Here is a 144,179-nt window from a genome sequence, read left to right as displayed (position 1 = left end):
CCACAACAATCCCATCCCTACCGTACCTTAACCAAACCAGTCTTATCTAACAGATCGAGTCCCGGAGGTGAACAAAGGTTTTTGTATCATATAGACGTTTTATATTTTATATTTTGCAACTTTCAGAGGCATTTACTCAGTTTTAGGAGTCTTATGGATAGGCTCAATCAAACGTATCGAACCTCCCATGTTAGAAAAAATAGCTTAGAGAAATGCGTCTCGTACTAAAGGGGCGGAATGGACAGATCGAGTGGCTAAGATATTGAATTATGTATATGACTGGTTTTGTTGTTATTTCTATTATTATTATTATTATTATTATTATTATTATTTCAGGCAAATGTCCCAGGCTTCTAGACTGGCTGACTAGCGAATATTATTAAGTCTCCCGTGGCTCCGTGCTCCTTCCACTCAAGAGCCTGCACTTCACGCATTCCACGCACAAGATGGCGCCACCGCTGCATTCCTGCGAAGACGAGAGGTCAAGAGGACGACACTTGCTTTTTGTTTGTTTGTTTACTGTAATTGCTTAAAGTTGTGATCCCTCCAACTTGAATGCTCAGTTGTAACTATAGATAACTAGAATACGATGCTAGTCACGAAGAAGGGCTATGAAAAGATACAGAGCTCGTAGTATTGGCTGGATGAATCACTCTTGCGTGATAATCAAAGACGGTGAATAAAACCCACACTTGTAGACGAAGAATATAATTACCAATCAGTTTCGGTGGACACTGCCACCATCTTCAGTGGTCAAGATAGTGAGAGGGAGTGACATACTGGCTATACAAGGGTTCCTTTTTATGCGTGTGTGTGTGTGGAAGGGTGGGGTAAAGGAGAGGTGGGGTGGGGTAGATTGTAAGCGGGGATTAACCCAAGGGGGATTTTGCGGGGGACATTACCGGACAGGTCAGGTGTAATTCCTATCTGACCTTACCTGTGTCGTAGCAGGAAGGAATTACACCTGACCTGTCCGGTAATGTCCCCCCCAAAATCCCCCTTGGGTTAATCCCCGCTTACAATCTACCCCACCCCACCTCACCTTTACCCCACCCTTCCACACACACACGCATAAAAAGGAACCCTTGTAGTGTCAGTATCACTCCCTCTCACTATCTTGACCACTGAAGATGGTGGCAGTGTCCACCGAAACTGTTTGGTAATTATATTCTTCGTCTACAAGTGTTGGTTTTATTCACCGTCTCGTAGTATTTTTTTCTTTTAACTAAGATACATGAAATAAGCTGCAAAAATACGAAAATACGAGCTTACCTAATGTAAATGAATTATAGTACGTTCAAGATGGAGGGAAGGCATTTTGTATTTTGTTTGTGATGTTATAGTGTCTCTCAGGATCCTAGGATCCTCTCTCGGCTGAACCAAATTGTCTGGCGTCAGCTGGAACATGATGCTAGAGTTATGTCGGTCGTGAGGGGGGGGGTTAATGGTGACGGTATTGACACTGTCAGGCTCCTATGACTCACTGAGTCGAATAAAATCGTCTGAGTCAGCTGAAATGGGGTACTAGAGTTGTCCCAAGCACCAGAGGGTTAAGAATCTTAACCCTCTGGTGCTTGGGACAACTGTAGTACCCCATTTCAGCTGACTCAGACGATTTTATTCGACTGAGTGAGTCATAGGAGCCTGACAGTGTCAACACTGTCACCATTAACCCCCGCATGACCGGCATAACTCTGGTATATCATGTTCCAGCTGACGCCAGACAATTTGGTTCAGCCGAGTGGGTCTGGGGGCCTGGGGGGCACTAAATGAAAATATCCAAAAAATATTAAAGGGGGGGCTATATCAATTTTGCCACAGGAGGTATACCAAAATTGGACTTTTTAATAAAACCCCCTCCTCTCTCACTCCCTGTGTTTTGTATACCCCTCTCTGTCTGCCTGTGGTGTGTCTGTCCCACCCTCTCTGTGTGTGGTGTATCTACTGTGTGTGAAGGTGGCTGTGTACGTGTCGTGTGTGTGTGTGTGGTGTGTCTACTGTGTGAAGGTGGCTGTGTACGTGTCTTGTGTGTGTGTTCGTCTTGATGTGTGTATGTATGTAGTAGTGTGTGTAAGTGTCTTGTGTGCGTGAGCTGAATTCTAAGTATGGGGCCTTGTGGTTGGAAAGCCTGCTACGCAAACTTCCCTCAGCCACATTTTAAAGAAACCTCTATCACACCGGGATTTGAACCCGGGTCTTCCTGTTTAGCAAGCCAGCACCATACTGACCATGCTACCGCGGCCCCACAGGGATAGCGGCTAAAACTTCTACTGTATTTTATTTCTTTACATGTTACAAAAAATGGGAAATTGAACAACATGCACAGACTAAACTAAATTGTCATGTACCTATTAATGTCACTTTAGGAGGAGATATTTCGAAATTTCCTGAGCTACTTGGAATACCTAAGCCTGCAGTTTAATGCTAATCATGAACAAGTGCTATGGAAAGAATATAGAGCAGTTGCTACTTATATAAAGGGAGAAAGTAAAAACTGGAACTTAACTGCTAACCAACGGCAGGACTTAAACGATTAACCATATATTACATAAACTTAACACACTGAGTGACACAGAAACTAAACATATGATACAAATTCTTTAATGAAACTTATAATGAGAGTACAAATGACAAAATATACACTGCACAGGAAGACAGTACAGTACTCATTGGGTATACCTTCTGTGAGAACTCTGAGAATGAAAGCCTATCTGTTGTACCGATTTATAAACGGAAGAGATGAATCGCTAAATTTGATCCACATTAAAAAATAATATTAATAATAATAATGAATACATAAAACAATAAAGACAAACCATATAGATTACATGTCCACCCTAAACTGACAAAAACCTGGCATCTCTCCACCTTGAATGCTGAGCTGTTTCTAGAGATAAAGACTAGATTATCATGCAAATCACAATGAAGATCTATGGGGAGGATGCAAAACCATAATACTGTCTTATTCTGCCACTTAGATACAGGAACTAAGCAGCAGAAGGACTAAAATTTGTCAAGGTGAGCCAACTACAATGACACAGATGAAGTCTGAGATTATATAATGTGTAATCATGAACTGATTGCATCATTCAGTAAAGATTACAAAAGGAAAAGCTATCAAATCTGAAAGTGTAAGTACTATACAAGATATGATTAACCTTGTACATCCATATTCTGAGATATGCTTCCTATATCATAGCCTACACACAAATTCATCCCCCTCAACAGTAATGGTATATTCCTGCTGTCTCCTGACTTCCAATCAACTTATGAAACCTCTCTCCTAATTCTAGAAGGTATGTTAAGAGAAAATGTGAATATTGATGAGATACAGTTTGGGTTTATGTCAGGCAAAGGGACCACAGATGCCATATTCATTGTTCGACAGTTTCAGGAAAAAATATATAGGAAAGAAAGGGGAACTGTACTTTGTTTTTGTTGATTTGGAGAAGACCTTTGATAGAGTCCCTAGAGAGGTGGTGAAGTGGGCAATGAGAAAGTTTGGGATCAAGGAGTGGCTGGTTAGGGTGGTTATGGCCATTTATGTGGGTGCTCATACCCAGGTAAGTGTGAATGGAAATTTGAGTGACAAGTTTTCCAAGAATGCTGGTGTGCACCAGAGGTCAATTTTGAGCCCCTTGTTGTTTATCATGGTACTTGAAACCCTCTCATGTGACTTCAGAAATGGACTCCCGTGGGAGATGATGTATGCTAATGATCTGGTGTTGATTACAGAGAATGAAAGGAAGGCGGAGGAAAGATTTGGGAAGTGCAGAGATGGTATGAAACACAAGGGCTCAAAGTAAATGCAGATATTACTAAAGTGATGGTGTATAGGGCTGGTGGCAGTACTGTCAAAGAAGAGGGAGAGTGGCCATGTGAGATCTGCCACTAGGGCGTGGAAAGTAATTCCATCTTGTGCAGTCTGTGATAAGTGAGTGCATAAGATATGTAGTGGTACTAGAGGTAGACTGCAAGATAATGCTGATTTCATGTGTGCCGTGTGTCGGGGAGAGCAGGTGAAGAGTGTCAGGCATGGAGGGACTGACCTTGTTGGTGAGTCTCTCGAGTATGTGGAAGAGTTTTGTTATTTGGAAGACATGTTATGTGCTGGAGGTGGGGCTGAAGCTAGCTCTGTGGCTAGAGTGAGGAGTTGTTGGAAGAAATTCAGTGAGCTGTTGCCTCTCCTGACACTGAGAGATTTCCCTCTGTGCTAAGGACCTCTGTATGTGTCATGCGCCAGAAGTGCAATACTGTATGGTAGTGACACTTGGGCAGCAAAGGAAGAGGATATTTGTAGGCTTAATCATACAGAAATGACAATGAGTGGGTGGATGTGCAGTGCGTCCTTGAACGCGAGGCCTTTGGGGGCTAGGTTTATGACGGAAGAGTTGAGAGCAAGGATGGGACTGGAGTGTGTTGTTGTGATGAGGAGGTGCTGACTGAGATTGTCTGGACATGTGGAAAGGATAGGAGCTGACAACTGGGCGCAGAAAGGTATGTGTAAACGTTGGGGGTAGGGTTGCGAGAGGCAGACCAAAGAAGAGCTGGGATGAGGTCAAAGAGTGTGACCTCAGAGATAGGGGACTGCATAGGGAAGTTGCCAAAGATCTAGCAGCATGGATATCACTAGCACTCAGAAATTTTATGCTATCCTTAACCATGCTATACCTAGATCTAGGTTTGGCTGCAATTATTTGGAGAGGGAACAAAATGATGAAAATTCCAAACCTGAACACTGACAGAAGAGCCAAACCCTCCTGTTTTGTGCCCATTTTGGGCCTGTCTGAACCTGAATCCCTGGGTTACCCACAGCACACCCTACCAACTCAGTTGCCTGGCCAAAGCTACAATTCCCTACATCGTCATCTGGGAAGAAAGCATACAATGAATGGATGAGAAATAGGGGCGTGGAAGAAGTTGAGAGGCGGAAGAGGGAGTTATATGTAGAAAGGAAGAGAGAGGTGAACAGATTAGTAAGAGAGAGTAAGAAGAGAGTGGATGAGGAATTTGGAAGGAATTTGAGTGTAAAGTGGAGGGACCGTAAGAAAATGTTCTGGAGAGAGGTGAAAAGAGTAAGACAGGGTGGAAGTGAAGTTAGCAGGGGAGTGAAAGATAAAATGGAAGATTTCTAGTGGAGAAGGGAGAAAAAGTGAGCAGATGGAGAGAACACTTTGAGGAATTGTTGAACGTAGAGGATGGAAGTAATGCGAGTATAAGTGGCTGGGGAATGGCTGGGAGAAGGAGGGAGGTGAGAAGACAGGAAGAAATCAGTAGGATAGAAGTTGTGGAAGCAATGAAGAAAGTTAAATCGGGGAAAGCCCCAGGAATTGATGGAGTGTGTGGTGAAATGCTGAAGCATGGGGGAGAGATAGTAGTAGAATGGATGTGGAAGATGTGCAGATTGGCCTGGGAGGAAGGTAGAGTCCCGGAGGATTGGAAGTCAGGTATAATTATTCCCTTGTACAAAGGAAAAGGGGAAAAAGAAGTGTGTGGTAATCATAGGGGCATATGTCTTCTTAGTATAATAGGAAAAGTGTACGGTAGGAAACTTATTGACAGAGTTAGAGAAAGAACAGAGAAATTAGTTGGAGAAGAACAGGGAGGCTTAAGGAAGGGAAGAGGTTGTGTAGATCAGATATTCATTCTTAGATCTTTAGTGGAAAAGTTTCTAGAGAAGGGAAAGAAGTTGTATGCGGCTTTCATGGATTTGGAGAAAGCATATGACAGGGTGGATAGACAAGGATTGTGGAAAGTGTTAAGAACATATGGAGCAGATGGGAAGTTGTTGAATGCTGTGAAGAGCATGTACGATGGTGCAAAGGCTGCAGTGCGTGTGGATGGTGAACTAAGTGAATTTCTCTCTTTGAAAGTTGGTTTGAAACAGGGATGTGTCATGTCTCCATGGTTGTTCAATCTGTACATGGATGGGGTAATAAAAGAGGTACAAGGTAGGGTAGTGGATGTTGGAGTGGCCCTGGTGAGAGAGGATAGTGTTTGGAAACTCCCTGTACTGTTGTTTGCAGATGATACTGTGTTGTTGAGTGAAGACGAAGGGGAGCTGCAAGGCTTGGTGGATGAGTTTGAGAGAGTGTGTAAGAAACGGAATCTAAAGGTGAATGTAGGGAAGAGTAAAGTGATGGTCTTTGAGAGAGGTGAAGTCAGTGAATGTACAGCGAGGTTGGATGGTGAGGAATTGGAAAATGTGAGTACGTTTAAGTATTTGGGTAGTGTGATGAGTAAGGATGGAGGTTTGGAGGGTGAAGTGGTTGAAAGGGTACAGCAGGGAAGAAAGGTTGCTGGTTCTTTGAAAGCAGTGATAAGAAACAGGGAAGTGAGCATGGAGGTGAAAAAGTTACTACATGACAGTATTGTGATACCAACTCTAACGTATGGAAGTGAAGCTTGGACGTTGTTGGAAGGACACAAGTCAAGAGTGAGGGCAGTGGAAATGAGTTATTTAAGAGGAGCCTGTGGAGTCACATGGAGAGACAGGCTGACGAATGAGGATATAAAGGAGCGTTGTGGTGTGGATGTGGATGTGATAGGAAGCATTATGAGAACACACTGAGGTGGTTTGGCCATGTGGAGAGGATGGAGGGTGAAAGACTGACGAAGAGAGTGTATGTGAGTGAGATGGAGGGGGGAAGAGGGAGGGGGAGGCCGAGGATGAGATGGAGGGATGGGGTGGAGAGGTATATGAGAGAGGGGGGTGTGAGGTGGGAGCAGGCCAGTGAAATGGCGGGGGACAGGGCGACTTGGAGGCGATTTGTTTGTGGCCACCCCAAACGGGATTAAGGCGTCTGGCAATAGATGGAGATAGATAGAAGATTAAATAACTAAAGCTAACACTGATTTGAACTAATACACATCTGGTCCACAGGTCGTGCTGGAGTCTGCTGCCTTGACGCTGCTTCCTTGCCACACTGGTCATACTGACGCTGCTTCCTTGCCACACTGGTCATACGCTGCTGAAGTTTGGTCTGCCCTGCCGTGAGAAGCCTGACGGTGGTGTGGTGTCTTCCCCTACTCTGAGATGCCTGGTGGTGTGGTGGTGGTGGCGGCGGCGGCGGCAGGGTGTCGTGTCTTCCCCAGCCGTGAGATTACTTGCTGCTGCTGCTGGTGATCTGCCCTGACCTGCCGAGAGAAGCCTGGTGGTGATGGTGTGATCTGCCTTGCAAGTCCAGGATGTTCTGTGGACAAATGCTACTTTTGAATGCATATTTTATATTGCTGTCTCTGTTAATGTATTTTGTACTGAAGTATTAATAATGAAAACTTAAATTTTCTGTCTTGTTTCATTACCTTTTTAACTGTGGCTTTGACTTAATATAGGTGATCAGTATATTGCGCTCTGCAGTCTTGTGTGTTGTGGGGACGGCTTTTGTGATGAGCTAAGACATTCTGATCGCTTCACCAAATTACTGCTCAGCCGTGTGATCAGTGGACATAAAAGATTATACAATACAATGATATACAGCTAAGCATAAAAAAGGTTATGGGAATTCTCCACCATGCAATCAGTGGACCTAAATTAAAGCCTATATTATAAAGCTAAGCCTGAAGAGGGTTGTGGGAAATAGATAATGATGCAGGGTAGACACTGGTAATGTTCACTGAGCCGTGCCCGGAACACACAAGAACTGGGTGGCGTAATATATGGACCACCTTGTATAATGAGAGGCCGTAAGTGTGTGCTGACTCACAAACTTGCCACCAATGCCCCGTCATAACTATTACTGTGTCTTGTAGGAAGCACAAAGAAAACAGGCCACAGAATAACTCCTTGTCTCTTGTTCCTCCTACACAAACATACACGCCTTTCTCTTTAACTTGGCACAGAGTTTTATTTAAAGCATACCAGAATGTCAGGCAGATCAGTAGCAGAAGTAGACAATACTACAGCCCTACATTCTTTCCACAGCACTCATTCGTGACTACCATCATATTCTAGTGATAACTATCGCTACTACTCGGCAAACTGTATGGAAACTATAAGCTATCTGTCTATCCATCTATCTATAGCCAGACGACTTAATCCCGTAAGAGGTGGCCACAAACAAGTCGCCTCTATGCCACCCTGTCCCCTGTCATTCTGCATCACTCCCCCTAATTCACACCCTCTCTCATATACATCCCAACTCCATCCTCCACTTATAAGTAATACATTAAAACAACCGTGAATTACTGCCGCACAAGCTGAGCCGTAATCATATCCAACACAAACACGAAGGAGCTTTAAAGAATAGAAAACAGTACCTTGATAGCAGAAGACACAAAGACCACAAGTACTGACAGCCTACACCAAGAAACATAACTAATTTCAGTCAGAGACCAAGTGAATATGAGAGGCACACAGTTCATCACTTCAGCTCAAGATCCGTCCCACCTTTGTAACCTTATGTTGCATCATCCTCTCCACAAACAAAATCGAACAACCGCCCAACACTACACAGAGTATCTTTGCAACATATCCCCTCCTCCACCCGACTCTACACTTCCCAGACACATTCACAAACTCACAAACACCCCAGCCAGCCAAAACTTTCTGCTAAACACATACATAAACACACAGACACCCCAGCCAGCCAAAACATTCTATACCAAACACATACATAAACACACACACACACCCCAGCCAGCCAAAACCTTCTATACCAAACACATACATAAACACACACACACCCCAGCCAGCCAAAACTTTCTATACCAAACACATACATAAACACACAGACACCCCGGCCAGCCAAAACTTTCTATACCAAACACATACATAAACACAGACACCCCAGCCAGCCAAAACTTTCTACCAAACAGCATCCTTCATGTGCCACCACCAGCCATACACCCTTCAGACACTACCGAACCCAGAGACACGAGTACACCAACCTTCCCTGCTACAACACTAACACAAAATATAACACTCATACAATCCCCTGTGTTCATACTGCAAAGTGGCACCCCCACACCACAGCACACCCACTCACTTCCTGCACCACACCACCACAACACAGACAGTCCTTCAATATAACACAGGGTTCACATCCAGAGGAGCCTAAGATGTAACAAGAACAACAACAACTCAGGCCAAGTTAAAGTGAAACGAGTCTAGTTACGAAAGGAAAATTATTTCAAGTTATTTTGTAAGCGCTTCGGGTACATAGAGTTACAAGGCCGCAGGGAACGAACTGCATACCGAGGGTTGTAATACTACGGCGGCTTAGGGGGCTTTATACCACCTTTACTTCAGTGATTTATTGTTCAACCGAGCGAGCGTAGACAGCAAGCAAGCGAGAACACTATATGACATGGTATAATAGGGTGGCAGAGAACAGCGCCAAGACTGCGTTGTCTAGGAAACTATTAAAGCCACAACGGATCTATGGACATCATTAGAAACCTAGTAAAAAAAAATAATAGGAGTTACTTGAGGGACTTTTCTCAAAATTTGCCGGGCCAGTTCTGATAAAAGGAAAATAAACGTACCAAACTGAGCACCAGAACCGAGTTATTTTAGTTTTTAAAACTACTGCAGATCTGTTCAGACAGCTGGAAAGCTTATGAAGAAGCAATTGATACTAAAGTTAAATAGACGCATGGTCAGTGTAGCGGGGTTTCGCCACTCCGCCCCCCCCGTAGGCCGTATGGCGTGAGTGGAAATACGTACATAAATGAAGCCAAGGCATAAATATATATTGTGTGAAAGATACTGTGGATGGCTTGGTGAAATTATGGAGCCAGCAAGCGTTACGTACGGCATGAAACAGTGTTGTGGAGGGGCAAACCTGAAGTCGGGAGGGGAGAATTACCGGTGTTTTAGGGCTGGAATTATTGTGATTCTCATAGTGTAAATGCGTATGGAATTGTATGAAATATACGTGAAACAAGCTGCGAGTTTCCGTGAACGAGTGTGGTGTGTGCTAAAAATAGCGTTGCCTCATACTCTCAGGGAGAAGCTGACTCACACACACACTACATAACTCCTCATCTTCAAATCCCTGGTCTAACTGGACAACACCCCTGGAGGAAGTGAGTTCTGCAAATTTTGTTGATATATATATAATAATCTATTACCATTACCTCTCCAACTTTCAGACAAATAACCATTTTCTCCTACAGATTACACATATGAAAGAAAGTAATCTCCACAGCAGTAACTATAGAAGAGTTATGTTTATGTGTAGTAGGTTATAACAATAGGAAAACATCCATGGAAGATGTAACAGTCTGTACAGATAGGGGGAAAAAAAGTTGGTAGCATAGTCTTCAGGCAGGTGTGCGAGGAAGAAACAGTGTGTGTAAAAGTTGGTAGCGATCGGAAGAGTAACCTCACTTTGTCGGCCAATTACTCGAAAACTATTAGACTTATCGATTTCCTGTTACAACCATCATCAATACCACTAAATTCTACGTAAGATCAATACCAGAATGTAAGCCTTTGGTAGCGTTTTTGGGGGTAAAAGGCGAGAGAAATGTTTTTGTTCCTAGCGGTTGTTGTGTGACAAGCGCTCGGAGTAATAACATCATTTTGTCGGCCAGTTACTCGAAAACTATTAGACATCGATTTTCTGTTACAACCATCATCAATACCACTAAATTCTACGTATAATTAATACCAGAATGTAAGCCTTTGGTAGCGTTTTGGGGGGTAAAAGGCGAGGGAAATGTTTTTTTTCCTCACGTTTGTTATCAGTGACATTCGCTCGGAGTAATAACCTCACTTTGTCGGCCAATTACTCGAAAACTAATAGACTTATCGATTTTCTGTAACAACCATCATCAATACCACTAAATTCTACGTATAGTCAATACCAGAATGTAAGCCTTTGGTAGCGTTTTGGGGGGTAAAAGGCGTTTTTTTTTTTTTCTCGCGTTTGTTATCAGTGACAAGCGCTCGGAGTAATAACCTCACTTTGTCGGCCAATTACTCGAAAACTATTAGACTTATCGATTTTCTGTAACAACCATGATCTATACCATTAAATTCTACGTATGATCAATACCAAAATGTAAGCATTATGTTACGTTTTGTGCGAGAAAAGGCGGTGGAAATAAGTGTCTCTTCGCGGCTGTTACCATTGATTAACGCTCGTAGTAATACTCTCACTTTGTCGGCCAATTACTCGAAAATTATTGGACGTATCGATTTCACGTTTGAACCATGATAAAGAGCAGTAAATTCTACGTATGTACAATACATAACTATGTAATATTTATGATAAGAATTCGTTGTTACGTAGGCGGGAACATTGCGTACGCTGTGCGCGCATCACGAAAGTCAATCACGGACGGAGTGCCTAGTACTTTCTTTCGATTTACTCGAGAACTATGAGGCGTATGGGGTTCTTCTTTGAGATGGGGAAAGCTGGTGAATTTGGGCATATTACTATGTAATAAAAACATAAGGTGTCTGGGAAAATTTAGCTATCAGAGGTCAGTGAATTTTTTCCGAAAATGGCTTTCAGTTTTTGGCCATTTTCTCGAAAAGTATACATCATATCTCAACCGGATTTGTTTCGTTAGAAAGCTGATGAAATTCTCTATAAAAACTTATTAGATCATTTTCCTGTATGATGGAAAGCATTCAAACGGCGATGTTGGGAAGTGAAAACAGTTTACTCGACCATGCTTCCAGGGCTAATAACTTTTTTTGCTGGTGTTTTCCTGTGTTTTGGTCCTATTTATCAGATAGAACAAACATCGATGCCTACCTTGAGAAAGGTTTCATGGGAATACATGGATTTTTGGGTGGCGAAAATAAGGCAAGAATGTGTTTCATTCGCTCAAATTTGACGCGCGCGCGCTCCCCGGCCGGGCGGCTTCGTCGTATAAAATTGTAAGCCAGAAAACTTACTGAAACTTATCGTGTGCGAGAGGGTTAACATCAAGCGAGATGGATGGACGGATGGATGGATGTGGAATCGTGGATGCTTGGACCGATGGTAGAGTTCCTGCTGTTTCGTCCTTCCACCTGCCGACAAAAATCATCATCAATATCATCATCATCATAATCGTCATCATCGTAGTTGTCGTCCTCATTACCACCACCATCATCATCATCATCATTATTTACACCGTCATTCTCATTATCATTACCATTCTCCTCCTCCTCCTCATCATCATCATCATCATCATCATATTATCATCATCACCTACCTTTCTATCTATATCTGTTTATCTATAGCCAGACGCCTTAATCCCGTAAGGGGTGACCACAAGCAAATCGCCTTCATGATGTACTGTCCTCTACCATTTAGCTCAAGTATCCCACTCATATGTTTCTACTCTTTCCCTCCATCTCATCGTCGGTCTCCCCCTCCCCCTCTACCCTTCCAACTCTACCCTTCCAAGTGCACTCTTCTGGTCATTTTCTTATTCGCCATCCTCTCCACATGGCCAAACCATCTCGAAGTGTTTCTCTTAACGCTTTCAGTCTCATCCACATCGGCATCACAACGCTCCTTCATCTGCCCATTTGTCTGTCTCTCTCTCTATGAAACTCCACATGCTCCTCTCAAGTAGCTCATTTCCACCGCTCTCACTCTTGACTTGCGTCCTTTCAACAAGATCCAAGCTTCACTTCCATACTTTAAAGTGGGAATCACAGCATGCAGTGCCCTTTTTTTTAACACTTTCATCCTCAGTTCCCTCTTCCTAATCACTGCCTTTTAGAGAACAAGCAACCCTCCTTCCCTGACGTATCATTTCAGTCACTTCATCCTCTAATCTTCCATCCTTATTCATCACATTACATAAATACTTAAATGTACTCATATTCTTCCATTTTCTGACTATGCAGCCTCACTGTGCATTCTGTAACCTCATACGTTGAGATGTTAAAGCATCACCACCATCAGCATCAATATCATCACCATCAGCCTGTGACACACCACTGCATGATAAGGACCCTCTCACCTTTCTCCACTCTGATCCATTGATTGTTAGCCACTTCCGTCCTTGCTCGGTAGATCTGCACCATATGATCTCTCCATCTTGTTCTCTGTGCACCTCTTCTTCTCACTCCATCTCTGGCTTGCCATTCAGTTACGCTCGCTCTCCTTCTTATATCTCTTCTGTGAAAGACGTGACCTGAGGTGTGTGTGTGGAGTTACCTGGAAACAAGCTCAGAATTACTAGATGCGGGAGCTTAAGGACCCTTTGGTTAATCCCCTTGGTGTGGTGTGGTGTGGAAGGGTGGTTGGTGTGGTAAAGTTTGGGGTGGTGTTGTGTCGGGTGGTGTGGTGTGGGGTGGTGTGGTGTTGGGTGGTGTGGTTTGGGGTTGTGTGGTTTGGGGTTGTGTGGTGTGGTGTTTTGTGGTGTGGGGTTTTGTGGTGTGGGGTTTTGTGGTGTTGGGTGGTGTGGTGTGGGGTTTTGTGGTGTGGGGTTTTGTGGTATGGTGTGGTATGGTATGGTATGGTATGGTATGGCGTGTTGTGGTGCTGTGCGGCTTCACTGTCCCTAAAATCTAGAGGAATGTAGAACCTCGATCGAAAATCATTAGTGAGAAGCAGATGGACATGGCCGCTCTTTGATGTGCCCTGATAAAACGTAAACAAAACGTGTGTTGCATCCTCACAACTAAACCAATATAAATAAGGATAATTATTCCATTTAAATAATTCACGGTCCAGAGAAAGACCAAAACTGAGCTACTGTTTCGGACACACATCCATCCCTTTCCTTGCGATAAATAAAGAGACAGTGAACAATGATTTTTGAAACCCATTGAGTGACCTTAGGAATCCAGTATGTTTTTTCAGAATATAGTGTAAATGTTTAGTATTTGTATGGCCAAGAAGAGCAATATCCCTGACCTCATTTGCACTCTTATGATATAAATAGTTCGAGTGTGAGGGAAATGCTGTACACACGCACGCACGCACGCAAAGACACACAAGCATGCGCGGACACACACACACACACACACACACATTCTCTCTCTCTCTCTCTCTCTCTCTCTCTCCTACACACAGTCACCAACTACATTTGAAGAGAAACGAAAAACAAGAGGTGACTCAGCCATAGACATGAAGATCGTCGCCGTCACCATCATCATCGTCATCACCATCATCATCGTTGTCGTAGTCGTCATCATCATCATCATCATCATCGTCATCATCATCATCATCATCGCCAGGAGCAACAGCGTCAAGCACAGCAATCATCACAACCCTGTTAAAGAGTTACTACATAAGTTCCATCACCGTCATCATCATCATCATTATTATCCCAACTGCTTCATCATCATTACAATCACCATAATCTCGGTCCAATTAGTTGGTTCAGGAGTTTCAACATCACTATCATCAGCAGCATCACTATCATCATTATCAGTATCATCTCCGACAACCCTATTATCATCATCATCAGCCTGTGACACACCGCTGCAGGATAAGGACCCCTGTTCAATCTAACTTGGCGTAAAAGTGCAATCTCTTTCTTAAATTTTGTGATGTGACAAGGGGTTAACACTAGATTGATGCTAGTCACGAAGAAGGGACGTGGAAATGATGCAGAGCTGTATATTTGTCCAAATTTACCACTGCACTACGGGAAATCAGCTGCAAAAAAACGACGATCTCGGCCTAGGCAAATGAACAACACCATAATATACTGTGTGTGTGTGTGTGTGTGTGTGTGTGTGTGTGTGTGTGTGTGTGTGTGTGTGTGTGTGTGTGTGTGTGTGTGTGTGTGTGTGTGTGTGTGTGTGTGTGTGTGTGTGTGTGTGTGTGTGTGTGTGTGTGTGTGTGTGTGTGTGTGTGTGTGTGTGTGTGTGTGTGTGTGTGTGTGTGTGTGTGTGTGTGTGCATGCGCTTCAGGACAAAATAATTTACATACAATAATTATTTCCATCACATTGTCCCTCTCATATCTGAATCGCACTTATCAGTATACATTCAGGTCCCAAACTGTACTGTTGGGTGGACATGGACAAGGAGGCAGGCAAGCCTAGTCCACCAGTCTGATCGGAACGAGAATCTACAGGATGACACTCACACTGCTATTTCACTGGTCTGAGACACCAAGATTGAGGCGGTACAAGGCCTCCTCATCTCCCTCACACCAACAGCCCCCTTGTCTCATCAGAATTACGTCTAGTAGCCTCATAGGTAATATTTCTTTGGGCTATGATACTTCCTGGCTGTCAGTGCGATATCCTTGTGTCCTAATGTAGTCACCTTAATGGCTAAGAACAGCAAATATCCAACATTTACCTCAGGGGAATGATGCAACAGCAACACACACACACCCTCGTCCTTCCACTGTCATACGGCCACTAGCAAAAGTAGCCAAGTAGCGACGCCCACCAAGACGAGAAACTTGTCCAGCTACTTTTACAACCACTAGATGGTACCCGGGCCCTCTCATAGTAGGGGCAACTCTAGTATTTTATTCCAGGTACTGCTTGGCGATAGCATTCAGCTGAGAGTGAGTCATAAGAGTGTTAATACTGTCTCTATTAACTCTCATGATCATACAGGTCTCTTTACCAGCCCTACCCAAAAATAAATTCTGTGTGTGTGTGTGTGTGTGTGTGTGTGTGTGTGTGTGTGTGTGTGTGTGTGTGTGTGTGTGTGTGTGGATGTGTTGTGTGAGTGTGGTGCGAGGTGCCTGTGTGTTACCATGGCAACCTCCCGACACCATCACAGTTACATACACACATTTCCTCACCAGCAAGTTCCACTAGAGAGTACTATGTGTGTGTGTGTGGGGGGGGGTGGATGGATGTGTTGTGTGTGGAGTGTGGGGGGTGGGGGTGAATGGTTTGATATGGTTGCTGTGTGTGTGTGTGTGTGTGTGTATGTGGGTGGGTGGATGGATGTGTTGTGTGTGGAGTGTGGGGGGTGGGGGTGAATGGTTTGATATGGTTGCTGTGTGTGTGTGTGTGTGTGTGTGTGTGTGTGTGTGTGTGTTTGTGTTTGTACGTATGTGAATGTGTTTTGTGAGTGTGTGGTGGGGGATGGGGGTGTATGGTTTGATGTGGTTACAGTGTGTGTGTGTGTGTGTGTGTGTGTGTGTGTGTGTTAGGGGTGGAGGTGTACGGTTAGATGTAGTTGCAGTGTGTGTGTGTGTGTGTGTGTGTGTGTGTGTGTGTGTGTGTGTGTGTGTGTGTGTGTGTGTGTGTGTGTGTGTGTGTGTGTGTGTTTGTGTGCGTGTGTGTGTGTGTGTGTGAAGGTGGCTGTGTTGTCTGTGTGAGGGGAGTGGGGGGTATAGTTTGATGTGGTTGCAGTGTGTGTGTGTGTGTGTGTGTGTGTGTGTGTGTGTGTGTGTGTGTGTGTGTGTGTGTGTGTGTGTGTGTGTGTGTGTGAGCATGATTGGGACAGCCATTGTAACATCCAGGGTCGGCGTCAGACAGGGGTCCCCAACATCTTGTTTATTGTTTATCATTTTTGTAAACAGCATGATTATGTTGATAAAGTCCAATTGTGGGCCAGATGGTTTTTTACAGTGGCTTTATCTCCTTGTCCTTATGGACGATACTGTTCTTCTCTCGACAACGCGACGCGGGACGGAACATAAACTTACATTTCTGAATCAGTTTTATGTAAATAATGGCATGGTTGTGAATAATATTAAGACCAAGTTCTTTGCAATCCATGCGTCAGTGAGCGATCGTGGGCCATTCTGCGTTGGTGATATGGTCGTGCAGTGGTGTGACAGGTATGTGTATCTGGGCAGTCTGTTCACAAGCGACGGGACCCTGTCGTCCGCCATTACCGCCCACGCACAAGCAAAAATGTGCCACATTCTGAAATTTGTGTCATTTTTGGAAAAGAATATAAACATATCATTTTATGTTAAAAAGAAAATGTTTGAAGCAGCATTAAAGTCAACCATCCTGTATGGCTGTGAGTCCTGGTTCAATGGGAACTTGAGGCCAATGGAAAAATTGTATAACTGGGGTATTAAACAGCTGCTGGGAGCTCGTATGACGGCGTGCACGGACGTTTGTTACGTGGAACTCGGGTGCCCGCCACTGAAATCTTTAGTACTAGCAAGGCAGAGGAAGCTTTTCCAGCGACTGTGGGGGGAGAGGCGCGGTATGCCCGATGACCCGTGGGTGCACGCCGTCAGGCTGACCATGGCGGCTAACACACCAACAAGTAAATACATTAAGAGTTTAATTAATAATTCTGTTGATGATGTTAAAGTCGGCATTGAATCTTTAAAGCAATCAATTTCTAACTCTACATCTTCTAGAAGCCAATTTTATAATGTGTTGAACCCTACCTTAACAGTTCACGAGATCTATAAATGTCGTGGTAAAACTAGTGAGGTACACAGAATGGCATTTAGTCGGCTGCGGGTAATCAGTCACAATCTGGCTATTGAGACGGGCCGTTGGAATCGGCGTGGACGGGGACGTCTCCCGGTAGCAGAGCGGTTCTGTCCATGTGGTGCTGTGCAAACAGAGTTGCATGTACTGGAGGTGTGTCCACTGACTCAGCACATACGTACAAGATATAACTTTACATCCTGGAGTCAAATCATTGGTGACGATGCTCAGTTTCCTATTGAGGAGATAGTGTATAAGGTCCTTTCCTGTTTTGGCTAGTGTGTACTATAATGTTTACCATAACCTATGTTATTTAAAGTGTATTTAATTCATTTTGTATGCTCTTATTCTAACCATGATATATCACTGGGAAATTTTTTTTCGTAAAAAACGTGATTGGTGACATTGTAGTTACATTTCTAATCAGAAGTGTAATGATTTCCATCTTTCATTAAGGCTATATAGATGCACTGATCAACCCTTTAATACTTCGCTTGTTTTGTGGGCCATAATTGTTTGCTAATATCTGATGTACTGTTTATCATGTTAAGGTTTATTGTTGCTTGAAATGTTGTATGTGTAACTGGATATTGTGGTCAATAAATACTTACTTACTTACTTACTGTGTGTGTGTGTGTGTGTGTGTGTGTGTGTGTGTGTGTGTGTGTGTGTGCAAAAGGATATTAACCAGCCTTATGCAAAAATATATCGTTAAGAAAATCTTTCCCTGATTGGTTGGAGGGGCCTGTGTTACCATGGCAACCTCCCACACCAGCACAGTTACATAAACACATTTCCCAACCAATAATTTCCATTAGAGAGTAATATTTGTGTGTGTGTGTGTGTGTGTGTGTGTGTGTGTGTGTGTGTGTGTGTGTGTGTGTGTGTGTGTGTGTGTGTGTGTAGGTGAATGTGTTGTGAGTGGAGGGGGGTGGGGGTTGTATAGTTTGATGTTTTTGCAGTGTGTGTGTGTGTGTGTGTGTGTGCGTGTGTGTGTGTGTGTGTGTGTGTGTGTGTGTGTGCGTGTGTGTGTGTGCGTGTGTGTGTGTGTGTGCGTGTGTGTGTGTGCGTGTCTGTGTGTGTGTGTGTGTGTGTGTGTGTGTGTGTGTGTGTGTGTGTGTGTGTGTGTGTGTGTGTGTGTGTGTAAGCTCACTACTCGTCAGAGGACCTTGGTAATATATAAGAAGACATGCTATTAAAGTTGCGGCACAAATAAATTTTACTGTGCTATGATGTCAACTTCACTCAAAATAACGCCACGCTTCTTCTCCCCTTTCCTGTCTCCTTGCCATGCGTCTGTCTGTCTTCTGTCTGTGTGTCTTTCTGCCTGTCTCGCTATTGCAAACCACAAACAACTCTCAACTGTCGACAACTTCCTAGAATATCATAGTATCCTGCATTATACTACTTTTTTTCAGGGTAACTTGACCCAGATTTTCGTCCTCTTGCCGCTTACTTCACATGGGTCATTGGCAGAAAAGGGCAGCGCTACGGCTCCTCTTCAATGGCACTTTTTTGTGACTTACATATTCTAGTATTAATCTATTGCTACAACTCAGTATTCAAGTTCGAGAGATGGAAATTTTAGGCCAAGTTAGAGTAAAATGGCTACAGAATTAATAAAGTCAAACAGCATACCTTTGGTGGGTGCAGTGGGAACAAGGCGACAGATCACAGACAGGAGGACAATGGCGGGATAATCCAGCAAAATCTAACCACCAGCTTATGAAGTGACGCCAACAACACTCGCGTCACACAGTCGGTTGAAACACCCCTCCACTTTATCACTAAACACCTGTGGTTCTGAAGTATGATAACAGAAAATAAAATAATCGCGTAGACGTTATGTAGGCTACTGATGCACTCTCTCCCGTACGGAGTCTGCTTCTGACGTTCTGTTTATTGCTTGTTCATCACAATGCTTCGAAATTGATGAGCCTCTCACTCGGACATGACGACTGACTGAACCTTTATCCTTGTCTTGTACCCCTGACCTTTTACTGAATGCTATAAAAAAAAAAAAAAATTACTTCATCCTAACCTGCTCGCTTGACTTCCCCGCGCACCTTTTGTGACGCAACAGCTTAAGTCGGGGTGGGCTTCCTATTCAGAGAAAGCAGTAATATGGATGGGTAACTGCGAAAAATTAGTCACTGTCCGCTGACTCTTCCTGCTTGGATTCCAGCGACAACGTTCCCAAGTTCGTATGAGTTTGTACAGAATGGTAAATTCAAAATCTAAATAAAGAAATAAGATAATCTGCTGTCTTTTCCTTATAATCTTGCTAACAGACAGGCAGGCAGGCAGGGAGGCAGAAAAGGCAGACAGGCAGGCGGTCAGGTAGACAGACTGATAGATAGATATATAAACCTGGCCAAACACATAGCTTCATCGGGCTTTCTCGGTTGACTGTAATAACATCCACTAGTAGCAGAAACAACGATTTTTTTTTTTCTGGTCGCTTTTCTGATTACATATTTTGTTTTCAGCCATACTCGTACCAGATCACGTCAGTTAACAATGATGTGCGTATCTGAGGATTAATAAAGCTTTAGTTTCACTCTGTATATGAGAAAAAAAGGCAGTGAAAATATCAACAGTACCCCCATTAGTCTAATACCACAGCCTTCTCCCATTCGCCTCTGTCTACGTTTTTTCCTTTAACCATTCTATTCCCCAAATGGAGAGTTGTGGCAGACTCCTGTATTCCATAAACTAGCAAGTTATTCGCTCTATGTACAGAGTATTGTGAGAAAATCTTGCATGACACTGGCCCACGAGATTTTAGGTAAAGAGATTTTGAAGTGATGTAGGAGCTGGGAACTCTCTATCTTGACTGCTTTTGGGCTGGGAGTTTCCTGTTAGTTAATATTAAAGAGGGTAATTACACAAAATACCAGTTATTTATTTGATGTCATGCTCAGATGAGGAGAGAAACTCAGGCATGATTGTATTTCACGTTTATTTGTATCAACATCTACACTTCGTGGCTCTGGAAAGACAATGTTAGGTAGTTTCGAAGACTGGTGAGTAGAGAGGGACTGGCGAGGATGTGTGGTGGTGTGGGCCGGGATATGGTGACACACTGCAGTAAAGAAATGCCACATAGCTCTCTGTTGGCTGCTCCTGTTACTGGCCGTTCGTCACCCCTGCTAAAGGAATAATATCTTAGTTAACCTTCACTGCCACAGATCTTTAGTATTAAATAAAATCGTCTTGAGACAGTAAGAATAAAATAAAAAAAGTATGATGTAGGATTCATTGGGGTAATCATATCACAACCGGGGTCTTCTATGCCATGTTGTACTGCATGTGACTTTGGAGATATTGTAAGGTGTGGCTGTGTGGAAGTGCAGCTATGTGCAGGTCTGTGTGTGTGTGGGGGGGGGGTGCGTCATAGAGAGAGAGAGAGAGAGAGAGAGAGAAAGAGAGAGAAATTACATGTCCACATACGTTGCTTGCGTGCATTAATCTTTCCGAGCATCACTGAGTCCATTCACCTGTGTGTGTGTGTGTGTGTGTGTGTGTGTGTGTGTGTGTGTGTGTGTGTGTGTGTGTGTGCATCATTCTGCGTGTGTATATATGTGCTCGTATCTGAGTGTGTGTGTATCAATGCCTGTGTGTGTCAGTGCCTGTGTGTATCAGTACCTGTGTGTATCAGTGCCTGTGTGTATCAGTGCCTGCGTGTATCAGTGCCTGTTAGTGCCTGCGAGTATGAGTGTGCGTGCATGCGCTGATCACTGCTTGTATCAGTGTTTGCGTGAATGAATATGTGCGTGCAGTAGTGTGTGCCTGCTCCGTGTGCGCGTGTATAATACGTACATGCCGCAGCGTGTGCGTTCATCGGTGTGTGCGTGTATTGGTGTGTGCGTGCATCAGTGTTTATGTGCTGAGTTTCTACACGTTCAGTGTGTTCGTTTAGTGTGTGTGGTCACCTAATGTGTGCCTGTTAAGTGAGTACGTGCTCACTGTGTGCGTGCTCAGTGTATTAGTTAACTGTGTGTGCGTATTCAGTGTGTGTGTATCAGATAGGTATATACTGTATCAGATAGGTATATGAGAAGCTACAGAACGTGGTGAAAGTTTTTTTGGATTATCTGATGGAGCCAGGATTCCGGGGGCTTGACTAATGAGTGAATGGAAGCGTGGTCCATTGAACTGGGCAAACTTAGGTTGTCTGAACGTTGCTACTTCTCACCCTGCCGTAGGGTGGTAAAGGAGGTCTGGATGATGATGATGATGATGATGATAATGATGATGATGATAATGATCATTATGATTATTATTATTATTATGTAGAGATTGTGAGGCGTGAAAGGACTGAACTTTCTGGTGAGTCTTTTGAGTGTGTGGAAGAGTTTTGTTATCTGGGACACATGTTATGTGCTGGAGGTGGGGCTGGAGCAGCTCTGTGGCTAGAGTGAGTAGTGGTTGGAAGAAGTTCAGGAAGCTGTTGCCTCTCCTGACACTGAGAGGTCTCTTCCTACGTGCTAAGGGGTCTTTGTATGTGGCATGTGTTAGGAGTGTAATGCTATATGGTAGTGAGACCTGGGCAGTAAAGAGAGAGGATATTCACAGACTCAAACGTACAGAAATGACAATGATTAGGTGAATGTGCAGTGCGTCCCTGAGTGTGAGGCCTGGGGGTGGTGGGGGGGGCTAAGTTTGTGACGGAAGAGTTGAGAGGTAGGATTGGACTGGAGTGTACTGGTGGTGTGATGAGGAGGGGTAGATTGAGATGGTTTGGTAGGAAGGATGGGAGTGGAGTGTATTGGTGTGGTGATGAGGAAGGATAGATTGAGATGGTTTGGGAGAATGGATGGGACTGGAGTGTATTGATGTGATGAAGAAGGGTAGATTGAGATGGTTTGGGCATGTGGAGAGGATGGGGGATGACAGTTGGTTGCAGAAAGTGAGAAATGTGAACATTAGAGTTAGGGATGCGAGAAGCAGACCGAAAAAAAAAAAAAAAAAAAAACCGGGGCGAAGTCATTGGGTGCCACCTCATGGATAAGGGACTGAATAGGGAGGCTGCCAGAGATCGAGCATCATGGAGAGCCGCCAGTAGGTGACTAAGGCAATGCATGCAAACAGGTTGGAGCGTTTATAAACGAAACGAGACGAAAAACGAAGTGATGATAGTACCATACAACTGGCCTGGACATGGCACTTGTACTGTAGATGCCACACAACAGTAAAAGTGATTTAGTTCTCACCAAACACTACCAGTCTGATGTAGCCATTCAGTCAGGAGATCCTTGCAACACTCGAGGTGTTTACTGTGCACGGCCATGTAAGGCAATCCACACATGGGGCTGGAGGTGACTGGGTTGATCACAGAGGACTGGGGTGACCTAGAGGTTCACCTACCACCACAACAGGGGGTCAGAGCTCATGGTACGACACTCCAGCCATTGTGGAAGTGTTGCCACTGAGAGGATATGATAATAAACATAGTGTCAGTGACGGGCAGCGTCTGTGGCAGCCACATCCAACGCGGGTGACGCTAAGCACCCGTGCACACGTCAGTCCTGGCAACACCTCTTCACTGGTGCACTTACGGTACCAGTGCAAGGGGCCAAAAGAACACCGAGGCAAGGTCTGACTGATGATATGATGAGTGACATTATCTGGCTACCCCACACCACCAAGACATGTCACTCAGCAAAACCATACAGGTGATGGAGCACGAGGAACCTACCGCACTCAATGTAAACATGAGAAAGCCAAAGACACAACACATACCGTAATGACGAGACCAACACAGCGGCAACTGAGCAAAATATCGGAGGTGGCCGACTACTTCAAGGATTAATGGATATGATTCCAAGGTGGCGACCATCATCCACTCACTTGATGTAGTGCTGCCTACTTCTTCCTTTACCTCTATCATTCTTTTTCGTGTCTGCTCTCCTCTCTTTCTATTTCTCACCAGCATCCACTCACTTGATGTAGTGCTGCCTATTTCTTCCTTCACCTTTATCATTCTTTTCTGTGTCTGTCCTCCTCTCTTCCCATTTCGCCCATCTTTCTTGTCGCTTTTTATTACTCCTCTTTCCTTTTCAGGTGGCTTTACATTGAGTGACAAGCCTAATGGTTTCCTGTAAGCCAGGAAACCATTTACAACGCTGGGTGGTAACCATATAACCAACCCATACGTGTTCCTTAAGTGTCAACAAGTGGGTTGGCGGAGGATTAGTGCCCCTCCCCGTAAAACAACTAACTCAAGAGACAAACGGCCACCCCTTGCCGGATTATGGCGTCTGGCGATAGATACGGTAGATAGATAGGTACGGGATTAAGGCGTCTGGCGATAGATAGATAGATAGATACGGAATTATGGCGTCTGGCGATATATAGATAGATAAATATATAGATAGATGAGGGATTATACCGTCTGGCGATAGATAGATATGGGATTATGGCGTCTGGCGATAGATAGACAGATGGATAGATAGGGGATTTTGGCGTCTGGTGATAAATAGATAGATAGATAGATGGATAGATACGGGATTATGGCGTCTGGCGATAGACTGATAGGTAATGAATTATGGCGTCTGGCGATAGATAGATAGAAAGATGGATGGATATGAGATTATGGCATCTGGCGATAGATGGATAGGTACAGGATTATTGCGTCTGGCGATAGATAGACAGATAGATGGATAGATACGGGATTCTGAGACTGGCGATAGATAGATAGGACGAATAACTTGGTTCTATCTACCTATCTGTTGCCAGACGCCTCAATCCTGCAAGGAGTGGCCACAAACAAATCGCCTCCATGTCGCTCTGTCCCCCGCCATTTCACTGCCCTGCTCCCAGCTCACATCCCCCTCTCTCATATACCTCTCCACTCCATCCTTTCATCTCATCCTTGGCCTCCCCCTCCCTCTCTCCCCCTCCACTTCACTCATATACACTCTCCTCGTCAGTCTCTCACTCTCCATCCTCTCCACATGGCCAAACCACCTCAGTGTGTTTCTCCTAACGCTTCCTATCACATCCACATCCACACCACAACGCTCCTTCACTTCCTCATTTGTCAGTCTGTCTCTCCATGTAACTCCACATGCTCCTCTCATTTCTTTTTTTGTGCAAGGAAGGAGGAACCAAAGGCCAGGAGCCGGGAAACCGTTCCTTCCAAGAAAAAAAAACAAAAAAAACAAAGGAGAGCCAAATTCAAGATCCGTTCATTTCGAGATGCCTGGACACACTGCGTGTGAAAAACTGGAGATCATAGGATGTAGGAAATACAGACAGGGGGAGACAGTTCCAGAGTTGACTTGTTGCATAAATGAAGGACTGCCCAAAGGATCCTAGTGAGATATACCACCTTCCCCTCCTTCTATAAAACAACGATAATAAATACAAGGAAATTATAGTATATGTAAAGACAGCGAGGAAAACTATTTAGTATGTGTTTGTTTATGTAGATGCATTTCTGATGGATTGATTAGTCTATAGGAGGTTGTTACATAAGAAGATGGAGGGTGAGCGGTTCTTCACATCCCTATCTATCTATCTATTGCCAGACGCCTTAATCCAGCAAAGAGTGGCCGCAAACAAATCGCCTCCATGTCGCCCTGTCCCCCGCCATTTCATTGCCCTGCTCCCAGCTCACACCCCCCTCTCATTTACCTCTCAACTCCATCCCTCCACCTCATCCTTGGTCTCCCCCTCCCTCTCCCTCCCTCCACTTCACCTACGTACACCCTCTTAGTCAGTCTTTCATTCCCTATTCTCTCCACATGTCCAATATGGCTTAAAGATACAGTAATACACAACTCTGTACGCTAAGTGTTATGCACAGCTTTGTTTTACTGTTTACATAGAACTATTCCTACTTGTTTTTATACATTTGCTTTAGAATCCATTGTCATTATACAGTGAACTACGCTATGTTGTAGTTTCCTCCTTCTTGCTTTACTATCCTTATCCATCAGCATGTAGAATTAGATCTCGTAGTCATAGTCTACTCTGTAACAAGCGGCCTCGAAAGAATCATAGGGTCTGTTGCTGTTTGCTGTTCTTTGTATTCCTTTGTACTCCCTCTTAACACTATCTTGGAGGGCGCGGGCTATGGTATTATCCCCAGCTGACCCCTCCACCTCCTCTCCTCGGCTCTAAATGAGTAGCGTGTAATTTTTCCCACGTGCATGTCCGTCGTGTGTGTGTGTGTGTTGATATCCGCCCCGCACATGTAGGGGCACGGGCAAACAGAGAGCCCGTCAGGGAAATGACGGAATCAAGCTCTCGATTCAGAGCAAAGCGGGAACAGCAGGCGGAAGGACGAGGGGAAGGCGGCAGGGGCAGGGGAAGGTGCGATGGTCAGTGGTGAAAAACGGCTGGGCGAAAAAAAGCACCTCAAGTCTGCCCATCAGAGTCCGAGATGTCGGTGTACTCGGAGTCGCGATCTATATCCTCGTACAACTCTAGCTCCCCCGAGTCCCTAAGGCGAGGTGGAACGCCTAATGGGGAGTCGTGAAGGACCCGGCTAAGAGCTAGAGTTATGCCGCGTTCGAGCCTGGCTGCGAGGAGCTCACGAGTACACGCAGCATCGTCGGACTCAGCAGAGGATGGCAGAACAAGGGCAGGTGAGGGGCTTGCAGGCGGCGAATCGGTGGTGGAAGTTGAGAGATCCACTCCCTCAGCAGCAGGTGGAGAAACGGGGGGGGGGGGGAAGGGCCCTCGACGTCGCGGTGGTCGGGCGAAACGGGGACGGCAGCCCTTTCCCCCTCAGCTGCAGACGGCAAGGAGTGGATCTCAGCAACGGTGGTGATGGTGTCAAGCTCCATGGCCGTGATCGGTGCCGGGTCGGTAGGGGGAGAGACAGACGAGCCAGTCGCCCTGTTGAGGGGTCCGTCCAGGCACAGCCGTTTGCGCGGTGTGCAGCGGGGCCGAGGTGGAGGTGGCCGGGACTTGGGCTGCGCAGGAGGCCGCCGGGGACGACGATCTGGACGAGGGTCTGAATATGCGTCTCCGACAAAGCTCTGGGGGATGACAAGTCTTGGTAGCCCGTTCTCCTCAAAGATCTGAGGGAGGAGAACGTGCAACAGAGCCTTGTCACACCCACAAAAAGCCTGTGCCGTAGCGACGCACATCGATACCAGGAGATTAGTCTCCCCAGAACACCCAGGATCACGAGACTGGCGTCTCTGGGCCGTGGGGCGCCGCCGTGCATGGGCAGAGCCCTGCACAGCAGCACCTCCCGGCCCAGTGACATCCGTGGCCTCGCGACCCTTGGGTGACTGACGGAGCCGAAACTCCACAGCCTCACCCTCGCCAAGAGAGCGCCGAAAGTGTCGGGGGTTAGGTGCAACGATCCGGAGTCTGTGCACGAAAACATCAGCACCGGTGTCCCGGCGCTTGATGAAGCCGTACCCAGACTTCACGTTGAACCACACCACCGCACCTGTGATCTTCGTGACTCCCGGCGGCCTAGAACTACTACTGCTGGATGCCCCCCTCAACGGGTCGTAGGCGGTGGCAGTAGATCGCTGGTCGGGCATAGCTGGGAAGGTCTCACTAAGCCGGCAGTGATCCTCCTACGGCTGCTAGACCGGAACTGCAGGTCCGTCGCTTATTTGTTTTTCCACATTAGCAGACGATTTTCACGGAGCGGCAACCCTGTCAGCCTGTCTGTCTCTCCACGTAGCTCCACATTCCTCTCAGATAACTTATTTCCACACCACTTTTCACACGAATAAAGATTGGTTAGGAGAAACACATTAAGGTGGTTTGGGGGAGGCGGTGGCTCAGTCGGTAGAGAGGTGGGCTACAGTCCCAAGGGACCCAAGTTCAAATCCCCGCTGGGGCAGGGAACAGTTTAAGGATTTGAATTACATTAAATCAGGCTTTACTGATCTACCAGACGCCCCGCCGACATGTCGTAAAAATACCCCCGCTAATACCAATACACCAGTCCTGTATGAGACAGCCCTAGCATGTATTCAATATGGACGGTGGGTGTTAGCGCCGAAGTGGTGACATGTAGAGGTGCATGGTATGTAGGAGGACTGCTGGGCCTTGATAGCAGGCTGTGAAGCCTATGCCCAGAGTCGGACACATAAAAAAAAAAAAAAAAAAATGTGGAGAGGATGGAGAGAGTGAGACTGACGAGAAGAGTGTATGTGCGGTGGAGGGGCGGAGATGGAGGGCGAGGCCAAGGATGAGATGGAAGGATAGAGTGGAGAGGTATATGAGAGAGGGCGGTGTGAGCTGGGAGCAGGGCAGTGAACTGGTGAGGTCCAGATCGACAGGGAGGCGATTAGTTTGTGGCCACCCCTTACGTAATTAAGGCGTGTGGCAATACTGTAGATTGATAGATGGTTCAACTGAAAGAACAGGCAGTATCAAAGAACTGATGAACAATATCCTGCCTCACCTTTGTTCATCTCGGCAAGATGGGCAAGCTGTTGAAATACTATCAACACTGAGAATAGACACACAGCTCGAGCGTTTAGAGGTTAGAGGGTGACTGACGGGATTCGAAGCTTCTCTAGGTCGAGATAAAATACTTGTTTTTATTATGCTGATTAATGTTTACCTTTAGTATTATTCCTATCTATATATCCATCTATAGTCAGACGCCTTCATTTGCGTAAGGAGTGGCCACAAACAAATCGTCTCTATGTCACCCTGTCCCCTGCCATGTCGCTACCCTTCCCCCATCTTACACCCCCTCGTTTATGTACCTCTCTACTCCATCCCTCCATCTCGTCTTTGGTCTCCCCCTCCCTCTCCCCCCTCCATCTCACTCACATACACTCCTAGTTAGTCTCTCACCCTCCATACTCCCAAGTTACATCCCCCGCTCTCTCTTATAGGCCCTATCCTACCGCTCTCCTCCATTCCACCATCTCCTCCTCGGTCTCCGCCTCCCTCTCCACCCTCCACCTCATTCACGTACACTCTCCTAGTTAGTCTCTCACCCTCCATACTCCCAGCTTTCACCCCGTGTCTCAAACCTCTCTCCTCCATACCCCCATCTCTTCCTCGGTCTCCCCTTCCCTCTCCTCTCTGCACCTCACTCACATACATTCTCCTAGTTAGTCTTTCATCCTCCATCCCCGCCATTTCACTGCCTTGCTCAGAGCTCACACCCCCCTCTCTCATATACATCTCCACCCCATCCCTCCATCTCATCCTCGGCCTCCCCCTCCCTCTTCTCCCCTCCACCTCACTCACATACACTCTCTTCGTCAGTCTTTCACCCTCCATTCTCTCCACATGGCCAAACCACCTCAGTGTGTTCCTCATAACGCTTCCTATCACATCCACATCTCTTCTGTTATTTACAAAAAAGGTGATAACACTACAGGACTCAGAATTACAGCTAGGTTCAAGTTGCGGCAGCGAGCAATTCTAACCCATAGCTTTCCATCTCAGGTCCTAAAGATTGTTCTCTCTCTCTCTCTCTCTCTCTCTCTCTCTCTCTCTCTCTCTCTCTCTCTCTCTCTTTAAGGTTTGGCCAGTAATTGTCTGATCGTGTGATTTTTGCTGTTGGCTAATGACGTGAAACTGGGGCTGGGACACGTGTTAATTACTCGGGTGTTTAGGCTTGTGTTGGGGGTGGTGGCAGTACGAAGAGCTGTGTGTGTGTGTGTGTGTGTGTGTGTGTGTGTGTGTGTGTGTGTAGTTGTAGATGACAGTGGTAGGGAATGAAGATGGTAGAATTGGCGTTGGATGTGGTGGTTGTGTAAAAGGAATGTTTTGTGTGTGTGTGTGTGTGTGTGTGTAGTTGTAGATGACAGTGGTAGGGAATGAAGAAGGTAGAAGGGCCGTTGGATGTGGTGGTTGTGTAAAAGGAATCTTGTGTGTGTGTGTGTGTGTGTGTGTGTAGTTGTAGATGACAGTGGTAGGGAATGAAGAAGGTAGAAGTGGCGTTGGATGTGGTGGTTGTGTAAAAGGAATGTTTTCTGTGTGTGTGTGTGTAATTCACCGGGTCGGTCAGGATCACTTGATGGTCGTGATCGTCAGCTTTTACCCTCCCGGAAGGGAGCTGAGAGCTCATATAGTCCGATCTAAGGGCAAGGCTGTGACCTTCACACACGCACACACCCGTCCCCTTGCTCAAGGGGGACAGTAACCACCCACTTCGTCAGTGAAACTTTTCGCAACCTGAGCGAGGCGCGAACTCCCGTCCACCAGTTGGCAAGCGGGAACGTTACCACTGCACCAGCGAGTGGTGTGTGTGTGTGTGTGTGTGTGTGTGTGTGTGTAGTTGTAGATGACAGTAAGTAAGTAATAAGGACTGGCACCAAGCCCAAAAGAACTATATGGCACCAAAACCGCTGCATAAAAATGACGGGTGTGCTATGGTGGAATAAAGGTAGAGGGTAAGGCGGGGAAGACACTAAATGTGAGGCAAGATACGGGTTTGAGATAGGAAGCGCATGAGGTGTGTGATGGAAAACACAGGGGATTCACCAAGAAGATCGGCTAAGGTAGGGGGACGTCCAAGGGAGTAAAGGAAAGGGAGAGTCCGTCTGCGCACGACGTGGAACGAAGGGCAGTCAAGCAAAAGATGGTGGACCGTGAGTAGGGCCTGAAAACATTGACAGATCGGAGGAGTGCCTCCTGACATTAGAAAGCCATGTGTGATCCGCGTGTGGCCAAGGCGCAGACGGGCTAGGGCTGTTTCCCAACGCCTGTTGCAATGGGAGGACGACTGCCAGTGAGTGACAGTACGTTTGATGGCGCGGAGTTTGTTATCAGTTGTAGACGTCCATTTTGCTTGTCACCGCTGAGCCAAGGAGACGGGTAACAATCAGGAAATAATCAGTTGCCGGGATAGGATGAGGTGTGACAGAGCAAGAGGTGACAGCTGCACGTGTTAGGCAGTCAACCCTCTCACTACTCGGTATTCCAACATGGCTTGGGACCCAACAGGAGAAAGACTTCAATCTGGTGTTAATGTGGAACAACCATTCCTGTACCTTCAGCACTAGCGGGTTGCTGGCAGGGATAGACTGAATACCATGTAGTGCACTAAGTGAATCTGTGAAAATAACAAAAGTGTGTAACCTTGATCGGTATATAACAGGAAGAGCCAGTAAAGTGGCCAGCAATTCAGCAGTGAAAATACTTGTGACTGGTGGAAGGCGGATCTGATAGGTATGGTCTGGGGAAAAGAGCAGCACAACCCGAGCCCACAGAAGGCTTTGAGCCATCTGTGTACACTGGGGTCGCTGAGGAGTGACAATGCATATGGTCCATAAAAAGATGATAGAGTTCCTGTGGGGTGGAACAGGACTTTGGACAAGGGAGCAGGACATCACAGACAGTAGGGCGAGGAAGAAGCCAAGGCGGGAACATAGGATCTCTCAGAGGGAGAACTGAAATAGCAGGGAAAAAAGGGGATGGAAATAAATTGGAGACCCTACAAGGAAAAGATGAAGCTAACGAGGGCGGAAAAGGAGGGGAGAGGTGCGTAACAGAGGAAGGGAAACCTGCAGAAGAAGGCGAATGTGGTAACGGAGAGTCAGCTTGTCACGTCTGGAGGATAGAGTGGACATACCCGACTCGACATATACAGTAGACTCGTAACCGGGGTGGAGCGAAAAGCACCCAAAGCCAGACGTAACCCATGATGGTGAACAGAATCTAGGCGCCGAAGGGAGGCAGATGAGGCAGATGCATAAACCTGACAGCCATAATCAATCTTCGACAAAACTAAGACTGTATGGAGCCGGAGCAGAGATGTACGGTCTGCACCCCAGGACATATGGCTGAGAGTTTATAATAAGCGAAGTCTGAGGGAAGCAGAGGTCTTAAGGGAAGTGAGATGCGGGGACCAAGTCAGTCGAGAATCAAGGATATGGCAAAGGAAAGGGGCTGATAATCGATATGGCTGGGGAGTACCATATAGTGTAAGAGGAGGTTGAGGGATTGAATGACGACTAGTAAAAGTTATAGCACAGGATTTCGTGGGGGAGAATTTAAAGCCATGATCCGTGGCCCACCCTGCAGCGGCATCTATAGCTGATTGACGTAGGGCTCGTAAGGCCTGGACATCCGCTCCAGCTGTGCTATTATTTCTTCAGCGAGAAAGGCAGTTATGTATCCCTTATAGCCTGTAATATATAGCCAACATTTACTGTCCGCAATAGGTCAGGAGTTTTGTGCAATGTCACGCCACTGTATCTAAAAAAAAAATGCCTAAAAAAAAAATCAACTCGGATTGAACCACCGATGTTAGCGAGCCCGAAAAGTTACCAGACATTTCTAGTAATATAATTATTTGGAATGATTTCAGTGCTAATCAGATGTACTGAGAGAGGAGATTATACTAGTTTTTCTATAACATAATGCTCAACCACGCTAGTATGCCCTTTTTTTGTCCAGAAGTTCAAATATACTAGCTCTTCCAGAATCAACAAGCATGCAAATATAACCATATGGAAATACGAGTTGACGAGCGGTCCATTCAAAACACACATTCTCAAAGTTCTTATTTTAACATATTTCCGCTTGATTCTATCTATCTATCTATTGCCAGACGCCTCAATCCCGTTTGGGGTGGCCACAAACAAATCGCCTCCAAGTCGCCCTGTCCCCCGCCATTTCACTGCCCTGCTCCCAACTCACACCCCCCTCTCTCATATACCTCTCCACCCCATCCCTCCATCTCATCCTCGGCCTCCCCCTCCCTCTTCCCCCCTCCACCTCACTCACATACACTCTCTTCGTCAGTCTTTCGCCCTCCTACCTTAATGCTTCTGCAGTGTGTAATAACGTGGTAGGACATATATAAACGCTTCTGAGATGAGTTAAACGTGAGACTGAAATGATTAGGCTACAAATGAAGAGATTTTCTTGTCGTTCATTCATGTTTTCTCACCCTTAGATTACATTACGTTCCATTCATAATTATACTCGTTACGGCAATGTTTACGTTGCAGACCTTTAAATTCATTCATACAAAAGTTTGTACTTCATTCAAGAAAGAAGAAATGCGAGAGAAAGAAGAAAGGGGAAAGAAAGAAGAAAGGAGGAAGAAGAAATGACAAAGAAAGAAGAAATGAAATAAAGATGAAAGGAGAAAGAAAGAAATGGAAGAAATGAAGAAAATAATGAGAAAGAAAGTAGGAGAAAAAGTCATGGAAGAAAGGAGAAAAAGGAAATGGAAGGAGACAAAGAAATGGAAGAAAGAATTGGAAGAAAGGAGAAAGAACGAAGAAATGAGACAAAGAAGAGAAAAGAAAGACGAAGGGGGAAAGAAGAAAAATGAGAAAACAGAAGAAAGGAGAAAGAGGAAATGGAAGAAAGAAAGGAGAAAGAATAACACAGAAGAAAGTAGAAAGACGAAAATAGAAAATGAAAAAAGAAAGAAAGAAGAGGAAGGAGGAAGAGGAAGAGGAGAAAGAAGAAGAGGAGGAGGAGAAGGAGGCAGAGGAGGAAGGATGGGTAAGGACAAGAGAAAGAGGAAGAGGAGAAAGAATGAGGAAGAAGAGGAAGAGGTATAGGAAGAAGGGGAAGAGGAAGACGAAGGAGGGAAAGAGAAAAGGCACATGTAGAAGAGGGAATAGAGGAAGAGGAAGAGGAAGAATGGGAAGAAGAAAAATGGGAAGAGGAAGAGGAAGAAGAGGGAAAAGAGGATGAGAAGGAACAGGAAGAACAAGAGAAGAGGAGGAGGAAAAGTGGAAAAGGAAAAAGAAAAGGATGAACTGAAAAAGGAGAAAGAAGAGGGGAAAGGGAAAGAGGAACAAGAAGAGGAAGAAGAAATGAAAGGACAAGAGGAAGAACATGATGACAAGAGAGAAGAGGAAAGGGAGGTACAGAAAGAGGAAGAGGAAAAAGGAGATATGAAAGAAAAGAAGAAAATGAGGAAGAGGAAAGAGAAGAGGAACTGGAAGAACAGGAAGAGGAGGACTTGGAAGAGAAAGAGGAGGAAGAGAAAAATTGAAATGCTTGGGAAGAGGTGTTAGGGAGCTGCCTTAACTGCCTAGAGTGTATGCCATGATTTAAAACTCTGGCTAAGCACTGAGTCAAGAGAACATAGCTGAGGATAACTGAAGAAGGCTGGCAGACAAAAACACAAACACATAAAGAACACAACAGTATAAGGTAGGCAGAAAAATGCACATAAACACAGAATATGACACTGACAGAAACACAGCACATATAGAACATGAAAGTGTAGCTACAAAAACCTGCAAGAACAAAGAACGTAACCACGAACATGCAAGTTTAACTGCAGAAGACTGGCTGAACAAAACATAAACAAAAAACATGAAAGGATAACTGCAAGAAACTGGAAAAACAAAAAGCATATGAAGGGAAAACTTAAGGTAGGTTAGTCCATGCTAGGCTGCTCCTGTAAGTGACTAATCAATAAGCGTAAGATGTAAATAGCAAAAGAAAACTATTGCACGAGTGGATGGCACAACCTACATGAGGCCACATTATAAGGTGTATGGTAGGCACTGAAGCTCCTTTTTGTTAGTGATTTAGCTTCCTTTTTGCTACTCAGTATTCTCCTACATCACTGTATTCATTATTAGGTGCATACAAAAGGATGCGGAGATGCAATGAGAATGAATCACAGAGATGTGTTAAGTCTGCAAAAGCCGCTTGCGGTATGACTGTGGGTACTAAAACATGTTGCATATTATGGACAATTTATTTTTCACAGTGGGATAAAAAATGACAAGAGACACACATAATTAAACATTCCCTACCATTCTTACACAACTGCAGTCAACTGACATTCTCACACAATTGCTCAGACATCTAATGTTCTCACACAGTTGCAGTCATCTAACTCTTCAGGGGGATTTAAAAACAGTTCAGTGGGGGTTAAAGAATAGACATTCCGACATTCATTTATGCCTTGACGGCATACCTTCGGGGTGGGAAATTCGCCTCTTTGATATCTTAGGTGTGTGGTAGGTGGTGGCGACCATCATCCACACATTTGATGTAGTGCTGCCTACTTCTTCTTTAGCCTGTATCATTCTTTTTCTGTGCCTGCCCTCTTCTCTTCCTATTTCTCCCATTATTCCTGTCACTTCTTATTGCTTTTCTTTCCTTTACAGGTGGCTTTACATTGAGTGACTAGCCAAATGGTTTCCTGTAAGCCAAAAAACCATTTACAACACTGGGTGGTAACCATATAACCAAACCATACGTGCTCCCTATGTGTCAGCGACTGGGTTGGTGGAGGGTTAGTGCCCCTCCCCGTAAAACAAATAACTCAAAGTCAAATGGCCATCCCTTACGGGATTATGGCGTCTGGCAATAGATAGATAGATATCTTAGGTGTGAGGCACTTCATCTGCCACTGTCATGTTGCATCAGATGGCACGGGTCTTCTTGAGCCGCAGATCCAGGGGCCCGAACTTCTGTGGGTGGAAAATTCTGAGTTAATACTCCATAGGTTTCAGCCAATGGAACAGAGCCATTCCTACAACACAGATAGTCACTGGCCTCTGGTTTCTTCTTCCCCCCCCACCCCCACACACAATGGGGCAATAAATGGCAAATGGAATTTAATGTGGACAAGTGTCATGTAATTAAGTTTGGCAAAAGCGAGAAAAGATTAGACTGGGATTATAAGTTAGGAAGATCAACCCTACACATATCAGAAAGAGAGAAAGACCTAGGAGTGATTATCAATAACAGACTATCTCCAGATTACCACATCAGTGTGAGAAGGTACATAACATGTATACATTGCTTGCTAATATGAGAATAGTATTCACATACATAAATGAAGACATGCTGAGAAAGATAATAACATCATTCATCAGACCAACCCTGGAGTATGCATTAGTAGTCTGGAATCCTCATCTCAAAAAACACATAGATAAGACTGAAAAAGTAAAAAGGGCAGCTACAAGATGGGTACCAAGCTTAAGGGATCTAAGCTACGAAGAAAGACTAGAAAAACTGAATCTACCAACACTACAGGAGAGAAGGTAAAGACAAGACATGATCATGCCATATAAATGCATCTCAGGGAAAGAGAAAATAGACACAAATGAATATATAACCTATGGGGAAGGATCAACAAGAGAACACTGCAAAAAAACTACATGTATGTAAAAGGAGAGGTGATAAAGATGCAAGGAAATTTAGTTTCCCAAATAGGGCAATTGATCAGTGGAATGAACTACCAAATGAAATAATGTGTGCCCAAACTATTCACAAATTTATGGACATGTATGATAAAAATGGTTTAATACACAGAACAGCATGAGCCTGACTCATTCCTGTAAAGATACAATTAGGTAAAAACACACACACACATACACACACTTTAAAGAAAAACGTTGAGGCAGACTGGAAGACCCATATCCAGCTGAAAGTAATAGCATCCAGGGCAGCCACTGTGCTTGTGTTATGTAACAGACTGTGCGGCTTCTCATTACTGTTTTTTCATTCAGTCATTCATTCTCATCCAGTCATTACTGTTCTCATTCATTCATTCATCAACCAGTCCTACTCTGCCCCATGAGAAGCGTAGGACCCTGGGGCTAGGCAAGTTAGTCCTGACATTTAAGATGAGAGTGACCAGCCTCACACATCCCTGAGTGGCATTACTGTTCTACAGGAAAAAAAGCTCATTTACAATACAGTACACATTACCAAACCCAAACAGCCAATTTCCATTATAATTTTTCATGCTGTAAGTAAATAAATAAATAAACACATGACTTATAATTCAGGGGTTTAAAAGATTTCCCCTTTTAGCTTATTTTCTTTTTACTCTAACTTGGCCTAAAATTGCCATCTCTCCTTCTTGAATGCTTAGTTGTAACATAAGACTAACACTAAAATAGGCCGCCAGTATGAAAAGTGCTTGGTAAAGGAGGTGGAGCCATACTGTTGTCTTTTTCTATCAACGCGCTATGTGAAATAAACAGCAAAAGGACAATAATCTGGGCCATGTTAAAGTCAAAAGTGTATAGTAATTTTCCTCATTGGAAAGCACCATTTGGTGGGAGGTCTGAATAACAACCAATAATCCAGTACAAATTACACTCAGCCATGACTTAAACCCTTCCACACCTGCCCCACAGTCCTTCATTTGAACCCTAACATCCGTAATTATCATTCATATTTGGATTGACGGCATTACAACATTTTCATCCTGAAAAGGGATGCCTTCATGTGGTGGCACTGATGTAGCTAGGTGGTGAAGCTACCTGGTTATACAAACATCCTCAATGCCCTCCCTACCCCTCAAATGGAGGAGGATGGGCTGCAGGAGAGTGGCAACTTCAGCCTGCAGTCCACTGGGTTCACAGTCAGATAATCCAGAGGTTACAACTGCTTCTAATTATTACATCACTCTAACTCCATCACCGGTCATTATACTCTTTTTACACTAACCTGGCATAAAATTGCCATCTCTCCATCATGAATGCTGATTTACAATACATTAGCATTAGAATATGATGCTAGTCATGAAGAAATGCAACATGGAAAGGATGAAGAGCTGAAGTATTGTCTTTTTCTGCCACTGAGCTATGTAAAATAAGCTGCAAAAGAATGAAAATCTGGACCAAGTTAGAGTACAAAGATTATATACAGCAATTTATATTTGGATGGACTGCATTTCAACACTCCCATGCTTTGCAAATAATCACAAGCAAACCTTATAATAGAGAAAACAGTGCACAAATATAAACAACTCGAATATTAATTAGTGGATTCCTTTGTAGAGGATATAGGAATGATGTGTGTTGAGTTAGCGGTGGTGGGAGGCATGGAGGAGGGAGGAGGATAGGGGTGAGGCAGTGTGGTGGAGGGGGAAAGGGTGGGTTCAGGGAGTGAGGAAGCAGGAGGGGTGATGTGAGGGGGTGTGGAGGATGAGGAAGGTGACGAGGAGGGGGAAGGGGTGAGGTCAGGAAGTGACGAAGGGGGAGGAGCAGGGGGGGAGGGGTGGATAGGGGAAGGATGGCCTGCTGGCGACTCCTGACCAAAGCCTGGTACTTCTCCTTTGCAGCTGGTATCAGAGCCATCAACTTGTGGAAGGAGTCCTGAAAATAAGCCAATCCAAATCATCATCATCAGCCACTACAGCATTATCAATCTCATATTGCTGTCATCACTATCATCATTGTCATAACAATAATAATAATCATAATCATCATTATCATCAACATCATCATCACCATCCAGACCCTTATTCCCACATAAAGCAAGGTTGAGGTAGGATCAAAGTATTGTATCACCACCATCATCATCATCATCATCATCATCACCCTACTTTACCCTTTCTACTGTAACTTGGTATAAAACTGACATCTCTCCACCTTCACTGCTGAGTTGTAACATGAGAATAGCACTAGAATATAATGCTAGAAATGAAGTACTATGGAAATCATGTTGAGCCAAAGTACTGTCTCATTCTGCCACTGAGATACGTGAAATAGGCAGCAAAAGGATCAAAACCTGGGCCAAGTTACGGCAAAAGGACTATAGTGAAATGTTACTCTGACAATTATGGCTTAAATGCAAAACCGTCATTTTACTTCATACTTTTTTCCTTTAATGTATCTGACTCTGGACATATGCTTAACAGTCCTTTCCCTGAGGCCCAGCAGTTTTACAAACCATAGACCTCCACATGTCACCACTTCCGCACTAACACCCGCCACCCATACTGAATACATACTAGGGGTGTCTCATACAGGACTGGTGTAATGGTATTAGTGGGGGTGTTTTTATGGCATGTCAAATTCAAATCCCTTAAACCATTCCATGCCCCAGCCGGGATTCAAATCTGTGTCCATTGGGATAGTGGATCACCTCTCTACTGATTCACCACCTGCTTACATAATGCTACCTGCAGACATGGAGCAATACCTTTTTTACCTCAGCCTGGCCCAGATGTTTGTCCTTTTGCAGATTACTACAGGTGGCTGAATGGCAGAAAAAGACAATGCTACAGCTCAACACACAGTACTGTACTTTCCACACACTTCTTTGCAACAAGTACCATATTCTAGTGTTCATCTACTGTTACAGCCTAGCAGTCACAATGACAAGATGGCAATTTTAGGTCGTTGCCATTAAAAAAAAAAAAAAAAAAAATATCCTTGCCTTAACCTACTGAGCCTAGGGGATTTTTTTTTTTTTTGGTCAGTATCTCATTGTACCATTTTTTTTTTTTCCTGCACTGTATTAAACTTCCATCCTTACTCGTCAAACTGCTTCCATCGTTACTCATCACACTGCTTCCATACTACTCATCACACAGCCTCCATCCTTACTCATCATACTGCTTCCATCCTTACTCACCACACACTACTTCCACAAAATAACCAACAAAACCAGCACAAACATCACATGAATTCAAACATAAGTGACTGCACCTGAGCTCCCTGATAATTAATGATGCCAACACAGGAAATGTTTTGCTTGATGTGGGTCAGGCCTCCCAGTTTCTTCAGCGACAGTGCAAATACAACCGGCACCTCTTGCAGTTTTGCTTGTTGTAGTGTCTTTTCCACAGCATCATCTAGACCTCCTGCAGGGGAAGAGTGCCTTATATTACTCTTGCTTCTGCTTGGCCTAAAACTGTCAGCTCTTCATCTTGAATGCTGAGGTGTTGCAAAAGATAAACACTAGAAGGTTATACTAGGCTTCTTTTACATTAACAAGGGCCAGATTTTTTTTCCTGTTGCCACTTATTTCACATAGTCCAGTGACAGAAAAAGGCAATGCTATGGCTCTATATTCCCTCCACAGGATTTTTTTATTTATTTTTATTTTTTTTTTTTACTAGCATTATATTCTAGTGCTAATCTGTTGTTACAACTCAGCATTTACAATAGAGAGATGGAAATTTTATGTCAGGTTATAGTAAAAAAAAAAATAGTAGTCAAGAAGAGGTGCTATGAAGAGCATATACAGCCAGAGTACAGGGCATTGTCTTTTTCAGCCACTGAGCTAGAAATGACAAAACTCTGGGCCAAGTTAAGACAAAATGAGTACCAGGTATAAAGCAGCACTTCAGACTAGGAAAAGGGTCAGTACAGAGATGGCATACATGATAAATTACTGTGCAGGATGGGGACACTGATACCCAAAATAATTATTAAAGTTTGAGATGTCTAAAACTAATAAGCTGTACAATAAAAGTCCATCAATCCCAATGGCAGTGGACCGAGAATCATTCGGATTATCAGATTTTTCGGATTTTTGGGTGGGACCCCTAAGAGGTATAAAGCATATGAGGTGAATGGTACAGTGTATGTGAAGGGATGCTGTACAGGGAACTGAACTGAAATGTATAGATTACCAAAGGCTACACACAACAGAGTGCAGTCAGTAAAAATACACACAGACCATACAGGTTTTACTTTAATCAAATTTCAGAAATTATTTTTTAAAAACTGGTTGGCTACAATCGACCCTTTCCATCATTAAACACACTTAAAACGATGCTGAGGGACAAATACCAGTACTGTATTGGGTACATTTTACATTATTTAGGAAGTGGAGAGATGGCACGGGGCACAAGGGCTTAGGAGTAAATGAAGAAAAAACAAAAGTGATGGTATCCAGGGCTAGGGGCAGTACTGTCAAAGAAGAAGGAGAATGGCTATGTGCGATTTGCCACAAGGGCATAGGAAGTAATTCCATCTTGTGCAGTGTCTGTAATAATTGGGTGCATAAGAGATGTAGTGGTATTAGAGGTAGACTGCGAGATAACGCTGACTTCATGTGTGCGGTGTGTCAGAGAGAGCAGGTGGAGACTGACAGGCGTGAAAAGATTGTACTTGCTGGTGGATCTCTTGAGTGTGTGGAAGAGTTTTGTTATTTGGGAGACATGTTATGTGCTTGTGGCAGGGCTGGAGCTAGCTCTGTGGCTAGAGCAAGGAGTGGTTGGAAGAAGCTCAGGGAGCTGTTGCCTCTCCTGACATTGAGAGGGTTCTCCCTCTGTGGTAAAGGATCTCTGTATACAGCTTTTGTTAGGAGTGTAATGCTGTATGGTAGTGAGACCTGGCAGTAAAGGAAGAGGATATTCGCAAGCTCAAATGTACAGAAATGACAATGATTAGGTGGATGTGCAGTGCGTCCCTGAGTGTGAGGCCTGGGGGAGGAGGGGGGGCTAAGTTTGTGACGGAAGAGTTGAGAGGTAGGATTGGACTGGACTGTATTGGTGCTGTGATGAGGAAAGGCAGACTGAGATAGTTTGGGCATGTGGAGGGGATGAATGATGATAAATGGGTGCTGAAAGTGAGAAGTGTTAATGTTAGGGGTAGGGTTGCGAGAGGCAGACCGAAAAACACCTGGGACGATGTCATTCAGTGTGACCTCAGGGATGAGGGACTGAATAGGGAAGCTGCCACAGATGGAGCAGCATGGAGAGCCGCCATTAGGTGACCAAGACCGATGCATAGAGCCTTCAAAAATTAAACAAAACGATGGAGCTAGAAAAGGACCCCTACATGTGGATGCACTGATATAACCGAGCTGCTCCCCTGCCCAGTTATACATACTTCCCTCAACTCCCTCCCTCTCCTCTAAAAGGAGAATGGTGAGCTACAAGAAGATGGCATCTCTGGCCTGTAATCCACTGGGTTCACATTCAGATAAGCCTAGGGTTGTGGTTACTACTACATTACTGTTTATAACACTTCTTACAGTACCTGTACTGTACTGTACCATACTGTACAACATTCTCACGCATTCACTCTTAACCCAAAATTTATTGGACCAAACAATGACATGAAATAACAAATAATCAATCACCGCTTACTTCACTCAATTAAGCACATAGAAAAGGGATACAGTAATATAATAACAGCTGACACACTATTGTTGGTTAATTTTCAGCTGACAAAGCTGGGCCACTTCCACACCTTGAATACCAAGTCAAGGGCATATGAAATTCTGTAAGCCTTCATTATGAGGTAGGAATCTCCTTGGTTGCTTGTCAAACTGACTCTCATCCAACTACATTTGGCCATCAACTGAGCTGAAAGAGGTTAGGATCTGAGCCGGGTTAAAACAAACATGCAAATATGTTGTTACCTGGTTCATAGCACTTCTGTATATTTGGTGCCATAATGATGCATGACATCTTGCCCATTAACTTGGTTGTCTGCTTCAGCCCACACACAAACCTCTGCCTGTCAAAAAAAAGGGAGTTACAATTTGGCCTAAATTAATAGCATGAATCCAACGATGTATTAATCAACTGTATTTTCATAACTACCAGATTATTTCATTTTCCTTTGGAAGACTTTCTATGGTGATGGGGTTGATGGAGGGTATTTCTAACCTCTCTACTTCAAAGTCTCTCTTATGCTGAATAAAACTGTATCATGAGAGAATAAAATAGATAACATCACTCTACTTTAATAGGTTAGAGCTGTTTCACTTTAAAAGCTGTTTCATTATTCTGCTGCTGATGAATTAACATCTATTAGTGGTAGGTGGGGGCGCTCACCATCCACTCACTCGACGTAGTGCTGCTCTCAGGTGACTGTCCTCTCCTCTCTTCCTTTCTTCTTTCCTTCCTTCCTCTTCTTTCTTTCTTTCTTTCCTTCTTTCTTTCTTCTTCCTTCTGTCTACAGGTGACTCTCCACTGACTGACATGGCAAATGGTCTCCTGTACATCAGGAAACCATTTACTACGCTGGGTGATAACCACATAACCAAACTATGGCACCTGGTGGTTTAGTGGGTAACTAAGGCACTCCTGCCAGATTAAGCCAATGTAGGTTTATATTAAGAACAATCTCTTGACAGTTACTAAGGTAACATGCGGTTGGACAAGAGGACCATCAAAATATAAAGTAACCTGGTGGTGGGATGAGGGTGTAGAAGCTGCAGTTAAGGAGAAAAGAAGGTTTTTCCTGGAATGGAAGAAGGGTGGTAGCAAGGAGGAATACTTGACTGCCAAGCATAGGGCTAGAAGAGAGGTATACAGGGCAAAGTCTGAGTCACAGAGACTTTACTTGATAACCTAAATCATGGGGAAAGGAAAAATATGACATTTAAGGTGGCAAATCAGATGGAGAGGGATAATCGGGATATTATAGGTGAGCAGTGTGTGAAGAATGATGAAGGAAGGGTAGTGGTGAACAGTGAGGATATTAAAGATGCATGGAGAGAGCATTATAGCCGGTTCTTGAATGGGGAGTTTGACTGGGACAGGGAAGGTTTGAGCCAGCAGATCCAGTGTTTGACCCTTGGCCTATGAATAATGCTGCTACTGTGAGTGAGGAAATAGCAGGATGATGGTGGGGAAGGCAGCAAGTGTGTCTGGGTTGACTGCCGAAATGTTGAAGCCCTTAGGAGATATAGGGGTGAGGTTAGCCACTGACCTGATAAATATGATTATTTGTGAGTGTGTTGTTCCATATGATTGGCTGGAGTATAATTGTAAATGTGTATAAAGGGAAGGGTGATGCCCTGGAAAGAGGAAATTAAAGAGGTACACTCAACCCCCTGCTATCGCGCCTAATTGGTCACAGGAAACGCGCGTGATAGCTGAATGCGTGATAGCTGAACTGAACAATCAATGGGAAAATTTCTAATTGGTTTTTCGGTGGCCCATTTTACTAACTTTTAACCACTTTATGCCTACGATTTCCTGCCAATCTCTCCTCTAACATGAAATAAAGCATTATTACATTAATAATAACAGTATAATGAATAAATAAACAACATAAAAGGCCATCCAACTTTTATAAGGATTAAGGCTTGGGTGGTATGAAGGGTTCCGAGGCTTGGGAGTGGCTTAGTTGCTGTCAGATCTCTTTAGCTGTCTCCATGATTTCTTAGTGTCCACAGCTAAACGGGGTATCACACGGTGCATCGTATCAGGAACGGCTGAGGAAGATTTAAGTGGAACAAAACTTGGATGCTATCACACACATTCCTCATACTGTTGCCAGAGCCTCGTCTCAGTTGTAAACACGTGATTACTATATCGACATCACAGTTTTCTCTGCATAGGAAATATTACCTCTTTATAAGGGTTTCAAAATTATTGATATTTATTCTAAAATACAGTATTAATAAGTATCCAGTGCTAGGCTAAATTTCAATGCTGTAGTACAATATATTCTGTCGAGTCGCCTGGATTTTGGTCACACTGTTTTGCCCGTCGTATCCTCGGCAGGAATCCATTCAGATGCATTCCAAATGCCTGTGGTATTGTCAGCAATTTTACCATGTTACCGTTTCGATTAACCATCGTATCCTCGGCAAACCTCGTATGAAGTGCCGTGTGAATAAGTTTCGCTTAGCCTGTCTTCAAACTCGACGCGTATATATTCTTTCACAAAAGAACAGGGAGAAAGTGAACTTGGAGAAGCCCAAATGGAGAAACCAAGAATGAAATTGACTTCACTATAGAAAATAAGAATAACACAATCACAAATGTCACAGTTGTCAACAAAGTAAATATTGGAAGTGACCATAGAACGGTGGGTTGCACAGCAAGATTTAATTTCAAAAGTGAAAGAAAGAAGATGATTAAAGACAAAAAGATATGCCCAATAAAAGTCAGCAAAAACAAAGCAGCTTTTCAGTTGGAAATAAGGAACAGATTTCAGGCTTTCAGTAATGCTGAATGTGACATTGATGAGCTGAATGACAAACTAACAAAAGTGCTAAAAGAATCAGCGGAGGTAGTAGGAAAACCTAATACAACCAAAGCCTGTGGACGTAAACAAGCATGCTGGTTTTGTGGGCCTTAGTAGCCCACTAAACCACCAGGCACCATAATTTGGTTATACAGTTACCACCCAGCATAGTAAATGGTTTCCTGCTGTACAGGAAACCATTTGGCTTGTCACTCAGTGTACAGTCACCTATAGGCAGAAAGAGGAGGAATTTAGCAAGACAGAGGAGGAAGTGTAAAGTCACCTATAGGCAGAAGGAGAAGGATAGAATGAAGGAAATAAAGACAGAAGGGGAAGGAAGGAAGAGAGGAAAGGGCAGTCACCTGAGAGCAGCACTACATCGAGTAAGTGGATGATGAGTGCCCCCACCTATCATGTTATTAATAACAAGAAATAAATTAATTGTCAATAGCATGCAAAGTGAAATAGGGAAATGTGTCACATCATTAATCCTTTGTAATTCTCAGATCCTCCTACAATTGTTATTTGTGGAACTTTTGATAATGCCACAAATATTTAAATCTTCATATGGAACACTTCATGAAAGCTGATGTCTGACTACAGTAAACTGTATCTGAAACTTGTAATAGCTCTTGCATGTCATGCAAAAATCAATTCAATAAGACTATCATCCCAGACCAGACCGACCTGGACATGAGAGCAGAGCCAAGTGGCAACACATAATGGGGAGGCAGCAGAGGTGGTATCGGAGGCGGTCTAAGAGTTCTCGCACATGCTGCAGTGGAAGTGCTCCTTGCTGTGCTGCTGTCACTACCTCACGCAATGCCACACCTGCCACCTGGCACACTTCACTCCATCGCATCATGCTGAAAAATGATAAAGACAAATTTTTATTCAGGTACAATATAACTCTGAAATTATTTTACACTAAGGCTGCAACTGTTCTTTCCTTCAATACCTCTGTCATCAGAAGGAGCATATGTGACAGCTTCAATTATAATCATTAATCATCTTCTTAATTCATCATTCAACAAACTCCTCTACTGTCCAACTCATCCATGAGTACATGAACCTGACACTGTGCATATCATAGCTTTCCCATCATTCACTTACTGACAATTTCTTCCTTTCATGAATACTTCCTCTTATTTATTCTCTTATAATTTTCATTCACACTGCTCATTACACACAGCCATACAAGCTTGCCCACTTTAATTAGGCTCCCAAGTAGGCATGGAGCCCAGCTGTGAAACTTCTGCATCATTTTTTTTTTTTTTCCCCCAGATCATTCCTGGGTAGTAGGATTCCTAAGGATTCCTAGTCCATCAACCCCATTCCTTTTTAAGGCATTTTATATAACACAGAATAAGTTCATCTATTTTTTAAAATCCGATTGTCAAATATACTTACAATACACACACGTATACTAAAATTATGTTTCTTAATACAGAAGCCACGTATAGGGTTGCCATAGTACACATCAGGCACAGGGCTAAGGACTGGTCTCTGTGTCATGGCCTTGACCTCGGCCTCCAAAACTTGCTCTGTCCTCCACCTCGACTTCAAGGCCACGCAAAAAGTGTAAACGCATTAAGAAATTTAAATTTTTAAGGTCAAATTCTCTCTCTCACTATATATATACTGTATATATACCGTATACAGTAATATCGCGATATACAAAACCCCTAGATGCAATACCCCAGCTTAACCCCTAACACCCTAAACAGCCCTATGGGGGTTTGCATTACTCTGACACCCTGGCCTAAAAAGCGCGATAGATCAATTGCAATACAAAACTGCATTCAAAGTTTCCCACTTCTTACTTAATGTAACCTGCTCCAAGACCACACCAGCTACGAGTTGAGAGGGAGGGAGGAGGGCTCCAGCCCGCCAACAGAGTGGGGGGGTTAGCCCCCCCTCTGCCATCTCTCTCCCTCTACCTACCCCCTCAGTTGATGCCTTATGTGACATATCCCAATCTTTCTACCCTTCCTGCTGCCACTACAGCATAGAGGTGAGGTTTGGCTGTAGCAGTGACTCCCCTCCTGCCCCCCCCTCCACTCACCTGACTCCCCTGACATGGCTGCCAAAGACGTATCCCTCACCACTTCTCTTTCCTACTTGAATGAGTGATGTTTCCACACTCTTCACTTCCTCCCTCCGGAAATTCCCCACCCTCCCTCCACCTTCCTTCTCTGCTACAACCCTACACTCTCGCGTGATGCATCAAATAAGGAGTCTTTTCTCGGCTTTATTACACTTTATAACCTAAAATAAGACTTTGCTTTTTTATTGTAGCAATACCTAGTGTATGTATGGTAATATGTGTGTATGTTATTAGCCCAAAGTAATGTATGTTATTGGAAATTTACCGTGCATTACCATATATTTCTGTGGGTTACATCTCTATGCCAAAGCTTTTTACTCCTTTAATGTTGTAATTATTTGTTTTCCTATGGTAAGTGAAACATTTTTGCACACATAAAGCCATGTTATACCTTTATGTAGTGGCAGGTGGCAGCGACCATCACCCACTCACTTGATGTAGTGCTGCCTACTTCTTCCTTACCTTTTATTATTCTTTTTCTGTGCCTGTCCTCCTCTCTTCCTATTTCTCCCATCTTTCCTGTCACTTCTTTTTGCTTTTCTTTCTTTTGCAGGTGGCTTTATATTGAGTGACATGCAAATGGTTTCCTGTATGCCATGAAACCATTTACACCACTGGGTGGTAACCATATGACCAAACCATACATGCTCCCTACGTGTCAACAAGTGGAATGGTGGAGGGTTAGTGCCCCTTCCCGTAAAACAAATAACTCGAAGTCAAATGGCCACCCCTTACGGGACTGTAGCATCTGGCAATAGATATATAGATAGATACCTTTGTTACAGGTATATAGTCATATTACAGTTTCCATAACAGGTGAATCACTGTAATGAGGTCACTTTCTGCGAGGTACCTCCTCTCGCCAGATTGGGAAGGGTAACTATTATTTTCTTTGCTGCGCTGCTGTGTGTGAACTACTCGGTCAACCTGGACGAGACTTACATCATCGGGTGTGTAAACTCTTGCTCTTGAAATATACAGTAATCCCTCCACTATCCAACGTAACAGAGCCAAAGGCATGTCCAGAAAGTGGTCCCGTCCAGATAGTGGGCCACAGCCTGCTGGACTTGTACTTGAGGACTCTAACCCAGCCTAACTTTAAAAGCCACCTAAATAACTCCCTACCAGACATGCAAAGCACCTATTTCAGACCCTATTCAAACCAATAATGGACATAAAGCATGAAATAAATGAAAAGGAACCAGAGAATGAAGAATTAGAAGTGGTTATGGAAAACAGCAGTGTACAGGGTACTTATAGCACGTCTGTGGCCACCTTCTCTAAGGCTTTGGCAGTGGTGAAAATGCTCTCGAAGTACGTACACTAATCCAGTGTTGTGCTGCACTTACAGTAATTCTTTGCACTGTGAGTTATAATTGTTTAACACTACACATTCTGCTCTTAATTGCACCACGCCAGTTTGAACCACCAGTTTGCACTCCACAGCTGATCCTTTGCACTCTAAATTCTAAAATTTTAACACTGCACAACACTGTAAATTCCCATGTGGTCTAAGGCGAGGTATTGCAGTTTATTCACTGTTTATTTACAAAAACGAGCATGTGTGGCATCCATTGTGATAAGCATCCACTTGTGATGACAGTTAGGCGGTAACTGGTGGTGAGGGAGGAGCAGGGTTGCAAGGTTGAAACTCAGCCACATTACCAAACTCCTCAATTTTCATTACCAAATTTAGCTTTTCATTACCAAATTTATAAAGCAAGCATTTATTCTTCACTAATTATATATAAAAGTGTTGTGGTAGGTGGGGGCGCTCACCATCCATTCACTCAACATAGTGTTGCCCTCGGGTGTCTGCCCTGTCTTCTCTTCCATCCTTCTTTCCTTCCATCTTCTTCTATCTTTCTTTCCTTCATTCTTTCCTCGTCCTTCTGCCTACGGATGACTTTACACTCCCACTTCTGTCTTTCATTCCTTCATTCTTTCCTCTTCCTTCTGCCTGTGGGTGACTCTATACTGAGTGACAAGCCAATTGATTTCCTGTACACCGGGAAACAATTTACTATGCTGGGTGGTAACCATATAACCAAATTTTGGCGCCTGGTGGTTTAGTGGGTAATTATTGTGCTCCAATCGGATTGAGCCGGTGAAGGTTTATATCCAAGGGATGGATGGGGTTTATTGCTCACGTAATGCCACTCAGGGATGAGTGAGGTTGGTCACTCTCATCTTAAATGTCAGGCCCAACTGCCTAACCCCGGGCTCCTACGCTCCTCATGGGGCAACGTAGGATTGAATGATGGATGGATGGATGGATGGATGGAATATTAATCACTCTCCTTATAAGTAACAGCATGTTGATTATTTTCATGTTATGTAGGCTAGCAGATTAATCAGAGAGAGCAGACAATCCACCATCTCCATCCTGTGTATCCTCATACGTGTGAAAAATCCGTTTGGTAATGCATTATTCTGATTCATTACCAAATTCTTCAATACCAAATTGGCCCACATTTGGTAGCGAAAAATACCAAATGGCAACCCTGAGAGGGGAGGGGGGAGAGGGGAGGAAGGAAGGGGTGAAGGAGCCATGGTGCAAACAGCTGTTCGGCGCCGAGCAGCAATTTCAAATTACGGGTGGGAAAAAATTCGGATTTTGGGGGGATGTTTTTCTTTTTTTGGCCATTTTTGGATTCCAAAGGTCCAGGCCCATAATGTCCGGTAAGTGGGGTGTCTGGAAAGTGGGCGTCCGGATAGTACAGGGATTACTGTATCCCATATGTGGCAGTTTGTATTTAGCAAAAACCACCGTACACAGCAAAATTGCCCAATTTTACCCTACAGAAGTCATCATCTAAAGATACCCATTCCCTGACTCCCAAACACTGCTCCGTTCTGTCACGGAAAGTGATCACCACTAATTAACCATGTGTACACTCTAATTAAGTCTTCTTTATGCACAGTGATGTTCCGAGAGGTTGTATGTGTACTGCAATTAATGTCACATATGATCAGGTGGGGATACAAATTTTTCATGAGAACCAAAGGAGGTACTCTACAAAAATTGGGGGATTTCACCATTACAATATATCATGAACTTCAATGATGTGATCTCCACATTTCAAGTTGTGCAGTAAAATTTGCAGACACAATAGCAGTGCAAATTAACAGTCTGTTGTACTAAACTGTATTTTTCTTTTCAACAAAAAGATGTAATACTGTGCATGAAACATAAAACAAATTAGTAATTCACAAGTCTGCATAATAGTACAGGTCAACCTGGGTTTAACAATGTGATGCATTAAGAAAAACCCCAACGCTAAGTGGGGTATCACATATCAGGGCTGATTTAACATGTAAAGTATAGGGATGCATTTTTGAGCCTTGGGATTCCCCGCAACCAAGTCCTAAACCCACCAAAATGAGTCCAAAAATAAGGTATATAGGCAATCTAAATGGCCTAACGCTGTAAAGCAAGCTAACCTAAGTCTGAAACCTGTTAGTAACTCACTAAAACCAACAAATAAAATCTGAAAATCATAAAAAATTAAAAAATATCATATACCTATCATCACTTACGTCTTGTGAGTCCATGTCTGGTCCTGGTCGTCATCCTTGCTATCTCCCCCAAGGCTAGGGTACATGTGGTGTTCCTTAGCACTCACTCCTCCTCCTCAAAGCCTTCAAACCCCATCTCCAGGGGAGGGTCAGAGGGGAAGGAAGCCTGGCGAGGTGGGATGATGGTAGTGGGAGACTGATGCAATGGCTCTGGGGGTGGCAATGGGGTGCGATGCGAAGACTCACTAGGTGGCGATGGGATGCAATGCGATGGCAGACAAGGTGGCAAGGGAGACAGCTGCGATGACTGTTTGAGGTGGTGAGGCAAAGAGATAGATGCAGTGGCTCACATGGTGGCGAGGGAAACAGAGACAGTGGCCGAAGTGGTGCCAGAGATCGAGGCTAAGGCGAGGAAGATAGTGATGGAGTGGCTGAGTTCAGCAGTGGAAACTCAGGTGACGCGGAAGATGGGGATCGGCTTGAGGTGAGGTCCAGGGGCTGAGCACAATGTCCTCGGCGGAAGAAAGCCCTCAGTGTTCCTCCGCTGAATGATGACTGGGGAGATTCTCCGCTGGTCAAGGGCTGGAGAGATCCTCTACAGGTCACTGGCATGGTGAGGGCCTGTTTGAAGAAGGCAGTGATGGTAGTCTGCCTGGCTGCCCTCTTCGTTTCCTCCAGCATAATCCAGTATACCTTCATCCCCTCCACCAGCTGATCTGATGTGTCCTTGCTTTGTCCTGAGACAGAGTCGTGAGTATGCACAAGTGCGATGGCCTTGTCAACCTTGGCCATCATCACCTTCAGAATTTTCATACTAAGGGCTCACACTTCAGGAGTGACTTTTTCCTCCTCTGCCTCCTGGTGCCCCCGCTGAATCCCCACAATGAGGAGCTCCTCGTTGTTGAGCTTCTCCCTGTGGTTGTTCAGGACCTCCTCCATCTCCTCCTTGTCGACCTCCCCGAAGCCCACCTTGTCCGACAGCTGCACAATGTCCTACAGCACCCATTCTACCAGCGGTGCTTGCATGCCCTCGGGGAAGCCGGTGAAGGAATGTATGCACTCCAGCTATAGCTTGTGCCACACACCACTCATGGTGGGCTGGCCTGCTTCCCTCCATGCAGCTGCGATATTTTTGATGGCGTGGCATATGTTATAACCCTTCCAGAATGACTGGACCATCGTCCTGTCGTCGCTGGCACACACCCTCACCAACTGCTGCAAAGTGCGGCAGCACATGCACCCTCGCCTCTGTCGTGGTGCTCTAGAATGTCTAACTTCACTTCAACTGACAGAGCTTTACGAGGGCGCTTCATGGGAACATCACCAGCTCCAACACTAGCAGGCTGCTTACCACCCCAACTAGGGTTACCACTACCACCACTAGCCCCACCACATGCAATGCCCTTACCAGACTTGATCACAATCAATTAGGTCAAAATTAACAAAAAATCGCACTCCACACACGGTTGGTATCACTGTCCTATTCACAGTACTCCTGGGACACAATTACGAGGCACTACGACAGCGGCTTGCATAATATTGGTGATACAACACGATGTGGGGAAAGCAAGCGTAAGAGAGATCCTCACTCCGTGACGGGCGGTGTAAGAAGAGCAATATGGGTTTATGCGGGGGTGAGCAATGGATGCGCGGCTGCGCGAGTGTTTCCACGCATCCTGGCAAGTGGGCGGGCTAAGTCTGCTGCGGAAAAGTGTGTGATTTAAACTTTGAGCCCATCGCTCCCGGACGATACAAAGCAGGACACACTGCAAAACCGGATCTCAGCCATTGTTAGGTGGGGTACGGTGGTATTTCTACCCACATCATTAGGCTTGCGTATCACTTATTGCGGGATCACATATTGGGGTTTGACTACTGCAAACACCGAAGTAAGAGACAAGAGCACAGAAAACACACACATACACACGCTTAACCATATATAAAATACATCAGATGAATTATAAACATACACAGAAAACTGTGTTTGTGATGATATAGGTTTTACCCAACTTGGATCCTCTTCTGATAGGATCAGACTTGGTTGTACCTTCACAATAACCACAGTTTTAGTATGAGTGTGCCTCCTTTGTGGACAATTCAAAGGACTGTGAAATCAGAAAACTTAACACATATGAATCGACTAACTTGTACATATGCTCCAAATCTGTTACACTGACCTCCCTGATGAACTCTTCAACGGCACTCTGGTCAGTGCGTGTGGCCACAAGAGGTGCCTTGACTCTGCCAGGCTCTGGCATGTTCTCCTTCATCCACTGCTCCACAAAAGTTTCACACTTTTCTGAAACCACCACCTGAAGTAGGAATGAGAAAGGAAGATCATTCTACTTGTTATTTCCATCAAGAAAAGCATAAGAAGAAAATAATCTTCTGTCTTAACAAATGTATTCCAATGTTCTTAGATTTTCTCTACAGCATAAACTTATTATTTTAAAGTGGGCTTTACTAAATTTAATATTACACATGTCAGAATGATCCCACACTGCTGAGTGAGGGAGGGAGCACAGCCTATGACAAACTCTGGCCGAGTGACCCACATTGTACTTATTATTTTAAAGTGGGCTTCACTGAAGTTAATATTACACATGTCAGAATGATCCCACACTGCTGAGTGAGGGAGGGAGCACAGCCTATGACAAACTCTGGCCGAGTGACCCACATTGTACTTATTATTTTAAAGTGGGCTTCACTGAAGTTAATATTACACATGTCAGAATGATCCCACACTGCTGAGTGAGGGAGGGAGCACAGCCTATGACAAACTCTGGCCGAGTCACCCACATAATTTATTGTAGTTTCACACTTCTCTGAAACCAGCACCTAAAGGAGGAATGAGAAAGGAAGATCATTCTACTTATTATTTCCATCAAGCAAAGCATAAGAAAATAATCTTCTGCCGTAACAAATGTATTCCAATGTTCTTAGATTTTCTCTACAGCATGTACTTATTATTTTAAAGTGGGCTTTACTAAAGTTAATATTACACATATCAGAATGATCCCACACTGCTGAGTGAGGGAGGGAGCACAGCCTATGACAAACTCTGGCTGACTGACCCACATGATTTATTGTCCTAGTTTTTATGGCCATGCAGAATGCTGTCCATAACCCCACATGGCAGGTGGAGATGTCATTATGGCCAAGCCTTCACTGTTTCTTATCCTATGCAATCTACAATACTCCAAATACCATCCATCCATCCATCATCTAAACCTGTGCTGCCCCATGAGGATTGTAGGAGCCCGGGAAAGGTAAGCTGGGACATTTAAGATGACAGTGACAAGCCTCACTCTTCCCTGTATGCCATTACGTGAGCAATAAATTCCAACCACCCCTTGGATATGAACTGACACAGGCTCAATCAGGCTGGAGTGCCTTAATTACCCACTACACCACCAGGTGCCATAGTCTAGATATATGGTTACCACCCAGCATAGTAAATGGTTTCCTGGTGTACAGGAAACCATTTGGCTTGTCACTCATAGACAGAAGGAAGAGGAAAGAATGACATAAGAGGAAACAACGAAGGAAGAGAGGAAAGGGTAGCCACCCAAGAGCAGCACTACATCGAGTGAGTGGATGTTGAGTGCCCCCACCTACCACCCCAATGCTCCTATTCCTGACTGTTAGTTCTTATGCCGCTAACACATTTTAATGTACTAATAATCCTATTGCAGCCTCCAAATGCAGAATTTTCTTTCAAGTATAACAAATTACAGAACTGTATTGTTATAAAAGATGCTTTTTATGCCAAAAAGGACAAATGAGACCTGGGACATTTAATAATTTTATGCTAGTTGTTACCAATTTCACTCTGCTGATGGAAACATCCCATCTCCAAAGGGTTAAAGCTTATGAACAGATACTACTGTACTACATTATCTCAACCCATTCATCACAATGGGTTTTCCTTAGCAAACTATTATAGTCTAACAGTAACATGAATTAAGTACAAATTGTGTTATTGCATGGAGAAGGTTAATTGGGATTTTTTACTCCTTCATGGTAAGGAATCTTTCTTAAGCTGTATAACAATGACTGGTAGTAGCAAAAAATAAAAAATAAATATCATTCATTCATTCATCATCCAATCCTACATTGCCCCATGAGAAGCATATGAACCCGGGGCTAAGCAAATTGGTCCTGACATTTAAGATGATAGTGACCGGCCTCACTCATCACTAAGTGGCATTACATGAGTAATAAACCCCAACCATCCCTTGGATATAAACCTTCGCCAGCTCAATCCGATTGGAGCACCGTAATTTCCCACTAAATCACCAGGTGCCAAAAGAAAAAATAAATTGAAAAAATAAATATCATAATAATAATAATAATAATAAAAATAAAGTCTTCTTAGTTAATCATCAGACTGCTGTACAAGTTATGCTTTTGTATTATCCAGCAACAAAGATATATAAGACGACCTCTACAGAATAGAGAAGAGATCTTACTTACATCAATTCCATACAGCTGGACAATGTGACACAACAGCAGGAAGGAGATGTTAAACATAAGAGCACGGTTTGCAGCCATCTTTGAAGTTTCACCAGGCTGTGGATCCTGTGCAGAAGACAGTATTCAGTCCTCTATATTTCTACCCAGCTTACAGATACATACAGCAAGAAAAGCTGAGAGGCAGCATCATGATTAAAGGGGCTAATAAATGAAAATTACTGATACAAATGTATGTCTGTTACGACATTACAGAACTACAGTACAGTAAAACCTCGATACGTTGACCCTGTAGAAGGCAGAGTTTCCAGCTAGTCGAACTCTGGTTGAGGCATGACTTAGTGTTTATTCAAAAGGTTACATTTTACTTTCTTATATTCCAAGTGCTACATTTTAGTTTATTATATCCCAAGTGTTACATTTTAGTTCAACTGATTGTAAAGTGAAGTATAAAAGTGCAGAACTTTACGTAATTAAGTGACTACTGCATCCCTCCACCTATGCAACCTCCTATCCTGGCCTAGCCTATAACATGTGCCGAAATGTTTATTTCTATTGCTTTAGAATCCTTCCTTAGTTTAGCGTTAATAAACAAGTAACTGTACATAACTGGTGATTACTGAGGGGGAGGGGGCTAATATAGTTTTTTACAATTATTTCCAGTTAGTCAAAAAATTTGTAGGTTGAACTACCCTAGATCCACATATAGTTCAATTTATGAAGGGGTTTACTGTATTGTGAATATGTAGTGCTGCCTACTTCTTCCTCGGCCTTTATCATTCTTTTTCTGTGCCTGCCCTCCTCTCTTCCTATTTCTCCCATCTTTCCTGTCACTTCTTATTGCTTTTCTTTCCTTTACAGGTGGCTTTACATTGAGTGACAAGCCTAATGGTTTCCTGTGAGCCAAGAAACCATTTACAACGCTGGGTGGTAACCATATAACCAAACAATTACGTGCTCCCTACGTGTCATCAAGTGGGTTGGTGGAGGGTTAGTGCCCCTTCCTGTAAAACAAATAACTCAGAGTCATATGGCCACCCCTAACGGGATTATGGCATCAGGCAATAGATAGATAGATAGATAGAGAGAATTTTAGCATTCTGTGTAACACAGCATGAAGTAACATAAAACTTATCATTATTATTTAGAATCATTTTCCCACTTAAAGATGGGGTCAGATAGGAACCTGAAATGGTGAAAGAAAGTATAGTGAGTCCTTGATATACGAAAGGGACAGGGACCAAAAAAAACTTTCGTAATTCGAAATTTCATATATCGGAACGATTTTCCCCATTGAAATATACATATAAATGAGGGGATGTGTTCCAGGACCCCCTCGGGCCCCCACCTAAACTTCACTCCCCTCTGTTAAGAAGTACGCAATACCTGTATACAACTGTAGAGAAAGAGGTGGCCATATTCTTGTACATCTCCTTTTTCTTCGTTGCAGTCCCAATGGTGGAAACAGCAAGGCCTAAAGCACACCCAATCTCCGAGACTTCCTGCCCCTCCTTATGGGGTCTTATAATTTCCAATTTCCTTTCCAGAATTAGAGTACGGTGCTGCTCCCCCAATGCTGGAGATGATGCAGGGTGCTTGGGAGGCATGGCGGAACAATATGAAAAGGTGAAGGGCTGCGAAAATATCCTCTCGTACAGCAAGGCTGTGAAGAGATGAGGGACGTGGACTCAACTGAGAAGCGCGTGAAAATTTGTTTACCAGAGAGGGGTTAGTTTGTTTTCTCTCGGCAAGCGAGTGCGGCGCTATGCACTGCACCCATTTTGAATTTTCATACAGTATTCCATTAACCCCTTCATAACTGCTGGCCCTGAACAACACTTCACTGTTTCGGTGTCAATTACGTTGAGTTAGGGCATTATAAAAAACTGTGAACAATTACGCCAATGTTTAACATGCTTATGTTACATGTGTCCTAATTTTGAGTAAGTTTCTTTCTGCAAGGGAACATAATTTACCACCCTCAAAATAGAAAAGTATAGAAGACAAACTAGAGGAATATGAACTGAATTGGTAAGGTCTTTAGGCTGTATGCTTACACGGAAGATTATGGGTTTTACAATTTTAAGAGACGATATGGAACAAAAGTATTTGCTAATCAGAAAAAAATTACTTTTTCATCCCACATGTTCTCGTAGGTTAGCATTCAGTTCCACATTCTTCATTCGGTATCACTCTTCCCAATATATTTCGGACCGACTGAGCACAGTTATTTCTGCTCCTTTGAGTTAGTGTAGATTTACTGCTCATTCTATTGTTTGTTCTTATGTGTATGAGTGAAAGAGAGAGGACTGATACAAACAATAATGTATTCCATTATCGCTTTCATAGCTGCTGGCCCTGAACAACGCCTTACTGTACTGGTGTCGGTGACGTTGAGTTAGGGTGAGCTAAAAAAAACTGCGAGCAATTATGGGAGGGGAATGAGGGTCACTGGTGTGTTTACACGACCCTACTCTACCACCTCAAGCAGTCTGGCGTTTACAGTTCACTTCGTCCCAGATGTTTTCGGTCGATGTATACATGCTGATGTAACACGCATCCTAATTTTATTAATTCTTACACAAATCATAGCAAATCACAGGATGGGTTTAGGAAAAAAAAAAAAATAAAAAAAATAAAAAATAATAAAAAAATAAAAGCCAGGTGTGCCAGAGGTGTCTTTTCACATATGGAAGAAAAATAAATTGATTTTAGAACTTTGAAAAAATGGTCCCAAGGCCGACCACGGGAGCAAGCAAATATCTGAACCCACAGCGATTGAGGGGGCTAAACATATGTGTTACTTTAAGCAGTAAAAGCACCTTACCAAATCAGTTCTTCCTGATAGTCGGTTGTATTTTTCAGATTATTTCTGGGTTGGTAAATACAGTAAACGTTTCTTATTAAATCTGTTTCCCCATCATTTTTAGCTGTTCTGGTGTGACAACTCTTGTTTATTTCATTAACATAATGGCCAAACCGAGCTTATCTGTACCTAATAATTTTAACCTAACCTAACCTCCAGTTGGGAAATTGGGAAAAGATATCCACCTTTGAGCACGCTGAGTTTCTTCCACTGCGCTGGAAACAATTGTAGGGGAAAGTGACGATAATAACGGGGAGGAAATTTTTCAGCAAGAAAAAGTAATTTGCCAAACTGAAAGTTGTCAGAAAATTACAGAAACAAGCTGGAGGATTATGAATTGAATTGGTAAGGTCTTTCTGCTGCTTCAAGTGTACAATGAATGACGCAAGTATCTTCCCAAAGTCTGACGAATACAGCGTGGAAAAATCGAACCATTTGAAACACGCACTAGTAGAAACAGGGTTTTCATTGTATTTCACCTGGTGTAAATTTTCTTCAGACTGAACTGGGAAGATAGTTGTGTCTATCATTGTACATTTACCGGTAAATAAATCAATCTAACAGTGGTTGTGTTTTGTTTCCGCCAGATTAATCGTTATTTCAGACTATTCAGGCACTTCTTCACATCATATAGTCTGAATAATCGGGCTATCTCTGCATTTCCTTTCATATCGAGTATCGATTTTCGTATCATCGAGACAGATATTTCCGTACTGTGGAATTTGTCCCATATTAATCGATTTTGTACCATCGAAAATTCGTACTTCGGGTTTTTGTATTTCGAGGGCTTACTGTACAGGACTCTTCACATCCAAGGGGAGACCCCAAATTTCCTGGAATTGTAAACATAAACCTTCATTACAAAACTTACAGCAAATCCATTTTAGTTCCATTCATAGTAGTCCCCATGGGACTCTGTACACTTGTCCTGGCACTTTTCCCATTCCTGGAGACACTTCCTGTAGTTTTCTTTTGTCACCTTGTCCAGAGATTCCTGGTTTTTTTCCTGGATGTCTTGTAAGTTGTAAAATCTTCCACTTTTTCTTTATAACTTAATTTCAGGGAACAAGAAAGAATCACAGGGAAAGAGATCCGGTGAGCATGACGGGACGTGCAGAGCAACAATGACTGTTTGTGGCCAAAAACTGCAGAATTAACATTGCAGTGTGTGTGATGGAGTTTTGTTGTGATGCAATGCAAGAACCATTTCTGGGTGCATCACTCTCTCGATGTTTGTGCCTGATGCTCTCCCACAGATGCTTCAGCACTGTAATGTAAAAATTATGGTTCTGAGTCTGTCCACAGGGAACAAATTCTTTGTAATAACTACCTCAATGTCAAAAAACAAGACTAACAGTCTTGATGTTGGACGTGACCTGACATGCTTATTTTGGCCTTGGACATGTTAGCGTCTTCCACCGACTGGACTGTTGCTTTGTTACAGGGTCACACCCATAAACCCAGGTCTCATCACCTGTGATAACACTTGAAAGAAATTATGGGTCATTACTCAACTGTTCTTTCAAGATCAGACACACATTCACAGGATTTGTTTTTTGATCTTCCATTAGATGACAGGAGATGAATTCTGCCAAGACTTGGTGCATGCAAGGATATTGTGTCAAAATCCGTTGAAATGAACTCCAAGAAATGCCTGTGGCCTCCAGTAGTTCATCAATAGTGATCTTCCAGGCTTGCCTGTCAAATTTTCTCAATGCTTTCATCTGTCTGAGAGGTCAAAAGGTGGCCAGGACAAGGAGAGTCTTGGACTGACATGTTGCCTTTCTTAAAACATGCCTACCATTCATAAACTTGTTTTTTTATAGCCTACTCCTGGAAAGCTTGTTCAAGTTTGCAGATGCTACAAAGATCATGAGGAGAGTAGAAGTTGAAGAGGAATGTAAAATGCTACAGGAAGATCAGGACAGGATTTATGATTAGAGCCAGGTATGGGAAATGAAACTCAATGCAAAAAAGTGCAAAATATTGGAAATGGGTAAAAGTACTGGGAGGCCATCACTAAATTACTCGAAGAGAAAGGACCCAATCACAAAAGCAAGAGAAGAGAAGACCTGGGAATGTTGGTCCAGGATAATTTGTCTCCCAAAAAACACATTAATAAGACTGTCAGACAGACATATGAGCTCCTAACAAACAAGAGTGGCATTTCAATACATAGATGAGGAGATTATGAAAAAACTGGTAGTGGCTATGACCTACCCAAGGCTGGAATATGAGGAAGTGTTGTGGTCCCCACATATAAAGAAAGATATAAACAATATCAAGAGAATACAAAGAAGAGCAACAAAGGTGGTCCCCAGTCTGGCAGATCTATCATACCAGGAAAGACTAGAAAAGCTGGGTCTGCCTTACTTAGAAGGAAGAAGAGAGAGGGGTGACAAGACTGAAGGGTTCAGGGCCATAATGGGAGTAGACACAAATGACAGGGATGATCTGATGTATGGGATGGGGGAGGAACACGAAGACATGGAAAGAAATTGAAAAAGGCAAGTTGCTTGAAGGATATCAAAACATACAGTTTTACATACAGATGCACAGACCTGTGGAATAGCTAGGACAAAGAGATCATCCACTCCAAAAACTTAAATGAGGTTAAAGCAAAGATTAACTGGTTGAGAAATGGAGATGTGACCATACGAGCATAGCTCATTTCCTGTATATCACAACTAGATAAATCTATCTATCTATCCATTGCCAGATGCTATAATCCTATAAGGGGTGGCTATTTGACTTTGAGTTATTTGTATTATAAGAAGGGGCACTAACCATCCACCAACCCACTTGTTGACATGTAGGGGGCATGTATGGTTTGGTTATATGGTTACCACCCAGCGCTGCTAATGGTTTCTTGACTTACAGGAAACCATTTGGCTTGTCACTCAATGTAAAGCCACCTGTAAAGGAAAAAAAGTAATAAGAAGTGACAGGAAAGATGGGAGAAATAGGAAAAGAGGAGAGCAGGCACAGAAAAAGAATGACAAAGGCTAAGGAAGAAGTAGGTAGTACTATATCAAGTGAGTGGATGATGATCACCACCATCTACCACTAACTACAACTAGATAAATATATACACACACACACACACACACACACACACACACATGCACACAAGTGCACACGGATGCACGCATGCATGCACACACACACACACACACAAAATAAAATAAAATTACACAGGGTCGGATATCCAGCTTTGATCTGATTTCAGATCATGAAAAGAGCTCACTTACTTTTTCAAATTTTCAAGTTCAAAAGAATCTGTGCAAAGAATCTTTAAAATCTTACCATACTAGCTTCATTGATTTAACAAATTTCTGTGCAAATATGTGTAAGCTTCCTGATGCAGCTGCAGCAGCCAACAGAAGGTCCCGACTCTTGCCACTGATGAGCAGGTTCATCACTGGTAACACTGACTCCTGAAAAAAAAAAAAAAAGTCACATACATATATAGATAACATATTTGAAGCACCACATTAAGATAGGAACAAACCCCTCCTCTCCCCATCCCCTCAAAAAAACATAAAAATGGCAGTTATGGTTTGGTAATACATAATTTACTATATCTTGTGAACCAGACTAATGTGGAGCCTACTATAGTGCCTCTATTAACTGGATGGAGAGATGCAAATATGGCATCCATCCATGAACCAAACCTCCATTCTTCCCTATGCCTCGCTATAGTGAGGCACTGTCTGCCAACATGGAACACTGGTTCACCGGTAATACAAACTCGAACGACTGGACCCAGCAGCCCAATTCTTGCCATAAAGAATCACATGACCTCCAGGTCCGACACAAGCTATGTGAGGCTGATCTCCAAGGTCATCTGAGGTCACCGGTTGAAGGTCATTTGGGGTCACCGGTAAAGCCCTGGTCATACACAAGCAACTCAAGGTCCGACCGCCGTGCGAGTCACAGTCGTAACGCATTTTCTCATCGATCGTCCATTGATTCGCCGGCAAAGCCTGAAATCTTTCGGGTGCTCGTGAGCTGATGGGACAACTCGTCGGGCCTCACGATTTTTTAACGTTTGACTTGCCAAAAATCATGTCACAGTTGCGTTGCAGTCAGGAGTGTCGTACATTGGTCGTGAAGCAGTCTTAGCTCAATCAGAAGCATCGTGATGCAGTAGTTGCGTGTCATGATGCTGTTGGGGGGGGGGGGGAAACATTACGACTGCATGTCATGAGCAGTCTCTTGTTTTTGACAGTGAGTGGACCACAGGAGAGGTGCATGGTGATGCACTGGGTGTCGCTGGTGATCCAGGTGTGATGCCCTGCCCCACACTGGGTGTCATTGGTGGTCCAGGTGTGATGCCCTGCCCCACACTGGGTGTCATTGGTGGTCCAGGTGTGATGCCCTGCCCCACACTGGGTGTCATTGGTGGTCCAGGTGTGATGCCCTGCCCCACACTGGGTGTCATCGGTGGTCCAGGTGTGATGCCCCGCCCCATGGGTTGGTTGTGGGGAGGTTGGGGTGCATTCCCCAAACGAGTCATGCAGTTGTCTTGTGTTCGTGGGCAGTCGTGTCACAGTCGTGGCTGACAAAAATTTGTTAAATTTCAAATTTGAAAACCCGTAGCTCCGTCACCTCACGGTCGCCTCGTGATCTTGTCATGTTCTTGAGGACGTCACGCCCGGTCATCAGGCAGTCGTGAGCAGAGCAGATTCGAGGCCAGTCAGAAGGAGTGGGAGCCAACTAAGACATGACCTTGAGTCGCTAGTGTGTAACCGGGGCTTGAGAGTAAACAAGTGCACACAAATACTGTGCATTAGTCTGTGAAAGCTGAAATGGAAAGTTTCTGGACCTCTTATAACCCCCCTTCAAAACCACAAGAAGCACATGGTCTTTCTGGAGTAGAGAGAATGATTGAACCAGAACAAATAAGATTAGAGTGTTTGCCTTTTTTTTGGCCCGGCAACACCGGGTACCTTTGCTGGCAAGTTATAGCTCTTTCAATGTTTTAGCTGATGATGGGTATAAGTAGGGGGTAATTTATATGGGACTGGGTGGTAAGAAGAGGTAAAAATAAGAGTTTTGGTAAGACGTCATACTACACTGAACCATTAAATAAACAAACATATTGTCTGAGTGACACAGGCTTGAGCACCACGGTCCTTGTCCAGTGTACAGTATGTCGTCCGTGTTACTCGAAGACTGAGTGTAATTGCTTGTCAATTATTATCAACAATTCTTTCTGATAGCCAAAGCTCACACCTGCCAGCATCTGTAGTGTCCTCAGTTCATGTAGGAGCATTGCACCAATGTTGTTTGCATGCTAAGAAAAAGTCACATGTGTATCCAGTGAGTCCCAAGATTCTGCGGTCTGCTGAACTGGAGGGGCTGGCCAGAGAATGTGACTTGTGGGTAACTCTGAGACTCATACAGACTAAATACTGACAGCTTATTCTGTTGATGAAGCAGCTAGTTTGTTCTACGTTTCGTTTTCGTCGTCGTTTTCGTTTTTAAAGGCTCCAACATGCTTGCATGTGTCGGCCTTGGTCACCTAATGGCGGCTCTCCATGCTGCACGATCCATTGCAGCCTCCCTGTTCAGTCCCTTAACCCTAAGGTCACACTTAATGACCTCGTCCCATGTCTTTCTCGGTCTACCCCTCATAACCCCACCCCCAATATTAACACCTCTCACCTTCCTCACCCAACTATCATCCCCCATCCTCTCCACATGTCCAAACCACCCTAATCTACCTCTCCTCATCACAACACCAATACACTCCAGTCCCATCCTACCTCTCAACTCTTCCATTGTAAACCCAGCCCCTCCAGGCCCTGGACGCAGGGACGCACCGCACATCCACCTAATCATTGTCATTTCTGTACGTCTGAGCCGGCGAATGTCTTCCTCCTTCACTGCCCAGGTCTCACTGCCATACAGCATTACACTCCTAACACACGCTGCATACAAAGACCCCTTAGCACGTAGGGAGAGCCCCCTCAATGTCAGGAGAGGCAAGAGCTCCCTGAACTTCTTCCAACCACTTCTCACCCTAGCCACAGAGCTAGCTCCAGCCCCACCTCCAGCACACAACATGTCTCCTAAATAACAAAACTCTTCCACACACTCAAGAGATTCACCAGCAAGTTCAATTCTTTCACGTCTGACGATCTCCACCTGCTCACCCCGGCACGCCGTACACATAAAATCAGCATTATCTCGCAGTCTACCTCTGATACCACTACATCTCTTATGCACCCATTTATCACACACACCGCACAAGATGGAATTACTTCCCACGCCCTTGTGGCAAACTGCACATGGCCACTCTCCCTCGTCTTTGACAGTACCGCCACCAACCCTAGATATCATCACTTTTGTTTTATCTGCATTTACCCTTAAACCCTTTTGCCCCATACCATCTCTCCACTTCCTAAACCTTTCCTCCGCCTCCCTTTCATTCACTGCAATCAACACCAAATCATCAGCATACAACAACTCCCACGGGAGTCCGTTTCTAAAGTCACGTGAAAGGGCTTCAAGTACCATGATAAACAACATGGGACTCAAGACTGACCCCTGATGCACACCAACATTCACGGAAAACTCATCACTCAAATCTCCATTCACTCTCACCTGGGTGTGAGCACCCACATACATGGCCATAACCACCCTAACCAGCCACTCCTCCAAGCCAAGCTTTCTCATTGCCCACTTCACCACCTCTCTAGGGACTCTGTCAAAGGCCTTTTCCAAATCAACAAAAACAAAATAAAGATCCCTTCTCCTACCAATATATTTTTCCTGAAGCTGTCGAACAATGAATATGGCATCAGTGGTCCCCCTACCTGGCATAAACCCAAACTGCATCTCATCAATATTCACTCTTTCTCTAATCATACCTTCTAAAACTCTCTCCATTACCTTCATTATCTGATCTAAAAGCTTTATACCTCTATAATTCCCTCTTTCCAGGGCATCACCCTTCCCTTTATACACATTTACAATTACACTCTTCAGCCAATCATCTGGGACAACACACTCATAAATAATCCTATTTATCAGGTCAGTGACTAAACTCACCCCTATATCGCCTGAGGCCTTCAACATTTCGGCAGTCAACCCAGACACACCTGCTGCCTTCCCCACCCTCATCCTGCCTATTGCCTCACTCACAGTAGCAGTATCAATCAAAGGCCAAGGGCCAGACACTGGATCTGCTGGCTCCAAACCTTCCCTGTCCCAGTCAAACTCCTCATTCAACAACCGGTTATAATGCTCTCTCCATGCATCTTTAATATCCTCACTGTTCACCACTACCCTTCCTTCATCATTCTTCACACACTGCTCACCTATGATATCCCGATTATCCCTCTTCACCTGACCTGCCACCCTAAATATATTTTTCCTTTCCCCATGATTTAGGTTATCAAGTAATTGTCTCTGTGACTCAGACTTTGCCCTGTATACCTCTCTCCTAGCCCTACGCTTGGCAGCCAAATATTCCTCTTTGCTACCACCCTTCTTCCAAACCCGGAAAAGCCTTTTCTCCTGAATTGCAGCTTCTACACCCTCATCCCACCACCAAGTTACTTTATGTCTTGGTGGTCCTCTTGTCCAGCCGCATGTTACATCAGTAACTCTCAAGAAATTGTTCTTGAGGGCTCTGTACTGTTCATTAACGCCTCTGTCTACAGCTCCCTGTTCAGCCACCACTCTCCTCAACTCGCTATAGAAGGCATCCCTTACTACTTGGTTTTTCAGCTTCCATATTTTCCTCCTAGGTACATAAGTCCTCTTTTTCATCATTTGTTCTTTAAGCACAAATTTTTCTCGTACATGCCAGTGAGGGAGTGATAAAATTTTTAAGTGAGTACAGTATATCTGAGTGATTTGGATAGGAGGAAGAAACATATCCTTCAGCTGAATCAAAAGAATAGCATTCAGGTGAATATGCTGGAAGACAATTACTGTATATTATACACAAATGAAGAGAGGATTCAAGATGAGGAAGAAGTGTTGCATTTAGTTTTTTGACACAAAAAAGAAAGTGGTATATACCTACTGTATACAAGTACTGTACATGGTTCAAGTTACCTTTAATGAGCAGAAGTTATGAACCTACCTGATAGCAACAATTGCTTGGTCATCCCTTTCTGGGATGAGGTTTTTATTGACATGGATCGCTCATTGAGAAGGTATTCTAAGCAATTGCAATTGATACGAGAATCCACCTGATCCATCAAAAGGGTCATCTGAGAGAGCCGCTGTACTGCTCTTGCAAGGTCTTCACACTCGCCTCCACTACCAGAGTCACCTACGGTACACCAGCAAGAATACATGCATTACTGTACTATAAGTGTGAATATCATCTTTGTAAACAGGTGAGAAGAAAAGAGACAGGACACTAATCATAATGATGTTAATAACTTATTAATGCTTGTTCCACACTAACTACTGCTGAGCACAACATACAAATCAGCATAGCACATAATTCACATGTGCATTTCTTTGTTTTGCTCTGTCTGTTTCATCCAGTTATATTTGGCAATGGGATGAAGTGCTGCAGTAACCATGGAAATTACCATCCGGAACAATTAAATGGCAGATCTTCCATTTCCAAACCCTACAAGTTTCTGCTCTTCACATCATACAAAGGTATAATGCAAAGAGCAGAAGCTCTTCACAGAGTAAACTGAGTCTCACTCTCTACTGTAATTAACCTTTGATCAAAATTTACTGCTTCAGCATTTGCAAAACTGCAATAAATTTAAACACCATGTTCAGCACTGGCTCAATAGTATACAGAAATATCACCCAGTTCAACAGTACTGTATATTATATATGTAACTGAGAAGTGAATGAATCTGTTATCACTATAACACTTGTAAATCATCTTGAACTACAAGCTATGACTGGTAACTCCAATCTACAACTTATAAGGCCATACTGTATATAATATGTTTAACAGGTGAAAAAACAAACCTAAGAACATCAAACAGAAGTAAGAGGTTGAATAATGACTGTATAGAAGGACAAAAAAATAAAAATAAAAAAAATGAGGGGAAGAGGTACCAGCATTAGAGAGAGAGAGAGAGAGAGAGAGAGAGACACACACACACACACACACACACACACACACACACACACACACACAAATGTAATGAGCTTATTGAAAGAAGTATCAGAGGAAATCTGTAGTAAAGACATAGAGGAACACAAAAGGTTAGGGAAATACAAGAAAAGCAAGTCAAGACCCCTAAAGGTAACCTTCCAGAGTGTAAACACCGTGGAGGAGATACTAAAAAATGCAAAGAATCTTATGGAAAAAGAGGAGTTCAAAAATGTATGGATAAAAAGATGCCTAACACAAGAGGAACTGGAATTACTGAAAGAGAAGAGGGAGGAAGCAAAAACAAAAAATGAGGGAAAATCAGAAGAGGAGAAGAATACAGTTTTTTTTACAAAGTAATAGGATTGCAGGTACAAAAGTGGTACATAAACAGGAGGGAATAAAAAGGAGGAAGGTAGTAGAACCATGTCATGACAAGTATATAAACAAGATGATTAAGTTGATGTACTCAAATGTGGATGGAATTGTAACTAAATTATTAGAGATGTTGATTATGTCAGAGAAAATGAACCACATATAATATGCCTAACTGAAACAAAATTAACACCAAGGATATCAAATGACCTACTAAACTTAGAGGAATATAATATATGGAAAAGAGATAGGAACTTAAAAAAAGGAGGAGGAATTATAATATTAACTAAGAAAAACAAAAAGTCAAAGAAACAGAACTAGATATACCCTCACATGTAGAACTGATTGCAGTAGAGATCAATACATCTGAAAGGAAAGTAATTGTAGCCATTTTGTACATGCCACCCAGATCAAACACATGGGAAAGAGACGAATAAGAGGACCTGGCAGAGAGTACAAGTCAGAGTTTAAGAGCATTACTCCATAAAATGGAAGAGAAATCGGAAAGAATTATACTAACTGGAGATTTTAATACAAATATAAATTGGAATACTCTAGATATAATAAGCCAAGAACGCTGTTGGGACCAAAATCTCCTGGATCTCGTGCAAGAGTGGAGTACCCCAGGGCTCTATATTAACCAGAATAATGTTTCTGATATATGTAAATGATTTGCCAGAGGGTCTGAATAGTTACACGTGTATGTTTGCAGATGATGCTAAAACCACAAAACATTTTAAAGGTACTGATAGTTGTAAAAAACTGCAAGGGGACTTGGACAAACTCCACAGATGGAGCCAGACTTGGAAAATGGATTTTCATGCCAAGAAGTGTCATGTGTCAGAAATAGGAATGAGTGAAAAAAGACCGCACTGGACATATAAAATGGGCAATGAGATAATATTAAAAGAAAAGATGAGAAAGACTTGCGAATCATTATTCAGGATGACTTGAAAAGCATACAAACAGAATCACTGGAGAGCTCAAGGATTACTTACCAACATGAGAATCGCTTTTAATTATATGGACGAGGAAATGCTGAGGGAGTTAATGGTGACCATGATAAGACCAAGACTAGAGTATGCAGCTGTGGTATGGTCACCTCATTTGACGGATAAAATTCACAGTTTAGTTGTGTGTTCTCTGGAAGAGGGGAAAGTGCCACAAGAATGGAAGAGAGCAAATGTGGTACCAATTTATAAGGGAGGAAACAGGAAAGAACCCCTGAATTATAGACTAGTGTCCCTAACCAGCATGGTCGCGGAATTGTGTGAGAGAATCCTGAAAGACAGATGGATAAAATATCTAGAAGAGATTAATATTTTGGCTGAATGTCAGTTTGGATTTAGAAGTGGAAGGTTATGAGTTTCCAACTTGTTGAGCTTTTACTCAAGAGCAATTGACGTGGTACAGGAGAGAGACATACCACTTCTACATGAATGTGCAAAGGAGTTAAGTAAACCATTATCTTTAATTTTCAAGGATACCATGGGACAAGGTAAACTACCTGATATTTGGAAGAAAGCAAACATTGTCCCCTTATTCAAGAAAGGGAACAGACAAAATCCACTCAACTACCAACCAGTATCACTAACCAGTGTTGTAAGCAAGGTATTAGAAAAGCTGATAAGAAAAGTTTGGGTAAATCATCTAGTCACTTTCATCTTAAATGTCGGGACCAACTGCCTAGCCCCGGGCTCTTACTCTCCTCCTGGGGCAATGTAGGATTGGATGATGGATGGATGGATGAAATCATCTAGAACAACACAGTATTATAACAGAAAGACAGTTTGGTTTCAGAAAGGGAAAATCATGTGTTACTAATCTGTTGAGCTACTATGACAGAGTAACAGAAACATTACAGAAAAGAGAAGGATGTGTGGACAGTATCTATTTACATTTCAAGAAAGCATTTGACAGTACCACATCAAAGACTTTTATAGAAACTGTACCATCAAGGAGGAATCCAAGGCAAACAGTATTGTTGGATAAAGGATTTTCTCAAAAAAAGAGAAATGAGAACAGTACTAAGGGGAAATTACTCATCATGGTGGGAAGTGACTGGTGGAGTTCCACAGGGCTCAGTGCTGGCACCAATTATGTTTTTAGTGTATATAAATGATACAGATAGCAACACTGGAAATGAAAGCTATCTAAATATGTTTGATAATGATGCAAAAATACAAAGAAGATTTACTAACACAGACTCTTGTAAAGAGCTACAAGAAGAATTATATAAACTTCAAGAATGGAGCAATACATGGCAAATGGAATGCAATGTGGACAAGTGTCATGTAATCAAGTTTGGTAAAAGCGGAAAAAGACCTGATTGGGATTATACGGTACGAAGTAAAACCCTACACACACCAGAAAGAGAGAAGGACCTAGGTGTGATTATCAATAACAGACTATCTCCGGCTGACCACATCAGTGAGAAGGTACGGAACATGTATACACTGCTTGCAAATATGAGAATAGCATTCACATACATAAATGAAGACATGCTGAGAAAGATACTAACATCACTCATCAGACCAATGCTTGAGTATGCGTCAGTAGTCTGGAATTCTCATCTCAAAAAACAGAAATAAGATTGAAAAAGTTCAACGGGCTGCTACAAGATGGGTACCAAGCTTTAGGGATCTAAGTTATGAAGAAAGACTAGAAAAACTGAATCTACCAACACTACATGAGAGAAGGAAAAGAGGAGACATGATTATGCAATAAAAATGCATATTAGGGAAGGAGAAAATAGACATAAATTATTACATAACCTATAGGGATGTATCAGCAAGAGGACACTGCAAAAAACTGCATAAAAAGAGAGGCGATAAAGACGTAAGAAAATTTAGTTTCCTAAATAGGGCAACTGATCAGTGGAATGCACTACCAAATGAAATAGTGTGTGCCAAGACAATTCATAAATTTAAGGGTATGTACGATAAAAATGGCTTAAGACATGGGACAGTATGAGCTTGACTCATTACTGTAAAGATACAATTAGGTAAGAACAATTATGTAAGAACACAAACACACACACACACGAACCAAAGCAGAGCTGATGGTAAGAGAGGGCTAACCTGGTCCGTTTAACGTAAGGTGGATAGTATTGAGGATGGAGGGGACCTTGATGAAGGTGAAGCCCACCCACTTCAGCTCCTGGTAGGGCTGATACTCTGGGCAACTCAGACCCAGAAAACTACTCCGCAATAATTCCAGGAACAATTCTTCAGTGCTCAGACCCTGAAAGTGACAAAAAAGGTATTATTACAATACTATCAGACTGGTGCTTGCAGAATACTGTCAGGTACAGCACAATAACAAATAATCATCATCAGTGAAATTCAATTTTTCCTCCACTTACTATGAAGTGGGAAAGATTCTGAAACAGGAGAGAAAAGTACAAAACCTGGAAAATCTATCAACATAGTCTATCAGTTTATCTATCCATATATCTATTGCCAGACACCTTAATCCCATAAAAGGTGGACACAGATTAATCACATCCATGTCACTGTTCTCTGCCATCATGCTGCCTTCACTCCAACTTACACCCCCTCTCATATAGGCCTACAGTACCTCTCCACTCCATCTCATCCTCAGTCTCCCCCTCCTTTCCCCCCTCCACCTCACTCACACTCTCAGAGTTAACCTCTCATTCTTCAACCTCTCCATGTTTTTTTTTTTTTTTTTTTTTTTTTTTTTTTTTTAATAACAGAACGGAGGAAGGAAAAACAAATGGGAAAAAAAAATAATCCATACACCAGATTACTGGTGTCCTCTGTTCATAAAATATCTGTAACAGTTAGACTTGAACAGTTGTAGGTTGAAATTTGGAGGAAAACAACTCTGGGGAAGCGAGTTCCAGAGAGATGCAGTTCGGGGAATGAAAGAATTCTGATAGGCAGAAGTTCTGCAATATGGTTGAGTGACATTCCAGTCATGAACGCTACCAGATGCCCGTGTAGCACGAGGGAAGGCATGGAGAGGTGGCACCATGGACGCAACTTCGTCTGAGCATTTGCCAAAAAAATATCTGTAAAATAATGCAAGGGAGGCAACATTCCTTCTTACTTGCAGGGGAGGTAGTTTATATGTAATGACAGGGTTGTTAATGATTCTAGCAGCTTTATTCTGAATTTTGTCTAGTTGTCTTAACCCTTTAACCGCGGGTATTGTTTTGGTCTGACTGTCCTCTCCCGCGGGGGTTTCAGCCAAATGTAAACAAACCTTTAAACCTTAATAACTCTGCACAGAATAAAGCTAGAGAAAAAAATAAGGTACCATTAGAAAGTACTAACCTTCAGCTTTCCATTGATGTAGGTTTCATGACTTTGTTGACTTTCACAGGACGGGCAGTGCCGTTAGAAGTGAGGGGTGTAAAATCACTATTTTTCGCTCACACATCATTACCTTCGCTCATACACCATTACCAAATGCCAACCTCATTCTGATAATAATACTATAAACATATATGAACACTGCACATACGATAAACACCCACTCTGTGTTCACTGAGGCAGGTAAAAGGCACTGTAATTACCTGCACTTCACTGCCACATCAGCGGTGTTGTAATCACTATTTTTCGCTCACACACCATTACCAAATGCCAACCTCATTCTGATAATAATACTATAAACATATATGAACACTGCACATACGATAAACACCCACTCTGTGTTCACTGAGGCAGGTAAAAGGCACTGTAATTGCCTGCACTTCACTGCCACATCAGCGGTGTTGTAATCACTATTTTTCGCTCACACACCATTACCAAATGCCAATCACATTCTGATAATAATACTATAAACATATATGAACACTGCACATACGATAAACACCCACTCTGTGTTCACTGAGACAGGTAAAAGGCACTGTAATTGCCTGCACTTCACTGCCACATCAACATGTGTTGTCACTCACACAGCTGGACAGATACTGATGCGCGCTTGGTCAGGGGTGGGGTGGGGGGCCTAGGGGGTGGGAGGTGGGGCCCCAGGGGGGGGAAGAGGGAGGTGGGGGTCGGCTGGAGTGAAAGAACTTAATAGCTACTCTCCCTTGAAACAATTGGCGCACGGAAAAAACGCGGGGTATTCAAAATATTCACAAACATTCGAGAATGACACCCGCGGTTTGGTCCAGTTTTTGCAACGTCATTCTGGAATGACACCCGCGGTTAAAGGGTTAATGCAACCTCTCCACAACCATCCCACAAGGGTGACCATCCTCTCAACAGTGCTCAGTGAAACTGGACACACATCAATGTGCTTCACACTGAAGTCAACTACCTTAACCCCTTCTTTCCCGACCCCTCCCCCCAGTGTAAACATTACGTTTACCCCCCATACCGACCTGATAGCTCCCCCTCCCGTAGTGTGAGGGGTAGTGTATATTTTTTGCCACGTCGAAACCATTCACTCTTTTTTTATTTGTTTGTATACTGATGATCACATAAACCCAGCATGATGTTGGTAATAAAAAAATATTATAAAATAAATCATTACGGTATATAAGTTTACATATCTTATGCTGAAGTACTGTTACCCAGGTAAGTACTGTACAAACTGGCTTGAAAAAAATGTCCTGCACAGATTGATGGCTTATTTATTTACCTTGTAAGCTGAGCATGAAGTGTGTGGACACACGTGATGGTGATGGCAACCTTGACCCACTTGTTGCCGAGAATGCAGCGTCACTAAGCTCACTACTAATTTCCTCCTCCTCCTCACTCACATCAACCTCGCTATCATTTTCAGGATCACAGTCATCTACTGACACATCAGACACTGCTGCATCATCATCTGATACATCTAAATAAGTATCCTCATGAGGAATAAACTCGTCACTATCGGAATCTGCCAGAGACGCCATGAGAGAAAAATATCCTATACACCCTCTCTCGTGGTCAAGTGCGTGGTAGCTGACTCTCTCAGGCAGGCCAAGGGGTGTAAACTTTGCCGTATGTCAGCAGAAAATATAGTACGATATCTGTAGTAGAAATTATAAATAAAATAATGATTGGTCTAAAAGAGGTTACATCACAGATGAGTAAGCAAGCCATTGGTGCCACCGTAACTCAGTCATGACGTATCTTATGATGTCAGAATTCATCAGAACTTCGTCACAGTCTTTGTTGTCAAAACACAGAGCTGTTGCTAACCCGAGGTCCTCAGAAACAGCCTTACCGGGCTCCCCTGAGGCCCATAAGCTGCCATTCATTAGAGGGTGTACCAGCGTACAACGGTAGCAGTTCCGGTGTCTCACAGGTGTTTACTGGCGATGTACAGGGGTACATCAAAACACATTTTTGGTAAAAAAGGGGTTAAAATGGTGATGGGGCTCGAAGCATGGTCATCGACAACCTTTCTTTTGGTGACCTAGTTGTGGCAACTGGATTAATCTTCATCAATCTTGTGAACCAAGTGCTCCCCCTTCATCACCAGGTAAGGGAGCCAGCTAATGTTGATGATGTTCCCTGCCCTAGTCGTCTTAGGACACGGATGTAGCCCCCCCCCCCCACGTCTGCTGTAAGTGGCCTCCTATACTGGGCAGCTAAAGAGACAAGTTGCCTAGTGTTTTAGCAATGCTTCACACTGCACCCTGTGGCAAGCAACATACTGTACATCTTTGGTTGCCTGGCCCAGCAATACAGGTGGCCTGGTGAAACCCAACCAAGTCAACCAGCTGGTCATTTTTTACTACAGTGCTCGTCAGAAGTATCGAGCGCCCTGCGTCCCTCCTATGAAACAAACCTTTCAACAATCAAAAAACATATAAATAATGCATTTTATTTACCTTTAGTGCTTCGTAGGGTATCCTTTACTCCAGGTAAACATCCTGATTCACTCTTATGTTCTTCGGAAGCACAACAAGCTTCCCCAAACCTTGACCAGAAAAACAAGCCCATACCATGAGTGAATCAGGATGTTTAACTGTGCTTTCTACATACCGTGGGTCAAGTGGGTCACTACCTTTGCGTCGGTACACACGTGCTCCTCTGTTACAGGTGACACTAAACGTTGCCTCATCAGACCACAACACTGACAACCATTGCTCCTCATCCCAGTTAAGATATTTATTAGCAAAGGCAAGCCTACGAAGTCACTGGTTTTTTGTGAGAAGAGGATTCTTCACAGGCCTGTGACTTGTGTAACCAAGTTCATGGACCCTACGAGACACTGTTCTCACAGACACCTCACCAAACACTTCCGGGTTGCTCTCCTTTATTTTTCTTGCACTCACACGAGGATTAAACTCCACTGCATGTTTTAAAACATTAACAGACCTTGGGGAAGTTTTCCTAGGCCTACCAGGCCTCGGTTTCTTTGTGGGAACTTCACCACTGTTTTCCACTCGAAACCACGTGCACCACCGACGCACTGTCGATCTAGCCACACCAACCAATTCACTAATTTCCTTTGTCTGGTGGCCTGCCTCCTTTAGAGCAATGATCTGGGATATGATTTCACTCGATAGTTCATGGGTAGGTGCCATAACAAAATGGTGAAAGCCAAAACACTGCGGGACACTCGGTAAAAAATGGCGCCAAAAGAGAGGGAGACGCAACAGAGTTCCTCTCTCTCAGGCAGCCCGTGGGCAACTGAGGCGGGAACCAACCAGCGCGTCGGAAGGCCTCAGGGTACCGTGACGTCATGCTAGCGCCGAAAACTTGTGGCTCAATTTTTACCCCCAGAAATGGGTGATTTTTTTTTGGCCATAAGTATTGCGCGCCCGGCGGTAGGTATATACAGTATGTGTATATATATATACAGTATATGTAGAGAGTGAGAGCAGTGCGCGTATAAGTGGTTGGGGAATGGCTGGGAGAAGAAGAGATGAGAGGAGGGAGGAAGAGATCAGTAGGGCGGAAGTACTGGAAGCGATGAAGATTAAGTTGGGAAAGGCCCCAGGAATTGATGGAGTGTGTGGTGAAATGCTGCGGTACGGGGGTGAGATTGTTGTGGAGTGGATATGGAAGTTGTGTAGATTGGCTTGGGAAGAGGGAAGGGTTCCAGAGGACTGGAAATCAGGTATAATTGTTTCTTTATACAAAGGAAAAGGGGAGAGAGAAGTATGTGGTAACCACAGGGGTATTTGCCTTCTTAGTGTGACTGATAAAATATATGGTAGAATACTCATTGATAGGGTTAGGCATATGACAGAGGAGCTAGTTGGAGAAGAACAAGGGGGATTTACGAAGGGAAAAGGGCGTGTAGATCAGATATTTGTCCTAAGACGTTTAGTGGAGAAGTTTCGTGAGAAGGGAAGGAAGTGTATGCTGCTTTCATGGACTTGGAGAAAGCTTATGACAGAATAGATAGGCAAGGTATGTGGAAGGTATTAAGAATATATGGAGTGGAGGGGAAATTGCTGAGTGCTGTGAAGAGTATGTACGAGGGAGCTAGGGCTACAGTGTGAGTGGATGGTGAGCTGAGTGAGTTCTTTGATCTTAATGTGGGACTGAAACAGGGTTGTGTGATGTCTCCATGGCTGTTTAATATATACATGGATGGGGTTGTAAAGGAGGTGCAAGGTAGGGCAGTGGATGTGGGGGTGGCTCTAATGAATGAGGGTGAGATTTGGAAGCTTCCGGTGTTGCTGTTTGCTGATGATACAGTATTGTTGAGTGAAGATGAATGGGAGTTGCAAGGTTTGGTGAATGAATTTGGGACAGTGTGTTGGAGGAGGAATCTGAAAGTTAATGTAAACAAAAGTAAAGTTATGGTGTTTGAGAGGAATGAAGTCACAGAGTGTGCAGTGAGGTTGGATTGTGAGGATATGGAGAATGTGAGTGCATTCAAGTACTTGGGTAGTGTGATGAGTAAGGATGGAACTTTGGGGGATGAAGTGCGTGAAAGGGTACGGTAGGGAAGGAAAGTTGTTGGTACACTGAAAGCAGTGATGAGAAATAGGGAGGTGAGTACGGAAGTTAAGAAGTCACTGCATGATAGTATTGTGATCCCTACCCTGACGTATAGAAGTGAGGCGTGGACCTTGCAAGAGGGGAACAAGTCAAGAGTGAGAGCAGTGGAAATGAGTTACTTGAGAGGAGCATGTGGAGTGACGTGGAGGGACAGGTTGACGAATGAAGAAGTGAAGGAACGTTGTGGGGTGGATGTGGATGTGGTTGAGAAGATTAGGAGAAATACACTGAGGTGGTTTGGACATGTGAAGAGAATGGAGAATGAAAGACTGACTAAGAGGGTGTATGTAGGTGAGGTGGAGGGAGGGAGAGGGAGGGGCAGACCGAGGATGAGGTGGAGGGATGGAGTTGAGAGGTATATGAGGGAAGGGGGTGAGTTGGGGGGAGGGTAGTCAAATGGTGGGTGACAGAGTGACTTGGAGGCGTTTTGTCTGTGGCTACCCTTTGCGGGATTAGGGCGTCGGGCTATAGATAGATAGATAGATAGAAATATATATATATATATATATATATATATATATATATATATATATACAGTAAAAGTCCATTAATCCAAACACAGATAATCCAAAACTCCCAATACAGTATTCTGAATTTCTGAAGAAGGCTGACAAAAACTCCCAAAAGTAAAAAAAATCAAAATTAAAACATTCAACTGGGTGCCAAATGTGCCAAAGTGCCAGGCAGTGTTGTCATGGAGGATTCATGGAAGGAAGCTTCTGTATACTTTGATAAACTGGTGCATTTCGTTGAACAAAATAATCATTACAATGGGGATGAGGTGACCAAATTCCATATCTTGTGAAATGAGTTCTACAAGAAACGTGCCCAGACTGTCAGGCAGGCTAATAGCTGTGAGTAGCTGAAGTGCATGAGCAACCATTCAGGTACATCCACTGATGACTACCCAAGACCACCTACCCACACTCCAAAGAAGGCACCTCAAGGATCTCTAGAAGAAACAGGTAGTCCTAAGCTGATGCTTGAGGACGATGAGTGAAAGTGACAAACAAAGTGAAATACAGTATACTGTACCGTATGTTTAAGGAATTTTCCACAGTAATACATATTAAGTTTTTGTGCTTTTACAATACCTGCATATTATTAATAATCCTGGACTTACTCTCTCTACTTGGATTTACCTGCCTGCAACTGCTGTTTTCAACACTATACATTACAGGTGCGTTAACAAACCCATAACATCTCTTAATTTACCAATTACAGTTCGTGTCTTCAGTAAACATTATTAAGTACAAAATTTGTGTATTACATAAAGTAATGTTAATATGCTTGTCTGGGATACATGGCGCCTGGCAATGAATGAATGAATGTTAATATGTGTCATATTGTATTATGAGTGAATGAAAAGTGATCCATTAGGTAAAATTTCAGTTTAAACATGAAATTGTCTCTGGGTTCCCAACCCAAAATTAGAAAAATCTGATAATCCAAATGATTCTCGGTCCACTGCCATTCGGATTAATGGACTTTTACTGTATATGTATACATATAGGTAGATAGATAGACATATGTTTGGGTGGCAAAAATAAGGCCAGAATACATGTTTTCATAGTTGCACAGGGGAGCTGGCGGAGAGGGGGGTGGTATAAAATCGTGAGCCAGAAAACTCACCGAAACTTACCATGCACAAAAGGGTTCATTTGAATTAGGAATACGGTTGAAGCCAAAATTTATCCTTGTGGCACAGCAGCATTAATCAAGTGGAAATGGGAATATACATCAACTACTTAAACTGTTATCTTTCTGTTACTCAGATATGTGGAAATCAGAGGAACAAAAGATGTTAGGCCATAGCAAGGGAGTCTCGATAGCAAGGAGCGGTGCCACACTTCGTCAAAAGCTTTAGAAATATCAAGGGCTACTGCAAAAGTTTCTTCAAGTTGGTCAACTGACTGATGGATCACATGAGTCAGGAAATTATGTATATCAATAGCGGATCTTTTGTGGTGAAAACCATACTGTCTATCAATAATCAAGCTGCTGGATTCAAGATGTTTACCTATGTGCTTATCAATTACAATTTCAAACACTTTACCAAGAGAAGACATGATAGCTCTTGGTCTGTAATCAGGGGGGTTAGAGGAATTTCCTTTCTTCGTAATTGGGTGGATATTGGCTTCTTTCCAAGAATCAGGGAATGAAGAGGTACGTATGCATAGTCTGAATAAAGCTACAGCAGGAGCAAGTTCAGGGAACAGTTTTTCAAAACAATTGGAGGAATTCCATCCGGACTTGGAGCTTTGTTAGCTGGTAAGTTGTCTAGGATGGATTTTACATATCCAAATAACATCACCCAATCAGATGTGAGAGGTGTAAGGCTGAGAGGAAAACCATGAATAGTGCGAAGAGAGTGTTGGATGCGAGAGGGATGTCTGTTGAGCATGGAAGAGTGGTTGCGCGTGATAGAAATGATTGGAGAGAAATTGTGGAAGAATAAATGACGACGCACCTGAGGGGATATTCTCCCACATTTGGTCTGATCAGCTGATCAGGTCAGGTGCGGGTACGGGGATGGACACCGATTGAACTGCGCAGTTGACCCTCGTGTGGTGTGGTACGGTGAGAATCTGTCCCTCCTCCCCTTTGGGCTAAGATGCAAATGAGTGTGTTTGTGTGGATGAGTAAATTGGGAGTGTGTCGTCCTGTCTCGGCTACCTCCCTTTCTTTGGGGGTAGCAACCTGGGTATATAGAGATATAGAGAAATAACATCATCTGCAAGTAGCAAGATGATCAATAAAACAAATCAACAGACTGAAAGGGTTAATGAACAGTAATAAAAGAAACAGTGAGCATACCTGGAGCTGCTGAAGAAGAAGTAGTTGTTGTGCAAAAGTTGAGGCATGGCGGGTGGTGTGAGAGAGGACCTCCAACATGACCAGGCTATGCATGGCGTGGCAAAGAGGCACCTTCATGCTATCAAATTTGTGCTTTTTCCCCACACTGTCTAAAGGTTGTTGATCACGTAGTTGGCTGTACACAACACCATTCATATTAATGAAAAAGAGTGTAATCATTAAAGCTCAGTTACAGCAGAATACATGTGTTGCATACATTACAAGACCAGTATTTCATACATGTTTCCTTATGCAAAGTATGTAATCTTGACATATTCTTTACAACTATATATCCATGCATTAATTCAGCAGATACTTCTGTCATAAAGTAAGCAACTGCAACTTACCAGACAGTCTTAATAAGATTATCTTTGTTCTCAACAATACCACCAGCACCTGCTAGCAATGTCTCAACTTCTACCATTTTCTTAACACAGCTGCCCCAGGTACCTGAACAAAAGTATTGCATATTTTAGTTTTACTTCTGAATCATCATCATCATCATCATCATCCTAATTTTCTGAATGATATATGGGTGGGTACGATTAAGAGAGAGAGAAAAAAAAAAAAGAATGCAGAGGAATATGCTAACAATGTCCAGTTTAATGGAACATATATCTGTTTGCTTGTCATTTACGTCTTCAAAACTCTCAGCTGTCTGACATCTGTTTACTTGTCATTTATGTCTTCAAAACTCTCAGCTGTCTGACATCTGTTTACTTGTCATTTATGTCTTCAAAACTCTCAGCTGTCTGACAAAATACAGTATATCAATCACAAACAGCTTCAGTCTCTCTTTGTCATAACAAGCAAACATCCAACTGGCTATCAAACTACAGAGTAACATGGCTGGAACAGTTCAGCATACAACAGTTACCTTCACCAGACATATTCATCAATGATATAGCTTTTTCAAGCCTGTAAGAAAGGAATAAAAACTTTAAAATGTATCAACCTGAATTGCATTTATGTCAAATTTGCACTCAAGAAGCAGTGGTCATTGCATATCACTTTGTAATGATACAGGTTAGGAAGAGAAAGCAAGGTTTTGGGACCAACTGCTGCATATAAGGTGACAGGACAGATGCCTAAGAGTTGTTGCATGTTTGTAATGAGAGACCTGAATAGGAGAGCTGAAAGTATTACCATGAAGTGAAATCCAGTTACCAGCCTGGTAACCAGAGTCACCATTCATATGCAGGAAAAACACCCACAAACAGAGACAAAATCCATGCTGGGATTTTCATAATCTTGTAAATGTTATTACATATGACCAAATAATGGGGTGATGTGAAGCCTACTATGGTGCCCATAAACTGTGTGGAGATGTAAATGAGGCATCCATCCAGGAACCAAATTTCCATCCCCTTTCCTACACCTTGCTGTGATGAGGCACTGTCCAGTGTCCACTGCAAGAGAATATTAGTTCACTGAATGGGGCAACCCTGCAGAGGCAGTTTTGCTTGTGACTGGTGGGTCTGCTCAGCCAGACAGACCAAGGTTACTCAATAACCACCACCACCACACCACTGCTTTGTTTTTCAAATTCTCCACCTGCAAAAAAAAAAAAAAAAAAAAAAAAAAAAAAAAAACAATTTACTACCACAATAATTGAGGCGCCTGGAGGGAAAACCAGGTAAGCACCACCCCGGCCAGAAACGGAGTTACATATACAGTAGGCTCGCACAGTGCACGTCATCGCAGTGCGTGATTCGCCTTGTGCACGAGTGACCAAAAATCATAACCAAAAACCCTTCAATGCGTGAGTTTACCGCATAGAACGCGAGGCAGAGGCAAGGAGTGGCTCAAAAATGCCATTTTCTGCTCAACCATACTGCATGAAACAGCCAGAGCATTTACTTCTCAAAGTGCAATTACCCATAACTGTGATATCAAGTGCAAATATAAATGCCTTAGTAGAGGGAAATTATTATATTTGACGTAGGAACTAAGTACAGAAAATCAAAGAGCTGTTCTTTTCCCACACACCTACAGGGCACAGTGACACTAAGAAATGGGCAGAAAACTCTATGGGGAGCCACATGAACAGAGTGATGACTCATCCTTACGATGGTGAGCAATGAAAAGTCAAAGACTGAGTGGAAAATTCCAGTTTTCCTCAAAGGAAGTCTGGACAGTGTTACAATCACCACACCAGTCAGTGCTGCCAAAGCTGGCCAGCGAGTCCAAGGTCACTGCTAGTGGCACGCGCTCGGAAACAGCCAGCCAAAACACAGAAAACCAGTCATCTTTAACTTATCCTTACTCATCGATGGGACCACCTGGAGACCTGAAGTTACTTTCATTTGAAAGGGTTGGTGAGTCTTATGTATCTTTAATTTTTTCTCTAGCTAATATAGTTTGGCAGATAACAGGGTTTGATGTAAGGGTATTTTTCCCAAAATCATGGAAATCCCGTTGGGAGGAGTGGGTAATGTCGGAAAACCCCTGGCGTGTAGGGGTTAAGGAAAGTTTTGACATACATAAAACAATCTTTACAGTCATGTAATATCTCCATTAGTAAACTTCCATTCTTACCTGGTTCTTCTCGGCGTCCAATTTCAAGCATACAGGTGAGGAAAGGTGAGCTGAGAATGTGGACAAGAATAGAAGCAGCCAAGCTGAGATTTGTCGAATGTTCAGGGGCTGTGCGCAGGTCCACCAGCTGTTGTATAGTCCATGCCATCACCTGTACAAAGTACAAAGCTCTCTTATATACACGCTACCATTTCCTTTCCTGAGCACACTACAGGTGTTCATATGTGATTATACAAAAGAAATTTCTGCTACATTTAGAATTTTTCATGTGAATGGCTTTAGCTACTGTTCATATGCAGTACTTAGCAATGATCCTTCCCTGCACACATACTCTTTAGATAGGTGTATGTACGTGCTGTTGCCTAATAATATTCAGTGATATAAGCAAGACGACCTGCCATTCGCACCCTGCACAAGCCGATTACCAGGAAGGGAAGGAAATTCTTTTCACCCACAAAAGCATCACGTGAACACAGAAAACTATCCTGTTATGCTTGTGAAAGGCAAAGAATGTGTAAAATGATTCAAAACAGTGCAACAAACCTGACCAAATCGGTAAAGATACCAAACAAAAATGAATTTTTCTTTTATTTTCATGTCTTTTTTGTTTATGCCTGTGTTTATTTATAACCGTAAACAGGGAGGTTGTGTGTTTTGCAAGGGAGGAAAAAGATGATATTTTCTGTCTGTGTCGAGATAATGGGTGTAACTATATGTGTTTAGGCATGGCCACGAGCGAAAAAATCGCACATCCACTCGTCACAGCAACAGGTGGCGAACTGGCAGCAACAGATGAGGTGTGAGAGTGTGAAGGTCAGTCTCATGTCCCAGATGTTCGTTCACTTCCCGAAAGTTTTTACAGTTTTCTACAAGTCGTGCTGCATTGAATGATCCAAACCAGTACAACAAACCTAAGCAAATAGGTAAAGATACCAAGACAAAATTGTATTTTTCGCATATTATCAAGTAATTTTTGTTTGTGCCTGTATTAATTCATAATCGTAAACAGGTGGTTGTGTGTGATTTGCAAGAGAGGACAAAGATGATATTTTTTGCCTGGGTCGGGATAATGGGTGCAGTTCTGCTTGTTTAAAAATGGCCAGGAGCAGAAAAATTGAAAATCCACTCATTACAGCACCAGGCTCTGAACTGGTCGATGAGGTATATGGGAGTGTATTGTAGGTCAGTCCAAAGACGTTCAGAATGTTCGTTCACTTCCCAAAAATGTTTGCAGTTTTTTATAGGCCGCGCTCAAACAACGCCTGCGGCCATTTATCGGCTAAACATCATTTGACGCCAACAGCCATGAAGGAGTTAAGTTTACTGTGTGGTGGGTGGAGGAAGGTATAAAATGGGTGGGATGGGTGGTGAAGAAAAGGTAGGTTAAGGTGAGACAGTAATGGGCAGTGGGATAGGCCTAGCATGGAGAAAAGTTTTGTAGGTCTGTTGGTATGGATGTGGCAAAAATTGAATGCAAAGTTTTCTCCACGTAAAACTAAATATAAGCATATGCTACTCTCCCATACTGAACCTGATGGTTCACACATGCATAAGTAAAATACAAGAAGAACTACCAGCATAACAAGGAAGTAACTCAGAAAACTAAATTTGCTACATTATAACTAAAGGAGACAGTTAAAAGTACAGGTACCAGTACTGGATATGACACTTTACTGTACTTCCACTCACCTGTGCCAACCATTTTACACCACCAACAATGGAAGTAGCTAGCATCAGACAATCCTCAGGTTTTCCTCTGCATGACGCGCTTTTCTGAAACCATTACATTACTTTACTAATTTTTTGTAAGTACTGTAACAATAATGACTAAAAATCATCACTATCATCATCAAATCTAATAATAATAATAAGTGGTAGGTGAGGGCCCTCACCATCCACTCACTCAATGTAGTGCTGCTCTCAGGTGACTGCCCTTTCCTCTCTTCCCTCCTTTTTTTCCTTCCTTCCTCTTCTGTCTTTCTTTCCTTCATTCTATCTTCTTCCTTCTTTCTACAGGTGACTCTGCACTGAGTGACAATTCCAACGGGTTCCTGTACACCAAGAAACCATTTACTATGCTGAGTGATAACCATACAACTCAATTATGGCACCTGGTGGTTTAGTGGGTGTTACTGCAGTATGTATATGATATTAAATGCGCTTTTGTTCGCCTATTTATGTTCACTGTATTTGTATAGCCTAGAGCTGGGTCTTATACTGTTAAATATTTTTGTCGGATTTGTTGGAGGTCTTGTAAACCCAATGCTTCACCAAGTTTCGTTTCGGTGTCTCGAGAAATTGATGGCTATGACTTGAAGTTCATACTAGACAGCCGGCTACTTGCTGTGTGTGCTTTAGAACCTCAGGCAGACGTCTGTTGGGAGGCATTGAGCGAGGTCTGGCTGTGGCTGCTAGTGTTTATGAGGAGCACAGATGTAAGTTAACATTTCCTCGAGCCATAGAGTTAAGCAGTGGATGAGTGCTTGTAAAATATGGCTGTTCATTTAACTTAATGTAATTTGAGTATTTGTGTATATTAGAGTGAAGCATTGGGTTATTAGGAATTTTCTTTTTCAGTTGTACAGTGCAGTTACGTCATGTGAGATGTCTGCGAGAATAAAGCCGATGTATCTGTCACAGTCTCTGTTCACCCTGATGGCTGGCAGCCACAAAGTACAAATCTCCTGGCGGATTAACACTGCGGCACCGGGTCTGCGGTTCACTTGGATCTGCTTCACCAGAGTACAGTGTTGGGAACCATGAGTGTTTAGGTTTAACTGGTGCAGTGTTAAGAATACTTGGAGTGACCGTGACTTTTGTGTATAAAATGTCTCGCAGTGGCGATATTAGCAAAGAAAAACATGACCTTGGCCGGGAGGATGGCGCCAGAGGTATAGAGGATTTTGTGGATAGTGTGTTGCGTGAACAGATTCTGGCGCTACAGCGTTCCCGTGCTGGTATAGTGGGATCACTCACGAAAAAGGAAAATGAGTTAAGTGATTTGCTGACTTGTGAAAATACAGACAGACTTCTTATAACAGAGAAAGTGGATTCTATTGAACGAACCTTGAGTAATTTCCGAACATGTCATACTCAACTTACCGGATGTCTTGAAAACTTAGACTCGACACATCACCTTAGTGAAGCACAAGCATATCATGAGAACATTATCCAGCGCGTGCAGGGAATACTGTCCGTGGCAAAACAGTGGATAAAGAAACATCCCGACAACGGATTAGTCCAACCAAAAGTTACTGCACGTAAGAATGCAGCTATCGGTGGTGAGACAGTGCAACCCGAAGATAGTGTTAGTGCTGCTGGTAGAGCCAGTGCTGTGTCCTCTACTTCCAGTGCTAGGGCGAGGGTGGCGGCCAGGAAGGCTGCACTTCAGGTCAAAGCACAGCTACTCAATGAGATACAGCAGAAGAAGAATGAAGCTGAGCGACTCGAGCTACAAGCAGACATTGCAGCCGCCGATGCAGAGGAGAAGGTCTTACTACAGATGAAGGACAAAAGGTCAGGACGATCAAGCGTGGGATCAACGCGTGATGGTACCAAGGGTCACTACACTCATAAGGTCTGTAATAATAATGCCTATAGTGAAGTTGTTGACCATGATGGGAATGAATGTAGACCATTTGAGCTTAATCCTTGTGCTGACGAATGGAGAGAACGCCCACCAAATGTAGTGCCTTTGAACAAACATAACCATCATAATTCGTGTGATCAGGTTCAGGATCAGCGCCATATTCTCGACATATTAAGACTTCCTAAAACAGAAATGATGGTATTTGATGGTGATCCACTAAAGTACTGGCAGTTCATCAGAACATTTGATTCTTGTGTAGGTAACACACTGGCTGATCCTGCTTCAAAATTAAATAGATTACTTCAATATTGTTCGGGAAAAGCGCTGCAGGTAATCGAGAGTTGTGCCATTTTTTACCCCAATGTAGGTTATTTCAGAGCCAGGGAGTTGTTAAAGGAGAGATTTGGTAACGAGTATAAGATTTCTGAAACATGGATAAAGAAAATTACAAGTGGTCCAGTGTTAAGGATGGTAGACAAAGAAGCCTTACAAAACCTGGCAGATACTGTCAGAAGCTGTAAGGAGACACTTGATGCAATGGGTATGTTACAGGAAGTGGATACTCGTAGAATTATGGTGAAAGTCTTGGAACGGTTACCCCTGTACATTCAGGGAAGATGGCGTAAATCGGCAGTTGAGTATCTAGAAGAGAGAGGTAGATATCCTAGTATGTCTACACTAGTAACATTCCTGGAGACCGTTGCTAGAGAGGCCAATGATCCATTCTTTGGATGTTTTGAGGAAAGACAGAGAGAGGATAAGAGCAATAAGAAGGTTGGGTATATAAAGAAAAGGAGTGTAAACTTAAATACAGAGGCTTCAGAAACAAAGGACAAAGGAACTTTGAGTGATGATAAATGTGTTAAGCAATTATGTTGGATCTGTAAGAATTCTCATCAGCTACGTAATTGTCCTCAGTTTCTGAAGTACTCTCCTGAAAAACGAGTAGAAGTAATTAAGGACATGAAAATATGTTTTAACTGTTTGGCATCAACTAAGCACAAAGCCCAAGGATGCTGGCTGAAAAGGACATGTGATTTTAACGATTGTAAAGGAAAGCATTCAAGGCTGTTACACACAGGACTGCAGCTTAGTAAGGGTACTGATACAGAAGCCAGTGAACCAGTAGCAGTAGGTGCAGCAAAGAGTTATGCTTGTGGAAATGCAGGAAGGGACGACTGTATTGCATTACCAGTCGTACCGGTAAATATTCATGGAGCTGGTAAGAAAAGAGAAATAAAAACATACGCCTTGCTTGATCCTGGCAGTAGTAAGTCTTTCTGTTCCGTGGACCTGATTAAACAGCTTGGCGTGGAGGGTAATCAGACTTCATTGTTGATGACTACTCTGAGTGACAGCAAAACCACTGAAGTGTTGGAAGTGTCTTTGGAGGTGTCAGGTATTTCTGGTCGGAGTAAGCAAAAGGTTGTACAGATCCCTAAGGCATATACAGTGTCGAACCTCCCGAGATGACAGACAGTATTCCAGATGCTTCTTATATTTCAAACTGGAGACATTTAAAGGACCTTGATTTTCCTCAGGTGGGTGGCGGAGTTTCCCTAATCGTTGGTCAGGACCTTCCGCATGTGTTAACTCCTCTCGAGGTGAGGAAGGGTCTTCACGGTGAGCCATATGCGGTACGCACACTACTGGGGTGGACTGTAAATGGACCTCTCGGGAAGAGTAGTAAGAATAATGCAGTGTGTAATTTTATTAATTCATTACCAGGAACAGAACCTAGTCTAGAGGAACAGGTAGAGAAATTTTGGAAGCTAGATGTTGGTCAACATCTGGCTAGCTCAGACACACAACTCTCAGTTCTAGATAGGAAGGCTGTGGACGTCTGGATGAACTCTGCTTGTCTCGCTGATGGACATTATCAGTTAGACATACCTTTTAAGTCCAATCCTCCAGAATTACCTGATAATTTTTCTGTTGCTCTTAAAAGGTTAGAGTCTCTTGGTAGAAAGCTATCCAGAGACAGCCAATTGCATGAACTTTATGCGAAGGAGACAGACAGGTTATTGGAGCAAAAGTATGCCGAACGTGTGCCAGATGAAGAGGTGGATGCTCATAGAGGTAGGATATGGTATATTCCTCATCACAGTGTCGTACATCCTAGGAAGCCCGGCAAATTTCGAATTGTGTTTGACTGTGCAGCTGAGTATGAGGACACCTCTCTAAATAAAAGGGTATTGCAGGGACCCGACTTAACAAACACACTTCTTGGAGTGCTGCTTAGGTTTAGAGAAAACAGTATTGCGGTCAGTGGTGATATAAAAGAAATGTTTCACCAAGTGAAGGTGTCACCTCAGCAACGTGATGCTCTGAGGTTTCTCTGGTGGCCAGGAGATGACCTGTGTAAGAAGCCGGTAATATATAGGATGACTGTTCATTTATTTGGAGGGATCTGGAGTCCAAGTTGTGCTAATTTTGCACTGCAACTCACTGCTCAGAACAATGCTGGCGAATATTCTCCAGAAGTAAGTAAAACTGTCATGCAAAATTTTTATGTTGACGACTGCCTTAAATCTGTAAGAGATGAAAGTACTGCAATTGAACTTGTGAAAGATTTGACAGATCTTCTATCCAAGGGAGGATTTCATATAACTAAGTGGTTAAGTAACAGTAATAAGGTGCTTGACTCTATTCCATTATCAGAAAGAAGCAAAGAGGTGACCGATCTTGATCTGGAAAGTGATGTCCTTCCCACAGAGAGAGTTTTAGGTCTACAGTGGAACATGGAAGGTGACTACCTGAGTATAAGTGTAATATCAAAGGATAAGGAATGTACAAAACGAGGAATATTAAGCGTAATAAGTTCAGTGTATGATCCTTTAGGTTTTGTTGCTCCCTTTGTGCTTCAGGCTAAGAAGATTTTTCATGAGGAATGTAGACTGGGTAAAGGTTGGGATGATCATTTGGAAGACATAAACAAGCAGAAATGGAAGGTGTGGTTAGCAGATCTGGATAAACTTAAGGAAATTAGGCATGACAGGCGTCTTGTGCCTAATGAGTTTGGTGAAGTAACTTCTTATCAGATTCATCACTTTTGTGACTCATCCCAAGAAGCTTATGGAACTGTTTCATATCTGAAGATGACTAACGCTGAAGGTGAGAATCATTGTTCATTTCTTATGGCAAAATCTAGGCTTTCACCCTTAAAAGCCATGACGATACCGAGACTAGAGTTATGTTCAGCAGTCTTGGCAGTGAAGGTAAACAGTCTGTTGGAGAAAGAGCTGACGATAGAACTACGCGAGCCAGTATACTGGAGTGACAGCATGATTGTGCTTCAATACATTAAAAATGAGAGTAAAAGGTTCCACACATTTGTTGCCAACCGTATTGCTGTTATTCACGATGGTTCTTTCCCCAGACAGTGGCATTATGTGAACACGAAAGTTAACCCTGCAGACGACGTATCTAGAGGCTTGAGTGGAGCAGAGATGGTGTCTAACAGGAGGTGGTCAAAGGGGCCGGAGTTTTTGAGGCGTGATGAGTCAGAGTACCCTGAGTCTCCAGTCAGCCATACTGACTTGTTGCAGAATGATAAGGAAGTAAAGGGACCAGTGAGGCAGTGTACAGTTGCAATGGAAACCTCAGGTAGTGGTACTTGCATTGATTACTTGATCAACAGGTATTCTAGCTGGTTCAGACTGAGAAGAGCAGTGGCTTTGTTGCAGCTGTTTTGCAGATGGTTTATAGCAACTAAGATTCACAAGGAAACCATAGTGTTAAAGGCCAAATCTGATTTGAATGTAAACCAAATGAAGTTTGCTGAAGCTGCCATACCGAGATACGTGCAGGAAAGTATCTTTAAACGGGAAATCGAAGAGCTAGAGAAGACTGGTAAAGTTTCTAAGCAGAGTAAATTGTACTGTCTTAATCCTGTCATGAGTGATGGTTTGATCAGAGTAGGAGGTAGGCTGGAAGCTGCACCCATTTCTCACACGACTAAACATCCAGTAATAGTGCCTTATGTGAGTCATGTCGCTGAACTGATTATTAAAGAAACTCACGAATTTGAAGCGAAGCATTTGGGGAGAGAATATGTATTAGCTTTGCTTAGGAAAAGATACTGGATTCCTAAGGCACGTCTTCTCGTCGATAAGGTTATCAGAAGATGTATAACTTGTAAGAAAGTAACAGGTGCCACCGCTACACAGCAGATGGCAAATCTTCCAGTTGACAGGTTAACGCCTGGGGGTCCTGCTTTCACGAGGGTAGGGGTTGATTGTTTCAGGCCCTTTCTTGTGAAAAGGGGCCGGGGTCGAGAAAAAAGATACGGTTGTCTGTTCACATGTTTGGCAATTCGTGCCATTCATATTGAGAAGCTGTATTCACTGGACACTGACTCCTTTATTAATGCTCTCTCTCGTTTTTCAGCTAGAAGAGGTCTTCCTGAGAAAATCAGGTCAGATAATGGGACTAATTTCGCGAAGGGAGAGAGAGAGCTCAGGGAAGCGGTTCAGGAGTGGAATGAGAGTCACAAGACCAGGGAATATCTGTTAAAACGCCACATCTCCTGGGAATTCAACCCTCCCACGGCTTCACACATGGGAGGTGTTTGGGAGCGCCAGATTAGATCGGTGCGAAAGGTACTCAGCAGCATCCTGAAGAAAGAAGTGCTGGATGACGAGCGACTGGACACAGTTTTTTGTGAGGCAGAGTCGGCTGTCAACGTACGACCCTTGTCTCCTGTGTCCGGGGATCCTAAGGATCTAGAAGTGATCACACCCAACAGTCTCCTGATTCTCCGTCCAAGTACTCAAACTTTACCTGGAAAGTTCCGTAAATCAGATGAGTATGGTAGAAGGTGGAGACATGCTCAGCACTTGGCTAATCAGTTCTGGCGTCGTTGGTTGAGAGAATATATTCTCACGTTGCAAGCAAGGCGTAAATGGGTTGACAGAGCTAGAAACTTCACGGAAGGGGATGTAGTGTTAGTATGTGATGACAGTACTCCACGAGGTGCGTGGCCTTTAGGTCGAATCACAAAGGTTTACAAGGGTCAAGATGGTCTTGTTCGATCGGTTGAAGTAAAGACAAGGGGAAATCTTTTAGTAAGACCAATCGGTAAACTATGCCTCTTGGAAGGGGCTGAGGAGAAATAGGTGAAATTGTTCATGGGAGTTTTATTTCTACAGTACTATCAACCATTAGGAACAGCATTTGTGTGCATAATTCTGCAGATAACTGTAGGGGTGTAAAGAGTTTTTTGAGTAACATGTATATAGATATGTGTTCATGTAGTAAAATTGTCATACTGTTATGAGGTAAATGTGCCTTTGTAAATTCACATTTAAGGGGCCGGTATGTTACTGCAGTATGTATATGATATTAAATGCGCTTTTGTTCGCCTATTTATGTTCACTGTATTTGTATAGCCTAGAGCTGGGTCTTATACTGTTAAATATTTTTGTCGGATTTGTTGGAGGTCTTGTAAACCCAATGCTTCACCAAGTTTTGTTTCGGTGTCTCGAGAAATTGATAGCTATGACTTGAAGTTCATACTAGACAGCCGGCTACTTGCTGTGTGTGCTTTAGAGCCTCAGGCAGACGTCTGTTGGGAGGCATTGAGCAAGGTCTGGCTGTGGCTGCTAGTGTTTATGAGGAGCACAGATGTAAGTTAACATTTCCTCGAGCCATAGAGTTAAGCAGTGGATGAGTGCTTGTAAAATATGGCTGTTCATTTAACTTAATGTAATTTGAGTATTTGTGTATATTAGAGTGAAGCATTGGGTTATTAGGAATTTTCTTTTTCAGTTGTACAGTGCAGTTACGTCATGTGAGATGTCTGCGAGAATAAAGCCGATGTATCTGTCACAGTCTCTGTTCACCCTGATGGCTGGCAGCCACAGTGGGTAATTAAGGTGCTCCAATCGAATTGAGCCTGTGCAGGTTTATATCCAAGAGGTAACTGGGGTTTACTGCTCATGTAATGCCACTTAGGGATAAGTGAGGCTGGGCACTCTCATTTTAAATGTCAAGACCAACTTGCCTAGCCCTGGGCTCCTACACTCCTCATGGGGCAGCATAGGACTGGATGATGGATGGATGGATAAGAATAATGACTAATAATAATCGTGTGACATGATCAGAAAAAATGCCGCAAGGGCAGCCTGGACTTACACACAAAAAAAACATTCCCAAGGATTTTATTTGCCCCCCAAATTGGTTATATTGGTATAAACTGTATACTATCATTTTCAATTATGTTTATATTATACGATACACTACTAAAAACAGACAAAGTTGATGAGTAAAAAACCACCAGGCACCATAGTCTGATTATATGGTTACCACCCAGCATAATAAATGGTTTCCTGGTGTTCAGGAAACCATTTGCCTTGTCACTCAGTGTAAAGTCACCCACAGACAGAAGGAAGAGGAAAGAATGGACAAAAGTAGGACAGAACAGGAAATGTAAAGTCACCAGCAGGCAGGAGGAGGAGGAAAGAATGAAGGAAAGAAAGACAGAAGATGAAGGAGGGAAGAGAAGAAAAGGCAGACACCCAAAGCAGCACTACACTGAGTGAATGGATGGTAAGCACCCCTACCTTCCACAATAATAATAATAATAATAATCTATCTATCTATCTATTGCCAGATGCCTCAATCCTGTTCAGGGTGGCCACAAACAAACTGCCTCCACGTCGCCCTGTCCCACGCCATTTCACTGCCCTGCTCCCACTCACACCCCCCTCTCTCATATACCTCTCCACCCCATCCTTCCATCTCATCCTCAGCCTCCCTCTCCCCCCTCCCCCCCTCCACCTCACTCACATACACTCTCTTCATCAGGACCAACTTGCCTAGCCCTGGGCTCCTATGCTTCCAATGGGGCAACAAAAGATCGATGATGAAGATAATAATAATAACAGCAAACAACAACAATATTAATAAAAATAATAATAATTCAAACTGTATTAACAAATACAAATTTCAAATGAAATGAATGTCTGAAAGCTACATATTCCATTATGGTTATACACAATGGCTTACAGTACTGTATCCATCCATCCATCATCTAATCCTACAATGCCCCATGAGGAGCGTAGGAGCTCGGGGCTAGGCAGTTGGTCCCGACATTTAAGATGAGAGTGACCAGCCTCACTCATCCCTGAGTGGCATTACATGAGCAATCAACCCCAACCATCCCTTGGATATAAACCTTCACCGCCTCAATCCGATTGGAGTGCAATAATCACCCACTAAACTACCAGGCGCCAAAATTTGGTTATATGGTTACCACCCAGCGTAGAAAATGGTTTCCTGGTGTACAGGAAACCATTTGGTTTGTCACTCAGTGTAGAGTCACCCACAGGCTGATGGAAGTGGAAAGAATGAAGGAAAGAAAGACAGATGAGGTAGTGTAAAGTCACCCGTAGGCAGAAGGATAATGAAAGAATGAAGGAAAGACAGAAGAGAATGGAAGGAAAGAAGGATGGAGAGGAAAGGGCAGACACCTGAGAGCAGCACTACATTGAGTGAGTACTGTATATCATTAAAATTCATCATTCTTCTATCAAAACATTTAGCAATAACTCAAGTACTGAGTAACTGAACAGTTCTATGCAAAACACATGAGATACACAAACACTAATGGAGTACCATCATTGACTGCAGAAGGGTGAGTAAAGCATGAATACAGTGTGGTTTGTGTAGTCCATCATACTTGCTGATGCTCTCAATCACACCACCATACGAAACAATCTGAGAAAAAAAATATAAACTACAGTATAATATTGCAATAACAGCAATTCATTACTTTGCTAATGTGTGAATTAGATAAGAAATAATTTCACATAACCAGTAAGAAATTCAAAAGAATAATATCCAGCATTTCAGAAAGAGCTTCCCATGAAATCCATAAACACTCAGTCTTGCCATATTTCTCCCACAGAGTTAGTTAAACCCAAAAACCAAAAGAAAAATACAGTATTGCAAGTTATAAACTTACCATACTGGTGAAATTTCATACACATGAACAAACATAAACATGACCATAAGCAATAATCATAGAATTTTTCATTCAATTATAAACTGTGATATCCCAAAACTTTTTAGGTTCAAAATTCAATCATATTACTGTACAATGAAATCTAACATAATATAGTACTGGATGGAAATCTTCATACTTTCATACAAACCATAACTGTACAAAAACCTCTCAGTTTTATGACAGCATCATAAAATTTTCATTATGACACACCACATCACTCAACCTACCGGAGGAACGTCACTCAACCTACCTGAGAACTAAGAGAGTGTCTGAGGTAGGACAGGATAAGGGTATTTGGCAGGGGTCCCATTACAGCCTGCTGCAGAATGTAATCAGCTAAGTGGTAGATGTCTCCACTGACACCCCAAGGCAACACCTGAAAAAACAAAACTTCTTGGAAACTATCATAAGTGTCCTCTAGTTGTATTATTCATACAAGAATGGTGTTTGGCGGCATTTCTAAAGTTCTCACAGCGCTGACACATAAGCCACACTTTTCTTCTCAATCAATAACATTTTTCATCCTGAATTACTATAATCATGGTACTGTACTCACAGCAAGGTTTTAGTTTGCTATATAAAACTCCTAAACATAAAATAGTGACTGTTTTCTTCTCACCGTCTTTATATGTATTCCCCACTGCAGGTCTGACCATCGTTCCCGCCAAGCTCTGATAAGCAGGGAGCGAATAGTGCCCGCCTTACTGCTGGTGACTGCTTCTAGGACCATGGTGATCAATGTTCACCTCAACCCTCTACACAGCCAACAGGCTATGCACTCAGGATTAAAATCAGGCCTTCATCTCCTCTTCTGGAAAAAAAATATATATGTATGTATATATACAGTAATCCCTCCACTATCCGATGTAACAGAGCCAAAGGCATGTCCCAAAAGTGGTCCTGTCCGGATATTGGGCCCCAGCCTCCTGGACTTGTACTTATGGACCCTAACTCAGACAAACACTTATACAACTCCCTCTGGACATGCATAGCATCTATTTAAGACCCAAATCACACCAATAAGGGACATAAAAGACTGAAATAAATGCAAAAGAACCAGAGAATGAGGTTTTAGAGGTGAGTTTATACAATATTTAACATTCTGGGTACTTACAACAAGCCTCTGGCTCCTGGACTGGTAGTTATGGACCCTAACCTAGCCTAACTCAGAAAAACACCTCCCTACTGCACATGTATAGCACCCAAGACCCTATTCACACCAATAAGGGACATAAAAGAGTGAAATGAGGTTTTAGAGGTAAGTATGGAAAATACAGTACAATATGAAACATTCTGGGTACTTACAACAAGTCCCTGGCTCCTGGACTGGTATTTATGGACCCTAACCCAGCCTAATTTTGAAAGTCACCTAAATAACTCCCTACCGGACATGCACAGCACATATTTAAACCTATTTAAGACCCTATTCATACCAATAATGGACATAAACCTTGAAATAAATGAAAAGGAACCAAAGAATGAGGAATTAGAAGTGTCTGTACCTCATCCAGGGTAATTACAGCACGTTTGTGGCCGCCTTTTGAAAGGTTTTGGCAGTGGTGAAAATGTTCTTGAAGCACATTCAGTAATCCAGTGTTGTGCTGCACTTACAGTAATTCTTTGCACTGTGAGTTATAATTGTTTAACAATGCACATTGTTAATTGCACCAGGCCAGTTTCAACTGCCATTTGCACTCCACAGCTAATCCTTTGCACTCTAAATTCTAATTTCTTAACACTGCACAACACTGTAAATTCCTGTGTGGTCTAGTGGCGAGGTATTGCAGTTTATTCACTGTTTATTCACCAAAAAACGAGCACGTGTGGCATTCACTGTAATAAACACCCACTCGCGATCGAAGTAAAGCAGTAACTGTTGGAGTGTTGGTGACGGGGAAACAGAGTTGCCAGATCGCAACGGCCACATTACCAAACTCCTCAATTTTCATTACCGGTACCAAATTTAACTTTTCATTACCAAATTCCTCACTAATTATATATACAAGTGGAAATACAGTACATGCAATCACTCTTCTTATAATTAACAGCATGTTGATTATTTTCATGTTATGTAGGCTGGTAGATTAATCAGAAAGAGCAGACAATCCACCATCTCCATCCTGTGTATCCTCATTCATGTGAAAAATCCATATGGTAATGCATTATTCTAATTCATTACCAAATGAATTTTTCATGACCAAATTGGCAAACATTTGGTACCGGTAATGAAAAATATCAAATGGCAATACTGACAGGAGAGGGGGGAGGGGGGAGGAAGGAAGGAGGGAAGAGGCCATGGTGTAAACAGCTGTTTGGTGCCGCGCGGCAATTTCAAATTACAGGAGGGAAAAAAAATTGGATTGGGGGGGGATTTTTATCATTTTTTGGCCATTTTTGGGTTCTGAAGGTCCAGGCCCACAATGTCCGGTAAATGGGGTGTCCGGAAAGTGGGCGTCCGGATAGTATAGGGATTACTGTATATCACACTACAGTATGATCATGGTGAAACCATAGACCTCATTCTGTTTAACTTCCAAGAGACTTTCTACGAGGTTTATCATCAGATACTGTTGGACAACCAGCAAACCATATGAATATCTGGAAATCTTTTTGCATGGATTAAGAGCTAGTGGGAAATGGGAAACAAAATCCACCTTTATGTGGTTTCTTCCATTATGCCGGAAACAAACAACCTCAGGTACTGCTTAAGGAAGGTGATGATAATAACAGGAAAAAATTTTCATCAGGAAAAGGTCATTTACCACCCTGAAAGCAGCCAGGAAAAAACTGAAACCAAGCTTGAGGAATGTGAATGTTAACTGGTAATGTCTTTCTGCTGCTTAAAGCGTACATTCACCAAAAAATCCTTCATATAGAAAGGAAATCAAAATGAACATACATGAATTAGGTAACAAACATGCCACGCTCTCCTACGATTCTATTTTGACCAGTTTTTCCTATAAGCCCTCAGTTCTGAAATTTAACATTAGGCTTACCAACAGAGTAACTTACGTCTGTACGTCCCACAAGATGTATCTTGATTCTGATGCCACAACCAGATAAATGAGCCGGTCTTAATAAAGTCAAAATGGTCAAAGTTTCTATAATTTCCCACTCACAACAAGTCTAACTCACTAGATGTTTACTGTGATGTTGTTGAGGTACTGCCTTTACAACGGCACCTCTAAACGATTTCCTTCTTTCTCTTTTCTCTGTCTTATATGTCTTTCTGTGGTCACACCTCCTCTTCTCTTACTACGTGTAAGCTATAATCAGTCGCCTGAATTTCTGAGCCCTTTCACTTTCCTTTCTCTTTTTTTCCAGCATTTAAATATTATTAATTTCTTTTTTTCAATACCACTTGTTTTAAATAGGAGATTCCCAAGTATATTATTTCTTTCCTCTATATATGGCTGTTGTAATTCTACCAGTTGTGTTCTTTCTTCCATATATCCTGTGCAGTCTAATAAAAAATGTATCAAGTCTTCTGTCTCTACATTACACATTGGACAAATTGTCTCAGTTCCCTTGAATCTATTTCTATTTGCTAAATTTAGTGTATTAGATCTGCATTTAAACAGAATTATGGAGGCTGGTGAATTATCATATATTTCATCTACTCCACCTATTTCTTTCTTCCATTTTTTATATACTTCTAAGCTTGATTTATTTTCCATGTCTTTTCTCCACCTTTTTATGTCCTCGTCATATATTTTCCTGGTTAGTTCATCTTTTGTTATATTTTTTAACCCCTCTGTATTTAGGTCAAGATCTTCTAGTGCCTTCTCACATTCCCTCATCCACTTACTCTTGCGTTCCCTCAGCTCTTCTACAATTTCCGTTAATAGTGCATTATTTCTTCTCTTTAAAATGCCTTGGAGATATTGAGGGTGAAAGACTGACGAAGAGAGTGTATGTGAGTGGGATGGATGGGGGAAGAGGGAGGGGGAGGCCGAGGATGAGATGGAGGGATGGGATGGAGAGGTATATGAGAGAGGGGGGTGTGAGTTGGGAGCAGGGCAGTGAAATGGCGGGGGACAGGGCGACTTGGAAGCGATTTGTTTGTGGCCACCCCAAACGGGATTGAGGCGTCTGGCAATAGATAGATAGATAGATTCTTTGTGTTGGTAACACTTCATGGTAGGAGCGAAATTACTACTACGAGTCCTCCTAGGAGGAACTTTTAGAAGCAACTCTCATCTACAACCACAATTAGTAATAAATTTAGGAGTACTCCTAGAAGTTTTATTAATACCGGCCCTGATCTACACAACCTCTTCCCTTCCTAAAGCCTCCCTGTTCTTCTCCAACTAATTCCTCTGTTCTTTCTCTAACTCACACATCTTATATCTGCATACACATGCAGTAATACACGCATGGGCACACATGTTGTAGTCATATGATGGGTAATCTTATAATAACGGTGATAAGATGATGATGATGATGATGAGCCAAGATGATGTGTGGGATACTGAGAGGATCTTATGGGTAGTGTAAACGCACCTAAATACTTACTAAGATTATTTCATTCAGCTGAGATATATTCTGGCAGTCAGATGTTAATATGCATGTCATAATAAAAAATGTATATATATATATATATTAATATCTTGAGACTCGGTGGCAGATATAATTAAAAAGGCGCATCTTACGTAGAGGATAATGGATGATGATGCTATAAGCGATCACATTCGACAGGTTTTACTCTAGATAATTAAAATTGTTTGACAGTAATATGAACAGAGACAAAGAGACGTTCTCAGAGTGAAGTGGTTAATGTAAAGATAATGATAATGTTTAAGTATATAACACATAAGTGAAAAGAGTATAGTTAAAATGAAATATACAGTAAAGCAAATGTTACCGAGCATGATTGAAATGAGTCTTCTGTCTCTAACTGGAACTCTGTGAACCCTTGAAGCTCCAAATCCCATCAGTCACCCTCTAACCGAGAAAGGGGAGGACGCAGGTGTTGTGTGTACAGTATATTAACTCAGTGATAGGATTATAGTGTGTAAACAGCTTCCCCGTCTTCTTGAGGTACAGAAGGGTAAGCGAGGATACTGTTCATTCGTTCTTTGATAGCTACGAGTTCTCGCCGCTGCGCCAAATCGTCTGTATTAATCTGAAAAAGTAAAGATACGCTGTGGTGTTGATGTGGATGCGCTGGAGGGTGTTGGGAGAGGTACCTTGAGATGCTTTGGCCATGTGGAATGAAGACTGAGAGATTACCTATAGTTCTTCCACCTTAACTTGGCCCAGGTTTTCGTCCCTTTGTAGCTTATTTCATGTAGCTCAGTGGCAGGAAAATATAATACAGTACTACGGTTCTACGTACGTTCCTACCATAATGCTTGTTATTTATTTGTTTATTTTACGCGTCATATTCTGGTATTCGTATTGCTACAGCTCAGATCTGAAGACAGAGACAGTAATATTAGGACAAGTTGGAGTGAAAGGAGTATAAGAGAGTGTATGTGAGGTGGAGAGACGAGTAGTGGGAGACCGAGAATAATGAGGTGGAGGGATGCGGTGCAGAGGTATATGAACGATGCTGGTGTGAGTTGAAGGAGAGGCAGCCTGATGATGCATGACAGGGTAACATGGAGGCAGTTTGTTTGTGGTCACCCCTCCAGAGATTAGTTTTAGATATAAGAAAGAGCACCGAGATATAAATACATCCATAGTAGCGAGTCAATTGATTTTTCTTTTCTGTTGCTCTGTAAGGTCTCTCAGCTTAACATAATCCTGGAGTTTTTCCTTGAATATATAGGCTATCTTTATTAATCTATGCTTCGTTCAGTGTAGGGTCGGACCTTACAGTCGGAGGAAGAGTGATAGCCAGAATTAACTTCCATGCTGACGAGGTGCCAGTGGGAGATGGGTGTCCGTAGGAGGGATGATGCATATGAAAGTGGAGAAATATGAGGGAGAGTGAGAGGCAGAATTAACTACCACATGCTGGCAAAGTACATCTGGGAATGGGATGGGTGTGTAGGGGGTGTGATGTTTGTGAAAGTGGAAATATTGTAAAGTATTGGTTATGTTTATGCGTCAGAGTGTGTGTATGTCATTGGTAGAAGTAATATGGTGTGAATATATGTTAGTATATATTATCTTTATTGATAGACAGTGGGTGATTCTGTACTTACGAAATAAGAGGCTTTACGAAATGTTGATATACATATTTAGACACCACGTTATGGAGATGGTTTGTGTAATATCCTACAGAGACACACAGCCACACCTCCATACACAGGTACACCTCCACACACACACACACACACACACACACACATGCTAAGAAGGATAATAACATCATTCATTAGACCAACCCTGGAATATGCATCAGTAGTGTGGAGTCCTCATCTCAAAAAACACATAGACAAGATTGAAAAAGTTCAAAAGGCCGCTACAAGATGGATACCAAGCTTAAGGGACCTAAGCTACGAAGAAAGACTAAATAAACTGAATCTACCAACACTACAGGAGAGAAAGAAAAGAGGTGACATGATAATGCTATATAAGTGCATATCAGGGAAGGAGAAAATAGACATAAATAATTACTTAACATATGGAGAAGCATCAGCAAGAGGACACTGCAAAAAAACTGCGTAAGAAGAGAGGTGATAAAGACGTACGGAAATTCAATTCCCCAAACAGAGCAATTGATCAATGGAATGCACTACCGAATGAAATAGTGTGTGCCAAAACAATTCACAAATTTAAGGATATGTACGATAAATATGGTTTAAGACACGGAACAGTACGAGCTTGACTCATTCCTGTAAAGATACAATTAGGTAAGAACAATTAGGTAAGAACACACACACACACACACACACACACACACACACACACACACACACACACACACACACCAATCATGTTTTTAGTGTATATAAATGATATAAACAGTAACACTGGAAATGAGAGCTATCTGAATATGTTTTCAGATGATGCAAAAATACGAAGGAGAATTACTAACAGACTCTTGTAAAGAGCTACAAGAAGAATTAAATAAACTTCATGAATGGAGTAGTACATGGCAAATGGAATTCAATGTGGACAAGTGTCATTAATCAAGTTTGGTAAAAGTGGAAAAAGACCTGATTGGGATTATAAGTTAGGAAATAAAACCCTACACACATCAGAAAGAGAGAAGGACCTAGGTGTGATTATCAATAACAGACTATCTCCGGCGGACCACATCAGCGAGAAGGTACGGAACATGTATACACTGCTTGCAAATATGAGAATAGCATTCACATACATAAATGAAGACATGCTAAGAAGGATAATAACATCATTCATTAGACGAACCCTGGAGTATGCATCAGTAGTCTGGAGTCCTCATCTCAAAAAGCACATAGACAAGATTGAAAAAGTTCAAAGGGCCGCTACAAGATGGATACCAAGCTTAAGGGACCTAAGCTACGAAGAAAGACTAAATAAACTGAATCTACCAACACTACAGGAGAGAAGGAAAAGAGGTGACATGATAATGCTATATAAGTGCATATCAGGGAAGGAGAAAATAGACATAAATGATTACTTAACATATGGAGAAGCATCAGCAAGAGGACACTGCAAAAAACTGCATAAGAAGAGAGGTGATAAAGACGTAAGGAAATTCAGTTTCCCAAACAGAGCAATTGATCAATGGAATGCACTACCGAATGAAATAGTGTGTGCCAAAACAATTCACAAATTTAAGGATATGTACGATAAATATGGTTTAAGACACGGGACAGTACGAGCTTGACTCATTCCTGTAAAGATACAATTAGGTAAGAACACACACACACACACACACACACACACAGATAGAGAAGGTCACAGCCTTGCCCTTAGATCGGACTCTATGAGCTTTCAGCTCCCTTCCGGGAGGGTAAAAGCTGACGATCACGACCATCAAGTGATCCTGACCGACCCGGTGAATTACACACACACACAGCCTCTTCCCTTCAGTAGAGCTTCACCCATCTTAGGGGAAATCTCTAGACGCTGGCAGGAGTAGAGGAGACTGTTGACAACCCAGTTACCCTGAGCCAATTATAATCATCAGGTTGTACCAGTTAAATAATAATAATAATAATAATAATAATAATAATAATAAAATGGTGTCGATGTTGAATAAGTAAAGAATTTTCACATAAAACCATCACTGATATTATGCACCTGTACTGATGGATGAGTAAATGGGGAGTGTGTCGTCCTGTCTCGGCTACCTCCCTTTCCTTGGGGGAAGCAGCCTAGGTATATAGATAGATAGATAGACTGATGTGTTGATTTTACCTGTATGATATCTTAATTAGGAACTCAAAATGTGGCATGCAGGCTAATAAATCTGATCCCTGCTAGTCTTACATTAGTGACCGTCAAAAACTGAGGTCTTTAATTCTCCTTTGGTCTCATAGTTTTAAGATTAAGGACTTAATTAAGACGAAGTATTGAAGGAGTCTGTATTATTTCTGTGTATTTTTTTAATGCAAGGAAGAATGAACCCAAGGCCATTTTTCCTGGATACCTCTATGACAGGTTTCCCTCATTTATTTATACAGTTTTCTTATCTTTTTTATTTTCATTACCATTTTCCTGATGTTCTCTGCGTGTTCCTCTCCGCCAAATTCCTAACAGTAAGTGCTAGCAATACAATATACTAACACTATTTCATTTTTCAGAGAGAAGGAACCAAAGGCTGAACACAAACGCAAGATAGTCAAACAAGCAAGCCAACGTCAAGACCATGCTGTACCTGGACACACAGCGTTAGAAAAATGGAGGTCGAAGGCAGGGGGAGATGCACACCAGAATTTTGGCAATGCAGGTGAGTGATTACAAGACACGTAGTATTTTTCCACATCATTTCATCAACTCCCCCACCTCTCTCTTTCTCTCTCTCCCACACACACACACACACACACACACACACACACACACACACACACACACACACATTACATTAACCCTTCCACTACAGTGAGGAGATGAAAGGAGCACTTTGAGGATTTGTTGAATGTAGAGGGTGACAACAGTGCGAGTATAAGTGGTTGGGGAATGGCTGGGAGAAGGAAAGATGAGAGGAGGGAGGAAGAGATCAGTAGGGCGGAAGTAGTGGAAGCAATGAAGAAGATCAAGATGGGAAAGGCCCCAGGGATTGATGAAGTGTGTGGTGAAATGCTGAGGTATGGGGGTGAGATTGTTGTGGAGTGGATATGCAAGTTGTGTAGATTGGCTTGGGAAGAGGGAAGGGTTCCAGAGGACTGGAAATCAGGTATAAATGTTCCTTTATACAACGGAAAAGGGGAGAGAGAAGTATGTGGTAACCATAGGGGTATTTGCCTTCTTAGTGTGACTGGTAAAATATATGGTAGAATACTCATTGATAGGGTTAGGCATATGACAGAGGAGCTAGTTGGAGAAGAACAAGGGGGATTTAGGAAGGGAAAAGGGTGTGTAGATCAGATATTTGTTCTAAGATGTTTAGTGGAGAAGTATCTAGAGAAGGGAAAGAAAGTGTATGCTGCCTTCATGGACTTGGAGATAGCTTATGACAGAATAGATAGGCAAGGTATGTGGAAGGTATTAAGAATATATGGGGTGGAGGGGAAATTGTTGAGTGCTGTGAAGAGTATGTACGAAGGAGCTAGGGCTACGGTGCGAGTGGATGGTGAGCTAAGTGAGTTCTTTGATCTCAATGTGGGACTGAAACAGGGTTGTGTGATGTCTCCATGGCTGTTTAATATATACATGGATGGGGTTGTAAAGGAGGTGCAAGGTAGGGCAGTGGATGTGGGGGTGGCTCTAATGAATGAGGGTGAGATTTGGAAGATTCCGGTGTTGCTGTTTGCTGATGATACAGTATTGTTGAGTGAAGATGAATGGGAGTTGCAAGGTTTGGTGAATGAATTTGGGACAGTGTGTAGGAGGAGGACGCTGAAAGTTAATGTAAATAAAAGTAAAGTTATGGTGTTTGAGAGGAATGAAGTCACAGAATGTACAGTGAGGTTGGATGGTGAGGATATGGAGAGTGTGAGTGCATTCAAGTACTTGGGTAGTGTGATGAGTAAGGATGGAACTTTGGGGGATGAAGTAAGTGAAAGGGTACAGCAGGGAAGGAAGGTTGTTGGTTCACTGAAAGCAGTGATGAGAAATAGGGAGGTGAGTATGGAAGTTTGGAAGTCACTGCATGATAGTATTGTGATCTCTACCCTGAGGTATAGAAGCGAGGCGTGGACCTTGCAAGAGGGGAACAAGTCAAGAGTGAGAGCAGTGGAAATGAGTTACTTGACAGGAGCATGTGGAGTGACATGGAGGGACAGGTTGACGAATGAAGAAGTGGAGGAACGTTGTGGGATGGATGTGGATGTGGTTGAGAAGATTAGGAGAAATACACCGAGGTGTATTTCTCCTAAATACCCCTGGGGGTAGGGGGTTTTTTTTCAAGAATGCTCCCCCAGTATCCCTGCTTGTCGTAAAAGGTGACTAAAAGGGTTGGCGGAGGGTTCGTGCCCCTCCCCGGAAAACAACTAACTAAAAAAACAAACAATAAGCCTCGGACAAGGACTGACCAAACGATGACGACCAAGGACCGGACAAAGGACATGGTAATTGGAACTTGGAATGTAAGGGGAGCGAATGATGAGGTGAAAGAGAGAGAGATTGTCCAGGTGCTTGAGGGTGCGAAAGTGGATGTATGTGAAATAACTGAAACAAAATGGAGAGGAGAAAGTGTGAGAGAATGGGAGTATGGATGGGGTATATGTGCAGGAGTAGGTGAGAATGAGAGGGCAAAGGAAGGAGTATGTATAGTTGTGAGTAAAAGATGGAAGAGGAGCATAAGACAGTATGGATCAGTTGGGTCAAGGATTGTGTGGGTAAAGTTGAAAGTTGGAATACAAATGTGGGCGATTGTGTGTGTGTGTATGCACCAACGCAAGATCGTGCAAGAAGAGTGAGAGAAGAGTTCTGGACAAATGTGGAAGTGTGCATGGAAAAGTTTGGAAGGAATGAGAGAGTGTTTTTGATTGGTGATATGAATGGTAAAGTTGGGAATGTGAAGGTGGATGGAATAGTTGGTGAGTGGGGTGTGCCTAATGAGATAGATGAGAATGGGAGTGCGTTAGTGGACATTTGTGCTGGGAGGGGTTGGTGATAGACCCTCTTCAGGCATAAAGTGATCCACAGGTATACATGGCGAGTGATGAGAAGGGTGGGCGGTGAACTGAATGAAAGGAAGGCAATGATTGATTATGTGTGTGTGGATGAAAGGATGCGAAGATGTGTAAAGGATGCAAGAGTGTATAGAGGCTGGGGAGTGGACTTTCTGACCACTACCTGGTGGTGGCCAGAATTAGAATTCAAGTAAGATGGAGGAATAGAAGAAGGGAAAGACGAGAGGACGGAGTAGTTGCAAGGAGAGTGGAAAGGTTACAAGAGGATGAGAAAAAGGCAGAGTATAAGAGAGAAGTGGAGGAATGATTGGGCAAATATGAATTGGAGCAGATGGGAGACGTGGAAGGTGTGTGTAGCATATTTACAGAAGAAATATGTGCAGCATGTGATGTGGTGTGTGGAAGGAAGAGAAGACAGAGGGGGTGCAAGGAACAGCGTGGTGGACTGAAGAGGTGAAACAGGCTGTGGCACAAAAGAAGAAAGCATACAATGAATGGATGAGAAATAGGGGCGTGGAAGAAGTTGAGAGGCGGAAGAGAGAGTTATATGTGGAAAGAAAGAGAGAGGTGAAAAGATTAGTAAGAGAAAGTAAGAAGAGAGTGGATGAGGAATTTGGAAGGAATTTGAGTGTAAAGTGGAGGGACTGTAAGAAAATTTTCTGGAGAGAGGTGAAAAGAGTAAGACAGGATGGAAGTGAAGTTAGCAGGGGAGTGAAAGATAAAAATGGTAGATTACCAGTGGAGAAATGAGAAAAAGTGAGCAGATGGAGAGAACACTTTAAGGAATTGTTGAACGTAGAGGATGGAAGTAATGCATACACATGTACACCAGTAAATGTACACATGTACGCAAGCCTATGTGTCCATATATATGTACGGGACGGAATAAATAATCTAAGAAGACAAACAAATGTCAGCAGAAAATCTCCCTCTCTCTCTCTCTCTCTCTCTCTCTCTATATATATATATTGTCTATTTATATATTTATTCACCCCTTCCTTAGCTTACTTATATATATACACACACACAAACATACACATGTACATCAGTAAATGTACACATGTACGCAAGCCTATGTGTCCATATATATGTACGGGACGGAATAAATAAACAATCTAAGTAGACAAACAAATGTCAGCAAGCAGTCCGGCAGTTCCCTACAGTAACGAGGGGCCTTACTCCCCGCCCTCTAGAGGGCGTCGTGGGAGACCCCGTCACTGCCCCGTGAGGATCTTGCCTAACCTAGCCCTAACAGAATGCCACCCTTGCCGCCTCCTATAACTAGGCCTCTGAGGCCCCCCTTCGTGGAAGTACCCTAACGGTACCCCTTCAGGGTTCGGCTTCGTACTACGGCAAGGGACTCTAAGTGGCAGGCCGGAATGCCAGCTGACAAAGTAGGAAAGGAACGTGGAGACATAAGTCACTGAAGTTAACTGCAAGTTCGCCTAGATAGCAGCGCGAAAGTCTTGGGAGTTGTGATTCCAAGTTTGACTACCAGGGGACTGGGGAAGAGATGTTACTGCTGCAAGTGCTGGGAGAAGACTGTCGATGATGAATCAATGTCCTCGCGCTAGTTGCCCCTTACACCCTTTATTCAGCAGCTGCCTTACGATCTTTCTCCTGCCCTCACCGCTCTTCCTCGTCCGCCACTGTCGCCCGTGTTTTGCTCTCATTCGGGAGCTTAGTTTTCCTGCCTATTTCTCTGACGGGCTTTCATGTTTGCCCGTGTCCCCACCTCTGTTGTGGGGCAAATATTTACAATCTCATCCCTGGTCTCCCCCTCCACCACATTCACATACACTCCTAGTTAGTCTCTCACTCTCCATTCTCGCCACTCAATCCCTCCATCTCATTCTTGGTCTCCCCGTCCACCTCGCTCACATACATTCGTATTTGCTGTCGTCAAAGAAAATTAAACTTGATTATAAAGTTTTATAAAACGATGAGTGATGTTTGAATCAAAATATCTACCCACGGCCTACACCCACGTCCGAAGTTGCACTGCATCCAACCACGGTGTACATCTACGTCCGCATGTTGCACTATACTATCCACCCAAGGTGTACATCCACGTCCGCATGTTGCACTACAATAGCCACCCAAGGGGTACACCTACGTCCGCATCTTGCACTATAATATCCACCCAAGGTGTACATCCACGTCCGCATGTTGCACTATAATATCCACCCAAGGTGTACACCTACGTCCGCATGTTGCACTACACTACATGAATGCATTTACTTCGGTGACATCATCTGCGGCCAATCTGCAGTCGCGAAACAAAAACACCCTACTTGCCCCATACATCTCAAGTGCACAGGTCAATCAAATAGAGTATAGTAATCAAGGACAGTCACCCGTCCCTCATAACCACTACTCATCGTATATCCTGCAACCACCACTTAGTATTAAAGGTGTGACGGTTTACCCAGTCCCGTCAGATGAAAACACACGTTATACGTATAATTAGGTTAAATCCATCAATTCCATGAGATATTTCTTATTGTATCGTTCATACCGTATCGTTTATAAAGGCTCCAGTATGCTTGCATGTGTCGGCCTTGGTCACCCACGCTCTTCACGTTGCTCGATCTCTGGCAGCCTCTATGACCTCGTCCCAGGTCTTTTTCGGTCTGCCTGCCCCCGACCTTTACACTTTTCACTTTCCGCACCCAGCTGTCATCCTCCAGCCTCTCCACATGCCCAAACCATCTCAATCTACCGCTCCTCATCACAACACCAGTACACTCCAGCCCCATCCTTCCTCTCAAACCATCTCAATCTACCTCTCTTCATCACAGCACCAGTACACTCCAGCCCTCATCCTTCCTCCCAAACCATCTCAAACTACCGCTCCTCATCACAACACCAGTACACTCCAGCCCCATCCTTCCTCCCAAACCATCTCAATCTACCTCTCTTCATCACAGCACCAATATACTCCAGCCCCCATCCTTCCTCCCAAACCATCTCAGTCTACTCCTCATCACAACACCAATACACTCCAGCCCCATCCTTCCTCTCAAACCATCTTAATCTACCTCTCTTCATCACAGCACCAATACACTCCAGTCCCATCCTTCCTCCCAAACCTTTAGCGTGAGCAGGCTGGCAGGCAGTCTGGGGGCGGTATTCTGGTACGGTCATGAAGCTTACCAACACCTCTTTCTTACCGGTTTATTTCTGATTCTGGTCCGTTACTACATTCTTCTGTGATCAGGGAAAAGGGGAAAAAGAAGTGTGTGGTAATCACAGGGCATTTGTCTTAGCGTAACAAGAAAAGTATGTGGTAAGATATTGACAGAGTTAGGGATATAAGAACAGGGAGGTTTTAGGAAGGAAAGAGGTTGTGTAGATCAGATATTCTTAGGTCTTTAGTGGAAAAATTTCTAGAGAAGGGAAAGAAATTGTATACGGCCTTCGTGGATTTGAAGAAAGCATATGACAGGGTGGACAGACAACGACTCCTCTCGCATAGCTTGGCCTGGCCAGTTGTCACTATGCCCGAGTTCCGTGAGACTTCCAGCGACTCTGCTCGTGCCTGCTACCCGTTGAGGGGGGCATCCAACAGCAGATCCGTGCTGCCAGGAGCCACTACCATCCAGGGAACCGTGAATTGGTTCAACGTGAGATCGTGTTACGGTTTCATCAAGCGCCGCGACACTGGCGCGATGTTTTCGTACACGTTTCTGAGATCGTTGCACCAAATCCACGGCATTTCCAGTGCTCACTTGGCGAGGGAGAGACAGTGGAGTTTCGTGTTGTACAGGCTTCCATGGGTCCCGAGGCTAAGGACGTCACTGGGCCGGGTGGTGTTGCTGTGCAGGGCTCTGCCCGTGCACGGCGACGTCCCCCTGCCCAGAGACGCCAGCCAAGGGATCCTGGAAGTTCTGGCAACACAAACACACTCGTTGCGATGTGTATCGCGACCGCTGAAGCTTCCAGTGGGGGTAGCAAGACTGTTCTGGCTGTTCTCCTTCCTCAAATCTTTGAGGAGAACGGCCTTCCACGCCTTGCCATTCCCCGAAGCTTCACCCGCGATCCTCGTCTCTCCCCTCGTCAGGAGCGTCAGGCCCGGCGACAGCAGCCACCACCACCTCGCACGACACCGGGAAAACGGCTGTGTTTGGATGCCCCTCTCAACCGGACGACTGGCGCCACCACCATCGAAACTACGATCACCGACCCGGAACCGTCACAGGCCATGGACATCGAGCATGGGGAGACTGTTGTGGAGGTTCACCTCCCCTCGTCAGAAGCTGAGGGGGAGCGTGTCTCGTCTCCCGTCCCTTCAGTACATCTGGACGTAGTAGAGCCCTCCTCCTTGCCTTCTCCATCTGCTCCTGACGAAGTGGAGGAGCCTCTTCCACCTTCACCACCGCCTGCCGCCATCGCTCGCTCTTCTTCTCCTCCACCTAAGGAGAAGAAGAAGAAACCAAAGAAGAAAGGGGGAAAAACCAAGAGCGACCCTTCCACCGTTGCTCGCCGGATCGAGGCCCTCCTTCCACCACTCTCAGGCACTTGTGATCTCGATGCCCGCACGGATGCGGACCTAGAAGAGCTACTCTTCTGCCTCACGGATCCGATCAACGACGACGATACACTGCCTCTCGTCTACCAGACTCTGTATCAGAAGAGCCGTGAGGCATACATCTCCAACTCCCTCTCTCCATCTGAGGAAGCCGCCATCCGTGAGGGCATCGAGTTCGACCCACCACATGCTGCCCTGGTCAGCTATATAGCCACCAGACTCCTCTCGTAACTGCCGATCCACGCTTGATCTTGCCCTGCCTTTGCTGCCTCGTCTTGCAGTCTTGTCACCGCTATGCTCTCGTTTTGAGAGCAACTTTTTGCTACATCCCTGACGGGCTCTATGTTTGTCCGTGTCCTCACCATATTGTGAGGCAAATATCACAACAACAACTGGACAGACAAGGATTGTGGAAAGTATTAAGAATATATGGAGAAAATGGGAAGTTGCTGAAGGCCGTGAAGGGTATTTATGAGGGTGCTAAGGATGCGGTGCGTGTGGATAGTGAACTGAGTGAATTTTTCTATTTGAATGTTAGATTGAAACAGGGATGTGCCATGTCCTCATGGTTGTTCAATCTGTATATGGATGGGGTTATAGAAGAGATACAAGGCAGAGCAGTGGATGTTGGAGCAGCCCTAATGAGAGAGAGCAGCGTTTGGAAACTCCCTGAATAGTAAGATCTCGCATCTAACGAGTAATAGGTACCAAAAACCACTCGTTACATGCGACTTCATTAGATGCCGATACATAAACATATGGGGAAAATTATAATAGGTAAAAACTGGATCTAACCCCTATTTTGACCCTATTTTCACTCATTATGTAAGTTATTGTCGTTAATTTGTCATATAATCATACATAGTGACATAAAATATAAAATAAAGAAGAAATAATATCGATAACTCACCTGTGAGTGATAAATGAGGTGCTTAAGGTGGTATCCGAGGCGGGAAGGAAGGCTACTGGGCCGCTCCTTCCCACCTACGCCACCAGCACAACCACCCTCCTCCCACCTCTCGCTCTCCATTGCCTCTCGCGATGCCTCCCCGAGTTTTGTTATCTTTTTGTCTGCATTCTTTTCCTTCCCAACAAATCCAGAAAAGTCATCATGAATGTCACCATGAAGATTCCCTATGTTTTCATCGACATCACTCACAGTCTTATCCTTCATTTCCATCATCACTCACACTCTTATCCTTCATTTCCATCATCACTTACAGTCTTAACCTTCATTTCCATCATCACTCAGTCTCTTATCCTTCATTTCCATCATCACTCAGTCTTATCCTTCATTTCCATTATCACTCACACTCTTATCCTTCATTTCGATCGAGATTTGCCACAACTTCCCCAAGCTCATGGCGTTTGTTTAAATATTCGGTGATACCGGTAACTGTTTATCTTCTTTCATTCACTTTCTTTGCATAGGTTTCACTGAGCTCCTGGTTTAGTTTCTGTAGCAAAGCTAACATCTTTCCCGTCCACGCACTAGACCAAGGTGGCGACAGATTTGAACCGCTCGCCCGGGATTTTTTTTCGTTAGACGGAAACTTCCACGTTAGATACGAATATGGGTAGAGGTCCAATGGTGTCGTTAGATGTGAACTCCTTAGATGCGAGATCACACTGTAAATTCCTCACTTGTCATAACAAGGCTGATGTGGCACTGGTATGCTGTGGCCATGCAGCCAGGCACCGCGGAGTTGGGTATCACACGTCTATCTTTCCCCTCTGACATGCGGTAACTGAACCTGGTGCCTTGTGTATGGGACAATGATGCGTCCAGGTAGACAGTTGGGCGCCACGGATCTAACCGACTTACATGTACACCCCTCTCTTGCAAGAGCGATACTGAGGGGCACCGCCGCATTATTTTTTTTTTTATTTTTTTTTTTTTTAGGAAGGTGGAGGAAAGAAGAGAGAACAGGGGAAGGGATAGTAAGAAAGAGGAAGGAAGAGGGAGTAGACAGTTGGTGGGCTGGCCACCGTGCTTTTGTTTTGTTTATAGTATTAGTTAGGTAACTGCTTTTATTTTGTTAATTGAGTTAGTTAGGTAAGTGCTTTGTTTTGTATATTGTGTTAGTTTGGTAAGTACATATAGTGGTTTTGACTGTGTATGTTTGTGTGTTTGCGTGTGTGAGCGTATGTGCGTGTGGATGTGAGCGTGTGTGCGTGTGCGTGCGTGCGTGTGCGTTCATATGTTGTGTATGTTTGAATTGAGCTAGCTAGCTTTTTGAAGGTTTGGTTGGGTTGTTTGGGTTTATGTCGTATTTAGGTGGGTTTTTGTATTGTGAGATTGAGTAGTTTGGATACAAGTCAGTGCGTGACTTATCGTTTTGGTTGAGTTTAGTAAATTGGTATAGGGTCATGGTTGTTTATTATGGTTTTTAAACTACTAGGGAACCATTTATGGAAAGAGCAATTCTCCTCATTGATGTTGTTAGTGAATGCGTTGTATGTTTCGGGGTTAATTTCCTCGATTTTACTCCAGATCTTTTTAGCTTGGTTATGTAATCTTATGTTTAATGGTTTAGTTTTGGTTATGGCGTGAATTTGTTCCGTGTTAAGTGTGTAAGGGTACTGCTGATTAGTTGCAAATCTGAGGGCTTTGTTTGGTAAGATTTGTAGTTTTTTAAGTTGGGTATAGCTGAAGGTGTGTGTGGGAATGGGGGGATATTCTAGTATGGGGAGGATCAGTGCTTTGACAAGGTGGGATTTGACTTTTATAGGCATGTTCTTGAATCTGAGTAAGCGGGATAATGCTCCAGTGGCTTTTTGTTTTCTATCCTGTACACTAGGATGATAGCCTCTTGAGTTAAGTTTAAAACCAAGTATTTTACCCTCTTCTTTGAAGTCAGTTATTTCTTCATTAATTATTAAAGGTTCTTTTTTGGTGTTGGCAAGTTGAATGACGGAAAATTTATTTATGTTAGTTTGTATTCTCCATTTAGATTCATATTCATTAATTTTCTCGACTTCGCTTTGAGTTCTTGAATTCATGATCCTTCTAGATGGTCCAGGATAGTTAATGATTTGGGAGATATCGTCAGCGTAGCTTATGTTGATGCCATGAGTTGCTTGTGGGGAGTCACTGGTGAATATAGAGTAGAGAGTTGGTGAGAGTACGCTCCCTTGAGGAACCCCGCTTTCCAGAGCAAAGCTAGCACCTGTACAATTATTTATTTTGATTTTAGCCTTCCTGTCGTCAAGAAAATCACAGAGAATTTTTTTAGTTATAGTTGGGAGGTTGAGATTAAGTAATTTATATTTAAGTCCTAAATGCCACACCTTGTCAAAGGCGTGCATGGGGGAATAGGATGATTTTCGGATCTTAGTGTGTCGGGATTAGGGTAGGGGGGTTTGACCCGAAGGCGAGATGTGGCAGGGCAGTTTAGCAGGTAGTGAAGGAGTGGTTGAGAGGCGGGGGCCTCGCAGTGTTCGCATTCTGTGGGAGAGGTGTTGTTGGTGGTGATTTCAGCTTTGCACGCGAATCCCAGCCGGAGGCGATGAATGTGGGTGAGGAGGCGGTTGTCTTTGGGTAGTGGCTGCATGAGTTCAGTATATTTGGTGGCCTGGGCAAACCAGGTGCAGATGGAGATCCGAGTTTGACTTCTGCCTCATGATCGTTGCGATTGCGTCTGGCTGTTCGTTGCTTAATCTTTTGTTTAATGCGTGATAGGCTTGGGGGTATGTCTGTGTCAATGTGGGGGTGGGCTGATGCATGTTTGGCTGTCTTATCAGCCCTCTCATTCCCCTTTATTCCAACGTGGCTGGGGATCCAGTGGATGGTGGTGGATCCCCTGCCTCTCGGATCTGTTGGGCTGTTGCATGGATGTCAGTGGTTAGTGCGAGGTTGTCAGAGGGTGAGAATTGTTTAAGGACATGGATAGCGGCAGTGGAGTCAGAATGAATGATGATGGTCGAGGAGGGTGCGGTGTGGAGGGCATCTTTTAAAGCTGCTGCAATAGCAGCGAGTTCGGTTTGAAGCGTGGAAGCGCCATTTGTGATTCGGAAGCCATGACTGTGGTCGCCACACACAAAGGCTGCCCCGGCTCGTGTGTCCGTAACAGAGCCGTCCGTGTAATAAGTGACGGCATCAGGGGGGGTGATAGAAGCAATGCGTTGCAACCCCTCTTGGCGCAGCAATTGGGTGGGGGTGTTAGCTTTGTTTGGCGAGTCTGGGCCGTGTCACTTCACCTCTGAAGGAAAGGTGGGAGTCTATTGTTACTCCAAGGTATTTGTGGGATGTTACATATTCAATGGACGTGTTTCCGAGTCTTAGTTGGTCTGTGGGAGGCCCAATACCCAGGGGGAGAGCTTTGGTTTTGTTGATGTTAATTTTTAGCCCCAGTTCTCTGCATATAGTGGTGAGCTTAGAGAGAGCCCTTTGTGCTCGTGTAAAGAAGGGGCCTTGATGGATAATGAGGACAAGGTCGTCAGCGTAGCAGAGTAGGCGGGTTCCTGGGCCTAGGTCAGTGCATAAGAGGCACTCCACAAGGGTGTTGAACAGAGTTGGGCTGAGGATACTGCCTTGTGGAGTGCCATTTTGATGTCAGTGTGGAGCAGACGTGTGTCCTTGGAAGCGGACAGCAGCTTCACGATCCCGGAAGAAGTCATCGAGCCAGCAAAGGAGGCGGCCCCTCACACCCTTGTGTGCCAAGGTTGCCAGGATTGCCTCAGGACATGCAAGCTCGAAGGCCTTCTCGAGGTCAATGAAGACAGCAAGTCCTTTGCTTCCTCGGAGTTCACAGAGGAAGGAGCCAAGACATTCTGTGGCCCCTTTGCCTTTGGTGTATGCAAAAGTGTAGTGGTGAGGGGGGGGGCAAGCACCATTGGAGGCGGTGGAGCACCATGCGCTCAGCCGTTTTGCCGAGGCAGCTGAGAAGAGAGATGGGTCTGGGGTTATTGGGGTCATTTTGTTTGGGGATTGGGTGTATCACAGCATGCTTGCACTGCAAGGGCAATCGGCCTAAGGTCCAAGAGTGGTTGAGGAGGTCCAGAAAGGCCTTCTCAGCCACTGGGCCCGCATGTGAAAGCATGCTGTAAGTGATTCCATCTAAGCCAGGAGCTGTATCTGTACTGCTTTTCTTTGCTTGGGCCAGCTCATGTGTTGTGAAAGGGCGATCAGACTCGGCTGGGGTGTTTTGGCTGATGTGGATCATTTCGGCTCTGTGTTGGTGGAGTTCCTCCTGCCGGCGCCTGATATCATTTGGGAGTTGAGTGGGGGAGGTGCGTCTGGCGAAGGACTCTGCTAGGTTTTCTGCCTCTTTGCGGGGATTTGGATGAGTTGGGGGCCGGGCAGAGGGGGGGCTGGAGACCGCTTTCAGTTTTTTCCATATAGAGCCAAGGTTAGAATGTGCTCCTAGCGACTGACACCACTCCAGCCATTTCTGTTCTTTGATGCTGTTTTTCTCAGCGATGGAGTGCTGGATGACTGACTGGAGATATCTAAGTGCCTCGGGGGTGGGGTTGGCCCTGTAGATCTTTTTGGCCCTGTTTAGATGGTGATTAAGTTCTTTGACTCTGGGGCAGTAGTACCAGTGGTTTTTGTGGTGGCGCTTAATGGGGGTGGTGGTGGGAATTGCCGTTCCTGCTGCTGCTTGAAAGGCACTTATGATCTGGGCAGCATGTTCCTCTAGGTCCTGTGAGGGATCGCTATTGATGAGGTCGTCTAGTGTGTTTGTGAACAGACCCCAGTCTGCGCGCTTGGTGTTCCACCGGGGGGGGGGGGGCCAGGAGGTCTGGGGAGTGGGGCGGTTGGGATGGTGCAGAGGATGGCATGGTGGTCAGAGGTTAGAGTGGGGTGGATCTCCCAAGTGGAGTGACGTGCTAGCGTTGACGACACGAGGGAGAGGTCTAGCCTGCCCCCTTGTAGGTGTGTTGGAGAGTCAACGTCGTTTAGGAGAGTGATGGTTGGTGTTTCCTCCAAGACTGTAGCTAGGTGGCGTCCTGTGGGTTTTGTGGGGCTTTGGGAGTTAAGGCAGAAGTGGTGGGCATTAAAATCTCCGCCAACAAAGACTTCTGTAGCAGAGAGTGAGAGTAGCTCCCCCAGTCTAAGGTTGGCCGTGGGTGAGCGGTAGACATTGTATATTTTGAGGTGGCCTTGTGCTAGGGTGAGGTCCACTCCCTGAATCTCTGCCTCAGAACAGTCTGGAAGGGGGCTGATGGCGGCTGCAGGAATGTGTTTTCGGACGAGGATGGCGCAGCCTCGAGAACCACCACGCACATAGGGTAGTAGGAAGGGGGTGAAACCCCGCATATGCAGTGGGCGGTGCTTGCTTAAGAGAGTCTCCTGCAGGAGGAAGATGTCGATATTGTCTTTGTGTGCGACTTCTTCTAGCAGGGAGCGGCGTGCAGAGGCACCGAGGATGTTCCACTGCAGTATGCGGAGGGAGGTGGGAGGTGAGGTGTTGGCGGTGTTGCTGGTGTCCCCTAGGTTGTTTGGGTGGGAGTAGGAAGGGGGGACCTGGAGCGGGGTCTCCCTCTCTCCACAGAGCACTTGCGAGGTTGGTGGGGTTGGGCTTTCATTGTTTTTTTGTGCTCGGTGGGTCTGTCGGTAGACAGGGAACGGTTTCTGGCATCTCGGGGTGTGTGTTTTGTACGGTTGTGTTGTCTGTGGCATGGTTGATGTGTGGGGTCTGAGGTGGCAGGAGGTGGAGGAGGCTGTGATGAGGTTTGTTGTGGGGGAGTGGCTTGGGTTAGGTCTTCGGGGGCAGTGGTGTGGGGGTCGGGATGTTCTATCCAGTTCTGGATCGTTGAGGATATTGCAGAGCGGAGGGGCTTGGATCTATGGGCCGATTGAGGACCTGTTCTAGCATAGACACCATTGTGTTGCATAGCATTCGGCCTAGATTTTTTAGGTGTTCTGCCTTGAAGATGAAGTGGTCTTTGGGAAGAGTGGTGTCTGGTTGTGGGGTTTGTGTGAAGGCTTCCAAGGTGGTCTGTGTGCTTGCGTCCTGCTTTGGGCGTGTGTCGGGAGGTGGTTGGCAGTGCGGCTGTGTGGGTGGGGTGCGTGGTTGGTGAGGTGGTTTTGTTGGGGGGTGGGGAATTGCCTGAGGAGTAACAGTGGGGGTTGGTAAGGGGGAAAGTCGGTGGTCAGCGGGGGCGGGGGTGGAAGTGGCGAGAAAAAAAAAACACAAGGGGGATATATATATATATATATATATATATATATATATATATATATATATATATATATATATATCTAGCCGATAGATATATATATATATATATATATGTGGGAGGTATTTATTTACTCAGTCGTTCGTCCATTAGTTCTAAGCAGCACACACACATATATACACCCATACACACATGTATACTCAAATGAAATTAAATATACTTGAGTGTATGAATGTAAATCGGTATGTATGCTTAAGCAAGAACAACGAAGGAATCGATCAGGATAAATAAATTATCAGCTACAATCCGGCGGTTCCCTACAGTGCCGGGGGGGCCTAACTCCCCGTCCTCTAGAGGACGTCGTGAGAGTACCCCGACACTGCCCCGTGAGGGACTTACCTAACCCTAGCCCTAACAGAATGCCTACCCTTGCCGCCTCCTATAACCAGGCCTCTAAGGCCCCCCTTCATGGAAATACCCTACGGTATCCCTTCAGGGTTCGGCGTCGTACTACGGCAGGGACTCTAAGTGGCAGCCGGAAAGCAGCTGATATGGTAAAAAAAAAAAAAAAAAAAGTTTCCTCAAGCTGTGTTGGCGTGAAAATCGATCTCTGAGCTGGAAGAGAGACAGCTATGGAAGTCTTGGGTTGCGCTATCCACGTTTCACTGTGGAGCGACGATGTTAAAACCTCAGGTGATGGCGGGGGAGTGCCGGATCGCGTGCCCTCCAATCACGAAACAGATCCGACGCCCTCCAATCAGAGCGCTGAAAGGTTCTTGCCGTCTCTGCTGGGAGATGTGCTCGGTGCGGCAGCTAGTGAGAGATTGGTGGAGGAGCGTGAGCTCGTGCATGTGAGCATTCATGATAAGAAGCATGTAGTCTGCAAACTTGTCGTTGGGAGATCCATTTTGTATAGCAGCTGCTGGGGTGTTAGGGTTTGGTTTTGTTACTTGTGCAAAGCTTAGACCTGGTCGTACTGTGGGGGGGGGCGCTGTATTTATTGCTTTCTTTACTATTTCTTTTCTTTTAGGGCATTTCATAGCCATAGTGCGGTGGTCTCCTTCGCAGTTAATACACTTTTTGAAGTTGGAGTTGCATTTCTTCCAAGTGTGATCAAGACTGGAGCATTCAGAACAGATTTTAAAATCTTTGGGTTTAGGACATTCGTTGATGTTATGTGTGTCCAATTTCATAGCACTTCATACACATTATGATATGTATATATTTCTCAGCCTGGATCTGATTTTTGCTGATGCACAGATGGAACAATTTCAGGCCTTCTATTGCTTTTTCTGCCATCTTGATATCATCAAATTCTATTTTCATAGTGTTTCTGTTGCCAAATTTGGTTATTTTGGTGATTTTGGCCCAAGAGTTTTCTTTAATGACTTCATGTTCAATCTCCTCTTCACTGTGGCAGTAGATGATGTCATCTACTTTGGTGCATATAATGCTCCTTTTAGCTTTTAGGTCGGGAGGGAGGATTGGGGTGAAGCCATTGTCCTGTAAAGATGTTTTCAGAGGATGAGACAGGAGCTTATTAGTGTCATCTTCTGTGGCTGTAGTTGCGATGATGAATGCTTTTGAATCATGGAGTCCTGTTATTTTTATGTTGTGAGGAGCAACTATTTCAAGCAATTTCAGTTTAACTTGATTTTCTTGGGGATTACTGTGTTTGATTTTAAGTTTACCCATTTTTCAACATGGGGAAAAAATCCTGAGAGGCCACTAACAGGCCGCCTAGTTGGTCCAATCTACCTGTGATCTGGGGCTTGTAACCTAAACTCCCCCCCTCTAAAGGGAGTGACCACTTGCAAGGTCAAAGGAGTACCCCTGATCCCTAACCTTATTAAAGAAAATACCCATTCCAGTGCTTCCTATAACCACCCCAGAACGGGGTCCCCTCGTGCCACTGGCCTCGGGGTTCGGCTTCGTATCGCACCAGAGCCTCTACTGGGCGAGCCTAACAGGACCAAAGTAAAATCTAAGAAATAAAGGTAGTCTTACGTAGTAAAAAAGATTTTCAGCCAAGGTGAGCGGGCTGACAGACTTGCAGAATGATGGGAAAGTCGTAATCGGTAAGGTGCTGGGAAAAGCAGCAGTGAAAGTCTTAGCTTGCGCTATCCACGTTTCACTATGAGCGCCGAGTCTATGCAGAGCGGGAGCGAGCGGGAGACATCTTACCGCTGCGGCTGCCGGGAAGAGAATACTGGGCGAGCCTAAAAGGACCAAAGTCTATCTTGGGAATTCTGAGTCTGTCTCAGCTAGAGAACAGGGGTGAGGAATGATCCACGGGCTTGGATGTTCAACATCGGCGTGAATTGGTAAGGGGAGGGTTGGATTTGACACTGCAGTACTGCTTTCCTATTTAATTTGCCTGTGAGACAGTTGGAAAACTGTCGTATTCTGCTGGATCGCGTGCCCTCCAATCAGGAAGCAGATCCGGCGCCATCCAATCAGAGCGCAGTGAGGTGTCAGCCACTGGCTAGTGGAAGATCGGAGGCCTCTTCTGGGAGATGTGCACGGTGCGAGAGCTTGAGGCAGAATGACATGACATGACATCGACATGGGCACCGCCGCACATGTTTGTTTGTTTGTTGAAGATTTCCCCTTCGTTGAAGTGGAAGGGGCCGGGCCATATGTTAGCCCAGTCAGTGATTTAAGCAGAGACAAGTAAGTGATGAAGACTGCAGGAGCAGTCTCTTGACTTTAAAAACTATATGCACATATATACACACATGTATATATATATATGCATATGCACACATGCTCGCACGCACACTCGCACAGACACACACACACATACATACCCTGCATATCAGTGGATATGCACGTTAGGTGGGAGGAGGTGCAGAGCGCACCACCTCAGTCAGTGCTGAGAGTGGGGCCGTGGCTACAACGTAGGCTGCAGCATTACGTAAAGAGTTTATGGATCTGGCTGCTTCGTGAGTTCTGGGAGTGACTGGGTTAGGAAGAGGTCGTTTCCTGATGAGGGATGTGGCTGGGCATCTGAGAAGATAGTGCAGGAGGGGATAAAGTGGAGCCTCCTGGCAGTGTTCACATGCAGGTTCGGGGGTTTCGTCATCTGGAACCATTTCATCGTAGCATTTATAGCCCAGGCGAAGGCGGCGCAGACGATTGAGCATCGTAAGGTTGGATCTAGTTGTGATTGGCGGTGGTTTGTAGCGTGTGGCAAGTGAGTACCATCTAGCCGAGGGGGAACCCAGTTCAACATATAGGCGGTGGTCTTCTTTATTTAATCTGGCTGCCCTGGTCTTAATGGCATGCTTGACTTGGCGCAGGCTCGTGGAGATTACAAAATCAATGCTGGGGTTTTCTAGGGCTTGTTTTGCTATTCGATCTGCCTTTTCGTTGCCTGCAATGCCTACGTGACTAGGGATCCAATTTATGGTAACCGATCCCCCAGCATTGCGGATAGCTTGGGTGGTGGTGAGAATGTTGTATATTAGGTGAATGTTGTCTTTGTGAGCGTTTTGGCGAAGGGTGTGAATGGCCGAAGCCGAGTCTGTGTGTATGATAGTGGGAGTTGTTGGACTGTGTCCAGTCGCCGCACAGACGTTGTTGTTGTTGTTGAAATATTCTCCCCACAACGTGGTGGGGAACGGGCAAACATGAGAGCCCGTCAGGGAAAATGCAGAAAACAGCTCCAATGAAGGGGCAAAGCGCGGACGGCAGACTGGCAGACAGGGCAAGGGCGGCAGAGGAAGGGAACGAGGCGATGGTGGTGAGGCAACAGCCCGATGATCGACGAGGCGAGGGGGAGAGAGCAGTAGACTGCACGGCGCCGATGGAAGGGGCGCCGGCATGCTCAGGTGGAAATCCCCAAACGACTCGGCGGTGGTTGGCGGCCGGCTGCTCAATGTTTACAGAGGGCAGAGAGGGACGAGAGCATGGTAGACTAAACGGCGCCGATGGTGAGGGCGCCGAAGCTCTGATAGAAGCGTTCCGAACTCTGCCCTCAACCCCCATTCACTCGCTCCAGCTCTCCACAGCAGCAGGTGGAAGCGTAGAGGGAAGGCCCAGTCCAGGTGGACACAAGGGCACAACCCCGGTCAAGGTAGTGGCGGAGGGAGGGTGGTCGGCCATGGAAAGGGCGGACGAGCCTCAACCTCCTGGTGGGCTGACCAGGGCACTCCCGTAGGTGGAGAGGACAGACCCGTCCTTCAGCTGAAACGGCTGCTGTGGAGAGCTGGTCCCGCCGGGAATAGCGGTGGAGGTGTTGCCTCGGCGAGAGGTGGGCTGCGAGTGGCCGCACTTCACTTCACTTCGTCATAGAAAAGTGGGGGGAAAGAAGAGGGAGAGATTGGAAGAGATTAAGTGGGGAAATATGAAAGACAGTCGGAGGTATAAAGATTGGGGGCCGTCCCCATTGCTGTGGCTTAGTTTTTATTTTTTGTGTATGCTGTGTTCCTGTTGGTCCTATACAGCGGTCACTCTGTGTATGTGCAGACAAGGGTAGATATATCGATGAAGGTGAAGAGCCATAGTTTGTACCCCCGGCGCTACTAAGGGTGGTGCCTGTCTCTGTGGCATTGGTGGGTTCTGCTGTCTTGGTGGGTTGCTGCTCTCTGTTTCACAGGCTCTATAGTCATGGAAAGGAGGAGTTTTAGTATTAGAGAAAATTGGTTGTGTAAGGATAGAAATTATCTTTCCTCCCCATGGCATTCACCAGGGTGCACGAGGCATAGGCTGTGCATGGGCAATGTCTATTCCCAACCCACTCCACGTTCACGACCCCGCCATCAGATGTGACAGCTCCTTACATTTTGGTTTCAGGAGCTAGCACAACGGACGACGGAGTGCATTCACTCAGGAGTGGGCAGGGAATGAGTGTGCAGTGCAACTGTCTCCTGACAGTAGTGGTGGTCTGGTGCGGTCAGTTCAAGGTCGGCAGGTGTATGGGATATAGGGTAACGTGGTCTTTCGCTTGGTTGCTGCCGTTTGTATTATTAGTTATTATATATAATGAGAGGGGTTGTCGTTAGAGGGACGTATAAATTGGGTTTGGTGGCGGTCTATTTCTGTTTAAGAGGGAGCTGGGGAACCAATTATGCATCCTCCCGTATTCTTTGTTGGTGATGTCCTCGTAATTTGGGTCTCTGGTCTCTTCTAGTTTTTGCCAGATTTTTCCTGCCCTCTTGTGCATCCGGATGTTTAGTGCAGCTATTTTGTGCATGCTGTGTAATTGTTCTGTGATATAGTTGAAGGGGTGATGGTCGTTTTCGACAAATCTCAGAGCTTTGTTTAATACTCTTTGTAGTTTTAGTTTTTGGGTGTTTGATATAGTGTCCAGTGGCACAGGAGGGTATTCTAGCAAAGGGAGAATGTAGGCTTTAACGAGGTGGCTTTTTATTTTTCTATTTAGCGTTTTAAAACGGTAGAGGGTGGACAGTGCTGCCTTCCCCTTGCATATTCGTTCCCTTACATGTTTTGTGATCCCGGCCTGAGTTATTGTGAGGCCTAACAGGCTTCCCTCATTGCTTGTGTTTAGTAGCTCACCATCCACAATGATTTCTTCCATGTATTTTTGTGCTAATGGAATTATTTTAAATTTCTGTTGATTAGTCCTGATCTTCCATCGTTTCTCATAATCACTGATTCTGGTGATTTCTCTGGCTACTTTGCTGGCCATCATGAGTTTGGACCGTCCTTGGTAAGTCACTATTTGAGTCACATCGTCAGCATACATTATGTCTAGGCAGTCTGGAGGTGGGGGGGGGGTGTCTCTAGTGTAAAGAATGTATAGGGTGGGGGAGAGGACGCTCCCTTGTGCCACCCCACTGTCGAGCTGTATAACGTCGCCTAACTGGTCCTTGTGTCTAATTCTCGCGGTGCGGTCAGTCACAAAGTCGCATAAAAACTTCTCGAGGATGGTAGGGAGTTCTAGTTGTAATAGTTTGTATTTGAGTCCTTCATGCCAGACCTTGTCAAAGGCCTTGCTTACGTCTCTGAGGACGAGACAGCACTGTTCCCGTCTCGACAGGGTCTGGGCGATAGTCTCGTAAGTCAGGGCTATGGCTTTGTTTGTGTCTTTTTGTGGTCTGAAGCCGTACTGTCTGGGGTTATGAAGTCTGTTTGTCTCTAGGTAAAGTCGGAGTCTTCTGTTGATGATCCTTTCAAGCAGTTTTCCTGGTACTTCGAGCAGTGAGATTGGTCTATAGTTCTCGGGTGTCGTGTCAGTCTTTCCTGGCTTAGGTATCATTACTATTACGGCTTCTTTAAGTTTGTCAGGGAAGTATCCCGCGGACAGGGAGGCGTTGAAAATGTCGATGAGTCTTTCTATCATGGAGTGTGAGCATTCCATGATAACTTGTTTGTTAATGCCTGTCAGTCCTGGGGCCGTGTTCTTCGTTTTTGTGACTACTGTCTTAAGTTCGTCTACTGTGATTCGTCTAGTGAGAAGGTTGTTCGTTAGTCTGGAGAAGTCTGCTGTGTCATGGGGGAGGATTCTGTCTCTGTTGTCATTGAGGAAGTGAAGGACCATTCGTTCGTTGTCCTCGTCAAAATCGTCATTTTCGTCGTCAGATATTTGAAAAATGTCACGCCATAGGTTGGTAAAAAGAGTCAGTTGTCCTTGGGTATCATGTATTTTACGTCCTTGGCGGTCAATCAGATAAGTGGGTGGGTCGTTTGTCTGTTCCTTTGAGAAGACGTACTTCTCGCCAGAACTTGGTTGGGTCAGGATATTTCTCTGTCAGCTGGGTGATTTTAAGGTTCCATTGGTCATTGCAGAGCTGTCTGCACAGTGTCTGTATGTCTCTTTGAAGCTGTCGATATTCTTGGTATTGGTCGTATGTCAGTCCCTGTCGTTCAGCAAGGTTGTGCAGTCTTGTATAGTGAGTCTGGAGTACATGCAGTTCTGGGGAAGGTCTTTGTGCTCTAATAATTTTAAATGTTGTTGTAGGGATAGCAGTTTTAATGCCACTATCCACTGCTTTAAGCCACTGCTCAAGTGCAGTGTCTATGTGTTCCAGAGTCTGATTGTCAAGGGAGGGGACGTCAGGGAGGGAGGCGTCAGAGGTCCTTCTGAAAAGGTCCCAGTCAGCTTGTCTGTAGTTGAGTCTGGGTGTGGCAGGGATATGTATAGGTGAGGTGGAGATGGTGAATACGATGGGTATGTGATCTGATGAAGTTAGAGGGCCGGGTTGAGAGAAGGTGTGATGATGGGCACGGTTGTTGGTGATGATGATATCAGGTGATGTGGCACTATTATGGCGGATTAAGGTTGGGAAGTTGGGGCCAGTATGCAGTGCTGTGCCTGCGTTAATGAATGTCATTAGGTTTCGTCCTACTGTATTGTCATAATTGTCTCCCAAGGCTGGATGTTTGGCATTTAGGTCGCCCAGTATGTATACAGGGTCGTTGTCATAGAGTAGTTTGTGAAAGTCGGGGAAGGGTAGGAAAGGTCGTCGTGGGATAATGTACAGTCGCGAGCAGATGAAATGGAGACACCAGCACACACACCTCTGGGTCGCTTCTACCCGACTAGTTACTAGGTGTGGGGGGGAGGGGAGTGAGAGAGGAAGAAGGGAGGGGGGGAGGGAATGGAGGGGCTGGTGGAGGGAGAAAGGGCAGGGGAGGGTACGAGAGGCGTAACCATGGCTGTCCAGGTATTACTTTATCTTAAGGATGTAGGATTGACTTTGGCCGAGCTTAATTAATCATGATGTCATACATATCACTGATAAGGTAATGGGTTTGTAACTTTAAGTTGTTTTCCATTTAAGCGAGAGAGCAATATATTGTATTACACATGAAGATATGGCTAGCTTCGCAGCTCAACTGTGGCTTCATAAGAATCAAGGCAAGAGCTAAATCGTTAACCTAAAGTTTCACAATGGCTACGCCGAGTTGAAGAGGGACAGGGAGTGAGAGAGGAAGAAAGGAGATGGTAGGCTGGGGAGGAAGGGGGGCAGGGGGAGAGCTTTTGGTGAGTGGAAGGGGAGGGAGAAACAGTCTTGGCTGTCTGAGAATGAAGGTGGTTGCCAGGCATCACATTTTGATACTGAAGAGTTTGTTAGTCATTATTCCCATTCTGGCAACATTCCTGGTGTGTGTGTGTGTGTGTGTGTGTGTGTGTGTGTGTGTGTGTGTGTGTGTGTGTGTGTGTGTGTGTGTGTGTGTGTGAGAGAGAGAGAGAGAGAGAGAGAGAGAGAAGGGAACTGCGGTTCACATGAATGGAACCCTCACTTCACCAGAAATGAGCTTATATTCTGCAAGAGGGTTTGTCTCACTCCGTTCCTCACAATTTTCTTTTATCATAAAAAACATGAATACCTGTGGTTCTCGTATTTTATATTATTAATAATTATTGCTAAAACACATTAAGCACTGAAAATAGCCCATTCATTAAAGAAATTGTAATCATTACAGTTGTAATATCGAACAAATACTGACGTATGATGACTTAACTAAAAATCAATACATAGCTTTGTAAATGTGAAATCCATCTAATTCGGTTTCATATGCTTTTGATCCCTAGCATTCCCAAGATAAAAAATGTGTATAATCATGGCTAGAGTCTGATGACATATAGCAAGACATATTTATGCTGACATCCTGAATGACGAGCACAATCAACCTATTAAAATGTTCATCCATTAATTGTTGGGCACCAGAACCATCACAGACAAGTGTTAACCCGACGTGCACATATTTTCTTCACCTTTGGCTTATGACTACATTACTATTCTCCTCATTCCCCAATATTTTCCACCACACCGCTCAAACAGGTGTTACCCCCTCCCTCTTGAACCCCTTCCAGTTTCACCTCTCACCAATGAACCCCTCGAATGGAACTCGCACCTGGGGAGGGATACTTTGGAGACAGAAAAGCCTATTATAATTTGGCACGGGTGGAGGGGAGGAGAGAGAAAGAAAGGAGATGGGAGACTCTGGGGGTAGGGGCTGGTGGTAAGAGGAATGGGAGGCGAGGGGCCGCCAACATTCTATGCTGTCTGAGTAAGAAGGTGGTTGCCAGGCATAACATCTGTATAAGGAGTGAGTTTTGTTAGACAATAAACCCATTCTGGCAATATACTTGATTTGTGTGTGTGTGTGTGTGTGTGCGTCCACTGCTCCCTCCACCTGCTTTGACTGATCATCATCATCATCTAAATTGCCTGGGATTTCCATGCTTAAAACTTTGCTTTAAGTTAATTTCTGTTTATACTAGGGCAGAGGATCATGCAACAAACAGGTCTCTATGGTGTAAACAAGATGTTTGTCATGAGTAGGTCATTCATTATACTAATATACTGTATGATGCCTTATACTTGTAGATACTTATTTATAAAAAATCTTTAACCCATGACAAGAAGTAAATAGATCAGACAATAGGAGAGCTGCCTGTATAACGAAATCGTATCAGGAGGAGACACCACACAATATCTTATAATGGAACTAACATTTTATTTAGATTGTGGAAGGATGTCAGACATTCATACCGGTATGAAAAGTATTTTATATGTTCCAAAATAATGTAACACTATAACTACTACTTATATGGAAAATGAAGGAAAGCATTACACAGCTATGTTAAATACAATATTTTTACAATTGTCGACAAGATTATTAAATTAGTAAATACATTCCATGCTGTAATGAATCCAGCTAGCACTAAACATCATAGACATCATAGCTCAGGTCTCACGCTGCAGCCACGACTCTAACCACTTGCCGCTCTCGACCATGGGAGGTAAAGGACAGAGCCTCGGCACTCTGCCACGAGCCAAGACGGAAACACGCATTGACAGCAGACTGTGGAGAAAAAAATGCATCATGTTACAATAAAGTTATATAGTTACGACTGATGTAGGGAAATAGAATTAATAGACTTGCACCAACCAAAACAATTACCGTTTTGGTGTGCATTAATGCGTATTTGTAAGGGAACATGATCTTATTATAGATGGACGGATAGATACAAACAACAAAATCTGCAAGTAAAATATTCACGTGATTAATATCCTGTCCATCCACCCTCTCTGTCAATCACAGCTTGAAGTCTCCGCTGCATGTTTCCTGTGTGGCGCTTCACGAGCTCCGGCTGTGCTCTGAATGTCTCCCACACCTCCTTGGCGTGATTTAGGAGTTCAGCAGGCGTCCTTTCCTCACCAGGGATCCATGTTTTCACCATGGAGCCCCAGATGTTTTCAATGGGGTTGCAATCAGCCCCTTTACTGGGCCACGGTAACAGTTGAAATTGTGGATGATTATTGAACCATTCCTGTACGACCCTGGCTTGGTGGATAGGGCAGCGGTCGTGCACAAAGTATACCAGGTCCTCTGGAAATGGGTGATTCCTGTTGGCAAAAGATGGTACGAATTCGTGGGTAAGGATTTCCACATACCTTTGTGCATTAAATCTACCCTGTATATGATGCATATCACCCATTCCATGGTGGCTTATCCAACCCCAAACATTTACAGTTTGGTGACCACTCCTGCGTTCCTCATAGATATTCTGGCGGTCGTATCTGGAAGAAAAGTTTTATGGTAGTTTTTATATATGCAAGTTGCTCAGCTAAACAATCATGACAGAATGCATGTTTGGTTAAATAATCTTCAAGCATTCTTTAATTTGACGAAAACTATACTCACCGAGTATTGTTGCGCCTCCAACAGTGAAGCTGGCCATGATTTGTAGAGCTGAATGTTTTCTCATCAGTCCAGATTACACGCTCCCAAAAATCATTGTCTTTGTTAATGTGCTCTCTGGCAAACTGTAGCCTCCCATCTCGGTGCTGCTGAGTGAGACGATCCTTCGGTGCAGGAACTCTGTGATGCAGGCCTGCTTCGTGAAGTCGCCGTCGCACTGTCCACACACTGGCATCGAGGTGTTGGGTGTCACGGATGGCCACAGCGTTAGTGTGCGGGTGTGCCTCTGCTGAAGCGGCAATATCACGGTCCTGGGCAGGTGTAGTGCAGCGTGGTGGTCTTTCCCTTGGCAAATTAGCCAAGTTGCCACTTTCGTGCCACCTGTGTTACCAGCATTTACTATAAATCATACGGGAAATATCGGCATGAATGCATTGAAAGAAGATTAATACATGAAAAATATACATCACAATAGATATTGATTTGCAGTTATTCCACACATCCTGTTCAAGTTCCGAGAAGATATGGAGCTCTGTACTCTAGCACTTTCGCATCAAGAGCTGTAGAAATATCTTAGCACTGGATTCCCACAGCAATTTAAGAGGAGCCTCTCTTGCTGGTAAATTGCTGGGCTATTGTTTCGTTCAATCTACACCAGGAAACAGACGACCACATTGTTCCTAGTAAGGGATCTGTTTCGTGACATAGTTTGGAGGATTCAGTAGACCTAAATGTATTAACAAGATAGTTTCCCCTTAATTGATCCCATTATTACCCGTGGATTACTATTCGTTTCAGACCCTATGACATATCGTTTTTCGATAATATCTTCCAAACAAACATATGGATGAATAGGACATTGTCACACAGCTTGTGTGACACCCTTCCCTAATTTATGACACTAGAGTGCATTGCCAGGTGTAAACATTCGGAACGTGATGGTGATGGCTGGGGTTCGGATGAGGAAGGCAAGGAGAGAGGGAGGTCTTCCCCTGTCCGAATGTCTACATGACTCTTGCCAGCTTCGCCTTAATAACCATAAGTAAACTCCTTTATTATACACACTTGAGAATGCACTGTAGTGTCACAAATTAGGGGAGGGTCTCAAAAATGCGATGCCAAAATGTCATTCATCCAAATGTTTGTGTTGAAGATATTTGCAAAAAACGATATGCCATAGGGACTGAAATGGAGAGTATAACTTTTAGGCTCACCTCCTGATCCACCGTGAAACCTTCCCCGTAGAGCACCCCATGGTCCTGGCTATATCACGGATGGACATTCCACTCTCTCGGAGTCCAATTATGCGACCCCGCTCTGCTATGACCTCAAATCGTCTCTCCATCGTGAGCAGCAGCCTTGTGTGATACCCATAGTGCTGATGAACTCCTCTTCATCTCGGTTTAGCCAATATGAACCATTAGGTTAACGCTTTGGCTGTTGTATAGAATCTTATGAAGCCACAGTTCAGCTGCAAAGGTGCCAACTTCATCTATGACACAACAAACTACTCTCTCGCTTCAAGTGAAAACAGTTTTAAATTAAAACCCATTATCAGTGATGTGATTGACATCATGATTAATTAAGCTCTCCCAAAATCAAACATTAATCCATAATCAAGATAAAGTAAGACCTTGACAGCCATGGTTATTGCCGCCCCTCCTCTCCTCCCTTCCCTTCCCTTCCCTCTCTTGATCTTTTTCCCACCACCAGCCCCTCCATACACCCCCCTCCCTCTCTCACTCTCCCGTAACTCGTCGGGTAGAAGCGACCCAGAGGTGTGTGTGCTGGTGTCTCCATTTCATCTGCTCGCGACTGTACGTCGTTGCTAGTTTAAGTGGTCCTGTCGTGGTTTGCAGCGTGATTGAGAGCATGTCTGTAATGTAGTCATCGTCTAGTCTGTATGTCAGTCCGTGTCTGATGGCTATAGCTGAGCCATCGCCGTTCTCACCACTGGTGTTACGTTTGTGGACAGTGTAGCCATAGATTTTTATACTGTCACTGTCTTCAACTCCGTGGCTGTTGATGAGAACGACGTCAGGTGCTATAGTTTGGTAGATCGTCGTTAGAGTTCGTTTGTTTGTCGGCCAGTGGAGGACGTTATGTTGAATTACTCTAATCGTTTCCATTTATTTGTTAACAGTACGAGTAGGGTTTTTTCTAAGTCTGTCAGTGCGGAGGAATACACTATGGCATTTGTTGAAGAAGCCGGGTTTCGCAACCTTGAACTGGCACGAGTTGATATCAACCCTTTTCTGGATGAACAGACTGTACACGTACTTTGTTGAAAGGTTGTCATTGCCGTATTCGATTTTTACATGTGATGCGATTGTTAGCGCTGCTATTTGTTGCCTATCTAGTTTTGTTTTATTTTCCTGGAGGGATTCGAGGCTGTAGATTATTACTCCTCCTAGTTCACTGGCACTGACTTCTTCTTCGTCGGTCTCTTCGTCTTCCTCTGAAGTGGAGGCATCGGTTATATACTCTGTGTTCTGTGACGGTAGAGTAGCGTTAGAAGTGGCGTTTTCTGCCTTAGAGGGCGATGGTGGGGTCGGGTTTTCATCACTGATTGATTCAGCTGTTACCTGGGTGGGGGTGCGATTGGGTGGCTAGTTGGGGATTCCCCATCAGTTCATTGTCGGTGATTGCTGATTCTGAGGGCGTGGTGAGGGTTGAAGACTCAGTCTGGAAGGCGGGGAGTAGAGGGGAGGCAGTAGGGGGTGTGGTGGTAACTGCATTGGTTTTGTTTAGGATAGCTTTAGAGGGTGGGTTGCTTGGGGCCTTGACAGGTGGAATTCCATTGTCTTGGAACAGTTTATTTAGGTGAGTAGCATAAGTCCCAGGGTATGTTGCATTAAGCATATGTGCTTCATACATGCAGTACAGAATAGTACTGGGCGGGACTGTGAGGCTTGGTAGGGGTGAGTTAGTGGTAGTGCTGTTGCTGTTGATTGTTGTTGCAGCGGCTGTACTGTAAGTTCTTGATTGTCCAGCTTGCTGTTCAGGCAACTGGGCAATAGACTTTCTCTTCTCCTGCACCGCTTTTTTCCTTATAGGGCAGGACATGGCAGTTGCTCCATGTTCACCATCACAGTTAACACATTTTTTTGTGCTTGAGGTGCACTGTGTGTACTTGTGCTCTGTGCTGGCACAGAGGGAGCATACTTTGTACTCTCGAGGTTTGGGGCAGTCCTTTACCGAGTGTCCATCGACTGCATAGCACTTGTAGCAGGTCAAGATCGGGATAAATTGTTCTTGTTCAATTTGGTAGTGAGGAATGCTGAGGTAGAACAGTTTAAGTCCTGCCTCAGTTGCTTTCTTTGCCTGCGCAATCTGTTTGAATGTTACTTTGATGTTGTGAGAGCGTGGAAACTTGTAGATGTTCTCCACGTCTCCCTCCCGAATGAAGGTGTTGTTGCAGGTTATTTCTTGTATGATGTCATCCTCATTGTTGTCGTAGATGATGTTGTCTACGTTTCTTAGGATGACGGATTTACGTGAGCGCAGTTGTGGGGGAAGGACAGGTTCATAGTCATTGGCCAGGAGATCTCGAGTGCATTCCTCTGAGAAGATCTTGTCAGCATTCGAGTCATCTGCCGTCAGTATGATTAAAGCATCATTGGTGGGAAACACTTTCAAAGTGGCTACTTCAAATTTAGCCAGGACCTGTAGCAGTCCAATCTGGGTGTTCCGGAGTTTAGGGCGGGAGTGTTTAATTTTAACTCTCGCCATCTTCACGCTTGGAAAAAATCTCCCTCTCTCTCTCTCTCTCTCTCTCTCTCTCTCTCTCTCTCTCTCTCTATATATATATATATATATATATATATATATATATATACTTTGTCTATTTATATATTTATTTATCCCTTCCTTAGCTCATATACACACACACACACACAAACATACACATGTACACCGGTAAATGTACACATGTACGCAAGCCTATGTGTCCATATACATGTACGGGACGGAATAAGTAAACAATCTAAGAAGACAAATAAATGTCAGCAAAAAGTCTCCCTATCTCTCTCTCTCTCTCTCTCTCTCTCTCTCTCTCTCTCTCTCTCTCTCTCTCTCTCTCTCTCTCTCTCTCTATATATATATATATATATATATATATATATACATATATATATATATATATATATATATAATTTGTCTAATTATATATTTATTTACCCCTTCCTTAATTACTTATATATATATATATATATATATATATATATATATATATATATATATATATATATATATATATATATATATATATACACCAGTAAATGTACACATGTACGCAAGCCTGTGTGTCCATATATATGTACGGGACGGAATAAATAAACAATCTAAGTAGACAAACAAATGTCAGCAAGCAGTCCGGCAGTTCCCTACAGTAACGGGGGGCCTAACTCCCCGCCCTCTAGAGGGCGTCGTGGGAGACCCCGTCACTGCCCCGTGAGGGTCTTGCCTAACCTAGCCCTAGCAGAATGCCACCCTTGCCGCCTCCTATAACCAGGCCTCTGAGGCCCCCCTTCGTGGAAGTACCCTAACGGTACCCCTTCAGGGTTCGGCTTCGTACTACGGCAAGGGACTCTAAGTGGCAGGCCGGAATGCCAGCTGACAAAGTAGAAAAGGAACGTGGAGACAAAGTCACTGAAGTTAACTGCAAGTTCGCCTAGATAGCAGCGCGAAAGTCTTGGGAGATGTGATTCCAAGTTTGACTACTGGGGGAGAGATGTTACCGCTGCAAGTGCTGGGAGAAGAATGATGTAATGCGTAATCATGGCGTCGATCCGTATCCACTCCAAGCTGCCACAGATATTTATAGCCTAACCTCAGTCTAGTGCATACAGAATCTTTCCACTTATTTCTATATTTTCCATATGTGAAGTGGGTTCTCAGAGCAACGTTAGTATAGTGATACATAATTTCACTACTAGAATGTTGCTGCTCCATTCTCTGATTTTCCTCTTGACCTTGTTGTGTTCTTATTATAGTTTTAATCTGTTTCAAGGTTAGTTGGCATACTACATCTATGTCTTCTTTTTCTGCTGCACTCTTGGCTAGTTCATCAGCTCTTTCGTTCCCTGGTATTCCAACATGGGATGGTATCCATGTGAATGATATGAATCTACCCGATTGCTTGAGCTGATGCAGGACAGCTCTACACTGGAAGACTACGTCTGCCAGTGCAGGTGCTGTGCTCTTAAGGGACTCCAGTGCTCCTCGGCTGTCTACGAAGAAGCACACGTCTCCTTCACCTCCTGTGATCTCCTGAGGCCGTATAATATTGCATATAGCTCTGCCTGAGTGGAAGACACGTTGTTGCTTATTCTAAAATTTATTTCGCTCTGTACACATGCACTGTCTGCTTTATCTAATATTACGATCCCACACCCTGCTCTGCCATCCTCTCTGACCGAACCATCGCAGTAGACGTGAGCAGTGTTTTCATTGTAGAGTTTATTTATTTGGTTTTGTGCATGTGTCCTTAACACACCTACAGCATAACATTCTTTCTTTTTCTGTAGTGGAGATATGCTCACCTTTACCTCTTCCTCTTCCCAGGGTGGAGGCCTAGGTGCCTGCGGTATCTCCTCACAGAAGTTTTGTACCTCGTATTTGAGTACGTTCCTCGCAAGGTCTTTCACATAGCCATTCTTGCCTTGCCTCCAGAAGGTTCTGGTTCCGTTAACAACATCATCTTTGATGTTGTTACGGAGTCCCAGTCCGCTTTCTGACCGCATGTGTCTTATTGCAGCCGCCACATTGTCTTCCTGAATTCTATTTTTTACACTCTGCAAATTTAGCTCAAGTCTCATGACATCTATCATGGTGTTCCTTGGGCAGCTAAGTATGATTCTCATTGCGGCATTCTGGATTTTTTCAAGTTTTTCCAGCCTTCCTTCACCAAGGCAAGAGAGGATTGGGCTTGCGTACTCTAATACCGATCTGACAGTAGTGAGGTACATCATTTTTAGTACTGGTACACCCACCCCTGCACCACTATAGGCCATTGATCTCAAGGGCTGCAATCGTGCCTTGCATTGCGTTATTATGTGGGTCATCTCGGCATCTTTACAGTCTGCTGTGTAGCCGACATACATACCTAGGTACTTGTAAATTCTCACCCTCTCGATGGTTTTGCCATTAATTACTAAATGTTTTTCCCCTAACGCACGGCACTGGAACTTTGTCTTACTCTCGTTAATTACAAGACCCAGACTTTTGATCAGGTTGCCGAACCTGTTCAGTGCAGTTTGCATAACATCAAAAGTTTTGGACTGTATCATGATGTCGTCGGCATAGATTACTGCACTGACCCCGAAACCCAGGTTTTCACGCGCCACTTTGTTCATTAAAAGATTGAAAAGTAATGGGCTTAGGACTCCTCCCTGTGGTGTACCAAGCTCTAGATGGCTGAAGAGTCACACTATCGTGACCATGAAATAGGATACAAAAACCCACACTGGCAGACGAAAAAAGATGTATTCCAAACAGTTTCGGCGACAGCTGTCGCCCTCTTCAGTGGATCTACAGACCAAGAGTGGTACATACAAATGCTGAGAAGCTGCTTATATGCAGGGTGAGGACACGTTTTCCCAACCACACCTGATATGACCTCACCTGGACAGAGTAGAGGGAGAGTCAGGTGAGGTCACATCAGGTGTGGTTGGGAAAACGTGTCCTCACCCTGCATATAAGCAGCTTCTCAGCATTTGTATGTACCACTCTTGGTCTGTAGATCCACTGAAGAGGGCGACAGCTGTCGCCGAAACTGTTTGGAATACATCTATTTTCGTCTGCCAGTATGGGTTTTTGTATCCTATTTCATGGTCACGATAGTGTGACTCTTCAGCCGTCATAGATCCCACGATAAGACACACATTCTTCCACTTCTTTTTGGTCACTTTCCCCCATCTTGTGGCCTGCTTTCGTCGTTATGAGAAGCTGCTTATCTCCGTCAAACACAAGAAACTACAGCAACATTTCCTCACCGATTGCCTCCATGAACAAGTGGTGCCTAGATCTTTCCGACCTTCTCTCTTCAGGCAGCAACACGACCCCTTCCCTGATTCTGCACGGATGTTACTGAAGGACGGTATACGCAACGTGAAGAGAGAAATTGACGAAACATACTACCATCTACGACGTACGTTGAGTTTCCTCAAGCAACAACTGCCAAATGATTTATTTGAAGCAATATGTGAAACAGCTGATAATAAATGTAACAGAGAAACTTATTTCACACGCATCCGACTGCAAGAAAAACTTAGTGATTTGTGTAACCACAGTCCGTGGAGTATGTGTATGTTACCGAATTCCATCTTAAATCTTTCTACGTATGTACTGAGTCGTGTCGAGGAGCAAGTTTTAAATTTAGGTTTGTCCTTTGCCTTGAAACCAGGAAATGATGTAGCACTTGATTTTGTTTCTTCTACCTTTAACAGCAAGCTGGATATCCCGTGCCTTACTGGTTTAATAATTAGCAGTTTCATAGGAAATTTTGAATCCAATGACTCCATACCACGACGTTTTCGTTTGGCCCTTGAAAGTCTCAAGAAAAATGATTCTATTCTTATTACAAAAGCGGACAAAAGTAATTGTGTGGTCATTCTAGACAAACCTGATTATGTGGAAAAGATGAACCACCTGTTGAGTGATGCCACTACTTACGAAAAAACGTGTGTCATCCCCTCTCAAGAGGTTAGCCACAGACTTTAATAAGAAAGTCAAAAGCCTTTTAAAGGATGTGCCAAACATTGATGCAAGTAAGTTCATTCAAATTAATCCAAAATTACCTTACATTTATGGGTTACCAAAGACCCATAAACCACAGATTCCCCTTCGTCCTATCATCTCACAGTGTGGCTCATTCACTTACAAACTTTCAAAATTTCTAGCGAACAAATTAGCACCATTGGTTGGCACATTCTCTAAATCCCATGTCCAAAACTCTACTGATTTTATTGATAAGATTAAGTCTCTCAGTTTCTCCAGTGGCAGGTTGGTCAGTTTTGATGTAGACTCGCTTTTTACTAAAGTCCCTATTGAAGATGTAATTAGTTTCTTGGAAGAAAAATTACCTAATTGTAACATTGATCTCGGCATGCCACATGATGTCTTTCTCCAACTTATTAGCCTTTGTGTGCAGTGTAATGCATTTCCTTTTGGTGATCAGTTTTTCATGCAAAAGTTTGGTATGGGTATGGGCTCGCCCCTCTCTCCAATTCTTAGTAACCTGTACATGGAATATTTTGAATCCAACCTTCTTACCACCATATCTCCTCAAAATTTAATTTGGTATAGGTATGTTGATGATGTGTTTTCATTTTGGCCAGACGTATACGCTAACTTTGACGAGTTTCCTACAAAATTAAATGCACTGGTTCCCTCAATTAAATTTAAAGTTGAATGGGAAAATAATGGTTCCCTTCCATTTTTAGATGTATTTGTGCACAGGGATGAACTTGGGACACTTAGCTTTTCTGTATACAGGAAACCAACCCAGTGCAATTTGTATATACATTATTATTCATATCACCACAGTTCCACTAAAATGTCAGTTATTTCTTCTATGTTCCTTAGAGCACTCAGAATTAGTAGTCCCCAACATCTGGATACGGAAAACGCCAAGATATGGAAAATATTTTTAGATCTAAAATATCCCAGTTGGTTTATAAGGCAAGCGTATTTTAAAGCCAGAAAAGCCTTTTTGTACCTAGACCAACATCACAAAGTCAGCAAAATAAGCCATACATCACGGTTCCGTATGTGTCAAATCTTAGCTTGGTGAAGTCTGTGAGTCATGATTTGGATGTAAACATTGCATTTAGATATACTTCCACCTTAAGATCAATGCTGGTAAAGAATAAACCAATTAGTAACAAAACTGCAGGGGTATACAAAATTCCATGTAGAGACTGTGATATGGTTTATGTTGGTGAAACGGGAAGGGATTTGGACACTCGCATTAAGGAACACAAGTATGCTTGTAAGATAGGCAACATAAATAACGCAGTGTACGTTCACTCTTCGGAAAACGACCATAGAATCGACTGGAATTCTAGCCAAATATTGTACAAATGTAGTAACTATAAGAAACGTAGGATTGTGGAAGCTGTATGTATAGAGAGATATAATAATTTTAACCATGGTGAAGGAATGTATAAACTAGATCCAGTGATGAGATGATTAGTGGCAAGGTCCTTGCCGCCCCTCGTAATCCCTCACTCAGGTCGTGGACAGAGTAGAGTGAGAGTCAGGTGAGGTCACATCAGGTGTGGTTGGGAAAACGTGTCCTCACCCTGCATATAAGCAGCTTCTCAGCATTTGTATGTACCACTCTTGGTCTGTAGATCCACTGAAGAGGGCGACAGCTGTCGCCGAAACTGTTTGGAATACATCTTTTTTCGTCTGCCAGTGTGGGTTTTTGTATCCAAGCTCTAGATGCTTTTCCCGGGAGAGTGTCCCTTGGGTCCACACCTGGGCCCGCCGCCCAAAGAGATAATCCCCCACCCAGTGCAGCAATCTTCCCCTTACCCCCAAGCTAGCTAATTCATATAAAATTACTTCTCCATTGGCCTTATCGAAATCACCCTTGAGGTCAATGAATACCCTGCAGTAGTCAGTATCGCTAGAAAGGCACTTAATGACGGCGTCTTTTGTCCCTTTACCTTTCATAAAGCCATACAGATTCACACGTAGAGACAGTTTAGTATCCTTGGTGAGGGTGGCATAAGCTGGAAGTGTGAGTGTTTCACTATGAGCACTGCAACCGTCACCCAGGACCAAATGTCCTATACCTTTAACAATCTGTATTGTCTTACTTATCTCATTAACAGCACAATTAAGAGTAAATTGCATAGGCTTATTCGTAGAAAAGCACCACTTATCGTTATTCTTAACAAATACAGGAACAAAGTTTTTAATGACTCTTTTCCTACAAAGCTGTAGGCGCAAAGTCCTTGTTGAGGAATGTAGCACTCTCACATGTGCTAGTACTTGACCTCAGCACTGGACTCTGCGGCTCGCACACCAGCAACTGCTGATGAGTGCGGCACTGAGTGAAATCGTCCATAAGCATATAATGTAAGCGATTTTCACTCAGTGCAATGAATTTGGCAGAGGGGACAGTCTGTACATAGACATCTGTGTCAGGGACTTTATAAGGCAAGGAAGTGATCCGGAAGACATCAAAAGTATCTGCCGGGTCACCCTGAACCGGAGCTAGTAGGCCTAAGTAGAAGCACACTGAAGAGGGAGTCTTGCGAGGCACTACCTTAACGAGATCCCTATATAACGCAAGGTATTCGGGTCGAGCAGGGAAAAGCAGTCTTGGTCTCATTAAAGAAATATTATTTAAAAGTTCCAGCAATAAGGTATTTGGCACGATGTCCACACTCAGACGAGCTTGCATCATATTCTGTAGGCCTAACTTAATCCTCACATGATCGGCAATGATATCCGACAAAGCTAACTGGAGATTAAGAAAAGCCTCAAATATGCGAGCTTCGCCTTCTAACGCTAGAGTTTTTATGGAGAAGAGCCGAATTACAGCATGTGAAATATTAGCTGCCCGCTGCAATTTAGTAATTGCAGCATGCATATGTGACATGTCTCTTATGGTCGTATTTAGTATTTGGGAGTGAACATTTAACACTCGACGCTCATTCTCGGACATCTGTTCAATTTGACCCAATCTAGTGTGAATTTCGTCCACCTGATTCTGGGTAGCAGTCCCAAATAAAGCATTAGCAATATTGCCAACAAGATCAATTGCGCCTCTAGTTCTACGACCTGACAGTGGTTTATCCGACAACAAATAATTAACAGAGTTCTTTAAGTCATCAAATCTAATTCTAAACTCATGTTGAAATGATTTCAAAGTCTCTCTTAATGACGACACAAGGGTGGATGAGTTGTCCATGTGATCTATATTCCACTGGACAGAGTCAACCAGATCCTGTGCCTCAGTAAGTGGTCGGTATAACTCATCCTGTATTAACAAGACAGGGACAACATAATGATTTCCAGTTGATATAAGTTTGGAGACTGGAGAATAGATGAGGCCTGTTGGAGCAGGTTTCTCAACGTGGGGGTCAATGTGCCTAGTCTTTCCTGATACTACGACTGCAAGCAGCATAATCTGGAACAAAAATAAAATAGCATGACTAGTAACTTATTCTTTACTTGTCTTCCTGTCAGTGTGTTCTATTGGCCTATCCATAACTAGAGGTAAATCGTCTACTGTTGTGCGTGATCTTAGGCTGTATCTAGGGGCCGACGCAGGGCTGAGGCTGCTAGCCGGGGAGAAACGATCTGGCGCCGGGCCGACCACTTTACTCGGGGACTCCCCTTCTCCACTCGCCTCGTGACTGCTCGCTCCGTTTTCTATCTCGCCTCCATCCTCGCTCTCATTTTCGCTTCTACTTTCATTATCACTTTCATTCCCACTCTGCTGAACTGGGTTGGTAGCACCCATAGAGCTTTGATTTACTGGCGTGTTGGATGATTGTGTCGTACCGCGGCTAGATACCAGAATGGCTGTTCATCTGAGCCGTCCTCGCCATCACCATCATCATCATCATCATCTGTTTCATATACTGGGTATGCCCTACGTACATTCTTATTATCCTTAGTGGTGAGGCAAGATTCGGGGATTACTTGCACACGATCAACATGAAGGGTGGAGACAGCTCCATCCTTCACACGTCGTACTTTAATTACAACATCACTAACACGCTCCGTGACTCTGTATGGTCCTGCATAGAGAGGCTGTAACTTCTTAGCAACTCCCCGTTTAGGAATCGTGCGTACGTACACTCTGTCTCCTGCCTTGATCGGTTTTACTACAGCCTTTTTAGCCCTGTAATTCTCATTCTCGGTACTAGCCCGGTCCAAGTACAATTGACATCTTTGAAATACTTTAGTGGCCATGGCTGCTAGCATATGTTTCGCATCATCTACATTGTAATGAGGTTGAGTCTCATGTATCGTTTCATAGGGTACTTGTGGGTCTCTCAGGTACAACAGGAAATAGGGCGAGTCCCTGATCGACCTATTATACCCTGAATTATAAGCCATGCATGCCAAATGTATCATTCGATGCCAATGGTTTGCATTACCATGTCCTGACAGTGGCAAATGATGGGCTAAGTGTAGGGCTGCTGGCACACTTTGTTCAGGTACAACCACCTGTAATACATCATTGTCCTCGTACGCACGAGGCTCGGTCCTATACAACAGACCATCCTGGCGGAGAGAGAACTGTTCAACCGGGGCAGCCAGTTTGGGGGCCTGAGGGACTTCTCCGCGAAGATACCGCTTCAATGATCCCCAAACCGGATGCGCATCTTGCTGCTTCCGCAGTTCGTCAAGATTCCAGCTAACAGTGTCTGTATCGGTCACGCCCCTCGTAACAGCTATAAGTTCTATATCTTCGTCTTGCTCTCTGCGAAGACGTGACAAGGCGTCAGCCACTCGGTTCTGGTGTCCTGGCAGGTAGGATACCTCTAAGTCGTATTCGGCAACCTGTATCTGCCATCTAGCTATTCTGCCAGAAGGCTCCTTCACATTAAAGAGCCACGTGAGGGGTCGGTGATCCGTCTGCACAATCACTTTGTATCCCAAGACAAGAGGCCGATTTATCCGCAATCCGTACACAATACTTAAGGCTTCTTGCTCGATAGTGGCATAATTAAGCTCAGCTTTATTTAATGCTCTACTAAAATATGTCAACGGTCTAAGGTGTCCATCCTCATCTTCCTGTTGTAATACCCCACCTATCGCAGTACCACTCGCGTCAGTTGTCAGATAGAATGGTTTATCAAAGGAGGGAAACTTGAGTACGATGTCGTCAGTAAGCTTACTTTTCAGACTTCTAAAAGCTTGATCAGCCTCATCGTTCCACTCGATTTTTTGTTTACTGTTTTTCACTTCCTTCTTTCCACGAGTCAATTTTGTGAGAGGCAGAGCAATCTTAGCATAGTCACTTATGAATCTACGGTAATAATTAACTAACCCTAAGAAAGATTGGAGTTCCTTCAGTGTCTTAGGAACAGCAATTTCCCTTATGGCTCGGACTTTATCCGGTTGGGGCCGCAAGCCTTCTGCAGAAATTATATGTCCGAGGTAAGACACTTCATCCTTGAAAAAACTGCACTTCTCTAACTTAAGAGTAAGTTGAGCTTCCTTAAGTCTGGCAAGGACCTCATCTAGGTTCTGTACATGTGAATCAAAATCCTCACCATAGACAATTATGTCATCCAGGTAAGTATGACTGATACGCCCTGTCAGTCCTATCAGGACTTCGTTAACGATCCTTTGGAACGCAGCAGGGGCATCTTTTAAGCCAAACGGTAGACTATTATATTCCCAATGACCGTCTGGTGAGGAAAATGCGGTCAGCGGTCGTGACGCCTCATCCAGAGGGATCTGATGGTATCCTTGCCTCAAATCCAAGCTACTGAATACAGTATTTTCTCCTAACTGGGAAAGAATTTGTGCAATGTTTGGCAATGGGAAGGGGTCTGATGTAATCTGCTTATTCAAATGGCGAAAATCGAGACAAATTCTTAGTCCACCATCCTTCTTGGCCACCGGGACCAAGGGTGAACAATATGGTGATCTAGAAGGACGTATTATATTTTGCTCCCTTAGTTCATTTAGCTGTTGCCTAAGAGTTTCGTGATACTTAACCGGTACCTTATAAGGACGACGGTTTACAACCGGTCCTGTTGCACAGATGTGATGGAGGAAATAAGGTGTAATATTCAGTGGTTCATCAGGCAAGGCAAACACTTGAGGATGCTTTCGCACTAGACGTTTGAGAGCATCATTCTCCTTAGTCTCCGGTGGACATAACTCATCTACTTTTAGAAAGAGCTTAGTTAATCTCCCTTCTCCCTGTGTCACACCAGTTATTTGCCCTTGCTCATCCTCCTGATTCTCGTCCCACATTATCTCCTCAAACGGTTCTATTGTCCCCACCCTGTACCTGCCAGATATACTGACCCGGTCAGGGGTGGCGTTAGTGTAGGCAACATAAACCCTGGACTTTCCTCCCGCCTCGCCCGGGACCATCTGTACAATCCCTGGCCACAGCATAGCAGCGAAAGTACTACCAGGATTAGGTGAGAATAACCCAAAGGACCATCCTGAAATTTCAGTCTCTAACGAGATCATTCCACTTGTGAACGGATCAATCACGACTGTCTCACTCGTCATACAACGCCCAGAGATATACTCCTGGTCATCTGATAAGCCGGTTTCAACTACATGCAAGGAGGAAGCACCATCTATGCGAAGATTCTCCTCTCCCGACTGTAATTCTACCTTCTCCCCATCGATCTCTATGCACAACGGATCTGGTGTAATACATATATTCCGAGCGAAAATAAAATCGGAACCTAGAATCACTGAAATAGTACACGGTAAGTTCCTCACCACTACTAATTCACTCTCGTAGGTGTGACCAGCCAACCCTATAGGCAGGCTAACCACTCCTACCACCCATTCTCGTTCGAGCAGCGGAAGGAGCAGCATCTCCAGCTCTTTAACTCTACGGAGTTTACATCCCACGTTTCACTTTCGTCAACTCGATTCCTCACTTCCTGCCACCAGCAGCACCACACGACTGTGACTATACACTGTTGGGCAACTGACAGCTGTATATCACAGTCAGGCGGGTTTTCCCGCCTTCCAAACACTCTCCTTTCTGTAACGTTCCCCCCCCACCGTCTCCCCCCCACACACATACACACACACACATCCAATACACCACACTCTATCTCCCCGTCCTTTGCAATCCTTTGCCCACATCGCCGTAGGATTTCCTGCAACCCCATCACTGGCGAACCGAACCCCGCGGGAAGGCCGTTTAGGGCCGCCACAAGGGGGGCCACTAGGTTGGCTGGGGAGCCAGGGGGTTGCAGGAAGGCAAAACGCTGTTAGGGTTAGGTTCCCCTCAGGGGGCAATCAGCGTAGGTGCAAGGGTCCCTCCCCACGACGTCCTTTAGCGGACGGGGGAGGTAAAAACCCGGCGCCTAGGATCGCTGATATAGGTAGGCCTGGGCACTCCCTTTCTCTCTCCCTATCACTATGAAGAAAACGACCAACCAACCCAGAACCCCTCCCCAAGGACAAGGAGGAGGAGGAGGAACCATCCCCAAAACCAAGACAACGAAGCCAAAACCAATACAACTGAAGACAGGCACAACAACCACAGGCAACATGACGAAACTAGCTGGCCTAAACAAAAGACCAAGAGACCCCAGCCCCAAGGAACACAGACCAGGAGCAAAAAAGCAAGTACCTGTGCAGCAGGACAACTCGCAAAAAAAAACCCGCTGACTCCACCCACCGAAAATTCAAGTCAAATGGACACCACTCCACCACCGCCAGAATCTGATCTTACAGAAGCAATCTCCACTTCACCCAGTGACACCAACGACACGGCCCAAGACTGCACAGCACAAATAGATGAGCAAGAGGCAGACAACTCCAATACAGCACCAGATGAAGACGAAAACTTCACCGTCGTCACAAACAAGAAAAAGAACAACAAAAACCAGAAACGAAGCAATGACAGCAGCAATGACTCACTAACTCTGCCAGCCCCGCTTAAATCGGGAAACGACAAACCCCCTGCAGCACGACCTCCAAACATCCAACCCAGAAGAACTCCAGCTGTCTCTGTAAAGACTGCCCCACGCCCCACTACAAACCTACCACCCTTCTTGATACCAAAGCAGGAGGCCTTCGCCACAACAATGGACCTAGTCATGCAACTAGAAGAGGAACACCCCAACCTAAAATTCCACACCACAACGAGACGAGACTACAGTATGATCTTAACACCACACGACCAAGACACGTACGAGACCCTGAAGTATTGCAAAACAGTAGCAGGCTACCCTGCAATCATAAAGGAATTAAACCCCGACCTCGCAACACGCAAAGTCATACTGATGGGCTACAACCAATTCCAGCCACTAGAACCAATCCTAAAACACAGCCAGGTGGAAACAGCCACACGCTGCGAAACACGAGGGGAACCGACAAGACAAGTCGCTTTCTCAGTGCAGACCTCTTTCTCCTCCTTCCACTTGGGACAAACCCTCGAGGAAGTGGAGTGAGCATCCTGGCAGTGAAAGCAGCACTCAGTCTCGGATGTACAGTTGTCAGCAGAGTGACTTACAGCCGCACACTTGCCACACACGATGTTGGAAGCCCGACAAGCCTTTTCATGATGTCCATAGAGCTGACATTTTGAACAACGAAGGGGATTCGGGATGTACAGTCTTACATTTACAATTTCATATCCTACTTTGACATTTGTAGGTAGAAAAACTTTGCCAAAAGTGAGGACAACAGTGGCTGTCTTCATCCTTACGCCTTCCTGATAACGAGTGATGAATCTGGCATCAATTACATCCTGCTGAGCAAGTTCCTGTATGATCTCTTCCTCACTCATCACCATGAGATCCCTGCAAGTGATAACACCCTTGCAGGAATTCATGGATGTTGGGATCTTGGCTTCGATATCATGGCAGTGAAACTTGAGCAGCTTTAGCAAGTCTTTAACCTGAGCTGAGTTGAATGTCTTTACTAGGAGGTCCCCATTTCCAAGTTTTTTTACTTGTTCCACCTCTCCCGCACAGTGGTCAATCACCTTCTTGACAATGAAGGGATTGAGTCTGGACAGGGGAGTGGAAACTAGTGCATGAAGCGTTACGAAGGTCGCGTTATTTACAGGTATGTCAAGCGGGGAACGAGTCTGGCGTCCGTCAGTCTGGGGCCGGTCAGTCACGGTAGGGATGTCGTCAGGACTACCTCCCTCCCTGAAGGGGGGGAAGGCAGTAGGGGCGTCCGTCATAGCTACCACTTCCCCCGTGAAGGGGAAGTGGGAAGAGAGAGAAAAACGACCAAAGGGCAAAGTACCTGGGGAAGACCCACCTAGGCTGAGATTACCCTCTCAAACCACTGTCGGGAGGACGCGCCTGTGTGTGACTCACACCCCAGAGCGATCAGTGGGGGTACACTCCAGAGGTGAGTAAGCAAAGGCAATCTCAGAAATTAGATATAGACACCTACTATATCTACTAAGGCCAGGGAGGAAAATGAGGTCTAGCTAACCTAACTTTATTGAAAAACGCCCTAGTGGCGAAAAAAAGAAAAAGCTAACGCCGGTGAGGCAACCCTGCAGCTAGAGGAGAGCTCAGAAACACGTCTTCCTTCTCCACGACTATTCATCAAAGTCCAGGAAGCAGCAAAGACAGCAACAATATTAATACTCGAAGGAAGGCCAAAAGCAGAGTACAGGAACCAGTTTATGTCAACGTTTCGCCCACAAAGCTTCTTCAGGAACATCATTACTGGACAACACTCCACTCCTTAAACAGACCCAAGCCTGACTGGTAGTGCAGGATTGTGTACTTGTGTTCTGGTCACCATTCAGGCTTAGGTCAATTTAAATAGTGAAGCACTGTCTACTGGTGTTGTTCCTGAAGAAGTCTTGGGGCAGAATGTTGCAAGTGGGATTCTGTACTCTGCTTTTGGTCTTTCTCTATATACAGCAGCGAATACACCATAATTTTACTGTTTATCTTCCTTATGAAAGCTTACCCAGAATCCAGCTAAATGAAACGAGTATTTCCCCATCCAATTTTTATCCCATACTTCACACTCGGGACGATTTGCATCAGTATATGACCGATTCCCGCCTCAGTGTTACGAGTCCTTTGACGGAAGGTAATCGAATATTGTTTTTGCTGGGTTTTATGGGCCGGCTAAATGCCTCACACATAGTAAAGCCTCTAGTCATACAAGCCTCCGCACGCAACATACTGGTGAAGCACAAATGGTGATGGGTTTCTGTAGTGAGAATGACGCCAGATCCAATATTAACCCTCCGCAGTTCGGGACAGCTCTAGTATTACGCAAGTCTAATTGAATGTTGTTTTTGCTCAGTTACAGTATATGGACCAGGTTAATGTCTCTCACATTGGGAAGCCTTAAGTCTTACAAGGTTAGGCACGCAACACAGAAGCACAAATGGTGATGGGTGTCTGTAGTGAGAGTGATACGTAAATGTGTTATAATGATTCATCCCGTCAGTCTGCAATATGAACCGACAGGGTGATCACATATGCAAGTATGTCCGTGAGCAAAAAGCCTCCAACACCTATCTGCCAGTTGAGGGAATGGAAGGGTGCCACATGAACTAGTTTCTTGTGATAGCAATATGAAACACACAAGAGAAAGGTATCAGAAGGAACGATACTCTCATTTGACAAGAGTGAGAAATACGGAAAGTAGGACGCAAGGCTGGCAGAGAATTTTGACTCCACATGACAATACTTAATATCAGGATTCTCTTTAAATGGCCGCCTTGGTTTGAGTTACCCTAAAAACAGATCACGAGACAAAAACGCTTTCACTGAGCGACCGTGGATCTCCAGCTGAAAGTATATTGATGGTTAAATAGTAGTGATATGTACGTTGGTCTGCTGTAACATCACATATTAGTTCTGTAGTGTGTTTTT

At 43.9% G+C, this 144,179-nt stretch overlaps 1 protein-coding gene and 1 pseudogene across 1 annotated transcript; both read right to left on the bottom strand.

Moving 5' to 3' along the window:
* Nucleotides 1-34,577: 34,577 nt before the first annotated feature.
* LOC145389886 (selenocysteine insertion sequence-binding protein 2-like) lies at nt 34,578-41,873 on the bottom strand. Its single transcript, XM_080265011.1, has 5 exons — nt 41,693-41,873; nt 41,275-41,372; nt 38,607-38,761; nt 37,209-37,268; nt 34,578-34,625 (listed from the first exon to the last, which is right to left on the bottom strand). Exons 1-5 carry the CDS (start codon nt 41,860-41,862, stop codon nt 34,578-34,580), a joined length of 531 nt encoding a protein of 176 aa, XP_080121137.1. The 5' UTR covers nt 41,863-41,873.
* A 32-nt stretch (nt 41,874-41,905) lies between these two features.
* LOC145389885 (mediator of RNA polymerase II transcription subunit 24-like) lies at nt 41,906-92,911 on the bottom strand (annotated as a pseudogene).
* Nucleotides 92,912-144,179: the final 51,268 nt, after the last annotated feature.

Source organism: Coenobita brevimanus, unplaced genomic scaffold, assembly GCF_032717465.1.
Source record: "Coenobita brevimanus isolate Jiangsu-jjx unplaced genomic scaffold, ASM3271746v2 jjx.HiC_scaffold_2584, whole genome shotgun sequence".
In the NCBI taxonomy this organism is placed as follows: Eukaryota; Metazoa; Arthropoda; class Malacostraca; order Decapoda; family Coenobitidae; genus Coenobita; species Coenobita brevimanus.
This window is presented reverse-complemented; position numbering and strand designations above follow the sequence as displayed.

Bases quoted from the DNA above. Each gene is read 5' to 3' on its own strand.
- LOC145389886 (XM_080265011.1), bottom strand. From the start codon at position 41,862: ATGTACAGGAGACCATTTGCCATGTCAGTCAGTGGAGAGTCACCTGTA. The intron at 38,762-41,274 runs GTAACAACATAT...CTTCCCCTGCAG, and splicing joins ACAGAAGTGCTATGAACCAG to GAGGTCTAGATGATGCTGTG. The intron at 37,269-38,606 runs GTGCAGTCACTT...GCTTATTTTCAG, and splicing joins TTAATTATCAGGGAGCTCAG to GACTCCTTCCACAAGTTGAT.